The following is a 144179-nucleotide window of genomic DNA, read 5'->3' as shown; positions in this document are numbered from 1 at the left end:
TGCCTCCCCCACACAGGAAGCAGTGCATACCCCATTGGCACAGCAGCACCGACACTGGAAAACTGGATAGGATTGGGCCCTAAAACTGGTTTTGAATGTCCCTCAACAGTCACATTAGACTGTTTAGCAGAGCCCATGATCTGGGACACTTTGAAAAGTTGCTGAGGAAAACATGATTAAAAGGGAGAACCAACATGAGCAAGGCGTGGTTGGGGGAGAGATTGACTGCTTCTCCTTGACACTCCCTTCCGAAGTTGTTTTTCTCCTAACCACAAATGACACACCTTTGAGAACCCCAGCTAGGCAACCAAGAAGCAGATGGGGGCATGAATGTTCAGCTTCTCCCCCCTCTGTCTTGGGCCTTCACTACTAAGTTTTAGATTCCAGTTCCTAATGCTCCAATTTTCTTCAGGAAGCTTTTCATACATTCCTTAAATTTTTCAGTGTTACGGTAATAATTGTTGTGAATTATGTTCGCAAGCTGTGCAAACCCTTCTCTTCACACACACACATACACATTCCTCCACTCACCTCCCCAGCCAAAATTGGAGATGATGAAGAGACTGGGACCTCAGGGTATGAATGCATACATCCCCTACAAGCTGATTCCCAGTAGACACAGTTCTCTCATTTGCACTTCTTACAAGCCCCATTCAGACTATTTTACACCTTTGCACCTTTTTCAAGAAAGGAAGCAGCAATATCGCTGCTCCTTAGTGAGAAGAGGAAGGTGTTACCCTGAAGAAACTGTCAACATAGAAATGAAACCTGGAACAGTCGTACATGCTCATTCTGCCCAGACAGTCAAAATGTGGAGTCATTTCCAGGTCAGCGTCATTGACTCTCCATTCAGACACATATTTTCAAAAGTGGGTTGGTAACCCGTTCAGGCACTTTGAACCTGTTCAAATGCATTTCATGCAGAATCATATGAACCTTGTTCACTTGCAAGCTAAGTCTATACAATGAATGCCATGATGATGATTTAATCCGAGGGGGGAAATGCTTTTTAAAAAACGTTTTTTGAACTTTCACAATAGGTTTTCACAAATGAAATAGATACAAAAAGTCACAGAACAAGAACACAAAACATTAATCATATGCTTGTAATGATTGCAAGTCTACTGATTATTGATGGCCCAATCTTACTGACTCTCTGCGCCGGTGGAACACATGTTCCACTGGCACACAAAAACCATAAGAAGAGCCCCACTGGATCAGGCCATAGGCCCATCTAGTCCAGCTTCCTGTATTTCACAGTGGCCCACCGGATGCCCCAGGGAGCACACAAGGCAACAAGAGACTTGCATCCTGATGCCATTCCTTGCATCTGGCATTCTGAGGTAACCCATTGAGGTAACCTGTACTGACCAGTGCACCAGTGGGAAGACCAGAGCCTTCCCGCATGTGCCAGCAGAGCAAAGAACAGAGAAAGACAGCCTTCATTTGTGTGGTCCCTGTAAATCAAACTGGAAGCCTTGCACTTCAGTGTTTGAAGAAACTGAGCCGGGTAAAGAGGCAGGGGGTCCATTTTTCCTTCGCTTTCAGCAGGTGGAAAGCAAATCGTGAGGGTTGCATTCTCAAGAGGCTGGAGAGAGGTGGTGGTGGTGGTGGCAGACACAGGTGAACTGCACTCTGAACCTGCTGCCTTCTCCCGTCCCCACAATCTGCCATTGATGCAACCCGCATCTCCTTGTCTAACATATGGGCTGCCCCTGCATATATGATGGTTCACAGAAGTGGGGGAAGCTAATATTGGGCCCGTATTGTTGCTGTAAGAGAAGTGTTAGGACAAATAGGATAGGCAGGTTGCCTCAAATGAGCCTGCTTCTTTGTCTTTTTGTTTTTTTTCTCAGGTAGATGAACAGTGAAGGTTAATATTTGGAGGCTTCTGACATTGATGTTTCCCCCCGTTTCATCAACTGTTGGCAGTGTTGTGACATGAATTGGACTCACCTTGCAGCATCACTAGCCCCACCTCAGAAATCTCAGGTTTTGGGACATATCTGACCTGGCAGACATACATATGACTGTCCAATGGATACTGTTGTGTGATACTGAGCATATATTAAATATGTGGTATCACATGTGTGACAAATTTAATGTTTAGATAGCAGCAAGAAGAAGTGTGGGGGGGGGGAAATGATCTTGAATATAGTACAAATACATTTGTTCAGTGTTCCTTCGCTTATAAAAAGAGTTGAATTCTTGACTGTTCAAAGAACTGTTTATCTTTTGACACAGATAAATGCTTTGGAGAAGTCTGTCTCTTGTGGTGCTTCATTTTCATGATACACTGAAAAATTGAGGGCATAATCCCGAGTGCCCCTTGGGCCAATGCAAGTTCCTTGCCTCAGCCCATGATGGCGCAGAAGTGCCCCAAAGCACCTTTGCGCCATATCTGGAAGAGGGAAGCCGGCACACAGACAAGCGCTGGCCTCTGAAGGCTGACGCAAGCCCTGCTTGGCCAGCCTGAAAAGTAAGCCTGCTCTGGTCAAGCTCAGCCGGCACGGGGAAGGTGGGAGAGAGGTGTTTGGGGGCGAGGTAGGGTGGGCAATGGGTGGGCCCGTGGGTGGGCAGGAGATGTGCAGGGAAGGGGCCAGTTCCTGTTTCCAGGCAGCCCAGGGCAGCTCAGATCTGCACCCCTTTAGGTGGCAGAGAACTGAGTAGCCCCATTGGGGCTGTTGCCGCACAACACGGGGTAACAGGAAGCTATTGTCTTGCCACAGGCTGCGCCACTTTCAGCCTCACCCCTGCCTTGGATGTGGAGCAGGCCCACTAGCCTGCCTGCTCCAGGGCAGGTTAGGATTGGGCTGCCCACTGAATGAACACCCATTTGGCTCAACGTTTCATTATTTAGAAACCCTAACAGATTTTCTGGCCCGTGCTAGAACCCTAGTGTATATCGTCCTAGGGAGCTCCTGCCACAATGCTCCAGTGCTGCAGCTCTCTGCAACCTTTGGCTGCCACAGAGCAAGGACCAAATTCATGCTAGCAATTAACCACACGCCAACACTTAGCTTTAACTGCTGCTCCATGCGGATATGGCTCAGTGCTATATAGCAGTCCTTCTTCGGCAATACAGCAAGCCCAATTTCATACCACTCATTAGCCTGAAATGCAAATCTGCACAGATGTGTCTCTGCCTGGTGAGTCATTTGTGGACATCACCATGAGAAAGGGCCCACCTACAGCAGGCTCTTCATGTATAGCCCCTTGTCACAAGGCTTGTCCAGAAGTGAATGCAGCTGCCAATATGCTGCTTGAGGGCTTTTAAACCCCTCTTTTTGCAAGTACCACCATTGCCTCCAGCTATGTACAAGAGTGGGTGGCTTTCCCAACCGTTGGGGCTACTGTCTGCACCCTCCTTCCTCAAAAGGTGCATCTTCTGAAGGGCCAGGCATCTTACCCACTGGAGCAAGCACCACTTCCAGTGTGGTCAGGCCAGGCAGGGCATAGTCATTTTAGCAGTGGAGCCAAGTACTGCCTGCTATACTGTGGCAAACCACTACCGGTGCAAGTTCCATTGGTTGAACAGCACTACTGTTGCAGTACGCAGCCGACACCGCAGCTTTAGAGACTCAAGGTCAGGCAAGTACTCCCAGTAAATAACGGAGACACACGGCAGTTCCACCACCAGATGTCCCTTTATTACTTGAAGATATGTTCAATATTTACAGTTCAAAGGCAGTTTAGCAAGCAAACAGCACAGATAGCTCTCCTTCCCGACACTCAGATCATGATCCTCTGATCATGATCACCGACATAGCTTCCCGCAGACTCTCCACATAACATCTCCCACGCAGCAGCTTGCACAGGCTGCAGTATATACTGGCGCTGGCCAATGAGAGACAGGCTACAGTCTGGTGATCCTATGACTCACCATCTGGTGACACATCGGGTGACAAGGTATTGCATCAGCCACTCCCATGATGCTACACTGTATGCAGGCCAAGACATCAGGGCCTTGCTCTATCCAGCCTGTAAATTCTCTACAGGCCTGGGGCATATAGCATAACAACTACTCTATGGGGAGAAAACAGAAGGAAGTACCTGTAGACTCAGGAGTCAGCAGATGGTAAAGATGCCAGCTGACAGAAGCAGCCATTCCATTTTAAGTGAAAGATTCAAACGAAAGTCTCCGCTGAAACATCAGACATAATGAGAAGTTGCAGCCTGCATGTTATACTTCACTAGGAAGCTTCCAACTTTTCAGTCTCGTTGGCAGAAGAGCAGCTATAGAAATTTTATTCTCATTTTCCCCCTCCAACAGTAAACCAGAAGATACCTTCTAAATGGCAAAGCCTTTACAGTTATCTTTTTATAGGTCCTTCCTATCTGATAGTGCTGGGAATAGCTCTTCATCATGTTATTTTTTTTTTCTTGCTCCATCATAATCCACAGCACAAGATTTTTTGATGATTGTCTCCGATGCTCCGTGAAGCGGCCCTTGACTATGATCTAGCTCTGGGCTTTGTGTTTAACTGCCTGGATCTGCCAATCACAGAAGGGCTGCCGGCATTCTCATGTCAACTCTGATTTATGTAGGGGAATGACAGCAGACAAAAGGGCCACCTATGCAAGCCAATGCACACAACAGCAAAAGCACTTATCTGCCATGGGGACTGCATCTTTCAGGCAGTCAACTCAGACAAACCAACCACAGGATCAAAACTCGTTCTGGACTGGGCCACTTGAGCCACTGTTTGAATGAATACCACAATTTAAAAAAGCCAGTCCTGCACAAGGAAGAGAGAGGGAGGGAGGCCTAGACCAGCATTTCCTCTGGCACACTAGTTTTCAAGGGATGCATTTTATTCCAACATATGATCCTTACCACCATCTCATCTGAAGCAGCACTAGGGCCCGCCTGAAAGTTGACCAGGTTGGGCACTGGGTGGGAGCAAGTAGAGATGTTGCCACAAGTTGGTAACTCAAGGGTGGCTTCTCCTCCTCTCCTCCTCACCATTGACAAAGAGGGAGCAAGAAGGGGGGACTCCTCCCCCCCCCCAGCTTTTTAGGGCAGCAGTAGGAGCAGCTGTCACCAAGGATTCCCTCCAGGGCCAGCTTCAAGCCACTTGGGCTCTATGCCTAAGGAGGCTCTATGCACTAGAGAAATCTACTTTAGTCTTGTATGCAATTTTACAGTAAAATGTGCTTAGATCCATTTGGCCCCTTGACTCGCATGCATTTTTAAGTGCATATTTTGATTGCTTTACATTCTCCATAGAGGTATACATATCCAAATGCATTTTATTTATCTTGCCAAGATTCTTGGCAGTGAACTGGGGCCCTGCAAAAGAGTTTCCAATTGACCCTTGCAGCTCCTAAGTTGGCTCCTGATTCTCTCCCATTCCCCAACGAGGAAGGTGGACTTGCTGACCTTAGCACTGAAGACTCCATTTGCAAATTCCCCATTAGTGAAGAGGGAGGGCTGGTGGTGATAGGAACAGAAGGACCCACCTGAGGGGGAGCTGCTGCTGCTGCCTGTGCCACATACACCCCAAGTCAAAAATGGGGAGCATGAAAGGAGGGGCCACGTCTCCCTGCTACTGTCACCAAGTCTCCCCTAACTGTGATTGGATTACTCTTTCCATGGAGAAGGCCCACAGAATTCACATGCCCTGATTGGTAGAGTCTTGATTAGTAACGTTGTGACCACCAAATCTGTTGCTTGTGTAGACTGGCTTTTGTTCTTCCAGGAACAAACCATCACGCCGCTTCAGCAACGCTTTTAAAATTATGACTTCTCATCTATACGTAGGACTTCCCCGTTTGCAAGTAGACACCCTTACAGCCCAATCCTATCCAAACCACCCCACCAGAAGAATGTGTGTGATGCTGGCGGAAGCATCAGGATCAAAGTGGAAGTGTCTGGATCTGGTGTATGTCACATGACATCTTTGTGCTCACTGACGCTGCTGGTAAGGACAAGGAGGCCACGAGTGCAATTGCTGGCAGCCACGCACGTGGGCTGGCGGCAAGGCCACCACCTGCTTGTGTCAGGTGAGTTGGTGGTGGGGACCGGCAACGGGAGGAGTGAGGAGGGAGGGGGAGGAATGGGAGTGTTAATGGGTGAGGTGGGGGGGGCGAGGAGGGAGGTGGAATAGGATTAGTGGGGAAGGATCTGTGGCAGTCTTGTCCCCTTCCCTCTCCTTTACTGTCCTTGGTTCTGTGCCAGCTATTTTGCAGAGGCTTTCCCCAAGTTAAGGGAGCAAATATTCTGTTAAGAACATAAGAACAGCCCCTCTGGATCAGGCCATAGGCCCATCTAGTCCAGCTTCCTGTATCTCACAGTGGCCTACTAAATGCCCCAGGGAGCACACCAGATAAAAAGATAACGTGCATCCTGGTGCCCTCCCTTGCATCTGGCATTCTGACATACCTTGAGAAGATTCAGCAATTGCCCTCCCCCACCACGAAATGCAGAGTGCACCTCCTGGGCACACTCGATTCTGCAAGGGACAATTTGGATAGGATCGGAATTTAATAAAGAGAGAAACGTCGTATGGACAAAGACATTTTCCCTTTGCTCATAACCAAGAAGTCACGGTACAAAACTAAAAAGGAAAGAATCGTGGATCCAATTCATAGACGGAGTCTGTATGCTGGGTGAATTAGTTCAAGAATTTAGCACTGGGAGTTGAACTTAACCCTCAAGAATCCTGCCCCCCTCCCCCCCCACAAAGTTTCTAGACTTAGTAGAGGGAAGTTGAGGTTAAAATATGAAAGAACCACATAGTTCTGCTAGCGTATAAATGAATGTAAATGGAAGAGTTAAACATAGAATATGTTTACTGTACTTGGTTTAAGAGAATGGAAAAGAAGCGTCAGCTTATTTTCCCCATCTATAACGACAGCTCCATTTATTTCCAGATCCCACCCCAGACCACCATTTGTCCAGCTGTTTTGTTAAAAGTGCCACCCCTTTTGCAATGGGTTTCAGACTCCTATTGGTTAGTTGTTTAGTTGCTTCTTTGATGGGTTTGGTTCCCATCTCGGCAGGAAATGGTTTGTCTCGTCACCCCACCCTTTCCTGCAACTTTCACAGTTGTCTGGCAAGTCCTGAGAACAGCAACCTGGCTACCCTTTGCACCTCTGCATCGGTTTTCAGAACTGAAGAAGGCTTTTCATAATGTGACCCAACTGAAAGGACAATGTGTGAGGCCATCTGCAAAAAGCCTGAGCATTCAGATACAGAAATGAGTGGTGTGGCCTGTGGAAGCAAAGGGTTTCTATTGAAATCTGTACGTGCATATCTGTGACCTTCTCAAGCCACGTACTGGATCCAGCAGGCTGTGCTCTGCAAATGCTGGTGTGATGGTAGTTAGCCTCTGAAACTGCAAGGTCAGCCCCACAATTGTGATGGTTGGGATGTATGTGCAGCAGCCAGGTTGAAAGAAGCACAGTGTGCCTCTTTTGGACTCCTGCTGCTTTTGACCTGGTGGCCACTGCTTGATCCAGAGTGAGCTTGTTGGCTTGTCACGTGATATTGCCCAGAACCCAATGAAGTGCAATACAGAGCTGCATGCCGATGTCCACCCACAAGAGGCCAGGCCTGCTTTCAGCCTGGAAGTGACACAAACAGTCAATCCTATCTGCCTGCAAGTGCGACAGTCTGCTTGGCCAAGCTGTGGGGAGGACAAGGGTGGTGCCTGGGAGGCAGCAGCCTCTGTGCAGTGGTTGGGGAGAACCCCTCCTAAGGCAGCTCATTCACTTGTGCTGCTACAAAAGAGCATGGCTGCTACTAAAAAAAAACAAAGTAATTTTCCCATGAAGTGAAGCTAATGTCAATGGCATCTTCTTCCTCTTGGAAACAGGAACTTCAGATAGACTCCAGTAAAAAGGGCAATAGATCTTTTTACATCAAAAATCTAAAAACAGAATGATTAAACATTGGCAGGCAGTTATCATTCAGTGACATACTATTTGCCAGGGCACTCACTTCTCATAAGCTAGATATTTTTCCACCCCTTCCAAAAATTAAAAAAAAAAGAAAGAATAAACAAGGGGAGAGGGATGGGGACAGAAAAAGGAATCTATCTCTCTATTTGCAATGGCATGACAAACCTCATGAAACCAGGAACCTCTGCTGGACTTCTGGATTTTCAAAAGGGAGATAGATCCTTCTACAACATATAAATAGAATGATTCAATATTGATTTGCAGTTACCATCATTCATACACATGTTCTTTTGTCAGGACATCCACTTCTGGTTAACTGAATATTTCTGCACCACCACCCCCAAAAGAAAAGGATGGAAAGGAAGGAGGACAGGACAAAGAGAGGGCATCTCTTAATGTATTTCAAAAGGCTGACTATCTAGTAAGGCCAAATAAGCAATTTTAATCCACTTTAAAAGCAGGTCGTGCAGGTATTGGATCTCAGTGTTCTCTGCCACTGTTGGACAAGGGTTGCATTTCAAGTCTGGGGCACTTTTATCATCACCAGAGGCTCTGCCAGTGAGCAGTTCTGATACATTCTGATACATTCTGATGCTGCAGTGTAGTAAAGCTACCACTGGTCATGACTTTTTGTGAGGAGCACAAAGAGATCTAGTCAAACCAAGATTGAGATATTGTTAATCATTCCATTGCAGTGCTTCCAACACAAAGATGACAGAATGCCATTGCTGCACTTTGGCCCAGATCCTCAAAAAGACACCCTGTGCTACCTCATGGCAAGGCTCATAGAGATTCTGGCACCTTTTCACTATCACAAGCAAAGTTTTCCCAAGTCCAAAAGAACAATGCAAAGAGATAAAAAATATACTAATTTCCCAAGCACAGGTTTGCAGAAGTTGTGATGGCAGCTTCACCTGGTAGGTTAAAAAATAAAAAATACCTTTTTGCTGTTAAATGCTTGCCAGATCAGAGAGCTTTGTTTGTTTTGGCTTTCTGGGAAACAAAGGGCACCATGGACCAGAAGCCTCTTTGGCACAACTCCATTGAAATAAGTGTGTTAGTGGCACTGGAGAACAGTAAAGGTCCAATCCACCTAGGTCCCATTTATTCCAATAGAGCTTGTGCAGGAGGATTCTCAATGCATGGTGATAAAGAACTGAACTGATGAGCCTTGCATATTAGCGAACCACCTCAAATAGGATTCAATGGCTTGAAACCTCCTCATGTTGAAACCAGTGAAAAAGAGAGCACAACATCAAATTGCAACAATTTTGAGGTAAAAAAAAAAATCAAATGCACTAGGGCTGATCCAGAGCTCTGCATGTGCTCCCATGGACACGTGGACCTTCTGCAGGCTTAGGGGGCTCCATCTATTTCAGCAGTGCCTATATCCTCCTCTTCGGACAAGCTTTGTGTGGCCATGCAACAGTAGGATGGCATATCTGCTAGCCCCATCCCCACCCCAATTTATGTATGTTTTCTCCCCTTCCCCAGTTTTTTCTCCACTTCCCCAGGGAGTCCCCAGAAAATAATTTCATGTGGTGATAGTCACCAGAGGGTAAACATATCAAGGCTGTGATCCTGTCCATACTTACCTGGAAGTAAGTACCATTGAACTCAATGATACTTGCTTCTGAGTAGTCATATATAGCAGGGGTGTCCAAAGTTTTTGGCAGGAGGGCCACATCATCTCTCTGACACCATGTCGGGGGCCGAATTAATTTACATTCCATATTTGAATAAATTTACATAAATGAATATATTAAAGATGAACTTATATAAAGGTCTTGCAATAGCTCAAGGCCTATAAAAGGCCTTGCACAAAGCAAGGCTGGCCTTTCCTTTGATGCTGCTACTTCATCACAGACGTGAAACAGCAAACAGTGGAAGAAGCCCTCATCCCACAGCTCACTTGAGAGGCCAAACAGTTGCCCTCACACTGAGAGCAGTAGCATCGGGCCAGCGTGGGCTCCAACAAATCTCCGGAGGGCCAGAGGCTCATTGGAGACTACGGATTCCCTGAGGGCCGCACAGAGAGGCCTTGAGGGCCGCAAGTGGCCCCAGGGCCAGGGGTTGGGCACCCCTGGTATACAGCATTATGCTGCAAGTGGCCTATTCTGAGTCAACGCACTGTAATGGATTGCTTATGTAGGATTGCTAATGGGTTGCTAGATGGGTCCCTAGTGTAGCTTAGCATTGTTTCCTATACTGACTTGCAGATGCTCTCCAGAGCTCTAGCCCTACCCAGGGATTGAACCTGGGACCATCAGCATGCATTGAAACACTGAGCTACAGCTCCACCCTATCACACAGGGGGACCTGTTTGAAGGTAGTTGATTATCACACAGATTGAGCATTTTCTCCCAAATGTTGCAGGTGGCCCCCTCAAGATCTGCAGAGGTATTGCAAAGACAATACTATGTGGTGACCCCTTCCCCAATCACACACATGTGACTAACCCATCACATGCTGTTACTTGACATAGAAGCAATTAAGGACATCTCCCCTGTGATGCCAATAGCTCGAGTGCTGGCTTTGGAGAGTTGGCTTTGACAAACCAATGTCTTTCAGCACTTTGTTTCCCATATGCAAAGGGAGAAGAGGTGTGATTTATCTCACAGCAAAGGGCAAACAGTCCAGCACCCTGGGCACTAAAAAAGAACTTTTCATATCATAAATAATACTGATCCATTCAGGGTTGGCCCAAAACCTCCTGCCACCTGAGGCATAAGGAGGATTGCCAACTCTGACTGCAGCTATTCCTGAAGATTTATTTTCTATCGTGACAGAAATTCCTGGAGGTCCTGTTAAAATGTTCAAAATTATTTATAGTGGTCACCTGAGACTGATGCGGATTCCCAGAAACTCAGGCCATTCTGAAGGGTTGGCAATCTTAGACACAAGCATATTTAGCCATAATCTGGTTCTGTGGCTTTCTTTCAGGAAGGATACGGGTGTTGAGTAGTTGCGATGCAAGAGATAATGGGCCTGAAGATCTGATAATAGTGATGCATTCACATTTTCAAGACATTCTAGGCTTTCATCGATACAGCTACTGGGAATAAAAGCAAAAAAGAAACCTCTTTACAAAAAGTAACAAATCATCCACGTTGATAAGAGCAGTCATTGCTACTTTTCATTTATTGATGGGGACACACATGCACCGCCCCTCCTATATTGACACCAGAAAAAGATGTAGGCAAATATTTTCTCATGGGATTCTGAAAGCAGATGTATAAACACAACTGTTTTCTTAACCACTACTTTGTTTTGAAAGTTAAGATGTTTTATAAGTAGAAATAATATATGGGACAGACTTCTCCACTCTTCTGAAGAAGGTTTGATCCGTGAAAGTTATTCTAGCAGGAGCCTGTGATCAAGTTGCTTCATCAACACCTTTGCTATAGAGTTACTCAAATGCTTCTGTAGAGACTATGACATAAACAAACAAACAAACAAATAAATAAATAAATAAATAAATAGGTGAAGCATCCTTTCACATTTTTCTAATCATGTTAAACTTTTCTTCCAACCTTTCCTTTCAGATATTTTGCCCAAGCAGGAACACCCACATTCATCTCAAAAAGCATGCCTAGCCACTATGTGCCTTAAATATGGTGGCATTTAAATAACCCTTAAATTTATTGATATAGGTCTTAAGATTTGCTGTACAATCAAAAGATTTCAGTGACTTCAGATGCCTTCAAGGACAGCAAGGGGTTTTCCATAGCAGGCTATGAAACGTCTTGGGTGGCATCTCAATTACTGCTTGCCACTGCAGTCCCTCACATCACACCTCATACCTTTGTCAAGGGTCTTCTGACCTGCAGCAGAAGATTTGGGATGAGGGAATCACGGAGCTAGATGCGGATTCCTGGAGACTCCAGGCCAATCTTAGAAGGTTGGCAGCTCCTCTCCCGTATACTGATGGATTCTTGCCTTCCATTGTCAGCTATGGTACCTGGTTGCCCACGAGGCTTGCAGTTTTAGAATGAGCATGCTGGGCTTTTCTAGCATTAGTAAAACAAAATGAAAAAAGATTAGTACTGCACTGTTTCAAGGGCTCGGAACCATGAATACCTTTGGGAACTCAGAGCCATTTTCATCAGAATTGTGCCAGGGAATGTGGGTGGAAGTTCTAGAAACACCAGTCTCAGCAATCCAGACCAGGATTCTCTGTTCCCAAGGAACACAACTGAAGATCAGCATAAATCACCGAAAAATTGAAGCAGAATGTTCACAGCATGTTCTCCCGAAGAGTTAACATTTTTTAAGTAATGAGCATTTTTAAAAGTCACAACATCAACATAAAATGGTGTCAAGCAGCTGTTGTGATGCTCAATATCAATTTTATGTAGACTCATCTACTAAACAGGAATCACAATGACATCCCTTAGGAAGCATTAAGGAGCCCAAGTGGAGCAATTTTGAAAGACCCAGCAATACCAAACAAGGCCATAATATACATGCCTGTTGGATTCTTAGAAGCTGCATTCCTCCAGCGCCATCTAGTGGTCAAACTCAATAATATCCCTTTCAAGAACAGCAGAACACAACATAACAGGACTAGATTCAGTGAAAAAGGTCAGCATTTTAAAGTCCCATTCATTCAGTACATGAACTAATCATGTGCTCAGCTCGGTCCTGCTGAAAACCATGAGACTAAGAAATACATAATGTTGGTTGCATCATGTCTGTAGAGTTGCGTCTCTTTACCTGAGTTTGCGCTTGAATAGAGGTAAGGGTGAGTGCTGAATCTTGTTTGCCAGGTGCCCTACTGAAGGGCAGTAGTTTTCTCTTGTGAATAGCAGCATTGGCCTTTCCTGAAATTTATGCAAGCTCTACCTCTGAAATTTCAATGTAACTTTCAAGATCATTCCAACAACAGACGTACTGGGCAGTAAAACAACAAATCGACTCCTGAAAGCAGTTTGGACTCCTGGAAAAGGTTTGAAGGTGATGGGAGTCCAGTCCGAAAGTGTCATCTTTTAAATCGATAGGCCAGTTGAAATATGGAACCCAGCTTAGAAGTCCTGCTTTGTGGCCATGCCCCGTGCAGAAGTTGTATCTAAAACCATCTTACTGCATGCACCTGCCCCAAAGTATGTGATGCAGTGGCATCTGTAGGAGGGTGCCAGGGGAGTCCAAACTACAGGTGACACCATCTGGGGGCTAACATCAAAACTCCAGAGCCCAGGTCTACTCACCTGGTAGCCCTGGCTGCCCTATCTGCCTTTTCCTCCACAAGCCCAGGAATGCCACTCTCTGGAGCCCTGGTCTTCCTGAGGTATACCCATCTGGTAGCCCTGAACTTCCAGTTGATCCGGCCTCCTTCTTTTGCTTTCTGGGAGGCTAGGTCCACCTGATGGGAGGGTGGGAGATGGCAGCTAGGCAGATTGGGCATACCCAGAGCTCCAGAGGCAGATGCAGTCCATGAGAGTGACACTATGAGTTACTGCATTGGGTGATGCCAAGCCTAGTCATGCCACTGGTGTGATGTCCACATGCCCAGCACATGCCTCTAAGAGATGTACAAGTGTTCTTGGATGTTGCATTCACTTGGCTAGGCTCCTGTTGTCGATGTTACTGCTTCCTCGTGAGAAGAGATTTCTGGTGCTACTCTTATGGAGTGGTAATATCTTGGCCATGCTGGGAAAAGGGCTGGTGCCTCCGGATACTATGGGTACTGTTGCACATGCCAACCTAGGGTGGTTGGGCACCCCAGTATTCTATTTCCCATGATTCCTAACCATCTTGATGTGACATGCATGCTCAAGAGCAGGGGTCTCCAAACTTTTTGACCAGAGGGCCACATGAAATATCTTGCGCAGTGCTGAGGGCCAGAAAAAAATTTAAATATAAAATTTAAATAAATAAATTAGAGATGGAACTTAGATGAATGAATAACTGAATGAATGGGCTCATTCACTCAGCCTCTCCGGCCCTCAGAACACCCTCCAGATGCAATCAGAGCGGAGCTTTGGCCATGTTCAGTCGAGTGGGCCTGAGGCTTTCATGGGACAAGAGGCTGGCCACGGGCCGGATAGAGGCTCGCTGCAGGCAGCATCTGGCCCCTGGGCTGGGGTTTGGAGACCCCTGCTCAAGTGCTTTCAAGGTCTCTTTAGACCCAGCACCCCTCCAAGAATGGGAGGGTCACATTTCACGTCTTCTATCCCCATGAAAATTAGTTCAGGACACAGTAGACAGTGGGCAAAACTCAATCACGCTGGGAGGGGCTCTGAAGAAACAGAAGGAGAGTGGTGGGGAAAACCTCTCTAATTCAAAATGAGCTCTTTTAAGTGGATATCCTCCAAGTGTATCTGTTTTTAATGGGCTCATTCCAAATCAAACAAAGGGCGCTCCAACCATCCTTAGTATCTACACCCTTCCAGAACTTTCTGTATTGATTATCTTCTGGCCAATTGTTCATAGAAGTACATTTTATAATCGCTTTTATTTTATCAGCATTACTAGCGTAATTATGACTGACACAAGCAGTTAATAGATTATGTGCTACCAGCAATATCAATTTAAAATGTAAACACACCATTTACCATATTTGTACGGTTAACATTTTATGAAAATTGCTTGTTGAAATATGGATAAAAGATTTCCTCTGAATTCATATGCTCTTTGAACAGCAAATTCCTTTAAAATCTTTATGAAGAAGTGAGCGCCTTTTTGCATTACAAGTCTATAACAGGATATATCATCTGTTATTTGAGCTGGAGCAAGAATACAGAACCAAAATGAGACTCCAGTGCTGTTAGAAGGAGCAGAAGGGGGACTAAATGGGGAGGTTGGACCTCTGGGATTTTTGGAGGACAGGAAAAATCATACAATTGGATCATACCATTGCTCCCAGAGGAGAATTAATGGGGAAGCAGATAGCCAAACTAGGAGTAGTTGCATGATGACATCTTACAGTACAAGCCTAGATCTGTCTACTCAGAAGTAAGTCCCATTGTGTTTAGTGGGGCTTACTCCCAGGAAATTGCGCACAGGATTGCAGCTATACAGCCCAATCTTATGGAGAACTTGTGATCCACCACCATGCCTTTTATGACACCATCAGAGGACTTACTGCATGGTGGTAGATCAAAGCCCTCTGATGGTGTCATAAAAGGCATGCAGCTATTGTGCACTGTAGGACCTCTGGCACAAATGGCTCCAGGCCTCATGCCTGCTTCAGTGACTCCTGGATGCTATGCTGGCATAGGTACAGTGATCTAACTTTAAAGTGGTGGCAGGGACCTTTTTGTGGGCTATAGGGGGACAAGCTGATAGTTTTATTATGGCATCAACTTTTCTGAACCAGAGCCCTTTCGCATGGCATGGTTGTCTCTGTAAGCAGGTGGGTGTTGCACAAAGCTGCTTCCTGTTGTCCATTCGGACGCAAGGCTACATATTCATTATAGAACTTGCCTACCCAGATCAGGTTTTATTATGAGACCCCATAACATGACACCTATTCAGACAAAATCTCCTCATGTTCGGAGGTCATTTTAAGCTCAAAGTCGCTTTCTACTTCCTGTCAATTATGCACAATTGTGCATCTCTCTCTCTCTCTCTCTCTCTCTCTCTCTCTCTCTCTCTCTGTGTGTGTGTGTGTGTGTGTGTGTGTGTTTCCTAATTAAGGATCCAGCAACATAAATGCAGTGCAGCTAATCTGGAATTAAAAATGGACTAGCGTGCCATGGTAATATAATAAACCAATGTTTATTGTTTGCATTGCCACAGTAGGAGTATTTTTACAATGACCAGCTCTAACGTCAGGAAATGAGTAGTTTTTACATGAATTAAACCACAAACATCTGTATTTGACTAACTTAACGGTCTCATATCAAGAATGAACAATAAGGAAATTCACAGGCAAGATCAAAACCACAGGCTGCCATTCTTCTTGCAGGGTATTATCCCATCCCAAAGGAAGAACCGTTATAGACCACTCCAGATACAAACATGTGGCTGACTTTTGTGCAAAACCTGCAGAGCTAGAAATCCTGTCTTCCAACCATCCCAATGAAATTTGCCTCCAATTTTTCAAAACAGTCCGTTTCGAAATCCTGTTGTGTCAATTTTGACTTGGCTCTCAGTTCAACTGTTCAGCTTAGAATTCTCAACATAACCAACATAGCTCAAGAACAAACCCTCCTGCCATCTTTTCTCTATGATCTGCATGAATTAAATTATTTTGGAGAATTCACTGTCAGCCTACCTAAAAGAGGTACCTGAAAGGGATGAGTGTGAATAATAGGGAGTTCATTTTATTACAGAAGCCAATCAGATTAATTTTGTCCAGTATCCACCACTTTTCCTCTGAAAATCATCCTCTAGTTTCATCTGGCTTCCACTGTGGACAAAATCGTGGTCCACTAGAAAAGCCAGCCACTGCTTCTATAGGGTGATCAAGGACAGGAGTGCCATACCCCTATCAGTAATTTTTGAGAGGCAGAGGCAGTTGGTCTCTTGGTCAGTACTGCACAAGTTCACAGTTGCTGACCAGCAAGCATGAGGAGGGGGATAAAAACATTTATCAGAATGGAATTATTTCCTTACTCTGAGTAGTGCTATTGCGTTTCTTTTCTCCTACCTCAGTAAAGTCCTCATTTGCTTTTTCTTCTAATAATAATTCAGAGGCATCCAAGGACTGGCTTTCACCATCTCTCCCAATACTTTGTGATAATTTTTGAAACAAACCCCTGGTGAAATAAACTTGCCTGACCTTTCCTTCCTTCCTTCCTTGTGTTCCTTATATTTGTTCTCCATATTGTTAATTTCACCTTCAAACAGTGCCAAAAGTCATGTAGACTTGATCCAAGGTCATGTGTTCTAGACACACACTAATCTAGAAGAAGGGGTAGAGCATACTATTGGGGCCTAGGAATTCTGTGAACTACTACTGGGGCCTAACAGTTCTGGTCTGAAGGTCCAAGTTTCACTTTTCCATGTTCATATTGTACTAATACACATTGGTGCTTATGGAGAAGACCTGGACTGCATTTCCACCACAGTGTTAATTCACTTTCAATGCACTTCTATTTCCCTAATGCAGGGTGACCAGATACAATGGAGGACACAGTGCCTGTACTTTTAACCACTGTATAGAAGAGGAAATTTTCTTTGGCAGGTGCAGCTCAACATGGAAGGGTTTAAAAAGCTGCACCTGCCAAGATTCCATCTTCTATAGGATTGTACAGGGCGCAATACTAACCAACTTTCCATTACTGACATAGCTGTGCCAGTGGGGCATGTGCTGCATCCTGCAGCTGGGGGGTAGTCATGGAGGCCTCCTCAAGGTTGGGCAATGTTTGTTCCCTTACCTCGGAGTTGCATTGCCCTTACGTTAGTGCTAGAAAATTGGTTAGGATTGCAGCCACAGACACTCTGACTTCCTCTGAATCTGGTCACCCTTGTTGGGAAATTTGGGTTATCCCAGAATAGATAGACATGAGAAAGGCAGAATGACAAGAACTGTACTGTGAACAACAATAGATGTTAACTAGAAAAAATGATTTCAAGAACTTTAGCACAGAAGAGAGCACATAAACTGTACAGGACATTGCCTTTCCAGATAGAATTTCAAAAGATGGTCTCAACTATGCTAGCTACAATCTGGGCAGCAGCTGCCCAGGATGAAGCTGTAGAACAGGCAAGCAGGCCCAGGAATAGAGTGGTGCAGCTCAGGCTGTCAGGAACCTTGCTAAAAGGCTGGCTCAAAAGCTGGATCTCGGGCTCTTTCAAGATGGAAAGTATTTCAGCTCTTTAAGACCTTAGTTCAGCTCCCTTTTCAAGATCTGCCACTTGACTGCCCCTCAGGATAGACCTGAGGACCTTTTGTAGGCTCTGCAAAGGCTTTCTTGCTGAACCTCAGAAAGTTAGTTTTCAGTCAGGTCTGATTGACAATTACTGGGTCCTGCATAGACTCTTTCATATCTCTCTGCTCTAATGCATTCTGGGTGGACTGTCATTTGTTAAGGTATCTGTGAGTAGTTAGAGCTGCCCTTAACAAACTACAGTCTCCAAAATGCACTGGGGTAAGAGAAGTGCATTAAAAGTGGATTAAAGCTGTAGTGGAAATGCAATCCTGAATAAATTATTTTTGTCCTATTTCGTTTTTGTCATGGCCTGGGCCCTGGGAATTTTGCCCCCAACTTCCTCTCTCCTCAGGCCTGACTCAAGCACCCACTGAGCCACCTCTCAGGGATCCCCTTCCCCTAGGAAAGCAACCTTGGCTCCCTTGCCATGCTTCCTTCCTTGGTACTATATTGTAATTAATTCTGTATGGTCTGGTATGGGAGGAGGTTCATCATGGGGTTACGCAATAAGTTCTCACACTGGGTGATGCAAAGCCTAGTAATGCCTATCCAACTTTCCAGCACTGGTGCAGCCGCAATTCAGCCCTGAGGTAAGGGAACAAATGTTCCCTTACCTTGAGAAGACCTCTGCGTCTGCCTTCCCACCAAAGGATGCAGTGCCCGCCCCATTGGCACCTCTGCACTAGCCCTGGAAAATGGATAGGATCGGGCCCTTAGTCTCTTCCACCAAACAAACACTTTTGACAGATACTCCAAGACTTGGAAAGGGGATATAAAAGCCAGTGGAGGAGTGAATTCTTAGTCTGAACTAGCTAGCCAGATTATTGCAAAACATTGAATAAATGCTAATTAAGCTAAACAGTCTGTATGGGTCGCAGGAACTTTTAAACAGAACTAAAGGGTAGATATAGAAAAAGAAAAGACTGTTCTCTCCTTCGTCATCTTCTTCTTCTTTCAAGCAGGCGTTGCAGTTTTATTACAGCACATAAGTGGGGTTTTACCTTTTATATCAAGGAAGACGTTTCATTAATATTCACAGCTCTTCATTGGAATCACTGATGTGCACAAAGGCTTCAAGCACCTTTGCCATTTGTGACTTCCGAATCATGTATCTGCTCCATGTTCCTGTCTCTATAAAACCCCTCATGCCCTGACATGCCATCATTTGATTGTATATGCGAAATGAATTGTGTTACAACCTGCTCCAACTATAATGTATATACATACCCCAATAAAATGAATACATAGTTAGAGCTGACAGCCTGTCCTCTGCTTGCTGTTGGACTGCACTCTCTTAAACCTGGTACCCGGTACTACGCAAAGCGAGGCTGCAGTCAAGCACACCAGCACACTAGTGTGCTGCAGTCAAGCACACTATTGGGCACTAATGCCGGCCGACCGAGTGTTCTGACAGTGGCGATTGCCTTACAGCTGTCGCCAAAGAGCCTCTGGCAGCGCGCAAAGCTGGTACATGTCCAGATTTCTCTATAGCAGTTGCCCTGGGGCTTATACTGGGGCAAGGAGACAAATGTCTCATTACCCCAGGGAGACTTCCAGCAGCCTAAAATTCCCTGGATGGTGCAGCAGAAGCCGTGCCAATGCTGCTGCATTGCTGTGTGAAGACTTAAGTAGGAGTGGGTTGTAAGTCTATCAAAGAGAAGACTAGGCTGGAAACGTCTCCCTGGCAGGCTCATGTTGTATGCACAGGAGGGTATGATATGGGGGAACACTCAAGCCACTAGCATCTGCAAATGAAAATGGTACAGCCCAACAACAGAAATACCAGCACTGCTCTGCCCACATATTTTAGCTCTGATTTAGTCCCAAGTACACTATTTTATAGACAAAGTTCTGATTTAGAGCTTCAGGCAATATTGTTGAGTTTTGATTCTTCAGGTCAAAAGTTTCAGCAGGTTAGAAACGTTTCAGCAAAAACAAATTGTTTTCATGAATAGTCACCATTTTTATTCTGATCAGAGCTATTGTTCCCCCTGTCACTATACTCTTTAAGTAGTCTGAATCAATCACATGGGTTATCTCAGCCAATCAGGGATCACCTAGTGGTCATTTGCAAGACATGTCTGATTGGTCTATACCAGTGGTTCCCAACATTTTTTCACTTGTGTACCCCTGGCAGTCCAGTTCCATAAATTGTACAGGATGAGGTCTCTTGTTATCTGGTGTGCTCCCTGGGGCATTTGGTGGGCAGCTGTGAGATACAGGAAGCTGGACTAGATGGGCCTGTGGCCTGATCCAGTGGGGCTGTTCTTATGTTCTTACCTCTCATATTAGCCCTGTGAGGCATTCTAATGCCAGCCCCACAAGTCATTCTAATACAGACCTGCCTTTTTATGCCATTATTAAATTATTTTTTAAGTACCCCTAAAGGTCGTGGCAAGTACACCTGGGGGGTACCCGTACTCCAGGTTGAGAACCACTGATCTATTCCAACACTGAGGGCAAATGGAGGCAACTGAGAGGGAAAGCAATGCTTCCTGGATTATTCACATGGGTGATCCTAGCTGCTAAAGGATCAAATAGTGCTCTTCTCCTGGTAGATGGCATTCAAGTGCTGGCACATCAAGTGAGCTTATTTGCAGCCATGATCAGTTGCTGCTTTGGTCCCATTTTTTGGTCCAAATCCATTTTCTTCCTAGGTAAAGTGACATCCCCATATGCCTTTACTCTGTTAGCATTGTTTGCTTTCTGTGGCATCATCACATAGCCAAACCTGCAAAGCTATGAGACTCCTGTTCCTAAAGGAGAAAGATTTGAAATAAAAGAATAAGGCCAAAGCAGCAGCCCCACCAATGGCAATCCTGGCCCCTGTGCCACCTGAGGCCAGAACCATAGAACGCCGCCTCCCCCACTTGAATGCCCTCACTGGGGGCTGTAGGAGACCACACACAGCCTTCTGAGGCCTCCAGAGGGCCTTGAACAGCCGGATTTTGTTCAAAAACTGGAAATGTGCTTTAAAGACCCTCCAGGGGCCTCAGAAGGCCTACAGGAAGGGCAAATTGGGCAGCATTGGGGGGGGGAGGCAGCACTGCCGCTGCACGTGTGGCACCCCGGGCATTTGCCCCCCTTGATTCCCCTAGGTATACCAGTGAGCCCTAGAGGTGCGCAAGGGATTTGCCAGTGACCCTTCAGTGCTGTCAGAATACTGTCCTTACCTTAACCACAGCACTGCTACCGATTTGTATATATTTTTACACGTCACAGAATGATGAGAAAACCATACTGCAAATCCGCAGGCATTACAGTGAACTTCTGTACGTGTTCAAACAGGGGATGTTTGCTGCTGCTACTGCACTAACCTTCATTCCACGGAATCTGTTTTCCAATTTCTGATAGTGACTTGGGGAGCCAGCAGTGAAATGCTTTGCGCCCAGAAGCCAGGCTTACTTAGAAATGACTGCTGTACTTATGATCCAGGTACAGAGCCAAACCCAATTTAAAAAGCACTCGTGGCATCAATAAAGTTAACTTGTGCCAGAGACAGCCGTTCAAGCCATTACGTGATGCCTGCAGGACAGGCGAGATGTTTAACACAGAAAGGCGTTCCTTGCTGCTGTTGCTGCATTCAGACTCACAGTAAAATCACACACATACACACATACCCCAAATGGTGACTGTTTCACATAAATCTACTTAAGGACGAGGGCCACAGGAAAACAAGATGTGTGTGCTTTATCTGCTGAGCCACGCCGTGTCTAGCAGGATGGAGAAAAGAGAACAAGCGCTTGTGCAATAGCACACTTTGGTTTGAACCCTGACTCCATGGAAAGTAATTGTCAAAACTTGCATTGGACTCTAGAGCAGCTGGCAGGAGAAAGGGATCAATTAAATACGGCTCATGAGTGATTTCCACTAAAGGCAAAAAGATTTCAACAGGCATTTCAAGAGCTATTATAAGCGCCAGTAATAGACACTCTCTGTAATTTTGTTGTTCCTGAATTAAAGGCGGAATCATTTTGAATGTCACTCTGGTGTATTGAGAAGAAATAATAGTCATGATTACAGCATTCTTGACTGCCAGGCAGTTAAACTCTACCTGTAGCCAAGGGTTTTAATATTTGTAATTTGATACAATCCAACAAAGCAATGAAGATGAAAGAGCAAAATCTAATAGGAAAAAATAGAGAAGGCCCTGATTAGCCTGTCTGATCTATGGGGCCTTCCCCCTTTCCCCACCAAGGTGCTGGGTCTTTGAGGCTGGGCCCTAATGAATGGGGGGGGGGCTGGTCTGCCTCCCTGGCATCAGTCCTTGATTAACTACTTCTTCTGGTCTTCTAACCAATCCCAGGGCTCCATAGGGGGCAGACTTTCTGCCCCTGGTCCCTTGTGATCTTTCCTGTGTCCCAGCCTTCCTCCCTCTGGGCTACCTTGCATTCTTCCCTTAAGCTTTCTTTGGCTCTTCTTCACCTGTGCTGCTTCAGTTACCTCTCCACAATTCTCCTCACTCACCTCCTACCCTGCCCTCTCTTGTTCCTGCTCTATTTCCCCTGCATCTTTCTTTGCCTCCTTCCAGCTTTCCCCCTATTTCTCCATCACCTCCCCACAAGCCTCATTGCCAAGGCTTGCTGCCATCTGCCTTGGAGGCACGTTGTGACGGCATCATTGCACGTGCCTGTGGACCAGAGCTGAATGACTAATCTCCAGGTGCTCATCAGCTGCAAGGGGGCAAGTATCAGCCCTCAAGGGGAACCACCCATTGCAGCTGATGAGCAGCCAGAGATCTGTCATTCAAGTCTGGTCCAAAGGTGTGCAAAAATGTCGTCACCTGGTGCCTCCAAGGCAGATGGCAGCAAGCCTTGGCAATGTGAGGCTTGTGGGGTCTGCGGACCATCACAGTCTGTTAAAAAATAATCATCACTGATCAAAGGAACTTCCAGGATCATTAACTAAAGAAAATGACAGATGAGGAAGCAGCAAAATAATGCTACCCGCAACAGTTTTTCTGTACAATGAAATCTACATTTATCTTAATGCTATCGATGCCGTGAGCCAAGAGCTCTCACTAAACTCTGGTCAAAGTAACGCCATTTTAACATCAGTTATGACTCTGTCCTTAAAGATGCTTGTTAGCAAGAAACTGCAAACCATCCCGCACCTAGTGTCTTGTCCTAGAGATAGTGGAGCCTCAAGAGCCAGTCTGCAACAATACCTCAGAGCAAGGGCAACCTATGTCAAAGTGCCTGTGGTCTCTTATCTCTCCAGTATGGTCCAGCTCACTGTGGTAAAGGGTGGAAGGGCAGGCCAGTGAGTGGGTGACTGGGCAGTGAAAGTGGAAAGCTACTGGACTCTTGTCCCCTTAGCTTTGTTAGCTGCGCCTATGAGTTGAAATGAGGATAAAAAGCTAGCTGCGTCTAGCTACACTTGCGCATGATCTGAGGCAACTGGCCTCCTTGCTTTGGCACCAGCAATAAACAAGCAGTTTTCTGCTATACCTTCCCTCAGAGTGTTAAATGGGGACGTAGCACTCCAGGTAACGAACCTCACGCCGCTTTTGTGGGTTCAAGGGCAACGCGATGAACTGAAGGGCCTTCACTGGAACAGGAACCTGTTCTTTGAAGCTGTTTGGTTCAAAGCTGTTCAAAAGTCATTTCCACAATAAAGTACAAGAGCATATACCATGTGCAACCAAGCCTGAGCTCTGTAGGTGCCTACAAGTGCCTACTCCGTCATTTTCAGCATGTGACATCTCTGTATCATCTCAGGGCAAGGCTCCAACATAAACCTACTTGTCTGCAAACAGCATACAAAGAAACCACAATCGGTCTGAAGATATGTTTTGTTGCATACCAAATTTCTCTTGTAAATCTCTTGGGCAGCCTTGCTGGACCAGATCACCATGATGACGCAACACTCTCTAGCTCTCAAATATATAGGCATCGTGACATGATGATTCTCAACAGGAACTAGAAGGGTGCATGAGTCCAACCTATGCTAAGGAAAATCCTCTCCTTTTAATTGATGCACACATCCTCTGTTTTTACCTTTTTCCACTAATCCAGGATATCCGTAAAGTCATTAATCCATAATGTCAAATAATGTCATAATGTCAAATAATGCCCATTCCTGATGAAATGTTCTGAAATGTCATGAGTCCCAAACATGCTTTAAGAAATTCACTCAATATGCTTAAAAAAGAAAAAAAAATGTGCTTAATAAAAGCTACCACTCCCCATAGTTTAGCCCAGGGGTCTCTAAACTTTTCAGCCAAAGGGCTACATCAAATATCTGGCACAGTGTTGAGGGCCGGAAAAGAATTAAATATAAAATTTAAAGAAATACATTAGAGACAGATGAATGAATAAATGAAAGAATGGGCTCAAATGTCCAGGATTTCTCCAAGCACCAACACAGGACCCCCATTCCAGTCCGTCCGTCCCCCCCAACAAGTACAACTTGGATTGTGTTGGTCAACTGAGCCAGAGGCTCTCAGGGGATCAGAGGCTGGCTGTGGGCCAGATAGAGGCTCTCTGTGGGCTGCATCTGGCCCCCGGGCCGGGATTTGGAGACCCCTGGTTTAGCCTGTCAGGGAGGGAAACTTTGGTTGTTCCTCTCAGCAAGCTGCAGACTAACTTTGTTAAGGTGCAGACTTTCCTTGGACTAAGGCTGCAATCCTAACTACACTCTCCCGAGAGTAAACACCATTGAACAAAATAGGGCTTACTTCTGAGTACCTGGTTAGAATTGTGCCCTAAGTCTCAGTGAACACAATGGAGCTTACTTTTGAGTACTCCTTGTGGTGTCAGATGTTCAAGGGATATTCAGTGCCCTGAGATTTACTGTGTGCCACCAGGCCAAAGGTTTATAATGGTGCATTCTGTGCCAGTGTATTGATCCACAACACCTTGTGAGCACGCAAAAGATATGGTCCTCTAAGGAATTGTTTTGGCTGACTAGCTGACCAAGCCAATGATGGCCAAATCTTAGACTGGCAATGTTTCCGATATTTGATCTCTCTGGATATCTCCTTCCAGAAATGACAGGTAGTGGTAATACTGTCACTATTTGTTTACCCATCAGGTTAGTTTTGCAAATTTCACTAACCACATGACCAAAATATGGCATGAGCAATCACTGAGTGACAAGTTTGCCAATTGCTGCCCCCAAGAAAGCTTCTCTGCTGTTGTTCTTTCCTGCCCGCTGTAGCATGATCTTCAACTAGTAGGCCACTCTGGGCCTAAGGGGAGTGGCAGCAGCATTTTGTTTGTTTCGGATTTTCTTTGAAAACCAGAAGAATGGAGTCAGGGAAGTAGGAGAGCAGAGCCTATGTCAGCACACGGCAATCTTGGGTACCTTGCCTTGGGGTAGCAAACTGGAAGTCACAGAAGCAAACCAGAAGTCACTTCTGGTCATTTCTGCAAGGTTTTCTGGGGCCTGAAGAGGCCAGTGGTGTGGGTTACAGGATTGGCGTGGCCTGGAAGCAGCCTCCGGTGGCTCTCAAGAATGCTTTGCAGTGTGACAGTGAGCATTGGTTTGTGACCCGTGGTTTCAGAAATGCTATTCTAACTCACTCTCTTTTCTTTTCCGCATGTCCTCCTCTCTATGCCCTCTTTTTTTTCTATCAATCCAGGGAGTGGGAAGAGCAGTGGCAGGGAGTGGGCAGCTAGATGGAGGCTATTGCCTGAGCCTGCCTGAAGCTGCGGCCTGCTGCATATCTGCTGCCTGAGACTACTGCCTCAGTTTGTGGATGAGCTGGCTCTGGATAAAGCAGCCCAGGTCTTAAACTTCCCTTTGCTGTTCAAAAGGATCAGCAGTGACCACCTTTTATACACAGCAGAAAGGTTCCATATCCTTGTGCAAGAGTTACATTTTCCTTGGATTATAACTAATTTTTCCCCCCTGTTTATTACAGATTCCAGAAAGCGGCCAGTGGAAGCCCGTGTAAATTAGTTATATATACATATAATAAATATCTGTATAAAACAAACTGTGGAAATGAAGCACTTTGCATGGCTGGAATGTAGTCCTCCAAGCCACAGCTGCATGATTTTAAATTCTGTCATATCCGTACTACAAAACAGGGTTACACTGACATCTAGTGGAGAGGATGTTAATTTTCATGAGATTACCCCCAAATCTGCAATTGTTCTAAGGGGGAGGGAGTCCTTTAGTAAAAGGACCCACATTCTTTCCAAGAAATCACTTTGAAAGGGGGATAAGCCTCTGGAAACTTCAGACACAGAATTAAATGTCCTTCCTTAGACCAACCCAGTGGTGTTGACCCAGTTCGGAAGGATGGCCATTTCCTTCATGAACCTGCATGAATTTTCCGGTCATCCTATCTTCTGAGTGAGATGAGTGGTGACAGAGGAAAGGCCCATTACTTCTGTGCTGTCTGAGTGGTACCATGTTCTCCTCAGGGCCAGCCTATCCATGAGGCCAACTGGTGGAGGTGGCCCATCTCTGTCCTCTTACTGGCCTCCGCTGAACCTTTTTCTCCTTCCACTTCCTGGATGGGAAAAGAAAGAGGAAATGTTGAGGGGAGGAGAGTGCCTAACAAGAAAACTGGAGAGTGGGTGGAGCAGAGGCTGGCACAATACTGAGTAAAGGGGGCAGCATTTGGCATGCCGCCTCAAGGGGCTGGAGGTCTTACGCTGGCCCTGGTTCTCTTCATAGGGACTTGCCTAGTCCCCATGTTCTGATATTGGCTCCAGTCTCCTTTATGTTTGCCCAAGTCTTTTAATTTCCGAATTGCATGTGGCACGAGGAAACCTGGATTCAATCCTCACTCAACTGTAAAGCTCACTAGTGAGCACTGTTATCGCTCAGCAAGGATGCTATGTGAGGTTCATACGACATCTCAAGCAGGTGCTCCTTAAAAAAAAAGACAATGTATGAATAACTAGGCAAACAATTGTACTGCTGAAATCTAGTGTTGGTGCCAGTGGGCCCAATCCTATCCAATTTTCCAGTGTCGGTGCAGCTGTACCAATGGGGCATACACTGCATCCTTTGGTGGGGAGGCAGTCATAGATGCTTCCTCAAGGTATGGGAACATTTGTCCCCTTATCTGCATCACGGTTGCACCAGTGCTGGAATGTTGGATAGGATTGGGCCCAATGTCAGCTTGCCTATTCATTTTCTTTGATAATGGTCAGGGTGAAGAACGTTTGCTCATATGTATGTTTGTTAGCCTGTGAGCCCTTTCAGACAGGAAACCATGTTCAAAATTTTATTTTGCTACATAAACTACTTTGTGTAGAAAACCAGTAAATAGTTTAAAATAAAAATAATAAATTAACAACAGTGCACCTCTTTCTTGGTGGAGCTTAAAGTCAACTACACTTTTTGTAGAAAGTGTCTTCATACTTACTGTTTTCTTCTTTTTTTCCCTTCTCCTAGGAGTTAAATCTTTAATTGGTCTGTAGAATGACATTTGCTACTCCTTCCTTCCTTAATACCACTTGACATTTGTGTCTCTTCACTCTTTTTCTCTGGTAAACTGAAATTCAAACTGAAGAAGTAAAAGGTGATCATTCTTTGTGTGCGTTTTACCTGTTATGTCAAATACAATGAAAAACACTTGAAAATGCAAAGTTGTTTTGTTTTTTTAAACTTTGAACAAAACCACCTTCTCATATTCTCATATTCAATCCAGGTGTTTGTGGAAACAGAAGGCTAATTTGGATGCCATATTGCCTGCACCAGTCCTGCATGTTCTTGGGGGTCCCTCTCCTTTGTGTCATGGGGAAATTGGGGCTTTCCTTATCATTGCATGGGGGGGGGGGAGGCAGTACTTACAAGAAAGTGTTGCATGAACCAGCCCAGAGTTTGCAAAGAGACTGGGCTACGATGATAGGTGGATGCCCATGTTGCCTGCGAAAGCTGTAAAAGTAATGATTGATCCAGCCTCTGCAACCAAGATTCCTTCAAAACAGATGTTTGGATGACTGTCCGACATTAATGGAACTTGTCCCATAATGAGAAACCCAGGAAAATTTACTCACAAGTAGTCCCATTGACAGCAGTCAATTCCACTGTGCTCCACTGTGGTTGTGTGAGTGAGCACCTCCCAGATTATTTGCAGACTTCCATAGCCAGACGACATCCCGTGGAAATAAGCAGCTGGTAGCAGGCAGGTGCTATTTTTGTTTCCTGCACTATAAATCAAGCTCTGTATTTAGATTTCTTCTTTCTGTAGGTGCAAGAAGCTAAAGTGCTTGGCTATCATAGAGCGTAGCACAGAGAATGCTGCCCCATACTAAGCTATGCATCAGATAGCATCAAGGGCCACAGCAGCTAATTCATTTATAGAGATAATTCTATAAGGTGTAAAACAAGCCCTCTTCCACCATGAGCAGCTACTTCTGACTGCTGAAACGCTGTAATGGAACTGTTCAATTCAACCACTGTTTATTGACCTAATTTCTCTTTCCCCTTATCGTTGACAGGTTCCTCTGATAAATAATGAATTGTTCATGTCTTATTCATTTACTTTCTTTACGTCCAGTCCACACATTTTAAAACAACAAATTCTCACTGCACCCCAGAGGTTTTCCCCTCCCCACACCGAAGGGGCAGTCTGGAAAACTGAGCCATGATGATTCCAATATCATGCAAAAATGAGCATAACATGAGACTTGTCATGTCTTCAGTTCATCTTTGAACAACAACTTGGCTTTTGTGAATGTAAAGACAACAAAGACTCAACTCATAATAGCCTCTGTTTGTACCAATTACATGTTGGGTAACAGAGCCACAAGGCAATGAAAACAATCAATTATTTTTGAAAAAGAGCTTTTTTCAGATCTTTTTTCTCCGAGCCAGAGGAGGGAAACCCTTCACCCTTGGAAAAATTCACTATTTGGAAAAATCCACCAGCTTGCATGAAGTCTTATACTTCACAAAGGAGTAGTTAAGGATGCGCATATATTGTTATATCAAAGCAGCAACCCCCTCCCCTTTTTAGTAACCTTCTTGGCTCTGGCATAATACTACATCCTAGGGCAGGGGCGTCAAACATAAGGCCTGGGGGCCAAATGCGGCCCGCGGAAGCTTTTTATCCAGCCCTCACAAGCTCTCAGCTGCTGAGCAGTGCTGAGGTGTTACTGCTATAAGGACAGCCCACATGAAAATTGGGCTATCCCATAACTTGAAATATGATCAAGATTTGTGTATTTTCTCTTCTGTCATTTGCAGCTAATGAGTTCCTAAGTGAAAAAAGTACTTATTTTTGGTTATGACCTGATTAATGACTTTATTTCCTGCCTAATGACATTACTTCCAGCCCTCAGCAGGCACCATGAATGCTGTTCGGCCCTTGGTATGAAACGAGTTTGACACCCCTGTCCTAGGGCATATGGTTAAAGAAACACTGCCACTAGGAGGCAGTGGCGCACCGGAGCTCATGCTACTGTCAACATAGATGATAGTGAACACTGCTTGTAAAAGCAAGGATTAAATATTGAAATGAATGAATCACAACCCATTTAGTTATTTGATTTTTCTCTGTAAACCGCTTTGGGAACTTTTAGTTGAAAAGCGGTATATAAATACTGTTAATAATAATAACCCTATTAAAGTCCTGAAACAAATGGCCCCAATGATACCATCAGAGAGTGGCCCACCCAGGCATAGACCCAGGACCCATGACTTCAAAGAGCCCTGGAAGGCATCACCAGGAATGATAGGGAAATGAGGTGCATAGTGACTCTATGGAATTCCCTTCCCCTTGACTTAAGAATGGCTCCCTCTCTTGAGACTTTTTGGAGAGGCCTGAAGACCCTGCTGTTTAAACAAGCCTTCTGAGTTCATGGCCTTTTCAACATCTTTTAATATTTTTACAGGCCTGATTCTTTTATGATTTGCTGCTCTCTGTTCTTTTTACCTGACTATTTTTTATCTGACTGCTGTTTTTATGATATGTGTTAATATGTTTTTATTTGTTTTAAATTATGTTTTTAATCTGTTTTAACCTGTTGTAAGCTGCCTTGAGTCCCTTTGGGGAGAAAGGCGGGGTAAAAATAAAGTTAATAATAATAATAATAATAATAATAATAATAATAATAATAATAATAATAATAATAATAATAATAATATTATTATTATTATTATTATTATAGTGACTCTAGATTTTCTTAACCCTATATGCACATCACATATAGGGTGCAGCAGAGAGGAAATTTGGTTTAAATGTGCATTCGATGACATTGTGCAGCTGTCTCATGAAATTGTACCATCTCAAGTTTCACAAATGTCTATGTGGGCCCAATTCTATCCAAATTTCCAGCACTGATATAGCCATGCCAACAGGGCATTGGCTGCATCCTGCGGTGGGGGGGGGGTGGAGATCACAGAGGCCTTCTCAAGGTAAAGAAATGTTTGCTCCCTTACACTGGGGCTGCATTGCAGCTGCATTGGAACAGGAAAGCTGGACAGGATTGGGCCCTCTGTGTGACAGTGACCACTTAAGAAAGGGCTGCTTCTAAAGCAGATTCTGGAAACTATCCACCCCTGACATGGAAGTGCTGCTTCTACACCTCCTTGCAATGTCACACAAATCACGAGACCCACTAGTGCACATTTGTCATGTGGATGTCTCCAGCAGAAACAGTTCCCAAAGTCTCATGCAGATTTCCTGACAATGTCAATCCCTTGTAAAACTTCTGAGCAGATCTACACCGATATTAACGTTACCCACATGGATCTGGACTTCTCATTATCCAAACACTGAGTGTGTTTCCTAGAGCTAGATACGGACAGATGAAGGTGTTGTCTTGATGACTGACCAAGGTGATGCACTGTCACATACTTCTGTTTCAGTCTGGACTCGCTTAAAAATGCCACTTGAAGGCCCCCCCCTCCCTGCCCCCAAGTGAAATCAGAGATGTGAAAATGTCCTCCCCTAATCCCACAGAAACAGGCACACATTCTCATTTAACAACTAATTGATTTATTTAACAATACAAATTTCTTTCTCCTGCTTCATGTTCGCAGAGAAGTTAAGGAACAAAAGTATTTTTTTTAATGTTTACACAAAAAACCCCAACCTCTTACTTCAGTAAATATAAAATTTACAGACAAAAAACTACATTAAAAAGAACAAAGTTGTGACAAACCGATGACAGGGTAGGGAATGCAGAATCAATAATAAAATGTGTAGCAAAGAAGGGGACGGGGGTAATATTGAGAAGGCATCTCACTTATATACCAAGGTTTCTGAAATCTGAGGTGCAATATGAAACTAAGTACATGAAAAACAAGAATAAGATTTTTTTTAGTTATACTATATACTTTGTGATATAAATATTTGAAAGCTTTGTAGGTCACATATTTAATATGTGAAATATACATTTTGCCCCCTAATGCAAATTCATAGTCATGTTGAACATGCAAAAACTGGATGTGTTACACAGGTGTATAGTAACCAGCAAGGTCTTTGGAGCCTCTCTCCATGCTCTAGTTGCCTAAGAACCATTGTTCCTTAATTCTCACAAGCATAGGGCAACTCTACAAAGTATGGATACACAGTGTCAGCTTCACTCATTTCTGTGAGACCTACCAGGACCCACTGAAATGTATGAAGAGTGCACGGTAGAAGTGCCCGGCCGTTCACACCTATAATGCTTTTCTTAGTACACCATTCATGACACAACCAAATGGTAGCACTCTAGTGGGAAGGCAGTTTTTATGCTGCAGACAATACATGGGGAGTCACAGAACTGAAAGCTGCTCTGTACAAAGAGGCATTTTCTCCATAAAAGGACAAGCAAGTCAGGTAGAAGTCTAGGTGAGAATTCTTCTCCCTGACGTCTAGTTTTCTACATGGAAGGAACTTTTCTTTTTTTTTTTTTAATGGAGGAGTATTCAGTCACATGAACCGTCACCTGTAAGCAGAGGTGGAATCTGCCCAAATACTGGTTTACCACCTCCATTAGAAATTGGCCATAGTGAGAAACTAATTATACAGCAGATTGTTTGCCTTCACCAATTGACTATTAAGCTGTTTGCTGTACAAGACAAACCCCAGATTTTTCACTGACTTCCGTGTCAGGGTCTGAAATGGAACTTGCGCTGTTAACAAACCCATCTCAAATTATCACTTCCCAGGCTACAAAGGTACATCAATATTAAGCAATGTTGCTGTAGACATCATAGTCTGATCTAACAGAACTTAAACCTCTTGAAGCCTGGATATTCTGACAATACTAAGGTACTAAAAATACTGAAATTCAACTATCAATACAAGCACACCACTGTTTGACAGAAGTGCTCCAAACTTTCCCCAAATCTACAGCAACTTTGGTGGGTTAGGAGAAGCTAAGAGTCAGCCAATTAGTCACAACAAATCAATTAAACTTTTTTCCTCAGTTTTGTCAGATACTACAATAATAAGAAACAGGAAAAAAAAATTCCTACAAATTAAGTATCAAGAATTCATAGCCTGTGTCTTGGGTCCAATTCATACATTATCCTACTGGGACAATGGCTTTGAACTGGCAATACATGAATGTTTCGACTGCTTGGAATATTTCTGTGTCATTAGCTCTGTTCACAGGCATCAGTTGATGTATTCAAATCAGCCTGTGGAGAAGAGCAAAATTGTGCCCACTGGACCTACTCCCTCCCATATACAGGGCAAACATGAAAAAGGGTTCCATACAAATTTAATTTTACATGTGTAGAGTCTGTACTAATGGTTGAGAACCCTGATCATGCCAAGCCACCTGATTATGTGTAAAGACTCTATGTTTATATAGTTCTATTTTCTCCCATTCTACCCCATGTGCAAAGGTTAGGAGCAGGGTTGGGGCCACACACAGGATGGGGGCAAGGCCATTATCCCACTCTCCTCCACCACACACTGAGTGAATACTAATGCCAGTCACTTTAATGAAAGAGGAACAGTGATGTGATGTGAGCTACTCACATGAGCTAAACATGCTAGGAGTCCATCACTCTAAGTTTGGGGTGTCACACTGCAAAATCAATGTATGAATCAGACAGACAAATTGTGCAATCCACTAGGACGTTCTCTTGAGCAACCTCCATCAAAATGATTGAGAGCTGTGCAAGAATACCTCTCTTTATCCCATTTGTTGCACTGAGGCTTGCACGGGAGTCCGCCCCATTGGGTTGTGTTATTATCAGTCAATACATTTCACTTATAAAAGTGCATTTTGTCTCAACAGTGTTTTTCATCTTTTTCTTTTTATTACAGTTCCAGATTAACAGTATGCTACTTATTCCATTTTGTGACAAGCTGGTAAAAGCAGGGCATGTGATCATGCTGTTTTGGAAGATAGTTTAGCGGAACCAAAGAGAGGTTGCTCTCTGAAACCTACATCTATAGCACGGAACGGCCTGCGACCAGATACAAATTTGAAAAAAAAAGCCACAGCAACTTCTATACAAACGAAACTGAGCATAAGTCCAAAGTGCTCTTCGTTTTGTCTTGCAAAAGCTAGCTTGTTTCAGGTAAATTAGAGGGGGGGGGAACAACCAATTGTGGAATTTCCACCAATTGTGGAAACAAAGCAAATGGTCTGTTCATTCACATTGGATTTGCTATGAAGCAGCAAGACCCCTCTCCCTAGCAAGTGTACTTTCATTGGTTCTGTCAACACTGAGTGAATGCAGATGGTTATTCACCAGGACCATCTTACTCCAGCGTACGTTTAATCACAAGATCATGTAAACTGTCCTGCTAAGTAGGAAGAAGAATCTCGCCATGTCCTTATTGCCCTGGATTTCTGATCAGGTGCAGAAGTTTCTGATAAGGCTCCTGCTTTGTACTAGGGCAGAAAGGTCAGGTACACACGTTTGAAAGAAAAAAATAAATAAATAAAACAAGAGAATTCACCACCACCACCACCACCCCCCAAAACCAGAAGCATAATGCACTGCCCCATTCCAAGGCAGTGAAGTCATGATATCACATGATGTCACTTCCAGGTTCTCCCCAGAGGAGGGGCGATTGCTGCAGATGTTTCGCGCCCCTACTTCCTTCCGCTAGGGAGGCTCCCCTTGAAGGGACAGTGCAAAGCCACCAGCACTTCAAGGGGAGCCTCCACAGGAGCAGGAATCTGCCAGCATCTCCTCCATAACCAGGGTGGAGCCTGAAGGACCCATCATGCATCCCCTCTTGGGTTAGCATGGGGAGCAAATGCCCCTCAGGCTCTGCCCTAGTTATGCCTCTGCACAAAACAATAGAGGGTGGGTGGCTTGTCAGGTGGTTAGGTGGACACTGTGGTATGCCATGGGCTGGCAAAGACTATCTGCATTCACTCATTGTGCCAAGCTCATCTGAACTGGAACAGCTGAAGATTCTGTATATCTCTGCAGTTCTGTTTCACCTTTCATGTAAGGGCCAGTAGGTGAAACAGGTCACTGGGAATTATAGGCTTAACTTCTCTTTGATAAATAGTGGATGTCAAGGGAAAGAGACTGGATTTGAACCCTGGTGTTGGGAGCAGGGCTTTAAACCTTTGCCCCTATCAGAGTCCTGATCTGCCAATGGCAGCTTTCATCCTCAGTCCAGCAGCAGCCACCTCGGGGGTGGATGGCAACCCAGATAAACAGACCAGGATAAATGCCTTTCCCCCACTCCACAGTTCCGATCCAGCTTGTCCCACTCCCCGTAGCTGCTATTAACCAACGTGAAGTGAAGCATGACACTCCCAGTGACATATTTAACAAAGCATGTAATTTGCCCTAAAACTGAGAGGCAACAACATCCCATTGGTCTGAGGCAAGCTACAAGCGTGGAGAAGATCTGCAGGTGTCATATTCAGGTTCTTCCTTCCTTACTTTAGTTTTCCATAGGATATCCATGTGTATGTATGTATGTTTGTATGTGGTATATATATATATACACACACACACACATACATACAACAGCTTTGCAATTCTAATCTATTACAGTTATGCTCCCATTTGAATTTAAAAATATGAAAACAAAGAAACTCTTCCTTGGGGAACATATTTATTGTGTTTGAGATGATACACAGGATGCTCTCTGAGCTACAAGGTGGTGGTGATGAGGGGGGAGAAAAAAGGAAACCCTTTCATTACAAACTGACAAAGGAAAAAGTTTAAAACAGTTTTCACAACAGCATGTACCACATATCGGAAATAGATCTGGGCATAATACAAATAACGTCATTCCTAATAATCTACAGCTACCTTTAATAACTTCATACAGATAATGAATTAGGCTAAAATGCACTATAATATTTGGTTGACTTCAGGAACAGTATCCTTAGTTACATCACAAAATACATTTTGATATCCCAAAGAAGCAAGACTTGCAAGTAGGCATTTTAAACATAACTAATCTACAGCTACAAAGTTCTACTCTTGATAGCATTTACCTTTCTTTTTATGGGGGGGGGGGATAGGGGGTGATGGTAGGGGGACGGAGGGAGGGTAAGCAGAATCCCAATCTTCAAAAGGATAAAAGCAGAGAGTAGAATCAGTATAACATATACACAGAAGTCCGTATTGTAAAGGCTATAAAGATTGGTTGCGCACTGCAAAGCCGCATCCCCGCACCTTCGCACTGCACAAAGTAGTCATGTCACTTATGTTGCATATCTCTTGGTCCACTGTCTGGCTATCCTGTCATGTTCTGCTCTGTTGGTCAGGTACTGAGTGGCTATGCTTCCCACCAGAGGATCCGCTGCAATAGTTTGACAGAGAACAAGGCGGGACAGAGAAGGAGGAAGGGAGAAGGTATGTTAAGAGCCACTCTTGAAACAGACACATCAGCATCAACATTGCGTCCTTTACCACCACAACTCCATTCCATTCCAGCTCTAGAAAACAGCACCAAGTTCACCCAGCAGACCACATGCTAAAATATTTTCCTGGATTGTGCCACATCCGACTGCAGCCACACACATGGTAGAGTAAAGAACAGTGTTGTGTGGTGCTGAGAGTGTCAGATCAGGACAGAAAGACCAGAGAGTCCCAGCTGCTGTTTAGGCACGGACCTCACTTGGGCAAGTGACCTTGGGCAACTCACTATCTCTCAGCCTAGTCAACCTCATTGGACTTTTGTGCAAGTAAAACTGCAGGAAGGGGTGAATTCTATTCACCATCCTGAGCACCCTAGAGGACGGGCAGGACAAAAATGTAATATATAAACCATACGTACTACACACATGTGTGGGTAACAGAAGCCCCAGGCCTGTTTTTTTTTTCAGAAAAAAAGCAACTTCAGGCGATTTGGAACAGAGAAGTGGCAGAAGGAGAACAAGCTGTTTCCCTTCCCTGCTCAAACTCCCCTCTTTTTCCCAGTTTCCTTCCACTGGATTCCAAGTACATTCCTTTTGGGGTGGGGGTGGGGGTCAATATTCTGCAGACAAATAGCAGAACGGAAGACAATTAAAAAAAAAAACCCTCTATTCCAAATCACCCCTCCTGAAGTTTTTTTCCCCTAGGAAATGCATCATCAGTGACCTGGAGGTATCATGATACAGCAGTCACCCCCACATAAAAAACAAACTCTCTGCATGTATCAGGTAAAAGAAGCCCAGCCTAGTCTTTTCCCTCTCAGCTTTGAGCAGGGATACTCTTCCCACCCACCCACCCCGGGGGGGGGGGAATTCTGCAACTTCTGTGTGACTTGAAATGGTACACTCCAACGTTAATTTGATGTCATCTGCTGTTCATTCTAGACCCACCTCAAGACCACTTGCAGACTCACCTACAGATTTAATGTGCTCTTACGGTACTTTTGCGTGTGCACACTAATTCTGAACCTTGGTGAAACAAGTTTGAAGGAGAAAATGCACAGCGCAAAACAACTACACAAAGGTACTGAGTCAATTTCTGTTGTCTTTATGTTGGAACAGTTATGTTAGTTCAAAGCCTGGCATGCAGTCTGCTCTGACGTTACAGCATTTTCCTCTAGCCAAAACAGTATAGGAGTCAATTGGAGGACTGTGTGTCATTTTGTTCTTGGCAAAAATGACTTTATTCAGTTTCATATTTCAGTAATTATAGCAGCAGCAGTAATGTCACTCATACAGTAGTTTAGGTTTACATTTTAAGATGCTATATGTTTTCGTGCTTTTGCATATCACATCTGTTTGCAACATTCAGCAAACAGTAGAACCCAGTGGCTCTGTTAGGGGCAAATTAATCAAGCCACTGACCTTGGTGTGCATGCCCCCTCCCCAAACAAAAGGCACAGGAAAGGGGGATTCATATCATGGGGCCTCTTGCATGGGAGGGGGAAGAGGCCTTAACCTTACTCCCTGCCATAGTCCCAATCTGGATCATACTCCATCTGCAAGTTATCTACTGGGGGGTGTAGGGAACCAAGCAAGCAATTTGTATGGTTAAAGTCACAGCTAGGTTAGCCTTCAGAAACCAAATACTTTGTCGTAGTCTTTCTTGTCCTTAAATAGATCATTATTGTTCTATACACCACAGATGAGTAAACCTAGAGCTAACTGAAATGTGAGGAGAAAGTACTCAGCTGAGCTCCTTTTGGACAAGCAAACCACCTTCCTTCCAGAGGATGGGATTTCGGCATTTTTCCCTTTAAGACGCATAGCTCAAACCTCAGCAAATCCAAGTTCCACGCAGCTTGCAATACTGTGTTCCTGGAAGTCCTTCAGCATGACATATGACATCACTGCCATGCACCTGAAAGTGCCACCAAGCTGCCATGCAACCAGCAAAGCACACTGGCACAAACTCTTTAGGGGGGGGGCATTGCATAGGGGGGTCAGTCTCATGACATTTTGCCTTCCTGTTCTAAATATGTCTCCGAACAGCCCTGGGCAAAACAAGAGCCTCATTTGCATGTGACAGAGCAGAGAGTGAGAGTAGTAGCCACAAACAACTGGAGAGCTTCCGGGGCCAGCTAACATTTGTGGACCACTGATCTTCACTGTTGTGATGTCAATGTGCTGCACCAGTCACCACAGATGACACTAATTCTACCATTAAGTGTTAAATGTGGAAGAGCAACTGAACTACGGTCAAGGCTGAGGTCACCAGAAGTTTACAGAAAACAGGACAGGGGCATATCCAGACTGTATGGACCATAATCAACGTGTTCAACATGAATTTTTCCAACCCTGGGTTGATCCCCTGCACACCAACTTTATGCACTGTTTATGCAGTCACTACATTTTGAGCAATGTTTTCTCATGGCTGCGTGTTGGAATTTTTCTGCCTCTGCATGCTGAACAATTAGTCACGCTTATTTATTTATCAAAAAGATCACCGCCTTACCAGGATTGCAGTCTGTCAAGAGGGAACAAATAGACAGCAAAACCTTCGAAATAGTCAGTGCAGGGCTCCAGTTGTCTTTCAGAATATCCAGACAGATGACTCCCTGACTGTTGATGTTGCAGTGATAGATCCTAGTACGGAACGTAACCTAAACATAGAAATGCAAAAAGACGTGTATATGTGTGTGTGAGCAGGAGGGAAATCATTACATGCTTTTCATGCATAGCTTGTTACCAGTCTTTTGAAACCCATCTGAATTTTTACACCATCAGATATTTTCCATGGAAGGCCTTTTCATTTTTGTTACTCATTCTGGAAGACTCATCTGAAAAACTGGTCTGACATTCTCCACCACTTTGAAAGCCGCTATCTTATTCATGTCTGCTGTGTATATCTCCAAGCTAAAGACTTTATTGCGGCTTTTACTGGCAAGTCAACAGCATGCACTCCCACTTCTTACAGAAAGCACAGGAATATTTTATACTGTTCTTTTATTTTTATATATAAAAGGCACCCAGATATCTACCTTGTTCATTTTCAGTGCAAATAAGGACTGTTGTCATCATGTCTTTTAAACAAGTTCTTAAAATGGTTTCACGACACTCTTCAGCAGATTTGTAACAATTTGTTAAAAGTGACCATGTAAACAGCATTTCTGTAGAACAGCGGTTCTCAGACTTCCAGGGAGTTTGAGTCCTGCTGTAAGTCCTTGCAGGGGAAGGGGGAGGCAGCGACACAATCGCTAGAATCGTGTCGCTTTGGAGGAGCACAGGGACTTGGCTGAACTCACCACAGCCTGCAGCAGGGGGTGCAGGGAGCCCCGCATCAGCCTCTGCAGGGTTCTCCAACATGCAGAGACAGGCAAAATAACGATCGCGACCCACTTTCGGTTTTGCAATAGCAAACTGGAAGCGGGTCGCGACTGTTATTTTCACAAGTCTCTGCGTGTTGGGAAGCCCTGCAGAGGCTGGCGTGGGGCTCCCTGCATGCCCGGAAGGCTGCTGCAGGCTGTGGTGAGTCCAGCCAAGCCCCTGCGCAACTCCAAAGCGATGCAATCCTGGCGATCACATTGCTGCCTTCCCCCCCTTCCCGCCCCTTAAGGGGGAAGAGGCCAGGGCTCTCTGTCTGGAGCGTCCTGATGCCCCAGTCTGAGAACCACTGCTGTAGAAAATACTGTTTCATAAATATGACATCTTGGGGCATTCGAGTTAGTGGGCAGCCTCAGGGAACATTATGGGTCCAATGCAAACTTGAACCAAAGGCTCCCTTCCCTGATAGGCCTTGGTTGTTGTGAAAACTTAGTGCCTTTTCGTTATTTTTGATCCCTTTGTTTCAGTGCCTTACATTTCTGGCTGCCTTTATAAGCAGACATGACTGTAAGGCATGCATGTATATTAATTATACCAGAGTGATAAATGCCCTTTAATCACTGTTCTCTGTCTCCGAGATCCAGCACTATGCATTCTGGAGGCCAGACGCCCAACTCATTTGCACACATAGAGCCTATAAATCAGCGCAAGAAGCACTGGTTGCCACAGTGCTTTGAATCTCAATGTCCTAACGCTTATCGTGTTTGTTCCTCCCTCCTGCTGCCAGTCAGCTTGCACACCCTGTCAGCTCCATCTCAGACAGCATGTCACATAAGGAGACATACATCTCTCTCTTTCTCTGACAAGAAGCTCTCTCTGATCTAGAAAGAGGGCCTGGGCTGGCAGTTTACTAAACAGAATGTTAATGATTCTGTTCTAACATTACTTCAGGTTGGCTCCATAAGATATTACAAGATCTGAATGCACCTGAGAAAAATTCAGGGAAATAAATTTGCATGACCTACAATTTGGCCTACACTTACAGCCCATGAGGAGCTTCTCTGGATTTTCAGGTTGGGGTAAAATCCTCCCTTACTGCCTGGGGAGCCCTGCAGACACTTGCAAAGGGCTCCCCACACCCCCCGACAGTCTGCTGCAGGGACTGGTGAGTACACCCCAGTCCCTGCAGCCTCCTTAGCGATGAGATCCCCCTGAGCGATGCAATCCTGGGGATTGGGTCGCTGCCTTGCCCCCTGCCCCCGTCCCTTAAGAGGGCAGAGGCCAGGGCCCTCAGGCTGGGGTGTTGTGACGCCCCAGTTTGAATACCATTGCCTTAAGCCATCATGTTGCCTAATGAGAATGTTTGCCCTCTCCACCTCTTACCAGCACAGAACTGCAAGGTTTACTTCCTGGTTTCTCTAAACCACAGAACCATGTTTTAACTGGTTTACAAAGCTATGGTTTATAAAAACTCTGATTTCATATCCTGGCTTGTTAATCAGAATTAAACCACACCTAGTGGCTTTATTCTTGCTGGCAACCTTCAGTCTCGAGAGACTATGGTATCGCGCTCTGAAAGGTGGTTTTGGAACATCGTCTAGTGTGGCTGAAAAGGCCAATTCGGGAGTGACAATCCCTTCCACACTTGGAGCAAGTGCAGTCTGTCCCTGGTCTGTCTCCCTGGCTATGGGCCTTCCTTCTTTGCCTCTTAGCCTCAGACTGTTGGCCAAGTGTCTCTTCAAACTGGGAAAAGCCATGCTGCACAGCCTGCCTCCAAGCGGGCCGCTCAGAGGCCAGGGTTTCCCACTTGTTGAGGTCCACTCCTAAGGCCTTCAGATCCCTCTTGCAGATGTCCTTGTATCGCAGCTGTGGTCTACCTGTAGGGCGCTTTCCTTGCACGAGTTCTCCATAGAGGAGATCTTTTGGGATCCGACCATCATCCATTCTCACGACATGACCGAGCCAACTCAGGCATCTCTGTTTCAGCAGTGCATACATGCTAGGGATTCCAGCACGTTCCAGGACTGTGTTGTTTGGAACTTTGTCCTGCCAGGTGATGCCGAGAATGCGTTGGAGGCAGCGCATGTGGAAAGCGTTCAGTTTCCTCTCCTGTTGTGAGTGAAGAGTCCATGACTCGCTGCAGTACAGAAGTGTACTCAGGACGCAAGCTCTGTAGACCTGGATCTTGGTATGTTCCGTCAGCTTCTTGTTGGACCAGACTCTCTTTGTGAGTCTGGAAAACGTGGTAGCTGCTTTACCGATGCATTTGTTTAGCTTGGTATCGAGAGAAAGAGTGTCGGAGATCGTTGAGCCAAGGTACACAAAATCATGGACAACCTCCAGTTCATGCACAGAGATTGTAATGCAGGGAGGTGAGTCCACATCCTGAACCATGACCTGTGTTTTCTTCAGGCTGATCGTCAGTCCAAAATCTTGGCAGGCCTTGCTAAAACGATCCATGAGCTGCTGGAGATCTTTGGCAGAGTGGGTAGTGACAGCTGCATCATCGGCAAAGAGGAAGTCACGCAGACATTTCAGCTGGACTTTGGACTTTGCTCTCAGTCTGGAAAGGTTGAAGAACTTTCCGTCTGATCTGGTCCGGAGATAGATGCCTTCTGTAGCGGTTCCAAAGGCATGCTTCAGCAGGACAGCAAAGAAAATCCCAAACAAGGTTCGTGCAAGAACACAGCCCTGCTTCACGCCGCTTTGGATGTCAAAGGGGTCTGATGTGGAGCCATCAAAGACAACAGTGCCCTTCATGTCCTTGTGGAAGGATCGGATGATGCTGAGGAGCCTGGGTGGACATTTGATCTTGGGGAGAATCTTGAAGAGGCCGTCCCTGCTGGCCAGGTCAAAGGCCTTCGTGAGATCTATGAAGGCTATAAAGAGTGGCTGTCGCTGTTCCCTGCATTTCTCCTGCAGTTGTCTAAGGGAGAATACCATATCAGTGGTGGACCTGTTGGCTCGGAATTCGCACTGTGATTCTGGATAAACGCTCTCTGCAAGTACCTGGAGCCTCTTTAGTGCAACTTGGGCAAACAACTTTCCTACAACGCTAAGGAGAGAGATGCCACGGTAGTTATTGCAGTCACCCCTGTCGCCTTTGTTCTTGTACAGCGTGATGATGCTTGCATCCCTCATGTCTTGAGGTACTCCAACTTCTCTCCAGCAGAGACAGAGGATTTCATGCAGCTCAGTGACGATGATCTCTTTGCAGCACTTTAGGACTTCAGCAGGGATGCTGTCTTTTCCAGGTGCCTTGCCAAAGGCAAGGGAGTCCAGGGCCACGTGAAGTTCTTCTAGGGTTCCATTTTCCAGAGAAAATGTAGTCACCGAAGAAGCGCTGAACAACATTGAGTGCCTGCCTGTGCTGGAGGAGCTTGACAGTGAACCAACCCTAATGGCTTTATACAAGCTGTAGAACCATGGTTTAAAAAGGAATCACTGTTACAAAGGAGTTGGGGGAGACAAAGTTTGCAGCCTCAGGCTTAAGGTCATGTTCTGGTCCAAACTAACCATACTTTATTCATCATGTGAACTGACCTTGTGGTTGGGATCTAGAGAATTGTACCACTCGCCCTGCTAACTGTGCAAAAGGGAGCTTTGGGATATATTTTAGCAACAACACCTACTGCCAAATGGAAATCTGTTTTTGAAACTTACCAGAACTTTCTAAATTAGTTTGTGGTTTGGCATGGGGATTTGTGATGCAGAGGGGGGAAAAAATGCAAGCCCTTGGCATACCTACAATAATTTTTTGGATCTCAGCCAGAATACAGAATTTGTTTGAGGATTTTTTTTCCCATTTCCTGCCTTGTCTATCACTTGATTCCTGCAGAGTGTGTGTGTGTGTAACAGATTAACCGGTTTAGTAAACCTAAAATTTGGCCTATTTGTTCAATATGGGATCGTCTTCATTAAACATCTGCTACACAGCTGCAATTTTTGAACAAACATTTATGCTGGCATAAATATCTGTAACACATGATCATGAAATTTTAGCTTATGTTTGAGGCAATTTAAGTATATCTGGCATACTTTCTATCTCCCCCCCTCTCTCTCTTTTTAAAGTAACAGGGTCAAACAAACGAATCAGTAGCAGGTACATAGCATTAAAAGTGATAATTCATTCCAACACTGAATTTTCATTTGGTAGAAAACTACCAGTATTAAATGATAGCTCTTTCTGACAGCTCATGCTTTGTATAATTACTATGAAAATGTTATTCTTCAGACATTACTTTTCATTTAATAGATTTTGTGTCATCAATTATTTACCAGCATAATTTTTGCAGAATTATGTCAGTGATGACATGTTGACAACTGTTACCAGAATTACTGGTAGAAACCAAACAGTTCTCACAAATCAAAAAGCATAATCTTTGAGGTTAATCAACAAGACTGAAATTCAGCACGTATTTTAGTACCAATGAAATCTGTGCAGACTAAGTGCCTCACAGCCCAGTTCTATGCTCTCCCTTCCACTGATACAGCTGCACCAGAATAGCTCCAGTTTCAAACACTTCTAGTTTTAACATTACTCATGATAAAATTATTCTGTGAATGCATGACACACCTTAACAGATAATAGGTACATCTGTTTTAATTATGTACCATTACTTAGGAACTGGCCCTCAAACTCTCTAAACGTGTATATGGACACTAGCAAGATTTCCATGAACTGGGTCAAGTCATCCAGCTTCCAACTGGCTGATTCAGAAAAAGAAAATCTTTAACTTAAAATTGCTGTACTAATTTCAGTTGTCGTAGCTGCACTCCAATTTGCCAGACCAAAAGACAGAGGACAGATTGAAGCATAGGATCAATTAGTCCAGATTAATTCCTAACCCTAAAAATGTCCTTGCTTTGACCAGGTAATTGCCTTCCCTGTGTCATCCAATTTTCTAATTCAATAGTTATTTTTCAGTTTCTGCCGTAGCTTACGGCGAGGTTTCTTTTAAAAATTGTATGGCTGTAAACATACAGCAGAACTTTTAATTAGTATATTAATGAATTATTATTAGTAGTATTAGGAATATTTATATATCGCTTTTCAACAAAAAATAATTCACAAAGTGGTTCACATAGTTAAATAAATGGTTCAAGGGCACATGTGAGCAGAAGTAACCTCCACAAATTCAGCAGGTCACTGAACAGGTGGTTCACACGGGCTTCCCATTTCTGCATATTGGCCAAGTATGCTCTGGTGCACTTGGACGCAATCCTAACCACGAGTTAGGCTGGTGCAAGTCACTTGTGTCAGCCTAGGAGGGTCTCTAATATGCCTTAAAGCACGTTTGCACTTTCTTGGGAACAAGCTGCACCAGTGCACAGAGGTGCGCTGGCGCATGGAGGATGTATCCAGCTGCTGTGGTGGCTTGCGGAGGGAGCCTATCGGCTGAGCTTGGCTGACACAAGGCTCTGGGGTGGGTGGGGAGGAGGTGGGAGGGAGACATTCCAGGGTAGGGGGAGGGCGGGCAGATGTGGTGCAGGAGACAGGGCTGGGATCTGGCTATTATGCCAGATCCCAATCCCCGTTCGTGAGCAGTATGGAGCGGCTTCAAGCCATTACACTCTCCTCGGTGTTGTGCCACCTCAGGAGGTGATGGAAGTTCGAGGAGACCCATAGGGGTTGCAGTGGCTTAGCTGGGAGTAAGGGGAAGAGTTTTTAAGGGGAAGGGGAAGGGGAAGAGTTTCCCCTTACCTCTGACTGAGCCACTTTGGCACCCTATCTCGCACTGAATACAACGCAAGCCTCTTGGCTTGCCTGTTCGGATTGCACTGTTAGTTCTATGCTGATAACCAAAAGCTCCTAGGTGAGAGGGTGTTCAAGAGAGCTGTACAGTCCTATGGGGATAACTTCCTGTGCATGCCTAGGAAACAGGTCATACCCATTATTCCAAGAAAATGAGAAGGAAAACCAGGTAAACAGGTTGTTACTGGCACTCCGGCTCAAACTCATGTTCCCTGGAAATTGACAACTTGGTTGCAATCCTATACACACTTTCCTGGGAGTAAGCCCCACTGAATATAATGGAACTTACTTCTGAGTAGACATGCATAAGATTGCCCTGTATTTCTGTACAACACTGAATGGACGCTGATGTGGATTCTTGGGATCCCCACCGTAGCCTGGCACAGTGATGTCTGCTTGGGATTCTGGACTAAGCACATTGCAGAGAATGGTGGTGATGCACTTACTGAATCTCTTGCTGAATATTCCCTCATTTTCAAAGTAAAAGTGCTTGGTCAACCTTTGTTCCACTTCAGGGCAGAGGACACACACAACAAGCCCTTTACAAAGTCCCCCTTTTGTTTCAAGGATTCTAGAAATGTACAGATAATTGCATCCTTACCTTTGGTGGTTTAAATGGATAATCAGATGAAAATGTGATATCCAGAAAAAAGACGCCACCTTCATAAACAGAACCTGGGGGACCAAGGATAGTAGACCTCCATTCATAAATGTTATCACCTTTAGGCCCGGCGCTATTGAAATGAGAGAGAGGGGGAGAGAGAGAAAATGAGCTAGAGGCTTTGTAAGCATTTACAGTCATCACTTCTTCTTCTTTCACTCTGTTGAATGGCAGCTGCTGCTTATATATCTGGCTTTGTGCTTTTGTATGAATTTGCTATGAATGAAGAAACTGCGTATCAGACTGCGTTGCTGTTGGTGCTTCCCAACACAAGGCCATCTTTGTCTTTTGCAATATTTAACTGTGTGGCCTTTTGTCTGTCGCTCTTTCCGATGCACGAGGCACACACACACACACAGAGAACGAAAACTATGCTTTAAAACACAAAGGCTACAATGCAAGGCAGAGTTAGACATACTTAAGACTATTCATCCATCCCACCCTTCCTCCAGGCAGCTCTGGGCAGTGTCGATGGGATCACTGCAAGCTATCTTCACAAGTCTAGGAATCAGGCTAAGCTGAGAGAAGGCAACTTGTCTCTACACCCAGTAAGTCGAGTGGGAATTTGAACCCCAGTTTCTCCAGTACTGGCCCAACATTCCATTCACTACACCACTAAGCAAAACGACAACTGGATTGTGGCCAGCAGAACTGCAGAAACACACGGCAAAGCCTCTTTTGAGTGGCTGAGGGCTGCAAACAAATGTTCTAAAGCCACAAGGGGCAGTCACAAACACGATGCCATTTTTTCCTTTGAACAAACACTGCTCTCATGATTTTGCTGCACAGTCAGTTCCAAGTCACCTCCCAAGGTCCTAGAACCGTACACACAATTTCTGACAATCCTCAAACTCTTCACTCAGTTCCAGGGAGACCTTTCTAAGCAACGTTCTGAAGCTGCCATTTTGCAGAGTGTGACATAGGATCATGACGGTTAATGTTTTAATATACATCTGCAGGCTGTTTTGGATCCCTAGTGCTATTATATAATACACAGTATGACACAGCTGGTCATTTTTATAGATCTGAAAAGTTATTCCAGGGACCTTCAGATGCTTATTTTAAGGGTGGAAAAAAGAAAAAAAAAAACTCTGTATTACAAGAAAGCACAGCAATGACACCACCACTAAGTTAAACTTGTGCCCACTTTAAAAGCCGATTTTGACAAAAGGAGTGATTATTTTATTGATGTGTCTGCAAAGGGGCTGCTGCAAAGGTGGTGAAAAAGCAAAACAAACACCTTCAGGTTAACATGGTAAGAATTTCTGCATCTGTACAGCTTTCAGAGGGCACAATGTCTTTTCCCCAACTTTCTTTATTATACTTCGATCCAGAAAAGATACCCCCCTCCCCCCCAAAAAACCAGTTTATAAAGCCTTTAAAAGAATATTTACTACAGATATATGTAAACATTGACACTCTTAAGATGCTCCCTACTTACAAACACATTATTTTTGAAAAAAAATAAGCGAGTTTTAGAACTATGGAATTAGACTTTCCTAGTTTAGGAAGGAATTAAGACTATATAGCTAAGGCACCTGGCATAGCTAAGGTATAGCTAAGGCACCTGGCACCTGGGGCACAACAATTGTTAACACCCATTGTAACACCTCCCCAAACGACCTCTTAGAAGCAGGAAAACCAGAAGTGCCTTTCGGAGGCTTCTAGAACACCCCCTCAATGCATGGTACCCAGGGTTATGTACTCCCTAGCCCCCTCTTACCTATGCCACTGAATTAAGGTAAGCTCCAGTGAACAGTGCCACACTGGAAATGATAGGGAGACCAAACAAATATGGAAGAAAGTCAAACAACTGGCAATAGCCTGTTCCTAGAGGGTGAGAAAAGAAGGGCCATTTCTCCTCTCAAAGCTATAGTTTTCTGGATCTCCCTACTTCTTAGTAGAAGCAGGCCAGCTTGGAAGAATTGCGCTCTCTCCTCCTGTGCCTACCTTCCCCCTCTGCTCTACTATTATTTCATTCCACTTGTGAGATTGCAGGGGTAATTCAAACCATCCACAGTGGTTGTTGGTTGGTTGGTTTTTAATCTGTGTTCCATTGACAACAGAGAGGAAAGAAATAAATGGCAAGAGAATTAAGGCCGAGGTCACAAGGCTTAACTAATTCACAAGGACCTGGAATGTCACTGCATTAAATTATTCTACCCACATTTGCCAAAGGATCAAAACAGCACTAAATAAATAACTAAATCAGCTGGAGATACGGTGAAAATGTTTAAAACCTATGAGTAGACCAACAGGTGTTCTAATTAATTCTTGACATCCACTAAGTATATATCTTTTAATTAGCTTTAAGCTAAGAAGTCAAATTTCTCTGGAACAATTCAATTTTTGGCACAGGTTTCCTTAATGGCTATTTTATAGTTCAATGCAGGAGTTCATGCTCCTATATCATCTGTCAGCTACCTTTCCTTCCAACACCCCTAATAGCTGGATGCAATTCAATCAGTTTAATGAAACAGCTGAATTGACTTAGCAACATATTTCAACCAAATTAATCAGTCACAATTAAGGTTACAGCCCCAGCCATGTGCCAAACTACCTGGTAATCACTCAAAGAGTCAGAACAAGGGCATCTATCAATTAAATAGTCAAGCATCTTAAAGCAATAACTCCTAAGTCACTATTTACAATCATCCACTACATTACCATTAGTGCCACTTAAAATTGAAAAGGTGGAGAGAGGGATTCATCTGCAAAATTTCAAACATTCTAGAGGAGACACAATGGTAAGTACCATAGATACTCAAGTGTAAGTCAGTCTCACAGATAAGTTGGGGGCAGGTTTTGAGCCAAAAATCATGGAATTTTCTATGACCCCTGGATAAATCAGAGGTTTAATCTTGGGAAGGGGGATCTGTGTCTGACTATAATTTTGTCTGATTTTACTAGAGGCCAGATCCTGAAAAATAACCAACCAGTAATTGTGACCTAAGAACTATACAGTCTCTAATTTATTAAAAATAAAAAGATCATAAGATACGTTCTCTATGACTAGCCTCAATCCTGACCCAGAACCTGCCTGCAAGTGAGAGATCTGCCTACTCTTTTTGCAAGGGTTTGTCTCGCATTTCAGCATTTGCTCACTGGCAGTGCAATATTGAGCATGCTTCCACAGAAATCTTTCATTGAATTCAGTAGGGCTTACTCCCAGGAAAGTTTGCACAGGGCTGTGTAACTCAGAACACTTGATTGGTTTGATACACGCCAACTGGTAAATATTTATATATGTATTGATTCACGGGTCACTGCTATTTGTCTGCAGATCTAGAGTGCCTATATTAATTACTTTCTGCAGTTGATTGTATATTTTACTGAGACGTTTCCCTCTTTTGTCCCCACTGTTATACCTGAGACTCTTCAAGCATTCCTTTATATAGTTCATCATATTTAAACACAAAGCTATTAAGAAGTGCTTATACCAGATCTCAGCATTCTATCCTTGAGAGCAGTCTTATAAGATTTTACATACTCTGTGTGTGAGTGTAAGATACAGCAACTTATTCTACAACGACGGGTGCCCAAACCCTGGCCCTGGGGCCACTTGCAACCCTTGAGGACTCCCAGTCTGGCCCGCAGAGAGCCCCCAGTCTCCATTGAGCCTATGGCCCTCTGGAGACTTGCTGGAGCCTGCACTGGCCCAACACAACTGCTTTCAGCATGATGGCCAACTGTTCGACCTCTCATATGAGCTGTAAAACGAGGTCTCCCTCCTCAGCTTGCTGTTTCACATCTGTGATACAGCAGTGGCAGCAAAGGAAAGGCAGCCTTGCTTTCTGCAAGGCCATTTACAGGCCTTCAACTATCGCAAGACCTTCATTCATTCATGAGTTTCATCTCTAATATATTCATTTATGTAAATTTATTCAAATTTGAAATGCAAATTAATTCTTTTTTCCTGGCCCCTGACACAGTGTCAGAGAGATGATGTGGCCCTCCTGCCAAAAAGTTTGGACACCCCTGTACAACCATGTTAAAAATAATGCATAAGTATATGGTATGGGGAGACAACAGGGCTTCTCCTACACTCAGGTCACACCCTGGAGTGGATCCAAGAGGTGCACTGGTGGAAAAGCTCTCCTGGAAAAACTACCTGCAACTTTCCCCCCAGTTAAATGTACTGAATTTATGTAATTCCAATCCTTTAAAATGCTACTGATGAAGCTTCCTTCTTTAATCCACCATTGTGTATTCAGTGACAGTGGCTGACCTATAATCTGTACATGCTGAAAGAACCGTTTCTTGTTTCAGATGATTCTTTTGCAAAGGATGCTCCTGGTGTATCGAAAACAAAACAAAAATTAGAAGTACTGAATTCTGGAGCATGCTTTCCAAACTGGTATGTGCTCTGCTAGAGAAAGAAGGAAAACTCCTTCTCAGAATCCATCTGCACTTGTAGGTCCTTAAGAGCTTAAACTTTGCACTTTTGAAAACACTGTTCAAACACCACACCTGCTCCCAGAATTTCTTACAGACAGATGTAACAATCACCGTCCTTGATAACCAAAGTCCCTTGGAAGTTCAGGAGCAGCAGCCAATTCCTTTGTCTATATCAGTCACTCTGAATTTCAGGGATGTGCAGTGCAGGTGTGGTTTACACCTGAGGAGGTTCTCCTTATACCAGATTTCTCAGGTGTCAGTAGAGCCTCCTTGGGTGTAAGCAGGCAGAGCAGCTGTGCTGCTTTTCCATGGACTGTACAATGGGGTGATTCTGCCTCATCTGCCGCACCCACAACGCATATCCCTGCTGAATTTATAGTCTTATTTATTTATACGGGTATTTATTTATTTATACAGGTCTTAATTGCACATTTTGAAATTACATGATTTACAGAACTGTAAGCCAAAAGTTGGATTTGTTTTTGAAATTGCACAGTTAAGCTTCTCACACTTCTGCATGTTCAGCCAGGAAAAGACACACATTTCAGATGAAAGAGATTGTGCCTTTCTGCTAGCTCACTTGTGCCCCCCTCTCTCCTCCCCCCTTCCTCCATTCGGCCCCCTCCTCCCAGCTACTTATCTGGGGCTGCTGCTGAGCCACAGAAAAGAGAGCCCAGGCTCCCCTTGGTGCAATCCCTGCCTTGCTTGGCTCTTCAGACTGGAGAAGTCCAACTCCACAGGCAGCCAGGATCCCGCCATCCACAGCCATTCCCCACCTTGACCTGCACTTCCTATTTCTCCATCAGATCTGACAGTCGGAGAGAGAAGAAGTTTTGCAGCTCAAAACTTTTGGAAAGAACGCTCTTGATTCCCAAGCAGGCCCAGGAGGCTCCTTCCCCCACTATATAGTTCTATTTTTTTCCAAGTGAGTTTAATGCAAGCTCCCTTGCCTCCCCCTAAATTCACACCCACTGCAGATTAATGCCCATGCATCGACGTTGGCAGACTCACTGTTCCACTCCCAGTAGCCTCCATTCCTAATTGCCACTCTTCAGTGCGAGTGTTCGCTAAATTGTCCCTTAATCCTGACCAATTCTGCCATTCTCTATGGAAAAGCTGGTTTTTATTAATGCATTTTTGATACTTGTGCATTTTTCCAGGAACATAACCCCTATGTAAAAGGAGAGCTGCATGTACAATCAAAAGTACCCTGTCTCTGAACGGAGCTGTGCTATTAAGGATAATAGTTACTGATAGACCTTTCTATATATCACAAACTCATATGATACAAAGACTGTCATGAAGTGACGACTGTGGGATGTTTCCAACATTGTAGGAAACTTCTTTTTTCCTCTCTCTTCCCCTCTCCCCTTTTTCTTTTTCTTCTTTTCTCTCTGTAAATTCAGAGAGTTGTGGGGAGCTTGGAAGTCTTCTCACAACTTCAAGACATTTCAGTTTGTCTTAACAAAAAGTATCACTTCACTGTTGCCTTTGGATTTACAGACTGAGTCTTGTTATTCCTGAGAGTTCCCAGAACTCACATGGATGGCAAAAATTGCATTAAAGCAAATCCATTAAAAAAACAATGTCCCTTTGCTCAGCAATTTAAAAACAGCCTTGCTTTGTAATGCATCAAGCAGACAATCAGTATCTCTCCAACCGCTTAGAAAGGATTCACTCAGAGGCAGCAATCCCTCCCTTCACCATGAGCTGCAGCACTGGGGAAAGAATGGAGGTGATAATCAACTGCCATTTAGCATTCTTTCATATTGTACCAGAAAACCCCCTACCCCCAAAAAAACCCAAGTGGAGAACCACAGTACATTAGTCCAAAGCTGGAGGCAGGCCCTGTGACTCAAACCTGAAAAGGGGCCTCTGACCATCAGCTTAGGATAGCATGTTATACAAAGATAAGCAATAGTGACCCCAAGGAAGTCCAAGGGATGAACAAAATAATGCCACTATCTACAGAGTTTGCAGAACAAGCTTTGCATAACCTCCCCTATAGAACAAGTTGCTCTAACTTTGCACATAAAGAATTGAAACATTTTGACCATAGAATGTACTTTAGAAAACACCAAGTTCATTATGTAAGCATGATGCAAGTTCCTATAGATAATTTACTAAGTTCCCCTCTCCCCTCCCCTGTTGAAACTGTGCTATAAAGATGTAGCCAATTCTGGTCTTAGTTGTCCATCATGCCTTTGTGATGGACCCATTTGCAAATGTAGTAAAAACTTTTTCTGAAGCCCTTTGAATTCTCCTGTCCTGTTTGTTTGCCTCTCCACTATCCAACATATACTGCGCCCATTCAGGAACAACATGCTCAGGAGGAAGGAATTGCTGTAAAGCTGTTCGAAGTAAAGCTGTTCTAAGTGCCTGAAGAGAGAATGATTGATAGCTTGTCAGCCAGCTATCCTCTCTTGCATTAACAAGGCTCTCTCATTAAACCACTTTTTCCCTTTAATTTAAAGTGCCCTTCTCATCACATTGAGATAAAACCGCATGTGCAAAATCTGTGGATAATTAGGTTATACCTGTGTTGTAATAGTACAGGGTAACTATCAACATTTTTGCCTTCTCTCATATTGAACCCCATGAGAAAGGACTTTAAAACAGCATACTGAATAAGAGGTGTTGTCTGGAGGTGTGTTGGTTCCTAATTATAAGGTAAGTGAGAATTAAAAAACAGAAATACAGCAAGGCATTTTTTCCTCAGCGACCTAAGCCATTGAAGACTGGACTAATCTGTATTTGTCCAAGGACAGAGAAAGTAGTGAGGGGAGGGAGTTATAAACAAAAGGACTGGCAGATATTATGATGTGTGCGGTTCATTAATGTTATCTGTCTACAGGGAGGGCATCAAACTCACAAGGCTTATCTTGGGGATTCACCAGGAGACTGGGGCATAGGGCAAGAGAATAAACCAACCTGTGTCAGATAGTTTTCACTTGAAATACAGCTTATAAGCATTTAATAAGGTATTTCATCTTTAATAATGAGACTTAAAATCCAAGTATATTTTATTATCACATAATAGCGGATTAGGATAACAAAAGGGAAAGAGGAAAGAAGCATAATGTGACCTGACATGAAGTTCAAGACTTTAATAGCAATGAGCGCTGGTCTAGACCCACAGAATTCAGGCCGATGTGATAGACCAATCCTGAAGGCTCTTCTGGGTGCAACGGTGCCAAAACAGCTACAGTTAAATCCATTGGCCCTGCCAAAGTCACCAGAGCTTTTCTCGGGGAAGGAGACTTTCATCCCCTCCTTCTGGGAAAAGTCCCAAGCTCTGCAATGTTGGGCCTTCCAGCCCAAGATGGAGTTCAGGATCCAGTGGAATTTGTACCTCCTTCTGCCCCACTTCCTCCCCCACCCTACCCTTCTTGTCTTCACTGCTGCCCGGAGCTCTTAGTTAGCTCTGGGTGGCATCTAACCAGTGCCAGGCTCAGCGCCAACTGGTTTGACCGTACAGGGTGTTACGGACATGCTTTATGGCATGTTTGGAACACCCAACACTGGCCCAGCTTAGGACTGGACCCTGAATTCCCAAGATATGAACTGAGGCAAGCCAAAGTCTGTCTCATGGTGCTGCCTCATAGACCAAGACTGAAAATCCGTACATAGATTGTTACACACAATGAACACACCACCCTTCTCTTTCATGGTGAGCTGGTGCAAACAAATGCTGGTTCCCTCTGAGTTACGAGATTGGGGGAGTAACATGGGATTGTGTGCTCCCTCTTGCAACCCCTTAAGTGAGGGTTAGAGTAAGCCAGTATCACCTGTGTATTGTGCTGGCAAGCTCCTGCCAATGATGCCTCCTCAGAGCACATAAATGCAGTGAAAAAGGCAGTTGTGAAATCATCACACATAAAAATCAAGTTATTTTCGTTCATTTTCTATGATCTCCATAGACACAAAGTGATTCATATACTCTGAATGTCCCCAAACCCTAATCCGGTACCAGAAACTTTGACAATGGCTTCAAAATCAAGCCATGGGCAAATGAAGTAGGAAACTTGTAATACATAGCAGGGGTTAAGATAGATGACTTTTGTAAAAAATCTCAAGGCAGGAGACAAGAGCACTTGATGCAGTTGCCCTGCTGAGCAGGTCTGGGTATGGTCAATGTCTGGATGGGAGACAACCAGGCTAACAAAGCTGCCTTGAATTCTGTGACATCAGAAAAGTTGGATATAAATATAACATAATAAATAAAATGGGTCTCCCCCAAACAGGATTCCTAAGGTGATCAATAAGCAAGTGGTTAATGCCAAGCAGTTCATGGATATACGATATGAGCTCGATAGCAGTTCATGGATATCGTAAATTTAAAACCATTCAAAAACTTCTTTGCCTCAAAAGCAAAATGAAGCAGAAAAGGGAATACTTGTAGGTAAGTAACTAGCTGGGAAGTGGAGAGATGGTGCAAAATGTCAGGTGCAGTATGTCAACAATCATACAATTTTCTCTGTAAACCGCTTTGTGGACTTTTGTTTGAACAGCGGCATATAAATACTGTTAATAATGATAATAATCAGCTCAACTCCACTTCGACCACTGGGCAGGGAAGAACCAGCCTGCGCATCCATGAGACTGAATGACATGGCCGCCTCAGGCTGGTGGTCAGAGGTGTTCATTTGTCTCCACTGCTCCACTCCTTAGCCCATCACTCTCCTCTCTTCTGCTCCATTGCCCCCTTCCTGCTCCAATTGAGGAAGCAGCAAGAACTGAGGCTAGAACTGAGATTCTCAAACTGGGGTATCTCGATGCCCCTGCCTGAGAGCCTCAGTCTCTGTCCCTTTAAGAGGCAGGGGAAGGCAGAAGGCAGCAACACAATCCCCAGGATTGTGTTGCTTACGAAGGGGGGTGTTTTTACTTACAGAGAGCTGCTGCAAGCTCAAAGAATTGCTGGGAGCCCCAGGCAGCCCTCCCTGAGCCTTAGAATACTGAGAAAAAGCAATCGCAAACCACTTCTGGTTTGACAATTGCAAGTCCTTGAGCTTGCAGCAGCCCTCTATAAGTAAAAACATTCCCGCTTCTCCTCCGTTAGCTACGTGATCCTGGGGATTGCATTGCTGCCTTCGCCCCTCCCCCCCCCCGGGCAAAGATTTATCCCTGGGCTAGAGCATCCCTAGGTAAGGGGGAGAAGCAGCATTTGGTACATTGTCTCAGGCATCAGAAAGTCTAGGGCTGGCCCTGCAGCAAAGGCAACCAAAAAACTACTGGCTGCTGCCCTCTCAAATCCATCCTAACACTGAGGGGCATCCTTCTGTGAATAGCAGTGATGTGATGACACTACACAGTGGAAGCTCTCCATAGCTTCCAGGGTGGAACATAAACCTTTGCTTCTCTTTGAAATACTAAGAGAATGGGAATATGATGGTCTCTACTCCCTGAAAGCAGGTAACAAGAGGACTGCTAATTACTAGGATAATGTTTCTGGCTGGGAAAGAGATGCAATTCACACACCCCCACACAGCAACAGCAGAGGGTGTGAGGAACCCATGAGCTCTCAGATGAGGAATCTCTGGTGGCAGCCTCAAGGGATGAAAGCCACAGGCTGATGTTATCTCTGGACCTTAGCCCAGCCAGTGATCAAAACAGAGTGTTGTGCTCTTAAGGAGGAATGCTGTTGCTGTCAGTCGTTTAAGTCAGCAAAACTAATGAGGAAGATACTCCATCCAGGGGGGCACAACCCACTCTAGTAGCCAACTGAAGTCAAAGTTGCTTTTACACTGGGGTATATGGCAACATGGCTGAAAACTTAAAACGCAGTGGGTTCAAACTGCTGAAAGAAATGCACCCAAACCATCGTTTTAACAGAACATACCATCACATATTCTCCACATCACTTGGTCTTACCAGACAGTGGCGCTGCCAACACAAGCATTGCCTGGGGCAGTGTTACCCTCCTGCACTGCACAACATCCCCCCAGACTCACCCGAAGTGACATGTGGCACCTGGAAGTGGTTTGGCAGTGACATGATGATGTCATCATGCGCACCACCGAATTGCACCTGGGGCGGCCATTTGTGGTCATTCAGAGTCTAGGGGACGTGGGGAGGACCTATCTGCTGCCAAATGTGGCATGGGCCTCCACTTGGTGGAGGATCAGGTGGTGCAACTGTCAATCCTCCAGGGAACGTCACCTGGGGTAGAACGCCTCTCTGCTTGCTATACTACTGCTCCCAGAGAACCTTTGTCTTGGAGAGCATACTATGGAGAGGTAGTTTTCAAAAAGTATTCCTTTAGGAATTCAGGCTCCCGTGATGCTCCTCTGGGATTCTGTGACAAAAGGATTGGTAATTGTGAAGTAAGTGCCCAAAAGAGAGCTTGTCCACCATTTGCAATCTTATCGGGCAGCTGTTGTAGAGTACCATGCATATTCTTGAATGCTCTCAGTTGACTGGGCAGACACGCTAGTACATGGCCCAGAATCCTCCTTGATGTGTAGGGACTGTCCTTTGGAAAAGTATTTTGTTAAAAACACTTCATTTGAAATCCACTGCTACAGAGTATTATGTTGTTTTTCCGGGTGCGTGCGTGCGTGCGTGCGTGCGTGCGTGTGTGTGTGTGTGTGTGTGAGAGAGAGAGAGAGAGAGAGAGAACACTGCAACATGATGATAGCTTAATGGCATCAGCAGTCAGTACTTTATAAGCCCAATCGTTACTTGGCTGCTGGGTAATGGATACAATTTGTAGACATCCAGGTTTGTTTGGATGCTGGATATAATAATTGCTTTTCTAAAACCTGGATTCTAAAGTATATGTTTAACAAGCTAGATTTCAAACACCAGTATTACAAATTCTCGACGTATGGCTGTTTCTTTAAAAATAACACTTCCCAGTTCTTTCTACAGCTGGTGCTGTCTATTTAAGTTACAATGCAAACATCAGCTGAATGTGAACAGTTATTTAGTATTTCTGAATCATTCATAAAAGAGGCTGGCATATGAAGTGTTGTTCGCCACATGGCAGTGGTTGTACATGCCATTAAGCTCAAAAGTCTAGAAATTGCTGCTGGGGCAGGGAACACCCCCATTTCTTCACCTTTTTAATCTGTTGCTCATGTAGTTTTCTCATAACAAAGTGCCACAATGCAGACACTCCCCAATTCACATGAGAAAAACAGTGAAGATCTTCTATAACTTTTAGAAAATAAAGTGACTCACCTTGCCATTTTCTCCATTCTCAAAGTGAAACCATTATATATTTGACAGCACTGTAATCATGCGGTACCATTAATGATACCTAAAGAACTACCCAAAGAAATGTGTTTTCATGAAACACATCCACTGTTATGAATTGAGCCTGATTTTAACATGAAAGAAAACGGCCTGAGTGTGCATGTTCATCCCACAAGCACACAAAGAAGGAACAACTGACAAAAATCAACCAATTTTTATTTACTTGTTTGGGTTTTATATCCTGCCTCCCACTTCCCCAAGGTGGTTCACAGAACATCTATGAAAATAGAACAACAAAAAATTCAATAAGCCCAAACTACAATAACTAGAGGGAAGCAGCTAAAAATCACAGAACAGAAATGGAGAAAGGGAGAATAAGATCAATCCAATCCTGAAACAAAAATAACTCGATTAGATCACAAAACGCCACTCTCAACGGGGCTAGCTGGGCCTTCTAGGGCAAGAAGCACTCGTCACGACCTGGATGCTGCAAATGAAAAGGCCCTATGCTATGTCCCTGCCAGCCAGACCAATGTTTCATTAGGGCAGCAACTACAGGTGGAGAAGGGAGAGGAAGAGGACAGAAGAATGGAAAGGAGGCTCTCAGCACAGTTCATTCATACCAACTGTACCACTTTCACCATCACCATTATTCCCAACATAGATGCAGTGTTGTGGTCACCACTCCTAAGGTATTAAATCAGAAACATGAGTATCATAAATGAAAGCCCACAGCAGCCACTGAGTGCAGAATGTACAATGGCGCATCACACACCCAAACTGCACATTACAACAACAATTTTCAACCTTTTTCATCTCACAACACACTGACAAGGCGCTAAAATTTTCAGGGCACACCATCGGTTTTTTTACCACTAACAAGGCACATCACGCTGCTGGCATGAGCTAAATCCCCAAATTTCACTACTAATAAATGACCCTCCCAAACACCCGCAGCACACTTGTGGACCATCCACGGCACACCAGCGTGCCACGACATAGTGGCTGAAAATCGCTGCATTACACTAACCAAGTGAAAGAGTCGCTTAAAGACTGGCTTTTATTGCACTGTAGGTAGTGACACTTTTAGGGCTGAATATCCACTTCAGGAGTATGCTTTTTCATAGGAAAACCATGTGGAGATAAGGGATAAGTACCTTATATTATATCTACAAATATCCACACTGCAGTCCCATTTCCAAATTTGAATTCACTCCACATTAATTTTAGGAGAATGAAAAGTTATGGTCCAATCCTAATGAGGGTACGTTGGAATGCCTGTTCCACCAGCATGCACTGATGCAAAAGCATTGTAAAGCGCTCTGGGAGAGCACAAGGCCTTCCTGCTGGCACTGGCGGTTGTTGGGACCCCACCACAGTGGATAAGTCTAGCACAGGGACAGGGGAGGGTGAGGAGGGTTTCAACAGGTTGCAGGAAGGGTGAAATAGGGTGGTGAAAAGGTGGGCAGATCGGGCCTGGGATGGAGGTGGGATCAGAGGTGCTGGTGTGCACCATATCCAAACCCCCTTCCCAGGCCAGCTCCACCTGCACAGAACAAAGCAGACTTGCACCAACAATATTGCTGGAATAGATCCCATTGCAGCTGCTGGAACTAACCTCAAGACAAGGAGGCAAATGCCCCCTTACCCTGAGGAGACCTCCAGCAGCCAAAAATCCACTGTGGGATGTAGCATAGGCCATATCGGCACCACTGCACTGCCAGACACAGATTTGGGTAGAGTTGGGCTGCTAGGTTCTCAAATCTTATGATAGTCCATGAACCACATGGCTTTAAGACCACATGCTTTTCGTGTACTGTGTGTTGCACAGCTGCTCCTGCATTTAAACATATTACAAGGCATCAATGTACTTTAAAAATGCATTGTGACTACATTAGACAGACTTGGTCAATCACAGTTATAAAGAAAAGAGTATTTTTGTTCAGAGAGAGAGAAAATGTCTATAGCAAATGAATATTTTGCCTCATGACAGCAAAGTAGATTTTATTTAAAATTACAGCCAACTCTTTTCTCAGATATTTCCTAACTGCTTCTTTCATTGTAAAATTGGGACTCTTTTATCATTTTTTGCTGTCCAGTAAACCATGCTCAGTCCAAGAAGGACATACACACACACTTCTACTAAAATATTTACAGTTCAGATGTTCTAATAATACATAAGTCTGTTGGAATTGTGATTCACGTTGACAAAAAACAACAGCAAAAGAATGGAGAATTTTTCTTCCTAGAAATTCTTTTTCCTGATCAATTTCATTGGCTAGCTAAGGTAGGCCATCCTAGGTGTTCATCATGTATGAATAAAAATAAATAGTATATGGATCTCCCAGTCAACTGAGGGCTCTGCCCCTGCAGAACCAAACACCTGTAGAGAGAGCCATGCACACAAGAGGGGGTTATGTGCAGTTTATTTATTATTATGTTTATATCCTACCTTCCTTCAATGGTGAAGCTTCCAGGCATCCAGGCACTGACCAAACCCAGTTCTGTTTAGCTTCAGCAAGGCTCTGCAATTATGTGTCCGCAGACTACTATTGTAATGTAGGACTACTATATTACAAGGACCTGGGTCCCTGCATCCTGCACTCACAACACTGCAGTGGGAAGGTGGAGACCCAGCTCTGCCAAGGATGAGGCAGAGGTGAAGTGAAGCAGGACTGGAGCAGCCTGGAGTACAAGACCACAAAAGAAGTATCACTTAAACCAGCAAGCTAAAGCGGAGCCCAGAAAAAGCTTTTTATGAAAATCAGGGAGCACAAATATCTGACCCACTAGTCCCTTGTAGTTCCCTCTTTTGGCCAGAGGTGGGCGGTGGTGTACAGGGTTAAGGACTCAGATTTAGGACATAAGGTTCTGACATCATGGCAGACAGAGTGCTCAACAAATGGGAAGTGCTGTCAAAATTATGCTAAAGTATGCCTTGATTTTACCTGCTGGTTTTAGCAATGTTTGTATTATATGTTACTGCAGTATGTTGTCTAACTTTGTTAGTTGCCTGGGGGCTGATATGTGTCACTAGCAGGATATAAATCCTAGCCCTAATCCTATCCCAATCCTAATCCTAATACGGAGGTGATGGAGGATTGAATCCCACATCTTCCCTGAAAGGAAAGTGAGTGAGAGCTTGGGTTCAGGTTTTCTCTTCTTCCTAAAGAAAATGATTAGGACAGTTAGTGCTGACAGCACCTGGTACCTAGACTAAGTGTGCCATGATCTCAATGTACAGCACTGCCTGAGCAGTCTGCAATTGCACGTGCTTCACACTGTACTGGGGTTTGCAACGTAAAAATGTGGATTTGGGAATCACAAGTGTAGGAAACCAATCATGCTATGTTACAGGCATGATTGGCATGTGTCATATTTTTGTACTATCCTTCCTCCATAGAACTTCATGTTTGCACATGGTTCCTTCCTTTTGTTCTCACTACAACCCTACGAGGTAGGTGAAACTGAGAGAGAGTGGCTGGCCCCCAAGATCACCCAGGATACTTTGTGGCTGAACAAGGATTTGAACCTTGCTCTATCCCGGTCCAAGTTCAACTCCCAAACCACTACACCAGTGCTTCCCAAATTTTTAACACTGGGACCCACTTTTAAAAACATCACTCTACCAATCAACCCACAATATAGATATAGAAAACAGAAAATAGATATTGATATAGAAAAAGATAAATAAATTATTAATAATAATAGGGGTTCTGTGCTCCCAAGGCTGCTAGAGACCTTACACATAGTACGTGCGTATAGGGTGTTAATAGAATGGGGGTGTCAAACTCATTTCATACTGAGGGAAGAAGTTAGCATTCATGGTACCTGCTAAGGGCCAGAAGTGACATAAGAACATAAGAACAGCCCCACTGGATCAGGCCATAGGCCCATCTAGTCCAGCTTCCTGTATCTCACAGCGGCCCACCAAATGCCCCAGGGGGCACACCAGATAACAAGAGACCTCATCTTGGTACCCTCCCTTGCATCTGGCATTCTGACATAACCCATTTCTAAAATCAGGAGGTTGCGCATACACATCATGGCTTGTACCCCATAATAGATTTTTCCTCCAGAAACTTGTCCAATTCCCTTTTAAAGGCGTCCAGACTAGACGCCATCACCACATCCTGTGGCAAGGAGTTCCACAGACCGACCACACGCTGAGTAAAGAAATATTTTCTTTTGTCTGTTCTAACTCTCCCAACACTCAGTTTTAGTGGCTGTCCCCTGGTTCTGGTGTTATGTGAGAGTGTAAAGAGCATCTCTCTATCCACTCTGTCCATCCCCTGCATAATTTTGTATGTCTCAATCATGTCCCCCCTCAGGCGTCTCTTTTCTAGGCTGAAGAGGCCCAAACGCCGTAGCCTTTCTCATAAGGAAGGTGCCCCAGCCCCGTAATCATCTTAGTCGCTCTCTTTTGCACCTTTTCCATTTCCACTATGTCTTTTTTGAGATGCAGCGACCAGAACTGGACACAATACTCCAGGAGTGGCCTTACCATAGATTTGTACAACGGCATTATAATATTAGCCATTTTGTTCTCAATACCCTTCCTAATGATCCCAAGCATAGAATTGGCCTTCTTCACTGCCACCGTACATTGGGTCGACACTTTCGACCTGTCCACCACCACCCCAAGATCTCTCTCCTGATCTGTCGCAGACAGTTCAGAACCCATCAGCCTATATCTAAAGTTTTGATTTTTTGCCCCAATGTGCATGACTTTACACTTACTGACATTGAAGCGCATCTGCCATTTTGCTGCCCATTCTGCCAGTCTGGAGAGATCCTTCTGGAGCTCCTCACAATCACTTCTGGTCTTCACCACTCGGAAAATTTCGGTGTTGTCTGCAAACTTAGCCACCTCACTGCTCACCCCTGTCTCCAGGTCATTTATGAAGAGGTTGAAAAGCACCGGTCCCAGGACAGATCCTTGGGGCACACCGCTTTTCACCTCTCTCCATTGTGAAAATTGCCCACTGACACCCACTCTCTGCTTCCTGGCCTCCAACCAGTTCTCAATCCATGAGAGGACCTGTCCTCTAATTCCCTGACTGTGGAGTTTTTTCAGTAGCCTTTGGTGAGGGACCGTGTCAAACGCCTTCTGAAAGTCCAGATATATAATGTCCACGGGTTCTCCCACATCCACATGCCTGTTGACCTTTTCAAAAAATTCTATAAGGTTCGTGAGGCAAGACTTACCCTTACAGAAGCCATGCTGACCCTCATGAAATATTAAGTGATATCATTAAATAGATGATGATCAGAAGTAAGCACTTTGTTCTCACATAGAATCTCATTGGCTGCAAATGACTGAAGAGAAAATATGCAAATCATGTTCATATTTTCAAGATACGTGAGAGCCCAATTATCACACTGCGAGTGCCCAATTATAACAGGGGCCGAATAAATTGATTCTGGGGGCCATTCAGCCTGCCAGCCTTATGTTAAACACCCCTGTGCTAGACTCTCCCTAGAAATTGAGTTCAAGGACAGTTCCCCCACAACCATTCAAGGGTACCAAGAAGGCTGTAGTGGAGGGCAATATGTGCAGTTCCAGGCCAGGCAAATGGCTGAAACTGGGTTTACACATGGTCTGTGTCATGCCAATTACTAGAGAAAAATAAAAAAATGTGACATTTTAATTTGGGGATATGAGGATTACCTCCTACCAGAGGCTAGCACTCCAGCTAACGATTTTCTTCAGCAAATTTGCTTGCAAAGTGCTTGCAAAAAGGGTGCTTGCAAAGCGTTCTTTTTTAATGTTTCAAAAACTTGTCGCAACCCACCAAAAATTGGCTCACAAAACACTGGTGGGTCCCAATCCACGGTTTGGGAAACATTGCCATCACGGCTCTCAATTAACACTATTGAATAAGGTACTGACAATTTTACACCACATGGGATACTCCACAAGAATGCCTTGTAAACTGAAATCTCAAAGACAAAATTGCTTCACATGAGCACAGTCCCATTTATTATCACAACCCCCCCCCCACCCCTGCCAATAACTCTTTTGAATCAATTGATTCAAGTGAAGGTCAGTGAATTTTGGTTGCAAGGCTTGCTTGCCCTGGTTCGAAGTGAAACCATTGACCCAAGCACCAAAGAGTCTCACTGTCACTCCATCCAGAAGCACCTATATCATTATAATGACATAAAGGTCACAGTGAGGTCCTGTTACTGTTGCTATTTTACATTTCATTTGTCTGCCATATCAAAATGCTGGCCGCAGCTGCTGCTGTGGTTTCAAAGCATCATGCTTAGTATCACTTGTTTGTGTGTGTGTGTTCTGCCAAATGTCCAAAGCGATATTATGAATTCATCATTTGAAAACCCCCTTTGATTCAGAAGTTGTATCCTATGCAGAAAGGAAGGCTGTTGTTTGAGAAACCCAAAGAAGAGGATTTGGGTTCAAATTCCCCCTCCCCACCCCCCTTGCTTCCAAACAATCTTCCCTACCTCTCCTACAAGCAAGAGCAAAGGGCATGTTTCTGAACATTATGCAGAAGGTCGCAGAGATGTGCAGGCTGTCAAAAACCCTACTCAGTCTGGCACATAGCCTATGTTACATTCTTCTCACTTTATGGAAAGTCCTTTACCAATTGTAAGTTCTCTTTAACCACACGCATGCTGAAAATATGCCACCACAAAATAAAATAAAAAAAATTAACGCTGACATAACCAGCACTCTGAAAAAGACACAGATGACTTGCTAGAAAGTCAGATGCTGTAATTCACAGTACAATCACAGCTACAGAGATTTCAAGATATCAAATGTATTTTTCTCTTTTCCCAACAAGGGGAAAATTTAAAATCTTGTGTCAGCATAATATACAGCAAGCTCACGTGTTCTTTCAAGAGTCCTTTTAAATTCTGCTCTCCGACTTCAAGTTATCTCCACGTTAAATGTGTGAGCATGAGCTTTAAAAGGTCTATCCAAATAATACGGAGGAAATAAAAAATGATAATTGTATTTTGATGAGTTTCCCAAGATTAATTTAACAAAGAGCTCTCTAAGTAATAAAAGTTCAACAGGGCACAAACAGCAAAGTGGCCCTCCATAGCTGGCTCCTTCCAACCGTGGGAAAAAGGCACAGGCGCTTTAAAGTAACATCAAAATAATCAACCATAACCCCACAAAGACAACATAGATTCAAATCCTGCTTAATGCAACACCTGCACCAATGAAAGTTGGATCACAGCAGGTACCATCCAGCCAGAAATTCAGCACTTTTTCAACCAGTCCCACTGATTTCAACGAGAAAGACTGAAGCACAGGCGTAACACTGTACAGCTAAAATAATTAAGGTAAGAGCTTCACTCTTGACTGTTCTTCACAGTATCGGCCACTTAAATATATTCAAGCATGTAAAGAAATCTCTGAAGGATCCTTTTCTGCCCTCTTTTGAGACTATGTGGCCAAGTACTTAAGTAAACTAAAAGTGTGATATTTATTCCACCAAGGACCTTGGGGTAGAGTGGTGGTTTCCTACTCCACATTCTATCATCACACAACACTGCTGTGAGGTAGGTTAGGCTGAGAATGGTGATTGTTCCAAGGTCAGCCAGTGAGCTTTATGGCTGAGTGGGCATTCTTTATGGCTGAACCTGGGTATCCTCAGTCATAGTTTCACAATCTAACCCCCCCCCCCAGGTCTCTTGATGTAGAGTCCATCATGTGTTTGACCTTTTACACTTTCTCCAGTTGCTTCATCTTAACAATCATTTTGTGTTCCTTGTTCCTTAGTTTGCAAACAGGCTTCATAGCATACATTCGGTTCTCCTTATCTCCTACTTGAGTCAGTGACTCGAGCATTTATCGATCACTAACTTGTAGTCTAACCTCATGGCCCAAAACAGCAGGTGAGGACTGTCCTGTTTGTCAGCTCCTCAGCAGCAACTGGCTGTGTGAATGAGAATTTGGCTCGCACAGAACTTTGGTTTGATCTTGCAGGGTTCCTTCTTATGTTCTCACATTCTCTGAAGTTGTTGTGCAACCTTCTTGAATTATGCACTTTGAAGAGTATAGTGTGTCTATATACTATTGTATCATTTTCTTCATTGGTCTTGGTTTCAAGAGATGGCAATGTCGAATGCCAATGTTTAAATCATTTCAAAGAAGTTTCACTCACAATCTGGGCAAAATTGAAAGTGTGACACTCCAGTTTTGGAGTCTAGGCTCAGCCATCGACTATGCTATTTGGCAGGACAAATTAATGTGGTGAAGAACTGCTGAGTGAAGGAGGCATTCACCACACTTACAGCTGGTTCAGATACGCATGGTGGTTATCATTTGGCAGCTGCTACAATGAACGGTGTGTGTAAGGGGGATAAAATTTTATTTAAATACCATTCCCCCCCAAGTAATTTCACATTTTCCAACCCAAATAACCAGTGTGATAATACACTGCAAAGTGCACATTTAAATACACACTCTTCTGCCAATGCCAGTATGTTGAACTGATTTCTGTATCTTATAAAATCGGATCTGCCAAGAAACAGGAAGGATCTAAAACCATGCATTCCATCAGGAAAGCTGGCAAAAGAGGATTCCAGTCACATCCTTAGCTGAAGCAGTCCGGCCAACACTCATCTATTGATGCCTCTGATTTATCCACCTCCAAGAATCACCCACGTACAGGGTATGTGTAAATATTTTCCAGAGTTAGAAAGGAACACCTACTGTAGCTTTTGTTCTCCTAGCAGTGAGATTCCTGCTTCTGATCCTGGATTCTGAAGCCATAAACATTGCCATACGGTCTCAAGCTCATCACTACCATAAGTGGCCAAAAACATGATGATGAATTGAAGTTGTCCCTGTAAATGCATTCCGCGGTGAACTGTATCGACGGAAGCCCTTGACGTTTCCACAGCGCTGGGCATTGAATGGCTTCCTTTATAATGGCAGGAAAACAAACAAAACCTGCTTTCTCCAAAACAGAGGCAAGAGAAAGAGGTGGCATGCAGTGATACTTTGAAGCTGCGACAAATGCTGCCTCAGAAACACAGGAAAGCCGCTCTCATAATCAAACATACACCACCAAACCAGCATAGAATTTTAAATGTGTTGGCTTGGGCAAGTCACAGTGGCTGCCACTGGGACAATTAGAATCAGTTATTACCTGGGTCATTCTGGATGCGTGAAAGCAAGCAGGGGTAAGAGTCTGTCATGGGTTAACATGTTCCAGTCCAGATTTTGCAGCACCCCATTTGCTTAGGTGAGCATGAAGCTATTGTTAAAACATGAAACAAAGCACCAAGCAAGGTATTTTCTACAGGAGATTGTTTCTTGCACGTCCAAAGACCAAAGCAAGCATTGCCTTGCCAACAAGGATGATCTGTTTTACAAAGAGAGGGGTAATGCAGTTTTAAGCATAATGCTGAAATGATCAGAGAAGGGAAGAAGGTTAAAGGCAAATTTATTAGACCAATGGAATATATGCATTTTGTACTGTAACAGACGTTATCCTAATAAGAATGTAAGATAGGGAGTACTTGCCGTGATGTGAATGGATTTGTCTATGGAAATTATTTAGGCCACAATCCTATTGAGGTCTTGCATTGCCTGAACTAGTGTTCCAGTAATGCAAGGGACTTTCTGGTGGCGCAGAAGCTGACCCACTGTTGCACAATTTCAGGCCCCTGCTGCAAATGAGCACCAGCTCAGTGGCCTCTGTTGGTGCCAGTACATTGGCAGTGGAGGAATGTCATGGTTTGGTAGGGGTAAGGGGAGTTGTGGGGAGGATTGGAGAAGGGCAGGGGTGGGGAGGGAGGGGGCGGATCTTGGCAGCACTAGAGTGCGCCAGATCTTATCCCCTCTTTCTTAAGCTGCCGCACCGCTTTTCTATCCTAGGATGTATATCAGCTAAATGGCTGGTGTAGGTTTGAGGAGACTCATTGGTGATCTGGCAGCCTACCCGAGGGGGAGGGTAAGCAAAAGATACTTCCTGCAGGCTGCTCTTCCCCATGATAGCATACAGCTCTGCCTGTGCTAGTGTAGCTGCTATACAGAACAGCCCTTGATTCCCAAATCCCCCTCGCAGATACTGAACCCGTGGATGTTTAAATCCACGTATCAGGCACCTTGTTGCCCTCCAAATGTGACTGGAGATATGCTCCATTCATGTACGGAGGGTCTTTGGAGGACTGAAAAGCATGACTTATGGTGTCAGCTGAAAACCGGAAGTCATGCTTTTCAGCCCTCCAAAGGCCCTCTGGATTCAACTGGAGCACAGATCCAGGGTTCAGAGGGCTACAGGTGGACCACCTTGAGGGTTCAGAACTTATGAATATTCAAATCTGTGGTTACCAAACACACGGATACCAAGGGCTGCCTGTATTGAAAAGCGATATATAAATATTCTTAATAATAATAATGCAGCAAGGTTTAGGATTAGGCACTTAGAATTATCCATAAGGTGTGTTTTGTGAGCTGTTTTTGTGATTTTGCTGTTTTAATTATACTGTATTTAACAGAGCATTAGTGTATTTTTGTACCGGTTGTTTTTCAACTGATTTCATAAGTTACCTCGAGTCTCCCAAATGGAAAAAGACAAGGTAGACATCCTCTAAAGTGACTAAAATATCAATGACAATTTAAATGGGTCAGTGTGAATATGTAAATGCACACACATAACTCTGACACTCTCTGTCCGAGGCTTTCTGGAGACCTTGTTATCAATATATACCCTTTTTATTTCTTTCACTCCTATCTATAAAGTATATAATTTTAAAAAATCAATTAAAGAAAACACACAGTACTATTCAGAAAATGTCCCTATTAGGAGGTGTGCGAAAGGGACTACACACACCATTATGCAAACATTGGTTGGGAGATTTAAGTGCAGTATTGTCTCAACCAGCCCATACAGCATTTGCTCAGCAAGCAGGGAAATGTCACTAGGTAAATATAAAAGTCACCACAGGACTGTCTGGGCCAATGAAACAGAACAATAGGCAAGACAAAGCATGATTACTTAAGTGACTGCTGCAAACAATCTTTGTTAAGTCATCCTGACTCCAAAATTGGGTTTTGCAATTTTAAAATGGGTTCATCATGATCAAGCAGGTACAGAAATACAAGTAACCAGCACACACATTTAGGTTCATTTATGCCAGTGAAGTTCTCTGGCACTACCAAACTTTCCCTGGTTGGTAAACAATGCTGGCAAAGTTAGGATGCCTCTGCTGTCTTTTTTTTTTTTTTTCCTTTTTAATAGAACATGTAGGACATGAACACAACAGGATTCCCCTTTTTTGCAAATGAATTCCCCCGTCTGTCTATAAGAACAGTGAAAAGGGAAACACTGTGGGAGACTACAGTCCATTTAACTTCCCCATTTCGAGGTACCTAAGTTTATCTTCTTGTCAGCTGGTAAGCAGGGGGGAAAAAGAAGGCTAAAATAAAAACCAACAACTTTAAGGCAAAAAAAAAAAACATAAGATCTGGGAAAGCCTCATGCAGAAAGAAGGCACTGTTTCTGGAATTAAATGACCATCTCTCAAATTTCATTTTCTCTTGATAACACTAAGGACTAGCAGCAAATTTGGACTGGAAGCTTCAGAATACCCACACTGGAGCCTTTAACAGTAGGCAACTCATACAAAAAAAATGTATAAACTAATGCATCATGCACTAATCATACACAATAAAATAAACATAAGAGCCCCCCTGGATCAGGCCAAAGGCTCATCTAGTCCAGCTTCCTGTATCTCACAGTGGCCCACCAAATGCCCCAGGGAGCACACAAGACAACAGACACAAGCTGCGTCCGGGTGCCCTCCCCTGCATATGGCAATCAGAGGCAGCCTGCCTCTAAAACCAAGAGCTTTGCACATCATCATGCACAAATGCACTGTAAAGTATATCTATCTAGGATGCAGGAATTAACTGCATTAATACTGCTGACTTTTTATATATATAAATCATCTTCTGTACTGCACTTCTGTACTGCAGCGAGTCATGGACTCTTCGCTCACAACAGGAGAGGAAATTGAGCGCTTTCCACATGCGCTGCCTCCGACGCATCCTCGGCATCACCTGGCAGGACAAAGTTCCAAACAACACAGTCCTGGAACGTGCTGGAATCCCTAGCATGTATTCACTGCTGAAACAGAGACGCCTGCGTTGGCTTGGTCATGTCGTGAGAATGGATGATGGCCGGATCCCAAAGGATCTCCTCTATGGAGAACTCGTGCAAGGAAAGCGCCCTACAGGTAGACCACAGCTGCGATACAAGGACATCTGCAAGAGGGATCTGAAGGCCTTAGGGATGGACCTCAACAAGTGGGAAACCCTGGCCTCTGAGCGGCCCGCTTGGAGACAGGCTGTGCAGCATGGCCTTTCCCAGTTTGAAGAGACACTTTGCCAACAGTCTGAGGCTAAGAGGCAAAGAAGGAAGGCCCATAGCCAGGGAGACAGACCAGGGACAGACTGCACTTGCTCCCGGTGTGGAAGGGATTGTCACTCCCGGATTGGCCTTTTCAGCCACACTAGACGCTGTGCCAGAACCACCTTTCAGAGCGCGATACCATAGTCTTTCGAGACTGAAGGTTGCCAATACAAAAAATCATCTTCATACGGCATACTACTGTAGCTATTTAGAAAACTTTTTGAAGGTTTAAGAAAGCAGTAATTACAGTTTTCCAGCATTACATTAAATACATTGTTCCCTTATCATTCTGAACGATGTACTATTTCACAGAAGAATCTGATCCCTTGCACCAGGGTAAGCCCCAGCAGCCACAATGGATCAATTCAGACCTGCACCAGCTGTATTAGTAGAACAAATCTGAGTTGATTTGTGCAGGCAGATCAGGCCTGGGAAGGTAGTTAGGATAAGCAGCTGGGCAAGATCGGCTCACCCCCACCCGTCTCCTCTCTGTTCCACCCCTCCTTTGCCCCTGTGCTGGACTTACCTGGTCTGGCAGGCATCCCAACAGCAGTGGCAGACCTGAGGTGGGGTGGGGGAGCAAATGCCTTGGGTGTTGCGCTTGCCTTGCACTTACCGCACCCCTGTGATGCGCGCCATTCCGTGAGCAGGCGAGGTTCCATGCAGTGCTTGGCAGCAGGTGGGAAGCCTTCTGAGGCTTCCCCAGCTGTTTTAAACAATACTTCTGGTTTCACTGAGAAAACGGAAATATTGTTTAAAACAGTGGGAGAAGTCTTCTTGACCGCTGCTGAGCATCGCACAATGCTCTGTTACACCTTGGTGAGTATCCTGGGGGGGGGCATGCTGGAATAGGGGCAGTATGTCACAGACCTGCCCTGGGTCATAATGAGGGCAGGTCTGCTACTGCCCGACAGCTGCCGGAGCACACAGAAAACTACAGTCTCTCCCCCCCCCCGGCTCTCTGCACTGTTGCAAAGTATTTGTGGCACTTCTGTGACAGGGCAAACTGGCAAAGCACATGTTCCACCAATGCAGACCCTTCGTAGGATTGGGTGAGTGAACTTTCAGTGGGCAAGAACATAATCTTGTTGTAGGGCAGTTACGGACCTCCCATTACATTCTATGGGGCAAATGCCCTGGGGCGAGACTGTAGAACCTGTGGAAGCCTCTTTGAGGCTCCTGATGTGGTTGGAAACTGTGCTTCTGGTTTCCCAGAAGCACAGTTTATAGCGTTGGGGAACCTCATAGAAGCTTCCCCAACGCAGCCCTGGGTCGCAAGAGGCTCTGTGAGTTTCAGATGGGGGGGGCAGTTTTGCATGTGGAGGGTGGTGACAGCCTGTGGGGGAACCATTGCTGACCTTTACCCCGGGGCACAGGGCTGGGGAGGTCTGCCACTGTTGCAGGGTGGGGAGATGCAGAAGGGAAATTTTGGATAATTAATGGTGTCACATACACATTCGAAATTAAACTCATGTATGGCAAAGCTTGAGTACATCCTACTTATTTTCATATCACTACTCAGGAGACTAAAAAACAAAATAAAAAGATAGAAAGCAGGGTAAACCACTACAAAACAATTGGTTGTATAAAAAGAATTCAAAATAAAGTGACCAGATCAGAAATCGAACAACAGCAGAAAAGTAGTCTGTTGTCTGCACAGATAGTCTGTGCAGATAAAATCACACAAAGTAGTCTGCGCAGATAAAAACACAAAACAACGTATCTGTAGCCCACCTCTATCTGGCTTAGTCTTCAGGACAACTTTTGGACACTGTACCGAATGCACACATAGCAGAAAATCTTGTTTGCTAGCATCTTTATCAGTTGCTCAGAAGACCACAGCCTTGTCCCTAGAGGTGCTATTCACATTCCCAGTTTGGCTTTAATCAATCAAAATGGGTGTATGCAAAATATCCCCTTTTAAAGCAGAAATGCTGCAGTGCAAGAACACCCCAAACCACTGCAGATGTTTTAATTATTCAAAATCCTGTGTGGTTCAAAACAAAGGAACCATACAAAATTCCTTAATCCCACAGCTTTCATGTGGACTAAGAGGGCCTTACATGCACTCTAAATTGTCTTTCTTGTGCCCACGATTAAGAAACTAGATACCTGGCTGAGTTCAGACATCATGTTTCTGATCAACCGGCTCAACTCTGAAGGATCGGAAATGAACCACAGGCTGGCATGCCTGAGTCTCTTCACGAAATCATTCTTGTTTTGATCAAAACTTTGTTTGCCATTACAATGGAATTGGCAAACTAGGTTTTGAGTGAGTCTTCCAAACCAGGACTGCAAACTCTGGTTGTAAGGGAGAAGAGGATTCATTTGTGCTGCATAATTTGAATGACTGGAAACGTGACATCTGAATGCAGCAATTATGAGGCCATTATTTATTATTTTTATTATGAGATACCAGCACCACCGGTATACACTGGAGTAGCACAAGCAAAGGAGACATTCTTGTTCCAAAGAACTTACATCTAAATTTCAACAATGCAGTACACAACATAAGACAAGGATAAAGAGAGACAATGCAGGTGAATAGGACTATTATGGCCCAATCCCATTAAAGGTCCAGTGATGGCACAAACTAGGTACTGCTACCAGGCCATTCAGGGCTGCTGCCACAAAGCCCACTGCTGTGGAGCCCAGGCTGCACCGACTCTGGTAAGTTGGCAACAGGGTGTTGTCCTGGGCAGGGACTGGAAAGTTTGGGGGAATTTCAGGGTAGGGAAGAGAAGGGCAGGGACAAGAAGGGGGATGTATCCCAGCAGCAGCAACTTGTGCCAAGATACTATTCTTTCATTCCCAGTCTATTGCATCCTTTTCCTCTCCTCAGGCTTCCACCAGCTATATAGCTGATGTGGGTCTGAAGAGACCCATAGGTCATCAAGAGGCCGACCAGGGGTAAGTAAAAAAATACCCCTGGTTGGCCTTCTGGTTGCCCATCACCACCACCATAGCATACGGCATGCATTTGTTGGCTAAATTTTTCTAAGATGTTTCATCTGTGATAGCTAATTCACATGTGCAAGTTGTCAGTTGATATCAGTCATCTAGCAATGAACATATGCATGAACCAGCCCTGTGTCCGAGTCAGGAGCGTACAACTATGTAAATCACTCTGCGAACTACTCTTGTTGAAAAGCAGTATAGAATATTCTTCATAATTAATAGTAATATCACCCAACAGAGAGGCTGAGTTTACACTTATTTATACAACAAAACATCATTCTGGACAAGGTCCTTTAAAATACCAACATTTTCAGCCTATTGAAGTGACAGCCAAGAGACCTTTCACTGCAATACATCCAGCCAGAACATTACCATATACCCTACTGCCTCTTATCACCATTTCAATTATATCTGAGCGAATTAAATTCCTCACCTGAAATACACCTGAGTAAAAGGTGTCTATACAGTCCAGCTGTTACAGGCAAACACACATCTACGTAGAAACGTCAATCCTGGCAATGGTACAGATGCCTTCTCCCTCAGTATTGACTGATACAGCAGATATCCAAGCAAGGTAAGAGGCATCATCACAGACAGAGATATACACAATGCAAATACAGGTTGAGACTAATTATCCCATGGGTTCCTTTCCAAGCACTCATGTGGATGGCAAAAAAAACGCACTATAGCAAATCAATTCAAAAAAACAAAGTTTCTTTCTTTCCTGTGATTTAAAAACAGCCTTGCTGACCTTTGCAATATAAGATAAGAGTCATTAAGAAGACAATCCATCAATCAGTCGTCCTTCAAGAGCTTACAAAGGCACTTCACTCAGCCCCTCCCTTCACCAATGCAAAGTGATCCACTTTCTTTCACATGCTCAGGGGGAAGGGAGGGGTCGCCTGGAGAGAGAAGGATTGATTGATTGTCAGCCAGCTGCCCTCTCTCTCTCTCTCTCTCATTAAAGAGGCTATTGTTAAAGGACTGTTCAGTTTTTTAAACTGATTTTAAAGGGATGCATTTTTCCCTTCTCCAGGGATCAGCACATTCCTTCTCATTTGCAGGGGCCATTCGTGTTGAGTCAAATCAGTGTATAAAAAATCAATGTATAAATAGACTGGACCTGTAATACTGCTTTGACCTAGAATCCTATGTGATCTATAGCACTGGTTCTCAAACTCTGAGAGTTTGAAAATGGAAGTGGGTCGTGATAGTTTATTTTACATTCTACAAGCCCCAGGGAGCCCTGCAGGGGGTTTGCCACACAGCCCAGAGTTAAAAACAGCCTCCCTTTCCCCGCAGCGGCATGATCCTGGGGATTACGTCGCTGCTTTTCCCCTGCCTCACCTCTTAAAGGGAAAGGAGCGTTCTCAGGTTGGTGGGTCGCAACCCACAAGTCTCAGAACCACTGATCTACAGACACCAATTTACAGCATAATCCCAACCTGTGCCGGTACAGGCAACCTGCAATGGCCTGCGCTGTATCCAACGCAGGTTAGGAGCAGGCTGGAGGTCACCTCAGGGTCAGGAGATATTTTTCCCCTTATAACACCCCAGTCTGCCCTATGGGGCTACTCAGAACTGTGCCAGCTATTTAGAAGGAGCTCGCATAGAGCTCCGAGGCCCAGGAGGGGGAGTTAGGATACAGAGGGCGCTGCCTTCTCTGATCCCACCCCCTCCCATGCCCGACTCTCCCCCGTTTTGCCTTCCCCCACCAAGAAACATCCCTTCCTCACCCATGGAACGCCCTCATGCCATGCTCTCCCAACCCCTTGCACTGCCCGGTGCAATTTTACGTTCTCCAGCTGGCGCATGGACAAGATTGGGCACCAGCAGGCTAGTGCATGTCACTGCGACAATGTGGCCAGCACCTCAATTGACACACACATGCCTTACGGCACGTGTGTGACACTAGGGAGCCGGTGCAGGGGGCCTGCACTAGTAAAGCGCTACATTAGGAATGGGCTGCTTATATAATTTGATTTGTGACCTTAGAAACATTTTACTAACACTTAGTATATCAACAAAAAAATATGCACGTCATTTCACGTGACAGTTTCTATGCATTCTATCAAGGCCAATCAAGTTCTATTGAGGTGCCAAAGTGACATTAACACACAAACAAGTTTTCATATCACACCATGTTATCAAACCTTCAAGTATAACAGCAATTTCAGTATGGCTGTAAAAGGACCAAGTTTATTTTTTTTCCCCCAAAGTGAAGAGTAATCATAGTAATAAATTTCTCTTATTATATTATTCAATTAATAATCCCAAGTGACCATGTTGCAAGCACGACACAAATAACCTTAAGCATTTTTTTATTTTTTAAAATAAAAAAACTTTTATTTTTACAACAAAATAATACTTGGTGACTGCCAATGACACACATTTTTCCTTATTAATATTTTAATTAGCAGTTGGTTCCTAGAGATTTTGTTCATTTCATGACTGAATATACCACTCGCTTTTTACCATAAGAAAATATTCTAGTGTTTCTGGAAATACAGACTTTCATGCCACATGGAAAACTGTTTTGGAAACTGACAGGACTTTGAGAAACAGTTTGAATTATAGTCTATTCTTCAAAGAAAAGAAAAAAGTCAAAATTGTACAACGAATACCAAAAGTGTACTTTGACGTTTTAGGCATACAATATAAATTGTATACAGTTACCTGTACAACTTGACTCATTTTTAACTACTGTATATTATTTGCTACCATAAGAAACACTGAGTCTGCACTCAACAAAAACTAAAGTATTTTATACGCTGCCTACTTTAAATTTTTATTTTATGCCTATATCACAGACATGATTACTAGAGTTTCACTTATTAAGGGTGCAATCCTATCCTTTGCTGGAACTGGCAAGCCAGAAGGCTTGCGCTGTATCCAGCGCAGGATAGTGGCCATAAGCGACTCTGACCCTTACCCCTGGGTAAGGGCTGCTGGCCCCAATGGGTCATTTCAGACTTGCGTCACCTCTGCAGGTGGCACAAGTCTGAGGAGAGCGGAGTGGCTTGAAGCTGCCGGAGCCCAGCCCCATCTCCCGCTCCTTGCCTGCCTCCCGTGGGCTACCCATCACCCGCCGTCCCCCCACCCAGGAACACCTCCCTCCTTCCCGCTTAACTTTTCTGTTTGCATCTGCCCAGTGGGGCTGACGCAAGCAACTGAGGGGAAGACAGCGTGGAGGCTTAGCTCCGTAGGCTGGGACTTCTGGGAGCACCGGCCCTGCACCTCCTCAAGGAGGTGCAAACGTGCTTTGCCTTTACGGCACATTTACGACCCTCCCAGGTCCTAGTTAGGATTGCGCCCTAACTTTGCTAAACATATATGGTACTGCCATTATTTAAATTTCTATTTCATTATGCAAATTCTACATTCAGAAATAATAAGAAATTCAGGGGGGAAAATAACATCATGGTCTGCAGGTTCCAGAAAGCAGAGATCAAAACCAATGATTATGGGCAGCCCAATCCTATCAGGCTGCCTTGCTAGCAGAGCACATGTTCCACTGGTGCTAGCTGCTGAATAGCAGCCAAAAAGCACTGGATGCCAGCACAGGCTGCCAGCATGTCGGCAGAAAGACCAGAGCCTTCCTGTGCACACCAGCAGACCTCAGAAAGCCCACTAGAACAGGTAAGTCCAGCATAGGAGGTTGAACGGGAGAGGGGCGGAACAGACTAGAGTATGGCAGAAACACAAAGGAGATGGGGCAGGGGGGTGGGGCAGGGGATGGGCAAATTGGTCAAGTTTGGTGGCAGCGATGCTTGCCAAATCCAAACTCCCTTACTGGGCCTAATCTGCCGGTCTGGATCAACTCTGGACTTGTGACAGTTATAGAGCTGGCACAGATAAGCTGACGCATAGCAGCTGCTGAGACTTACCCTGGAGCAAGGGAACAAATGTCACTCCGAGGAGACCTCCAGCAGCCTAAACTCTCCCCTCCGCAGGCACAGCGGAGGTTGCATTGCCACCGCATGACCGTGCAGGGAGTTTGGTAGGACTGGGCTATGGAACTTATGCACTTAGTGCAATGCTTATGTATTCAGAATTCTGAATTGATGAACTGTTGAACCAGGGGTCTGCAGAACATCTGCACATTAAGCATACTTTCATATTATTTACTTATTTCGCTACATTGGCTTCTACTAAGGGTCAAGGAGCAATGAAGGACACCAAGGTCAAAAGCACAAAACCTGACACTGGAAAATCTCTACCACATCATAACTACTGGAAATTTTATTCATCCCCTCCCTCCAGTCCTGGTTTCTGCCACTTCACCAAGCACTGTCCACAGGCCAATAAACACCACACAGTGTGGTTACAAAGAAATCATCAATAAGATTATAACTTTCTAGTATTCTTTCTTGTTTTACTGTACAATCTTAATTTGCCAAAACGCAAGGGAAACCCAAAGGATGAAGACTTTGCTTGCTGCCAAAGCAAGGAACCTTCTGCCTTCCAGAATGATTGGACTCTGTTACCAGACAGGTCTTTGGTAAGGATGAATTATCTGGCCATAAAATTCTAACAGGGCCCCACAGTCAATGGCGTCTTGCCAGTTTCTCAAGGGCAGAAGATTTTCCCAACAATGGGTTAGCCTGTTCAGAAGGATGGAGGACGAAAATCTGGTGGACATTATATGGGGTCATTTCCTGGCATCGTCCAGAGGGAAAAAATTAGCGACTGGCAAGAGCTGGCTGCAGGGAATATGATCGCCACTACAAGCGCAGCTGCAGTTGGAGCTGCTGCTATCCATTAAGATGCTGTGAAAAAGAGTTTAAGGAAAGAAAGAAAAATCTCACTGTCCCCAGCGTTAAACAAACAAACGACATCTTTTGAAATGGAGAATTAAAGGTTTGGGCAATTACCGCTTGTACGTATACATGGGATTTGAATTTCTTGTTTTGTTTCCTTTCTGCTAGCTTCTTGTGCTAGCTCTGAAACCGTTCTTCTGCAAGCAACATAGCCTTTCTGACTGCAGAAGGGTACTCCAGATTCAACTCTAAGAATTAAAGGCAGACATGGAGGAGACAAGTCCATGTTGTTCTCACCAGTGGCGTAGCTAATTATCATGTAGCCTGGTGCCAAGCTCAGAATGTTGCCCCAGAAGTGATGTCACAGCTGGAAGTGATGTCATGCCGGGCTTTTTTTAAAGTGAAAATTGGGAGGAACCCACCTCCTCCCCCCAGCAGCTTGTCGCCTAATTGCTCTGCTACCTCCCCCAAGTCAGTGGCATAGCTAATCTATCTGGGGTCAAAGAAGATTTGTCACCCTCCCCCCCCGGGGACAAAATCAAATTAATTAAGTAAATAGTGTGCCCCTGATAGGTTCAAGACACTGTGCTGGGGTGAACAGAGATACTTATTCTCCCCTTGCTAAATATAAGAGGGGTACCACTTGAAAAAGTGCCTTTTACCCAGTTAGTAGGGGTAACTGTATTATGATACATGGAAATGAGAGCTGACTCATATTAACATTTTATTGGTTTCATGCTGTACCATGATAACATGTCATTGCAACATGTCAATAACACGATAATATGTCACTGGCTCCGAGAACAATCAGGTAGGTTTTGAGTCAAAGAAATTCACTTTTTGTTCCATAAAGCAATTGTGTTTTCATTTTCTGCTTAATTGGCCATAACTTTTGATAGAATACAGATATTCCAATGCAGTTTATTTCATCGCATTCTGCATTAAATTACCTTTCCAATGATATATAACATGACGGTATTATTCATAATACCAAGATTTTCACAATTTTGGTCACTAGTGTCAAGCTCAGCTTGTTGCCACCCCTAAAAGTTGATGGCTGGTGCAACCGCTACCCCCTGCACCCCCTTAGCTACGCCACTGGTTCTCACCATTCGGCATGGCTCCGAAGGTGGGGGGGGGGCTGTTTAAATCCTAGCCCTTATTTGGAAAAAAAAAAATTAGAAAAAAATTAAAAACAGACCTTACACTCTTTCTTTCTTAAAGAAACTTGAAAAAACGACAAAAATCCAGATGTTAACACTTGCGATAGGAACACATTTAGTTTTCTTTAGGGTTTGAGCGACCTGCTGGCGAATCCAGATTTATGTATAAATTTATTAATCTTTTAATATACTCTTTGGGTATTGCTTAAGATAACAAGCGGAGCTGAATTGTAGGAAGGAATGCCAACAATGCTTTTAAATCACTTTAAATGCCTAACAGAATATAAGGACACTAAAGACCAAATCCTAACCCACTTTCCAGCACTGACACAGCTTTGCCAATGGGGCAGGTGATGCATCCTGCAGTTGGATGGCAGTAAAGGAGGCCTCCTCAGGGTAAGGGAATGTTTGTTCCCTTACCTTGGAATTGCATTGCCCTTACCTCTGTGCTGCAAAGTTGTTTAGGATTGCGCCCTAAGGCTGCAATCCTAACCACACTTGCCTGAGAGTAAACCCCATTGAACAAAATAGGACTTACTTCTGAGTAGACCTGGTTAGGATTGTGCCCTAAATAAACCTCTGCTGAATGTGACTACAGAGGGTTTTTCAAAGAGAACTGGACATCTTCATGGACGAAGTCTAGCCTAGAAGAGCTATCCACACTGTTACACTAAGAAGGAAAAATCAGTTCTCCTGAGATAAGCTGTTATCTTGTTTGTTTAAAAGTATTTTGAATGCTGCTTTACCATGCCTCAAATCAATGTACAACATGATAAATGTTTATGTTTACACATATAATGTAAATGTATGTTTACACAAATAATTTTGACACATTACACACAACAAAGCCATAGACTGCTGGGGGCATACTTCTGGACTTTTCTCTTCAGATTGGAACTAGCACATCTGAAAGAAACATTTAGCAGAGCCCTGACCTTGATGTGCTAGTTTCCTAATGCAAGGAGATTTTAATATGATGTGAGCATGCACAAGTATTTGCCCTCACCCATTCACAGGTACTGTGGTTGCCAATGGGGTGGGTGTACAGTTGCAATTTTTACCATTTCAGTGTGGTTCATAGAATACTTTTTTGCAGAAAAAAACCAAATCACATATATCCATGAATTATTCATCCGCAGCTCTGGCTCAACGCGGGTCCCCTGGACCCTCATGAAGCCAGACTTGGCCCCACCTGAGCCCTCCAGCCCCCACCTGCAGTGGGGTTTCGGAAGCCAGGGGTTTCCCCAGGCCTCAGAATGCCTTATTTGGCAATAAAACGTCACTTCTGGTTTCCCTTGGAAAACGGGAAATAGCATATTTTTTGCCAAAAAGGGTATTTTGAAATCCACAGAGGCAGCAGGCGAACATGCATTGCCCCTGCAGGATTCAAAAAGCCCACCAGAGGTGACTGAAGCTCAAGCTCTGGTTGCCTCCAAAGGGCTCGGGTGGGGCTGATCACGGATTTAATTATCCGCAAATTCGGCATCCACGGGAGGGGGGCAGAGACTGGATCCCCCTTGGAAGCCGAGGCCCCACCTGTATGTCGTCTACTACCAGAAGTAGTAATATAGTGTAAAAGCAACTGATTTGCAACGCATCACCCCTTCTCATCCATTAAGTAAAAAACTGCACATTAAAATTTTCCAGAGGACTTGCATCCCCCTTTCAAGAGCTCATGTACCGTGTTAACTGCTCACATGAGAATACTGCATGTGTGACCCATATGTCACACACAGAGAGCCAGGGTGGTGTAGTGGTTTGAGAGGTGGACTTAGACATGGAAGAACCAGGTTCAAATTCTCAGCCATGAAGCTTCCTGGGTTACCTTGGGCCAGTCACTTTCTCTCAGCCTCACCTACCTCACAGGGTTGTTGTGAGGACAAATGAAGGGAGCAGCTGTGTACACACCCCTGAGCTCTTCGGAGGAAGGGCAGCATAAAAATGTGAAAAATAAATATTTCTATAGGTACGCTTTTGCTTGCTGGAACCAACTCCCAGGTTCTCTTCAGATGTTACAAACTTTTGCACAGGTATGTGTGGATGCTCTCCAGAATCATGCCACTCCAGTCCCCATCCCCTGCTAATGGTGTGTCCCAAAGCCATATCAATGTTTGCTACAAACAAAAGCTGAACAGGTGGGGAAGGGCCTTTGGGAGCAAGTCATCAGCAGGGAAGAGCTTGTGTGAAGTGATCTCGAGGACCCTCTACGCATTTTTATGCACACCTTTTTGGAATGTCTGAGGAGAGTTTTGATTTTCCCCACAATTTGACAAAAGGTGCGGGCTAATCACATATTATGCTGCACTCTTGTACACAAAAACGCACATTCTTCTGTGAACTAGTGAATACGTATTCATCTTAAGAGTCACCACAGGGGTCAGATTCCTTTAAAATATAGAGCACAGATTGCATCTACAAAGGTTGAATGTAACGTGAATAAATGCATGTACATACAGAGCAACAATCATATGTACACTATGCACACATTCAGAATTTAACCTGTAAACAAGGTTGTAGAATGACTCTAGCAGAACGCTTGTAGACAACAATCACAATCAATTCTCCTTACTATCAATGCCTCAGACAGTGTTTCTTTTTTTAATTCCTAAACCTACAGTGATCTACGGAGAAACTCAGAGGAAAGTCATCAGGGACTATCTAGCCATATGGGGTTTGGGGGGATGTTTTTTTTTTTTACAAACTTGTAATCCTGAGCAGCTTTAGATTCTGCCTTGTTAAGTCTTTATGTTATATGAGTTCAGGAAAATGCCACATTGAGAAGCAAGCTGTGTAAATATTCCAATCTGTATTTACTTTCGGTAATGGTGCCCTTGCCTTCTGCGGAGCAACAGACACTTGCCAGATTTCTAATATGCATGCGAGGACAGTCTGACACTGAAGAGCGCCTCATGCCATATGTCAGCAGAGAGGTAGATTCAGCATGTGGTTTTCCAGTGACATCATTTGTTTAATTGTGGCAAATGTTCCGTCACCCTTTTAATTGGGTTATAATATCCTGGACCACTGGCAGTGTTTTTTCGTTTTCATTGGTTCCAAATGGAAATTGTGGTGTTCACGTGGGAAATCTTCCACAGACATGTATCTTAGCAGTGGCTACCAAACCAAGCAAAGGAAAAATGATTAACAGCCCAATCCTAACCATAGTCCCGCGCTGCAATCCAGAGGGTCCAGTACATCCTCCACTGCATTCAGCATGAGTCTCCTCGGGGGAAGGCGACATTCATCCTCTTAGCTAGGGTAAAGTCCCAACAGGCCAATCCTATTCTCCAGATATACTAATCCCTATGTACGCCAGTGCAACCACAGCCCTGGCATATGAGGCTGCAATCCTATGTACGCTTTCCTGACAGTAAGCCCCATTGGATATATTGGGAGTTACTTCTGAGTAGACAAGCATAGGATTGTGCTCTAAATTGGCCCACTGATGGACATGCCACAAATGCCGGCACAAAGCCAGAAAAATGCGACATCAATGTAGCTCAGACATCAGTACAAGTCCACCAGTGGAGAGGTTAAAACAGTGAGGAGCTTGGGGCATGACATGGGAGGGATGTAGCAGGGAGTCGAGTACGCCATAACCTTGCCCCCTTCAGATGATGGACATGCCCCCAATGACAGAAAACTGTTATGTCAATGACAAAACTGGCATTAAGTAGGAGGAATCTCGTAAGAAACAACGGGAAAAGGGATAACAGCAGAAAATTACACCTCCTATTTCTCCTCTGCCTTGCTCTCTTTCTGACAACACAGCATAGGATACAGGCTACATTTGGCAGCCCATCACCCCTTGCCAGGTGGCATCCAAGCTCAGCCTTAGTGTGAGTGTGATCTCAGTTGCTCCCTGTTTTAAAACTAGACTAGTCTGCAGCAATCTCTGCACCAAACATCCAACCACTTTAAAATGAACTCTGGCCGGCGTTATTAACGTAGCTTCCAACGACTGAAAGCGAAGAAAACATTTTTTTTAAGGTTACTCATATTAAGCATCAGACATTTGATCAGTCAAAAACTACTTGCTCAAATTGTAGTCAAACATTTAAAGTATTAATCTATTGGAATTAATTTATTAGAATTACACAGGGCCCTCCTTATCCGTGGGTTCAGTATCCATGTGAATACCTGCAGGTGCTGAGCTCACAGCTGGAGAGCCTCTGAAGACCTCTGAATGTGACTGGAATAGAAAATACCTCCCAGAATGCTTGTGTGATGTTTCCTCCCTTCAAATCTTTCCTACAACCTACCATTGTTGCAAAACCTTTGGCCCAGTGCCTTAGTTCTCTACTCCTACTGTAACTAAGCTGAAGTTTGGGTCACTGAAATACAGGGCAACCCTCATTATCTGTGGGAATTCCATTCACAGAATCCCCAGGATACTGAAAATCTGTGGATGTTTAAAACCGTGGATTTGCGCACCCAGAGCTTAAAAAAATGACTGAAGGTGTGCTCTGGAGGCCTTTTATGACCCGGAGAAGGCCCTCCGGACCCAACTGGAGCATAGCTCTGGTCTGGTTCGAAGAGATATAGGTGGCCCACCTCACAGATTCAGAATCCACAGATATTCAAATCTGCTGGTACCGAATCCACTGATATTGAGGGCTGCTTGTAACCACATATTCTTCTCCTAATTCCATTATTATCTTATTTTTTATGTAGTCACAACTCTCCCTTGTAAGAAGAAAATTTCACTGAAGGAGTTTTAATCATGGATCTCCAGCATAATGTTGGCTGGAATAAGAGTTAGTTGTAACCTCAACACAATGAAATTAAATTCTTAACAACTGCAGTCCATCATTATTTATATGCAAATATAAAGACATGTGAGAGACAAAAAACATAAAAGCAATGGTAATCAAGAAAGTGAATAGTTCTTCCTGGCTTTCATCCCGGAACCCCAGGAATAACCCAAACAGTTCCCAAACTGTTCCAAAACAAAATAAAAACATGGACAACAACTATAAAAGACAAAGTTGGTTTTCAAATGTGGTCCTGATTATAGCACAGGGCCGGGGGAAGCCTGTTCTTAAATGAAGTATGTGACTTGGGAGGGTTCCCAGCTCGTAAAAGGTCCTTCCTTTCTCTCTCTGGCCCTTGCTGTCAAATGATTTCATGGCTCAATTAAAACGAAAGATAAATAGGCCGCTGCCTACAGAAGAGCTTCCTTGGTGCCAATGAATATTTGCAAATACTTGACCAACCTTGCAAACAGATCTGAAGTTTACTAGCCCACAAACACAGACAAAATTATTCAACTAGGGGAGTGATCCAAACTGCGCCTTGGGCTGGCACAAGTCCCCTATGCTGGCCTGGAGGGGGGTCGCAAATGCTCTGGAGCAAGGGTGTACAAAGTTTTCAGCCGGAGGGCCACATCATCTCTCTGACACTGCACCAGGGAGCTGGGGGGAAAAAGAATTTACATTTAAAATTTGAATAAATTTACATGAGTTTACATAAATTAATATACTAGAGGTGGAACTTATATGAATGAATGAAGGTCTTACAATAGCTCAAGGCCTATAAAAAGCCTTGCACAAAGCAAGGCTGGCCTTTTCTTTGCTGCCGCTACTGCATCACAGATGTGAAACAGCAAGCAGTGGAGGGAGCCCTCATCCCACAGCTAACGTGAGAGGTCAAGCAGTCGCCCTCATGCTGAGAGCAGATACGTCGGGCCACTGTGGGCCCAGCAAGTTTCCGGAGGGCCAGAGGCTCATTGGAGACTGGGGTGTCCCTGAGGGCCGCATTGGGAGTCCTCAAGGGCTGCAAGTGGCCCCAGAGCCGGGGTTTGGACACCCCTGCTCTGGAGGAACTCAGACCTGAGCCAGCGATTCATGTTGATCCATGAAGATGGAACAAGCCTGGGAAGTGGTTAGGATTTGGTGGGCACGAGCATCTATCCTCCTCTCCACCCCATAACCTCCTCGTTGCACCCACCCCTTCCTTCCACCCCCACCCTCCCTGTTCCACCCCCTTTGTGGACCTACCTGCTCTGGTGGGTCCTCATGGATCCACTGGCACAGCTGCTTTGCAACAGCCAGCACCAACAGAACACACGTTCCACCAGCAGGGCAGCCCAATCCCATTGGGTTGCCCTGCCCATCCTAGATTTGGATTTGTGCAGGTGACCGAAAGTGACAACCTGTTTTCTTTTTTTAATCTTCCTCTCCATGTTGAAAGAAGTGTGGAGTGAAGGCGATAATAAAATGTGAAACGCAGAGTAGCATTATGGACGTATGTACCAGATTTTGTCTCAAAATCTCAATGGTCAGGGGATTACTGCATTAAATACACACAGAATCATGGTCAAGTCAAACTACCTTGTTCAGGTGATTAGTATAGATGATGATAAAATGCTAATGATATTTTGATCACCATCACTCCACTTCTGAAAATGTAACGTTCAAAAAGCAGAATATTTTTAATATTCAAAAAGCAGAAATTTCAGAAGGGACATTCTTTAAAAACCACTGGTACAGAAACATGAAATATTTATTCTATATTTGTTTCCCTGAGCCCCCAAAAGGTACCCTATCAATACTGGGAAAAGCATTTTAAATTGCCAAATTGTAAAGTTTGATCATTCCCAGTATATCACTTCAAATGTGAGTAAATGTTTGCCTTGAAAAGCACTGTGAACAAACAAACAACATCAGAAGTGCCACCGGAGAACAATTTTGGATGGCAATGAAACATTTTAGAAATATTCACTATTGCGTGTAAAATGAGAAGTTATAGATGAATTTGCACAGAGTAACAATCACTTAACTAGTCATTCAGTTGTGAAAGCACCCCAGTTGTGCCAAGAAACATCTGCTCCCCTGTAATAAAACTGACCAGAGCCAAAGAGTTTGGAATGCTTGTTGCTGCCCAGATAACAACAGGTTCACAGCCAATCAGGGCACACAGTGAGCTTGCCTAGAATTATGACATGATCATTACAGGCCATGTAAGATATATTTTTTAAAGGTTTTTTTAAGGCATACAGAGGTAATATGGGCATCTCAGTAACAAAGCATGTAATGGTGACAAGGTATAGAGTGAGAGGTGTTATGTCCTTCCTACTGTCTTATTTTCAGAGAGAGAAGATAGGACATTACCTTACACTGAGACCTTACATTATCATACAACTTAGACCACTGGACCACCCAACTCAGTATTATCCATCAAAAATAGAGCGTATCTTAGAGGGTATATCAATAGAGGGTACTGATAGGAGGCATCAAAAATAGAGGGTATCCACCCCTTCTCACTGCCTCCCACACACCCCCTTCCGGCTTACCTGCTCTTACAGGCGGCTGGTGCCCCAGTTACACACACTACTGAGTGTACTGCTGGAAAATGCTCTCTCTTACTTCTTTAGCAGTGGCCAGGAGCAGAACATGCATTCTATTAAATGTTGCAGCCCACAGAATTGGGCTCAGTTAGGTCCTGCTCTCAGGCCATGAGGGTTCCAGACCATCTGAGACATTCAACAGGCTGCTGGCTTCTGCTCCAATATCTCTTCCCCACCAAAAGTAGTTGTTCTAAGCAAACAGGCCTCTGGGTTTCGTTTTCACAAACTGGACAAATAGAACTTGGGGCCAATACAGTTTCTTAAATGGGACTAAGTGAAAAAGTGGAAGAAGAACAGCCAACCTGCAGTTTGAACAGCGGTATATATTTTATTGCCATTGAGGAAAAGCATGCCAACTGGATTTAAATTACAAGGCAATAAAAAAGTGAAAGATAGGAATTTTGCTCCTCTTGCTCCTTCTTGCAGAACTCTATTGCCCTGAGTCAGCAACGCAATAAAGAAGAGCAAACCAAAACAACATGCAGGGAAATAATTCACCTACCTACCTAATCCAGAACTTAACTGGGATTTAACTAAAAGTCATAATAATCATCACTCATACAATTTTTTCTTTACCACAAACCTGGTGCCAACACATTTGAGAAATTGCCTATGGAAGACTGCCCTCATTTCAACAGAGCTACAAAAAAGGGGGGTCCCTGCTACCACCCCACTGCCCACTGAATAGTGAGAACTGTGCAGGAAGATGTGGTCCAGGCTCCAGATAAGGAGCAGAATCTAGGCTAGCCTTCCTTTCCCATACTTATATTTGTAGTTTGTGTGACAATGAAAGCATGAAAGAGAAAAAGAAATCTCTCCTTCAAATTGCACAAGGTCTAGTCCCTTGTGGGTTATTCTTAATTTACAAACCAAGAAAAGGAAAAATTAAGATGATCAGCCACAAATATTGGCTTGTCTTATTACCCAGCTTCTATCTGCATTCACTATCAACTCCCTCCCCCAACCCCTGACCCCTCAGGCAAGCCTGAGAGAACTCCAGAACCAGAGAACGTCCATTAAAATTGAGTGTTCGGAAAGTTAGAATAAACAAATGAAAATACTTCTTTACCCAGCAGGCAGAGCTCCTGGGTAAAGAAGTTCTGTGGAACTCCTTGCCACCGGATGTGGTGATGACATCTGGTTTAGATACCTTTAAAAAAAGGTATCTTTTTACATATTAATTGACATATCTATACATTTATACATATTTAAACATAAATATTGACATATTTCTGGAAGAAAAGTCCATTGAAGGTTACAAGTCATGATGGGTATGTGCAACCTTCTGGTTTTAGAAGTAGGCTACCTCAGAATGCCAGATGCAAGGGAGTTGCAACAGGATCCAGCTCTCTTGTCTTGTTCTCCTGTGTGCTCCATGAGGCAACTGGTGGGCCACTGTGCAATGCAGGAGGCTGGACTAAATGGGTCTTAGGCCTGATCCAGTGGGGCTCTTCCTATACTCATATAGGAAGATACCCATTTTTTATTTCTTCCAAAACCCAGAGCAAGGGAGCAGGCCAGCTCTCTCTTCAAGTTCTCTCAGCATAGCAAGTAAGTTGGAAGAGGTACACTCTCTTAATTGTGCTCTTCACAATTAACTGGGGAAAACAAGAGATGGCTGGAGAAGCTTCAGTCCCTTAACATGAAAGGAAATTTGTGGACACCTGCACAGCCACTCTAAAATCCAGGATGGAACTGTGTTTTATGTTTTCTTCATTTTATAAACAAACATATACTTATTCACATACAAAGTGCCTGCCTATCTATTTTCAGCATGCAGGGTGAACTTGCTCTGGAGCAGGGGTGTCCAAAGTTTTTGGCAAGAGGGCCACATCAGCTCTCTGACACTGTGTCGGGGGCCAGGGAAAAAAAAGAATTAATTTACATTTAAAAATTGAATAAATTTACATGAGTTTACATAAATGAATATATTAAAGATGAACTTATATGAATGAATGAAGGTCTTGCAATAGCTCAATGCCTATAAAAGGCCTTGTACAAAGCAAGGCTGGCCTTTCCTTTGCTGCCGCTGCTGTGTCACAGATGTGAAAAAGCAAGCAGTGAAGGGAGCTCTCATCCCACAGCTCACACGAGAGGTCAAACAGTCACCCTCACGCTGAGAGAAGTTGCATTGGGCCAGTGCAGGCTTCAACAAATCTCCAGAGGGCCAGAGGCTCATTGGAGACTGGGGACTTCCTGAGGGCCTCATTGAGAGGCCTCGAGGGCTGCAAGTGGCCCCCGGGCCGGGGTTTGGGCACCCCTGCTCTGGAGCAATGACCTAGCTTGCCGCTACGTCATTCACACTGTCAGATCAGAAAGTAAAAAATGAGCTCCTTATGCCCGTACACCAAGTACAAGAGAAGAATGACGACACAGCAACAAAATATATATACATGGGGGGGGGCACTAAATCTGAAAATCTGTCTTTCGTTACAGCGTCTCTTGGAGCAAGTGAGATAGCACTGCCATTTTGACCTACCCATACACTACATGACAGGTTCATGCACGCAAAAGATATGGTACATTGCTGAAAAGAGGATAGCATTTCAGAACATAGCAGGGAGAACCGCATATGTGAATGCTCTCTCAGATGTAAACACACGCAAACTCTTCCTACAGGGAAAATCACACAACAGCAACAGTAGCCATGAGTTCTCCAGGTTTGCACCAAAGAGAAGTTCTGATGTGTGGAAAGGTCTTCAGACATTAGTTACCTGAATCAGAACAGGCACAGGGCCAAACTCTAGACATTGCTTGAAGCACCCCCTTGCTTCTAAATGTGAAACAGCAGCCAGGTCAGCACGTTGTGGATCAGAACAGTAGTGGTAGGAGGGGAGCCTTAATACTTTCCCTCGCTGCAGTCCTGAGCTGAATTTCATAACTCCCACCAATGTGAACGTGACACCCTTGGCAACTAGCTGCCGCTAGACTGGAACCATGGCAGGGTAAAGAGACAGCCCTCACATCAGAGTACAACAGGCCTCCATGTGGCTTCTACTCGTATTTAGCATGGAGAAGAACAAGCACCTGCTTTGCAAGTAATATGCAGTTTGATCCAGAATTCCTCCAGAAGAGCACTATGTACTTATCCTGCATGTCTGAACTGCCCTGCCACATGAAGTCTTCCTTAATACTTCAGCAAGTCCAATCCAAGCGGAAGAAGCAACCAGAAAGGTTTACCTGAGTTTGAAATCAGCAAAGAATGCTAGCATTTGATGAACATAAAATGGGGGAGGACAGGAGTCTTCCAAGAAAGCAGAATGCCACAGCCGAATGAACAGCAGTTTGGCCGAGACAAAACAAAGGTAACAGCGATTTAGATAAAAATGAATGTTCCGTTCAAATATGGCTTACGAGTCGTATTTTACAGTTCCACGATTTTTTCAGAACATCTCAGACCGCGTAGACATAAAAATATCATTGAGTTAATTTGCTGTTCTTTCAAGCAAAAAAGCGGTTATTGTATGAGTTTGCAGTAAACAGATTACACAGCCCCAGATGCCATTACTATGCCACAGATGCCAGTCACACCGTCACTCAGCTCGCACGTTATGCCAACAATGATCTCACACCCCTTTTCGGTACCAGTGAAACTCCCTGGCAGGGCTTTAAATCAGTCATCAAGGAGGGGGGAAAGGGGGTATGTTTAAGTCAATAGTCTAAATCATTTTCTTATTTTGTCATTCGTAAATTTCTACAAAAGCATTGTAATTAGCCACTATGATAGTTAAATAATTTTCGGTAGCAGATAGAGAGCCTTATCCTGCCCAGGTGCATAATCCACAATCTTTGGTCATGCAGCCCACATCCTGTTGCACTACAAGAATTACATCCATTTAGAGACAAGGGAACCAATTGTGACATTTCTGTTTGGTGGGTCTGCGTACTTGCTAGGATACCAGTATACAATCCTCCACTTCAGTAGGTCTTGACCTCTTTGGAACTGCCTCTAATTCATCCATGCCCTCAAGATATTTGCCTTTGGCTTCTCCAGTTCCACAGCAGCAAAAGTTACCTTCAGCTTCTAACACAGCATTAGGTTTTTCCCTTCCAGTAAGTGCATAATCAGCTCTATCATTCTTACAGTGCAGAGTGGCCAAACTTGCTTAATGTTAAGAGCCACATAAGATAAACCTCAGATGTCTGAGAGCTGCAATAGTTATTTAAATTCTTGAATATATTTACTCACCATGAACATTAAACTTGCTTTTTACTCCAGTGGATTCTCAGTTTATACCTATTATTATACACATAAATAATTATAAAGCTTCAAAATATTTTATTTATCTTTTATATTAATTGTGATGCAAAAAGGAGCTCTGGCCAACACATTTCCACGAGCCGCACATTATATGTCAAAGAGCCACAAGTGGCTTGTGACCCATGGTTTGGCTACCTGTTATAGTACAGTTCCCTGCTTGCTCCTAGGTGAACATCAGCCTGTCATCCTGCTCCCAGAGGGAACAGAATCTGGACAAAAAAAGCACAAGAAGCTAAGAGGCGCCTGCTTCACCTCCACCTCAGATTCTCCAGCGATTCCAAGAGGCACTTCATCTACCCCAAATGCCTTCCACTATTTCTTAAGAAGCTGTTCCAAGTTCTTTTGTGTGTTTTCTATAACTGGGTTCTGGACTGTGACCGAAATACCCAGATTTTCCAGAAGCCAGGACTAATACTTACAGAGCAACACAGGGTTGTTCCAACAGATAGAAAGGGTCCAGGCTCTTTGGCTGATAGAGACACATATACAGGAAGGCTAGTGCGTGTGTGGTTAAACCCAGGAGGAAAAACAGAACAGGATCCCACTGTTATAAGCCCTGAGCACTCTATTCTTGAGCATTCAAACCTTCCACCCCCAACAGACAATACTTTTCAGATTTGGCACACAGGAACTAGTGGATTACTGAACAAACATGGCTTTACTGCATTTAGGGAGTCTTTTGCAATGCCCAGTCCTCTATACATCCATTCAGAAATGCAGGGCTTACCTCTCCTCCTCTTTCTTGCTGCTTTATGGGTGATTGTTTCTGTTGTCTAACTGTCTCTGAATTAGGAGCCACTAAGATCTGGGTGACTGAAGTCATAGATCACACTGGAGCTAATTCAGAGTTGCAGCCCAGACCCACGTGTTTGCAATTTCCATGAAATTAGGCAGAATCAGAGGGCAATGGATTTTGTTATAGCTAAAAATAATACACATTTGAACTGGGTTCTCACACACACAAGCTAAACTCTCATATCGAACAGACTTCAGACTGCAACACAAGAACGTATGGAATAATCAAGAACTTCAGGTGTACAATACAACCATTCTTCACACTTGCTTCAATTTCTCACAAAACCCTAACCTTCCAGTTTTGCCCAAATTCTGTCAGCTTACTATTTTCCTTGCTGCCTTTGGTACATCTTAAGGAAGAGAGCAGGATCCACAGAGGGGACCACAGGAATGAGCTAGCCAGGGCCAGCCCAAGACTTCCTGGTACTGGAGGCAGCATACCAAATGCTCTCCCTCCCTCCCTAGTCAATGATGTGCCAGTCTCTGCTCCTGGTAGATCACAGAATCACAGAGTTGGAAGTGACCCACAAGGTGAACTGGAATCTCCTCTTTTGCAGTTTGCACCCACTGGATCTAGTTCTACTCTCAGAGGCACTTGAGAAGAAATGTGTCCCTTCTTTCATACGACAGCCCTTCAGGTATTTGAAGAGAGCTATCATATCCCTTCCCAGACTCTCTTCTCCAAGCTAAACATACCAAGTTCCCTCAACCTTTCCTAGCAGCTTTGCAGCTGCATCACACTGCTGACTCATGTTCGTTTTGCAATCCACTGCAACTCCAAGATCCCTCTTACATGTTGTGCTGCCAAGCCAAGTATCTTCCATTCTGTACCTGCATCTTTGCTTATTTTTCCCTAAGTGCAGAACCTTGCATTTGTCCCGACTGAACTTTATCATATTCATTTCAGCCCAGTATTCCATTCTGACATGGTCTTCCCAAAGGTTTCTACCATCTGCTACTGTGTTTGCTACTCCTCTTAAGCTTGGTGTCATCTGCAAATTTCTCCTTGTAGCCCTTCAGATGTTCTGGCAATGTTCTGGCTCAGCATTCTGGTCCCCTCCCCATTTCCTCTTCCTTTCTGCCCCTGTCTTCCTTTTCCAATCAAGAAACTGGAAGGAGAAAGAGGAACAGTGGAGGCAAGTCAGTGGACAGAGCAGGAACCCCTCCACCAATCTGCTACCTGAGAACAACAGTGTGTCTCATGGATGAGTCAGCCCTGGAGCTAGTTATTCTTTTGAAAAGCTAAAACGTGTACCAAGAACACATTATGAATACAGGATCTACCTACATAAAGTGACACCCAGAACTTGAATTATCATTGGATAAACCAGAGTCTTGGTTGGTGATTGGCAACCTTCAGTCTCGAAAGACTATGGTATAAGCCTACAGCACCCAGTATTCCCAGGCGGTCTCCCATCCAAGTACTAACCAGGCCTGACTCTGCTTAGCTTCCGAGATCAGACGAGATCGGGCATGCGCAGGGTAACAGAGACTGAAAAGATGAGGGGTAGAAAAGGAGTAGTATAGTTGGGCTGATGATGCTGGAGAAACAGGTCCCGACTCTGCAGGCCAGCTGGTGGACAGATCAGGGAAAGAAAAGGAAAGAAAAATTGTACTTGCTTCACTTGCAGCTGCATAGTTTCCTATGGGCCTACTCAAATCTATGCCAGTTCTGAGAGCTGCTGTAGATCTGTTACACAGAAGGGGGCATGTCAGGCCCAGGACGGGGATATAGGAATCAGCGGCAGGCAATGCCACTGAGGTCTGCCCTGCCAAACTAACTCCAATCTGCCCCTACGGCCAGCAAAACCATGACAGTGACCAGTCTGCAAGGCACTGTTGGTGGCGTGAAACCTTCCGGGCCTTGCACCAGTGGCCATGTTCTGCAGACAAGCAGAGAGGATGCTGCAAGAGCGTACTACATGGATAAGATTGAGCCATAAGTAACAGGATGCAGTTAAAACCAGCCAAGCATAAATATCTGACTCATTCAAACTTCAAAGCCTTCAAGACACCAATCGATCTAATAACATAAGACCTCTACAGTATGTTGTGCTGTCTCAAAGACTCCACAGTTGATGTTGGGAATATTCCCAACCCAACTGACTGAAAATAATCCCAAGGACTCCACTGGCACTGGAGGTAATAGGCTGAGAATGTTTAAGCTGGGCAGTTGGAGCAAGACAGGAAGCACTGTAATGACAAAGCTCTCACTTTAGATTCTGGGATTCATCCTTATTTTACACTGCAGCCTAGAGACACTGATATTCTCCCCCGAAAACAAAGAAGTACAGCTCTGTATGAACTGTGGACACATTCCCAGCGGGGTAGGGGAAGACCAACTGCTGCTCCCCAGTGCATGTCCTTGAGCAGTTGGGGGAAATGCATCTCCCCTCACACTTTACATGTCTACAGTGTGTAAAAGTTGCTGCACCTGGACTACCTTATGATGAGGAAGTTACAGCAGGAAGTACTTAGGGGAAGAATCCAAAGCCTCGGTCGTAAATTGAATATTCAGATCAAAACAGTCTGGTCCCACCCCTAATGCTCGAGAACACAACAGCTAGGCAGGCAGGCAGGCTTGCAAAAATAGGGCAAATGAGTTAACAAGTTCTCATAACACATGACCAAATTCCACCCTCCAAAATGCAAACTTAAAAGGAATTATCTTGTCTACATGGATCCATTAAAACTCAAAAACAGCTACCTTTGAAAACTGTGGTAACTTCTTCCCCTTTGCCTGTAAGCCTTCAAAAAAAATTATATCAAAAGTCTGGATCTTTTCTTTCCAGTTCAGTTATGCTGAACACAACTAGCCTCGCTCCTTGAACATTTGAAATCAAGGCAGCAGAGGGGAAAAGAGAGAGGAAGGAGCTGTGTTTATGCTGCTTGTAATCTAAGCTGGACTGATGGCATGGGGTTGCCTTCACATCTCTGAGGAGAGAGGCCAGCTGTCTCACTTCTTCAAAACCCTGCCAATAATGACCGGGCCATGCAATTCCATGGAAAGATAGAGAGAGACTTGCCCTTCTGCTAGGAAAGAGTTATGAAGAGTCACTTTTCAAAGTGCAAACCACGCAGCCTTCTTTCGTCTGGTGTGTGTCCCCCCCCCCTTCCATGCAATTTAATCAATGCAACTCTCTTCAGTTCAAACTTTTTTTTTCAAGTAGAAAATGCTTATTTCATTGTGAATAGGAAAGTTCAGTCCCGGCTACCACCATGGAAGTAAACTACAACTCAGACCCAGGGTTCCCATGGGATAGTTCACATGGCAAAGGAGTCCCAACATGCAAAACTACATCACAGAACATGGGCAGACATGCTGCTGTTGTAGCCTTGACAACCTACAGACAAAATATCCCCTCAGCTGCAGAACATGACCATGTGCAAACACAGGAAACTGTGTACAAGGCGAAACACTAGCCTCTGAATGCCAGTTTCCAAGAAGCAACTGTAGGAGAGGCAAAGGGCAGGCCTTCAAGTCACTATCTGGACTTCCCAGACGCAGCTGGGAACTGTAGCAAATAGGATACTGGTCTGGGTGCATCTTTGGTTTGGCCCAGTAGGATTCTTCATATGTTCTTAAGTAGTAACTTGACACGGTTAGCATATAACCATTTGGCAAACTGCCTAGTAGCTGTTTCATTTTGCCAAGCAGCAAGGAGAATTCTATCACTCCTGACTTTCCTAGATTTCTGATCAGGAGTGAAAGAATGATGACAGCCCTCTCGCCATGTAACAATACAGATGACCATCAGGTACTTACACAAATGCAATCTCTATATTACCACTTGGCAAACGATTACCAATTATTTACATAGTATCACATACTAAAAAGGGCAAAGTAGGCTTTTAAAAAATGTGTTCCTAGGCATCTGTGGAGAGAATTTTGACAAAGCAAGAAACTCGTGGAAATACTCTCCCCCAATCACTTCACAGTGTAACTATGACTGATAATTCTTAACATAACATCACTGTTATGACCAGTGCTAACAACAACAACAAAAAATTGTGGAAAAATCCAGCTGTTCCTGGATTAAAGATGCAAAGAAGAAGAACCCAAAGGAGAGAATTTTTTTAAAAAAGTTTTGTTTTAGTTGTATTTATAAAGAATATTTAGCTACCTCCAGGTAACTTCAAAGAAGCAATTTTTCTTTCCCTCTGCAAAAAAACAAACAAACAACAAAAAAAAGACAAAAGAGAAACCACCAACATCACTCAAAAAAACCCCTTTTTGCACAAGCTGAGATGAGTAGCCGGTACATGTTCTCAGAAGTCATTGTTTTCAGTGGGACTTACTCCCAGGTAAATGTGCATAGGACTGCAGTCAGGCAAACAGTAGGAAGCTTCAGGGGTAAAAGTGAAAGTGCCAACTCAGTAACTTATGCAGGGTAACTGAAGGCTCAGTGAATACTAAACTGATCAAATACAATGGATTTGTTTTACTTTTTAAGGGCCAGGATAACCATAAAGATAAGCAGCAAAGCAGCAATCCTTAAACAACTGTGGGGTCAACATAGCCAGGCAATTTAGGCATTCTGGAAACAGTAATATTGAAATGCAGGGTATTCATTTGTTAAAATAAGAAAATACCCTAGCAAACAAGGCACAATGCAATTTGAAAGCCTGGCACACATAAAAGTGGATTAGCTTGCATGCAACAAAGATATGTGTTGTGCAGTATATATAATGGATGCTGGCACTGGCAATGGCACCCTCTGGCCTTGTCCAGTGCAGGCACAACAGTGGTTCTTTGCAAACCATGGTCTGCAAATGAGGAGTCAACCTCAGGAACACGCACTTCCTCCCTCTTCCTGTTTGGTATGAATATTCACTTCCCTTGACCTTGTCAACTTTGAGGACAGGGAACCATTTATTTAGCGACAGAAACCACACTGGAAATGACTTTTTGTGGAAAAGCAGTATATAAACATTATTAATAAAATAATAGTTTGCCATTGCATTAACCAGAATTTATATTGAGTTTGCACTACCTGGTTAAGAGGAGGCCTGACCGTCATAAACCATGATTAGCATAAGCACAGATTTAACAGCAGATCATGGTTAAAGCTGACAAGGGCTGTAAAGCGGAATGTTGTGCCAGAGAAAGGAGGAAGGGGAACAGAGTAATATTCATAAGGCTGGAATTTGCTGATTTACAAGCCATACTTTGCAGGGAGCCAGGATTCTGTCTGCACCAGACCACAGTGGAAAATATATGCTTGTCACTGTACAAAGTGTGGGAACTTAACAATATAGACCCATTGATTGCAACAGAACATTTTGCATTCAAGCATGATATTGGAGGGAGGCGGTGATTTTATGGTGATCATGAAGGGGATCACTCTGAACCTTTTTGCTTTCCTTGTTGCTGATCATGAGTTTACAGACAGAATGCTAACAACCTCACCCACTTTTTCCTCCTCCTTCCCTTGGGTGCACTAGGCATCTGAGTTACTACCTTTCTGTACTTTTAACCCTTCAACACTTAGGAAGACCAAAAAGAGGCTGCTCTCTACACTTTAGTTTTACAGTTCCATTAATTAAAAGGTGACCTGCAAACAAAAGAAAGACAAAACCATGGAACTTCAGTAGTGAGTGCTAAGTGCCCTCAAGTCATATGAGTATGGAAAAAATCCAGTCTATTGTGAAGGTGAAAAGTTAGTCAGGTTCCCCCTAGAAAGATAAACTTCTTCACAGTTTTGCAGAGGGAATCAATACAGTCTGCAGAAAAGTCTAGCAGCATTACATTACTGCAAACCATGTCCCCTGATTCCCATATACTGTAAGAAAGGAATTTAATCCCTATTAAGAATATGGGAGAGAAAGACAGCTGTAAAAAAGGCAGGAGCAGAGGGTAGCTGAGATTGGAAAGATGAAGAAATGGAACAGCTCCCAGAACACAGCACAGTAAGTAGTTCAGAAATCAGAGTGGGAGACAGAACTTTAATGTCACTGGGGGCCTTTGCTCTAAGTTGTCTGTGTCACGTTCTCTGTCTGCAACACATCTTCTTTGTACAGTGCAATGTCAGGATGAAATTTGGCATGCATGCATGGAATATAATTCTGCATTTCCAGTTCAAAAACCAACTCAACCCCAATTTTCAAGTGGGGGGGGGCAACAGAATGTTATTTCTCCCTTGCAAACTAGGGTATCTGAATGCAAGCTATCCTGCACATTATGGACATAATTCTCCATTTTATGTTCATATCATAGCTTGACACACCAATGCCTCAATTTTTCAGAGGGGTCAGGAATGCGGCAAAATGTACAGGTGCAACCTATTTATCCAGGGATTTTTTATCTGCGGATTTAATGCGAATTGGGTGGGGGAAACTGAAAGTAGCACACACCTTTGCCTCCTTTGCCCTGCACTGGCATCTCAATCCAGGCAGCCCAAAACACTGCGAAAAGGCTCCACCTGGCACAGGCAGGCACGGAATAGCCCTGGAGCCCTGGAAGAGGTTCCCCTTGCGAAGGAACAGTAAGACTCCTGGAGCCCCTGAGCCAGCAAAGAGGCTGAAGAGGAGAAGGGGGGGCGGAAAGCCTCTGTAGCCAGAACACGTGCAGCAAGGCGCCCTCACTCTCTCTCTCTCTCTCACACACACATAGGGGCAGGTGCAGTAGTAACAAGAGGGGATTGCTTTAAAAAACCCTAGGAGTGTTTCCCAATTCCCCCCCCCCCTTCAGACTGAAATGGTACAGGTTCTCTGTGCTCCAACCTAGGAAACAAAACAGCCCAGCAAGGAAGTCTTCCCAGCAACCCACAGCATGAGATTTAGGCTACAATCTGATTCACACTTTCCTGGGAGTAAGCCCCATTGACTACAATGGGACTTACTTCTGAGTAGAAATGCATAGGACTGGGCTCTTAAAAGCTCAGCATCCCACCTGTGAAAGAAGCGGGACAGCTGGCAATGGGGAGGGCTGAGTACGGAGGCGAAGGAGGGGAGGGGAGGGGATTGGATTGATAACAGCTGCCTTAGTTTCCTTCCATCCCCAAGTGTCAGACTGCAGCATATTTGCGTAACTCTATGGAATTTAGCACAATGCATTTTTCTTAATCGTGCAGGTCATAGAACGGAACTCACGCGCATACATAGGCTCCACCTGTATTGTAAAGAAATACAGGTCAGATTTGGCCATCTGTGGATTTTCTATCCACGGATTTGATTCAACGCAGATCCTCCGGCCTGAAATTGAGGTCTGACCTATACCCAGACCTGTCCTGACCTGTAGCTGTGCTCCAGTACCATCCAGAGGGTGTTCTGAGGTCTCCGGACATTCTGTCACTTCTGGTTTTCCTCCAAAAAACCAGAAGTGACATCTTAAGGTTTTCCAGAATTCTTAGAAGACCTTCTAAGGGCTGGAGAGACCATGTACATGTGATTTGATTTGCAAAATGCTAGCAAACTGCTCACAGCAAGACAATAAGTTCTCCTCCCCACCATGGGGAGCCAGATGAAATAGAACAACTGAACAGTCTGGAATGCATCAGTTGTATGACTTCACAGATGCAAAGGTAGCACATAAAGGCCCAAATTCTTACAAAATTTCCAGCACTGGCATAGTTGTGCCAATGGGGCATATGCTGCATCCTGCAGTTGGGTGGCAGTCACAGAGGTCTCCTCAAGGTAAGGGAATGTTTGTTTCCTTACCTCAAAGCTGCATTGCCCTTACCTTGGTGCTGGAAAGTTGTTTAGGAATGCACCCAAAAACACCTTCTTCACTGCCATCGCTGTCACAAAGTGGGCCCCATATGGGCTCTGACCTGTGTGTGAAAACTCATCATGAGTTTTCTTACACCGTCCACTCAAGACATCTACTGCAACACACAGAGTAATGGATAAAAATAGTATCTTTAACGTCTGGCTCTGAGTCTCAGTCTAATACTTTTTTTCCCTTCATTTTGGCTATTGCAGTTTCACTATTGATTGAAAGCTCTTACTTTACTATAAAGCTTTTTTTGTTTTGTTCTGTTTTAAATAATAAAGTTGTTACCCATTTTGATTCCTAAAACGTTGCTGTTGAAGGGGAAAAAAATAAATGCAATTTGCGCTGACAGGTTAAAAGCATTAAACGGTAGAATACGGATTTGTTCGGTTTCCTGAAACGGTGCTCCAGGAACCCTCTGAATAAACTGCTACAGAAGTCTGCACATATACCTAATATACAGTGTCTGTTTTCAAGCGTCCATAAAGCCTCCTCTTCAGTCAGGATTGTGGTAAGTGGCAACAACGGCAAAAAGCAAAAAATGAAAAGTCAACAACTGAGGAAATAAACCAGGGATATTATCTGGAAAACTATGGCTGAAATCATACACCAACTTCCCTGCATCTGAGCACCAGTGATCAAAGTGAGGCTTACTTCTGCGTAAATATGCATCAGATCAGACTACAAATTAGCATAAATACCCACTATAGAAGAAACTGAAAGCAAAGGGCCATAAACTCAAACCACCTCAAGAATTGGTTAATTACCCAAAAGCAGAATCAAATGGATGGCAAAGAAAATGGAATTCAGAACAGTGTAGCTTTTATTTTTTTAAAAAGGCAAAACAAACAGAAATCAGCCAAATGACCAGCTTTGAATGATCCCAACTGCAATTTGGGAAGATGAGGGCAGTTTTCAGTAAACGTTCAAGGAGGTAGAGGTGAAGGTGGAGCTGGGCAGGCAGGCCTTCAGTGGTCGGAATTCATGCTTTGCTACCCACACAGTTCCTGGTTTTTCCCCTGTGAATTATTCGGTGCTCAGAACTTCTTTTCCCTGCTCATTAATCCCTGGGACCTATACTCTGCCCTTCCTTCCCTGTCCCCTGCTTTCTACCAGATTCTGAACCAGATCCTTGAAAGCAGAACAACCATGCAAAGAACAGACACGCTACTCTGCGTGTAATTTAAATGCGCTGGCCCAATTACAAAATTTAGGAAATCCTTGTTGCAGAATACAGATTTCCTGTGTAGACAAAATTAATGATGCTCAGAGGAGTTTGTTAAGTAAGCAGCACAAATATGCTAAGGTTTCCATTAGAGTTGCAATGAATGTTTCCTTGTTTCAATTTTATCTTGAAAAATAAGCATTTTTGCTGAGGTTGAAACGCTTCCCTCGTCCACCCTCCCAAATCTTGAAAATGCCTCTTTTTAAATTGTTGTTCGAGACTGTTCAAAGCCATTACTGCTCTTCTCCATGGCTGCTTCAGCGACATTTGAACTCCATCCATTTGACTCAGTCCAAGAGTGATTTCAGTCAGTCAGAAATAATATATGAAATGTAGTGACATCGCACCCCTACATAGCAAAGCAGTTTTGGCTAGGTGATGGCAGAACTGATGACAAAATCAGTTTAGAACGTGGACAATGATTCATGTAACACTTGGCCCTCACTGTAAATGAGTGGACACTTTTGTCCACTTTCAACATTATCCCTTGCTCCATCTCCCCACAAAAATCAAAACAGCCCAAGAGCCCAGTTTTCTTCCACTGCCAGAAGTCTTCATGAAAAGCACCCCTCTCCATTTTGACTCAGTTCTAAAACTGGCACTGTGCTCTGCTAAGGATTGCGGCCACAGTGTGGGAGGTTGTTCATGTGCAGAAGACCCTTTAAATCTGAATCAGAGCTTAGACAACACAAATATAAATACCTTTATTAAGAGGCTCCACTCACACAACCCTGGCACACATGAGTAGGGCCTGATGGGGCAACCACTTGCCATTTCTGAGTACAGTAGAGGAGGGAACACAAGTGTACAAGGGAGCATAATTCCTGTGCTCTTGCTGCTGGGAATGAAAAATGTGTAGACTGAACACACCAGTTCTGCATGGGAAACTGGGGGGAAAATGTTTTAAAATACCAACTTTTCATCATTTAATACAATCACCCTTGTAATCAGGTGACCTACAATTTGCTATGTGGAACTGCCTCATTGTGTCAAAACTGTAAACCATTTATTGCCTTGGGAAAATACAAGGTGGCCATTTTAAGTTACCAACCATTTCCCATTCGTACAAGGAACAAGGGGGTGGGGGAAGAGCAAAATGATGACCATAACCCCCACTCAGTGATATCTACCCACTCAGTGGAACTCATGAAAGGGACCAACATACATATACAGTGGTACCTCCCATAACGAATGCCCCGCGCAGCGAAAAACCCGCAGAACGAAAGCGGTGTGCGAAGTTTGGTAACTCGCATAACGAATTTTTATGACTTATGCTTTGCATAACAAATTTTTTTTTTATTGTCCTGATTTGTCTTAAGGGGGGGATCTTCATGTCCCTTTATGATCCCGTCCACCCTAGTAAGGGGCGGATCTTCATGTCCCTTTATGATCCTGTTCACCCTAGTAAGAGGCGGATCTTCATGTCACTTTATGATCCTGTCCACCGTAGTAAGGGGAGGATCTTCATGTCAGCTTTCTCCCAGGAAAGTGTGCACAGGATTACAGCCTTCAAACTCCCCACTCAGCATCCCCCCATCGCTCATTCACCCTCTCACTGCCCCATTTCCTTCACGTTTCCCCCCATGATCACGGCAAAAGCAAGCAATTGAGTGCAGCTGCTGTGTCCTCCCCAGCTTAGAGCACAATCCTGTGCGTGTCTCCTCAGAAGTAAGTCCCATTGTGCTTACTCCCAGGAAAGTGTACACAGGATTACAGCCTTCAAGCTCCCCACTCAGCATCCCCCCCGTTTTTGAAATCCTCTGTACAGTATTGTATGCCTTTAAAGAGCACTTAATAAACACTTTGTAAACCAAATTTGACTTTGTTCTAACTTTTCTTGCCCATAGGAACGCATTAATTAAATTTCAATGCATTCCTATGGGAAAACGCGCTTCGCAAAACGAAAAACTCACATAACGAAAGGACTCGCGGAACGGATTAATTTCGTTATGCGAGGCACCACTGTACTTGCAAGCACATAAGGTTTCTCCCAATCAGAGCTACCAAATATGTGCTAGAGTCCTGTGCAATTATGCTTGTGTGCATGTAGGTGTCTACAGGTCTGCAGTCTTCAGGAATCTGCATCCATCTCCAAGTGACTATGAAAGCAATCTGGAGCTTTCAACAAGGCCGTCCTGGCTAAACGACATGACATCATATTGGAGGAAAAAATCTCCAGGAATAGCTTCAATCAGAGTTGGCAGCCCTACACATTCCACTGGATGTGTGGACACTGGAGAGGGTGGTCATCACACAAACCAACATCAGAAGACAAGGATAGTGAGCACAGCCCCACAGCCCCATGTAAGGTGAACAAGAACAGCTCTTACAAATATAGCCCAGTAGGAATCTGGGTCATTTTACTGTGCCTTGAGCCCTCTGATAAGGCTACAGGAGAATCCCTGCTATTGTTAAATGACTGATATCTGCTGCTGTACTACTATGTTCACATTAAAATGAGCAGTAAGAACAAATCATCAGGTGGGTAAATGCCCTCATGAGACTGAACCCACTTCCCTCTCGATTGCTGGGAGGAGTTAGTGTGCATCCTTCACAATTAAGACCACATGAGTGACACTCAAACACAGATGAAACCACATCAATGTTGACATATAGTACACTCTGAGAAAAAAATGACATTGACATAGGATGCAGGGAGAAGGGGAAGTCTCAAAGGAGTGGTCAGCCTCCAGGCCCCTCAGACTCTTAAAAAGCCCCTGTTCATAGCAGTACATAAGCACACATGCGCTTGCTTGGGAACAAAAAGCAATGTAACAAGTCCCTCCTGATATGTTTTCAAAGGACAAGGGTCTAAGTACTGTATTTATATGTGCTCTGTGAAGGAATGTTAGTGAAAATGCCTATGGCAGATTTGTAAGGCTTTATATAAACTCTGTCGTACAAGGAGTTGATGTAGGAGACAGGAAAGGGGAGAAGATGAGACGTTTTAGATTAAAATCATTGCCTGTTCAGGAAGGTGGATGACTGGTGATACTGGATGGTTTTAATTAAGTCAGTCTCTCTCTCTCTCTCTCTGCTTCCTCCTTACGAGAAAATGGGGTTTGGAGGCTGCATCCCAGATTGATGGATCTAAGAAACCAAAGCCAAAATTATAAGTGGGGAAAACTTCCCTTCCTTTGTGGGCCAATTTACCTCTAAGTATGCATGCATATATATGAACCAGAGTTTAGCAGGAGGATGTACAGGGAACAGCACAGCACTGAGAAAGACTCACTCGATCATCTGCTACCACTCAAGAATGGAAGGATTCCCAGGGGCGACTGAAAGCAAATCAAATGTGATGGGGCATCATGGTCATCATCTTGTTAAAGTCAGTACAAGTTTACTGACACAAAGGTGCATCCTACAGCAAAAGGGAAAAGCATCTAGGGATCTAGTGGGGGGGGGGTATTCAAGGGCTAGAGAAGAAGGTGTAAAGGACAAAAGCCAGCAGAAGGAACTCTGTCAGACAGTGTATTGCAGTCATGTAGATTTCCCTAAGAACTAACCTGCCAACAACAAACCCTGCTGACAACCACCAAAGAAACTATAAAGCTGTTAAATCCCTCCCTGGAATGCCCATTCCAAGCAGATCACTATAAAAGGATTTGGACTGACGCCCAAGTCCTACATGGGATGTAGCAGAGATGGAATATATTGGTGGACTAACAGGCTGTGGGAGGAGGCAATAACTTCCCCAATTCCACATGTTCAGTCAACAGATATAATCCATCCCTTAGATCAGCCATTTTCAACCACTCTGCCATGGCACACTAGTGTGCCATGAATAGTCTGCAGTTGTGCCGTGAGAATTTGGGGGAGGGTCATTTGTTAGTAGGACCAATGGGGATGTGAGATCCCCTCCACCAGCATGGTGTGCCTTGTCAATTGTCAAAAAACCGATGGTGTGCATTGAGAATTTTAGTACCTTGTCAGCGTGCCATGAGACGAAAAAGGTTGAAAATCACTGCCTTAGATCCTCTTCTCAGCGGCAGATGACTTCCTAATACATGTGCCTTGCCACCCAAACCCTGCTGCCACAGCTGTCACCTGCACAGGCTCTGTTATCATTCACATTTGCGACATGGGCAAATCTACTGAGCAACCGCTGACTGTAAGCAATCCTGCATTTAAAGAAATGAGCCTGTACTGGAGCTGACTCTATTACAGAAGGACCACCAGCTGCCTACAGCAGCAGGTTCAGGCAACCTCCGCTTTTTGATGGCCCGCTCTTCCAATGCATTTCAGTTATAACTGGTAGTCACCCACATGTGAAAGGATAATCGTATTTAAAGGTTCGCTTTTGTTCATTGTACTGTACTTTAGTACATGTAGGGTGTCGGACTTTTGCAAGCATTCACGAGTTATATTTACATTTTTCAGCAGTCATGTTACATTTGCATGCTAAAATACATGGGGTTCCGCTTACTGACATTTTCCAACAATGCTCTGGTCCTGAACCCATTGAATAAGGGGGGGGGGGCACCTGTAATCCAGCTCATCCTTAAATGCCAGAGAATAATGAAGTGAGAGGAGAAGGACACCACAGTTCAAGGCATGTCTATTCAGAAGTAAATACCATTTATTTCATTAGGAGTTGCTCTAAGGTAGGATTGTAGCCAGAGAGTATGTTTTCAAACATGTGGAATTCAACACAATACTGTACTGTTTGTGCCTATAACATGATTTAGCATTTGCTGAGCGTGCAAAACATCTGTTATTTTGATGTATAGCTTAAGACAACTCTGCACAAAGTATTATCCCCGTACTGCAGCCAGAGCAGCTTGCCTAAAGCCACCTAGCGAGTTCCTGGCAGAGGAGAGAACGTGAGGAGTCCTGGCTCACTATTCAGTCACTTAGGCACTATGCTACATGAGCTCTTATAAAGCAGTGTTTATAGAGTCTACAGATAAGAGGACAAACTCAGAAAAGAATTAAAACTGCACCAGGAATTAATTCACTTCTAAGCACTCCACTGGGCTTTAGCATATTAGTCCTCCTAAATGCCGGTGTCACAAAGCTCCAGTCTTGCACACCCAACATTCAGCTGGCTTTATTTCTGAATGTTTCTGAAAAGGGTTTGATTATCCCATTGTTATACGGGTTTCCTCCTACTGGTGAAGTATTCTTGAGCTTCCAGCAGCAGACACTGGCATTTCAGAGGCATGACGGGAAATTGCCATCACTGCCTAACCATATGGCTTGCATCGCATAAAGCAGCTACTCTAGGTTCATTAGTGTTCCTCTAACTGGACAACCATACCATCCATTTCTCTCAAGCTCGAGGCAACTTTATAATCCCCACTGATGCAACAATGTGTAAAATTCACACCAATTTCGAAGTTTATGTGACCCACTTCAAAGGATTTAGATGCAAGTTCAGGGGACAGCGATGACAACTAAAATGCTTTTCTGCTCCACAGTGTGAAACAAGGCTCAAAAACAAGCCAATGTGGATAAGACTATAAAAATCTGTTAATTAATCTAGCTTGCAGTTTTCAGAAATATAAAACTACTCAAAAGAGCCAGATGTTGGAAATTTCAGCCAGAGAGGAGGCCAGACAATTTGGAGAGTGCACTCAGCACTTCACATAACATTTACAATGTGCTTAAAAAGACTCGAGGTTAGTCAGGCGGAAACACAGGCATGAGAAAGTAACCTTTTCGAGTCAAAAATAGTCACACTGTACAACAATTGAGATTTATGTCAACGCTTCCACAATAAAAGTGTAACTAGTTACTCGTCTGCGATGCTTCATAAACAGTGATCCGAGGATGGCTAGCAGGGCTGCTTTTCATCTTCAGAAGCAGGATAGACTTTTGCACTCTCACACACACATTTCCCGCTCCCTACCCCCCCAAAAAAAACCACTCTTTTTTTCATAACCCACATCCTCTTCTTGCTAATACAGTGGCAAAAAAAAAAGTAGTAAAACGCATAGGCTGGGATTTGAATGGGGTATTTGTTTCATTAGGCTTGTTCATCTTCAACTCTTTCTCCAAATTCATTTCATACAGAAACACATTCAAAACATAATAGTGACTGCTAAAAAGAAAAATGAAAATTTAGTACTCCTCACTGAGAATGATTTTATTTTATGTTTTTCTTACAGAAAACATACTCTTCTCCTCGCTCCCCAAGAGATAAAAAGGCAGAATTCTGTTGCTAAAGTGGTGATGTAGTGCTTAGAGCAGGTGTGTCAAACCCATTTCATACAGTGGGCCAAAGAGCATTATAAATGCCTGTTGAGGGCTAGAAGTGATGTCATTAAGCAGGTCATGACCAGAATTTCTCACTTTTTTTCTCACTGAGGGACTCATTAGCTGTAAATGACAGAAGAGAAAATACACAAATCTTGATTGTATTTTCAAGATATAAGAGCACCCAATTATCAGGTGGGCCACTCTTACAGCAGTGACACCTCAGCACAGCTCACCAGTGAGAGCAGTTGATGGTGGTGCTGGGAGAGCAGGCGGGTTAAATAAAGAGCTTCTGGGGCCTGCATCAAGCCCACAGGCTTTGTTTGACATGTCTAGCTTAGAGTGTCAGAACAAAGAAGATTTAGGTTCAAGTCCTCATTCAGTGATGAAGTTATCTTAGGCCTATCATGCACTCTCAGCCTACCCTACCTTGCAGGATTGTTTTGAGGGTAAAATTGGGGGAAAGAGGAAACATACACACTGTCCTGGGCTTCCTGGAGGAACCGTGGGATAGAAATGTAATTTAAAAAGCATTTTCACTAGAAAATTTGTTAGCAAGTGACATACCTGCAACCTGAACTTACACATGTTCACTCAGAAGGGATTCTCATTAAGTGAAATGGGACCTCCTGCCAAGTAAGGTAGAACCCACTCCAGGTGAACTGCAAAGCAAAAATAACACCCCAAACACCTCAACAAATATCATGTCTTTAAATAACCCATAAGCTCCGGGGGGGGGGGGGGGGGAATGACTGCTACATGCAAAAACAGCTTTATTCAAACACCTGAAGTAGAATGGAAACATTTACCCTAGGACTGAAGATAATTAAGTTTATCTCTGAGAAATACCTGGTCTTTTACACACATGCATGCTCAGCAGCCAGCTGACTTTGCACCGGCATAGCAAAAATGCTGCCATGAGTAGTATTAGCCTGGTGGTTGTCCAACACAAGGTTGATGAGCTGCCCAAAGGAACATATTTTCTAACATCCCTCCATGCACAGCATGTTGGAGCTATGCACTGAAACGGAAAGCCAAGCTGCAATCCTATATGCGTTTTCTTGGGAGTAAATTCCATTGAATACAATAAGTACTTACTATTGAGCAGACATGCATAGGATAGGATTGTCCTGTTAGTTGGAGTTGTGCTGTATTATATGAAGAGAATGCTTGGGATAAATATACTCACGGGCCAGTCCTACTGAGCTGCTGCACTAGCAGAATACATGTTCCACCAGCACTGTCTACTGCAAAGTAGCCATAAAAAACCAGCAGGAAGGTCAGAGCCTTCCTGTGCATGCTGGCACATCTATGGAGACCTGCCAAAGGAGGTAAGTCGGCACAGGGGGTTGGAGGGATGCGGACGGGAAGAACGGGAGTGGTGAAGGTGAAACAGGGCAGTAGTAAAGCAGGAAAGAAGGCAAATTGGTTCTAGGAGGGTGTGGGATTGACAGCAGCACAAATCAATTCCCAACCCTCTTCCTGGTCTTGAATCGCCTTCCCAGGGCAGCGCGGAGTATCACTGCATCACCACTCATTGAGTTGGATAGGACTGGACCATCAATCATAGTCACCCTTGCAGGTCTGGAACACACTCATGAAGTTTTCCACATGCATATCCCTCACTGGGATGGAAGCTGCAGGCAAAAGCAGATGGGCAACTGGACACTCATCTGCAATGCAATGCACAAAACAGAAGTTATAATATGTGCCGCACATTCTTGATGGGTCCACCCATTCCTATCTTCATTGCAATATGCACACTCCATCTTCTGTTTGGGACCACTAAATTGTTTTTAAAAAATTCTTGTGCACTTCTACAGTAAATTTAGAATTCATCAAACACACTGAAACCACATTTATTAAATGTTTGGGATGCAGAGGATGGAAGAGGAAAGTTAATATCCCTCAAATACTTGGAATGTTCAATCAAATGGAATCACAATTAACGTAGCGTAACTGTTGACTGAAGGCTACCTATGAGACACCGTGAATATGTAAGAAGACAGACATAAGTAAGGATGTCTCTCCATACCGGCATTAGCTACGTGCCATAAAGCAGAGTGAGAGAGACTGTGTGGCTCACAAGTGAGAAATGCATTCATCAAGCGAGAAATTACAGGCAGAGAGCACAGCTTTAATCATCCCAGCCTTTGGCAGGGGAAAAGGTATCAGCAACATTGTTTAGTGCTGACATTAATTTTCCAAGATGAACGCAAGAGGCCCAGAGCCCCACTGGCCAAAAAAAAAAAATCCACCTTCAATGACGATGTGCTACAACTGCAGCCGAACCATCCAATAAGAGAGCACAAATTCTGAGGAACAGGCTTCGTTTACATTTGAAACATTTTCAAAATATTGTTTTAGCTGGGTGTAATAGACCACTGTAAGATCTGACACATGGCAAACACAGGACTTCAATTAAGCAGCTGGCAAGCAGCCAGGCACAGATAAAGGCCCATGCTGTCACTCTGGAGACAATATATATGGCTATTTTGGCAACCAAAATTGAATGTGATAATTGAGCCATGACGTATTAAAAAGACACACGCTTTCAGAAGAAAAGCATTCTGGAGTTCTCAAACTAAATGGCACTTTTCACCAATGCGTTACACAAACTGAACAAAGGTGCTGAAATAATGATGCAAGTCAGTCAGTTATATTTCGGTCATGCAAAACGCAAATGCAGGCGTGAACAAAGAGTGGCCTACGAACAGGGCAGCCTTCCAGAAAATCCTGGGAACCCCCAGCTTTCTTTTTAAAGACATGACAGATTCTAGCCCATGTCATTATGAAGATAAACGGCTGTGCAAAAATATATGCTAAAAAAAGGGAGTTTCAAAAAAACGCAGCATTCTCTAAACTTCATGCCACAGACTTTGAAATCATAATTTTTGATACCGGGGAGGGGTGAGTTTATTGGGAGGGTAAAAACAACTATTGTGGTTTGTTGTTCACAACATTCACGCAAGTTACATACACATTTGTTTACTTTGTGAAATATCACAGGAGGCACACAATGCAACTCAGTGTTCACTGGTCAACATCATTCGTTTGTCCCCCAGGTACGCTGGGAACCAATTTTCAATTGCACTGACACACAGCATAAGAACCTAAGGAAAGCCCTGCTGGATCAGGTCAAAGGTCCATCAGGTCCAATTTCCTGAGCCAGTTGTCTCTGGGTAGCCCACAAGCAGAAAATTAAGGCATTCCCCTGTCCCACCATAGCTCCTCTGCAATTGGTATTCAGAGGCACATTGCCCTGATCATGGCGGTATCATGAAGCCATCGTGACCAGACACCAGTGATAGACCTGTCTTCCAAGAATTTGTCTAACTCCCGATCAGCACAGAGTAATTAATGCTGAATCCTCAACTTGCAGCTACTAGACCAGGTAACTTTCTGTTCCCTCAGAGATCGGTCCTAAGAACTAAGATGCATTCTATACTTAGGAAATGTAGGAAATAAAGCTCCTGACTTGTTTGCTCTTAATGAAAAGAAATCTTGGGAGCTTGAGAAGAGATTGCTGGTGGATTCTCCCTTACTGGAGATCTTCAAGCAGAGGCTCAACAGGAACTACTAGAGATGTTTCTTGGACAATTCCTTGCTTGTGGGTCTGTCGCCCAGACCCGGTGACGTGGGCCTCCTTAGGAGTAGGGGCCTCTTCAGCAGAAGGGGAGCAAGTATGGCCTGGACCTGGCCCCCAGGCAGGGGGTCTTCCAAGGAGAAGGGCCTGAGATTTCATGAGATCTCAGGCCAGTTACATGGCTAGAAAGGGTGGGGTTGGATGGGCTGGCTGGCAGCTTCATAAGGAGCCTGACAGCCATAGGAAGAGGTTGCTCCTCCTTGGGCTCGTGCTTGGGAAGGGCGGTGCAGGGAAGCCAAAGCAACCCCTGGCCCGTCTCACCAACCTGAAGAGGTCGTAGAAGCCCCAAGGAGGGGTACCCAGCCCCTAGCTCCAGAGGGGGAAGATCCCTGCCCCCATGGACATGCAGGAGCTCGGTCAGGTTGGCCCCCCTTGGAGGGGAGCCCCCCAGCCATACCAAGGGGCTGCCCCACACTCCAAGCCAACCACTGAGGCCTCCCAGTGGTGCAACAGCACTCATTCAACTCCAGAGGAAGGCATCACACCTCAGCCATGGCAGTTTGCCAAAGACTACCACCAGGGCACCCCGATCAGTGGTCCCAACCCCACCAGCTGGCCAGAGCAACCAGTCTGGGGGAAAGACAGATACTTTGTTGCCCCAAGGGCCAGCAATGACCTCACCTACCGGGGGTTCCAGCACCCTGATATTTACCTGGGTCACCACAGCGCCACCATTCACGCTAAGGACTGTGATCAGGGACAAGATCCCCCTCATGAATGTAAAATTTTTTGAACAAATTAAACCACATCTCTCAGCCTCTCTTCCAGATGCAACATCTTCTTTCTAGGTGCAATAAGTTTGAGAGGGCCCTTGACACATGGAAGCCCTGCCCTCCGAGGAGGAGGGGCGGGCCCCAGCCATTGATATCAGAAGGTCCCTTCCAACTCCATGATTCTATCTATGATTCTATGAGACTTCAAGAGTGGTAAGAACCTTTCATCCTCTGGCCATCAACCCCACAACTGCATTACCCCCTACATAACCACATGCACACACAGTTCCAGGTACACATTTCTGTGACCTGCACGGGGAAGATTTTGCATGGAAGAACAGATCGCAGCACTTCCACTCAAAACAGCCACGTCCTGAAACTGCTTTTCATTTAGAAAACAAAAAAGTGGAGCTTCGTGATATACGTTCACATGTAACATGTAGTTGGCCCCTTAGTTTTCACAAAATAAGACCTTGGGATCTTCATTATTTGGCTTAACTGTTCATAAGAGAACCATGAAGATACACATATTCTAGTTAAAGAACGGATGTTGGCACATAGTTTATTCATGTACACAATAAACATATCACCTAAATCAGCTTTGAGAAAATTTGCGCTTGGGAAGCACACATTCCCTCCGCTGTTATTTGGTATGCTGTTCCAAGACTGCACTGTCTCCCTGCATGGTTTTATTAAATAATTCAAGGATACAATAATGAGCAAACGTGCTAGATAAACACAAGGTTTTAAGTTAACACCAAATAGTTATGTAAAGACTCCCTGTTACTGGGATTAGTCAAATTTGCCTGCTGAGACGGACGAGGTTCCTTCTGGAATAAGAAGCGTGAAAGAGGCTGATGCACACATCCCAATAGCCAATTTAATGTAAAATAGGCTATAAAATGCGGTACATTCGCTATATTAAAGACAAAGTGAGTGGAAAAAAGATACAGAGGCAGCATTACTGGCAAGCCTCAATGCGACGCTATCAACTGCTTTAAACAGATTTTCCTGCTCCAAGCAGGGGGCTGGACCAGGTGGCCCCCTTCCAACTTGCTTTCTATGAACTTGAAAGAGTGGAAAGATCCTTAGTGCGGATAAGAGAAAGAGCTCAAAACAATAAGCCAAGGAGGCAACTCATGCAATGAGGCAGTTTTATTGGCGGTGTGACCAGTCACTTGAATGCCATGACAAGACACAGACAAGCTGCATGCTTTACATGAGGCTCACCACCTCTTAGAAGTGTCTGGCTTGTCCAGGTTGTGTAGGAGCTTTCCAACAATGCTTACAAAACATCAGCCTAACACAGCTTCACAACATCAGTTGTCATAAACTGCCATAAAATCTTTTCCAGTATTCCAACAATGAGATTTTGATCCTGCACAAATATTGACTAAACTTTTCAATCATGTCAGTCACCCAGTGGCACTAGAGCTACCCCTAGAGCACCAGGGGGAAGCCTCAAAACACTGTCTTAACCAGGCCAAAAAGAATACAACAAAGTGGAAGGGGAGTTCTGACAACAGGGCTTTCCAGCCCCCTCCTCCCCACTACAGCCCTCTGCACTCCCTGGGATGTAGGAAGATTTAGCAGGATCCAAGTAAACGTTCTTTGTAACAAACAGCTAGGTGAAAATCATGATTATCATGGGAGATTATGTGGACTGGAGCACTCTATGGAGAACCTCTAGCTTACCTTACAGCAGGTATACCTTATAGCAGTGGTTCTCGAATGGGGGCATCACGACACCCCAGCCTGAGAGCCCTGGCTTCTGCCCCCTTAAGGGGCAGGGGAAGGGGGAAGGATTGCATCACTACAGGAGTAGGGGGGCTTTTTTCTAAGAAAAAAATCTTTATCTCCTGCCAGGGTCCAGGGGGTGTGGGGAGCCCCATGGAGTGCTCTGCTGGGTTCCCCGCAGTTTGTAAAAAGTGAAAATAGCTATCACGACCACTTCCGGGTTGTGATCACAAAACTGGAAGTGGGTTACAATAGCTATTTTCACTTTTTAGAAGATGCTGGGAGCCCTGGGTAATAATAATAATAATAATAATAAACAACTTTATTTATACCCCACCCTTCTCCCCAAAGGGACCCAGGTAAGATGTCTTAAGCCCCCTGTCCCCAGTGGCATAATCCTGGGGATTGCGTTGCTGCCTTTTTCCCTGCCCCTGCAAAGTCTTATCTTGGGAGGTTTATTTCCAAGAAGTTTAAGAACCCCTGCCTTACAGCATGTGGGAACAAATCTGTGTCAACTCCTTCACGATAGGGAGAAGACATTTAGTAAGAAAAATGTGTGAACTGGCCCTGAGTCAGGCAACATTGCAACCACTGGCGATGGCAGAGTGACACAAACAGACTCATTATAAGGTGCAAGCAGGCCAGCCTGTCCCTGCGCAGACCAAACGACAGGAGGTGGGCAACAGTGGCCAATTCCCTGAGCAAGACAACTGATCCACAGTGACCATTCACAGCTGCTGTCCTTGCCTCTCCTTGCCTTTCCAGCCAGCAGCTGCAATTCAGCCATTTGCACACACTTCTAATTTTTGGGAGAGATTTTTTTGTTTGTTTTTAAAGCAAATGTATGCTTAAGCCACCGGGTTGGAAAAGAAAAAAAAAACTGTTTGGTAAAGAAGTCATTTGTAAGAAGCTTTCAAAAGAATCCACAAGCATGACAGCATCACTGAGGAAACGGTGGACAGCAACCAAGAGGGACAGATGTTTGTGATGCTACCTCCAATGAATGTCAGGCTGAATTTGCCAAGTTCAAACGGCTTCCATCCAGAAGCACAGAGGAAGGACACACACAGGATCCATGGCAAAGTTATTTGCATTCTTGGTATCCAAGTTCATGTGAGGCTGTTACATCAATACAAACAGAGACATCTACCACCGTCAGCAAAGCCCAAAACAGCTGAGTCCAAACACTGCATCCGATTAAGGAAAGCCTGGAAATATTTTTGGTATTATTCCTTCATCTCCCCAAGGAAATGGTGAGCTCTGAACTGGCATTTAAGCAACAGCTGGGGAGAGGGGGAAAAATAAACCTTCAAATCTGGATTGTGGAAACCAAAGCAATTGCGGCCGGGGCCCACAGAATTAATGGAAAAAAGCCCAAGCGCTATTAGGAATATGTGAAAATGAAAACAAGAACTTAATAGGAACCAGAAAAACATACGACTTGCTGTAAAAGATTATAATATTTTGAATTCCTCTCCGATGGGGAATCGAGCTGTGAAGGGTATATTCACAGTAGGGCGGGAATTCATTTTTGCAGCTAAGAAACGCTCCAAGAGAGCACAATGGGGGAAACGGGCGCTTCCACAGACAATAAATAAAAGCATGATGTAAGGAGCAACACATATCGCAGGTGAAAGCAGGCACAGCGAGGCTAGAAAATGCTCTCAGTGTTGCAGGCCAGCTTGACTAGACTTTGATGCGACACTTGCAGCCTCCACTGCTAGGACTCTGCCAGTCAGGACTTTAGCCATTGCAAAATGGAAAGGAGGTACGAGGAACTTGAAGCAGCCCACCTCACAAAACAAATGCAGCGCTAATCTTAATCATCCTAACAGTTGCAGAGTGCAACTTCTCCCAGCATGATCACTGGGCTCCAGATCGCCCGCTGATTTACAAACTCTGATGAAGGAAGATTTAATTGGGAAATGAATCAACCAAGGTTTCAATCAAAAATTAACACCTCCCCCCTCCCTTAATCAATGGGGTTGAGAACAAACAAAGAGGCAGGACACTTGAAAAGCAGGCCCTTTAGCAGGCCAGGTAAGCAAGCCAGCTTCTTACTACCTGGACAAAATCAGTAAATTAAATGGAAAAGTTCATTAAATATGGCTTTCCCCTACATGTCTAAATCTTAAATAAATAAAAAAATGCCTTCAGGGTGACCGTACAACAGCAGTCAGCAAGGTTTAGAACCCAGCAAACCAAACACAGCCTCCCAACCTTGCAAAGAAATTCATGAGGAGTTCAACAAACCTCCAAAAAGTTAAGGGTATTAGTTAGGCTGGATCGGTGTTGCTCTATGCGAGTGATTCCCAACCTGGGGTACATGTACCCCCAGGGGTACTTGCCAGGACCTTTAGGGGTACTTGAAAACGAACAGAATAATGGTGGGAAAAGGAAGGGGTGGTATTAGAATCCCTTGCGGGGATAATATGAGGGGTACAATTTATAGAAATGGGCTGGCAAGGGGTACGTAAGAGAAAAAATGTTGGGAACCACTGCTCTATGTCAATAAAGATTACACACACACACACACACACACACACACACACACACACACACACACACACACGCTGGCCACTTTTCCTTTTCCCCTCACAACAACCCTATGAGGTACAGACTGTAATGGATGTTCCCCAAGGGCTAGCAACACCCCCCTGACCTTGTCTGATCTGGGAAGCTAAGCAGGGTCAGGCCTGGTTAGTACTTGGATGGGAGACTGCCTGGGGAATACTGGGTGCTGTAGGCTTATACCATAGTTTTTCAAGACTGAAGGTTGCCAACCAGCACCACCCCACCCCCCTAACTACTATACCACTGACTTTCACACGAAGCTAACATACACAAGACCCAGTACTGAGCATTATCAATGGGCCCATTTGCCTCCCGCTTGTCTAATATTCAGCCTGCCTAGGAATGCATTTGTCAGCCACTGCCATAGAAAATGGTTATGTAAGACTCCAGCTATTACAGCAAATTCAACATCTATTTTGGATTAAATATAACTTAACAGCCAAAGGAAGAAGGCTGTGCGTCAGCCTAATTCTGCATTACAATTCTGCCTGAAGGTGATACAAGTAAACTGAAATCCTTTAATGCTTTAATATCAAACATTTTTCAACCTTCTGCTAACTGCAACAGCAGGAAGTATAAACAATGTAGGGCACAATCCTAACCAGGTCTACTCAGAAGTAAGTCCTATTTTGTTCAATGGGGCTTACTCTCAGGACAGTGTGGTTAGGATTGCAGCCTTAAGGTCACAAACTTTCTCTCCCGCTCTTCTCCTCCCCCCACCTTTATTTTGGTGAGGTACAGACTACATTATATAAATACTTTACATAAAATACTACTCTTTTTCTACTACTCTTTTTGCATGGTGTGATGCAGCAATCAGCACATCTGACATAAAAGTCTATCCTGACAGACCCCTTTGTGCTGCAGCTTCTTCAAACACTTCTTATAATAATGCTAGTCCTCTTTGTTCATGTTTTCTATTAGTCACAACAAAGTGAGTAGTCCCTACACCAGGGGTGACCAATCCACAGCATGCCACGTGCCACTTTTTATGTAGAGAATCTTGAACGTGCCACGGCACTTTTAACGAATACCACAATAGCTAAGCAGAGCCTCCAAGTTCAAAGGCGGAATATCTCCAAGGGCCAAAAGGTACAGAGCAAGAAACATGAAAGTGCTGTTGCCTATGTGTGGCTCATCAGGCATCTTGGCTCTACCTCCACCACCTTCTACAGCCGACCCTTCTCTTCAGTACTCCACCAATCTGGTCTTCTTGGGTAAGTGAGAGACCCACCAATTAGTGGAATGCAGATCACTAGCATCCATCCTAATGGCTTTCTCTCCTGCCCATCATTTCTTTCCTGCCTTTCTCCCTGTTTTCCAAATCAATCAAGCCCCTTGTGCAACCACTACAGCATTAGAAACTTGGGGGCTTGCTGTGTAAAGACAAGCAAAGAAATCAAGCAAACAACGAACTGCTAGGGTGCTTTATATTTGAATTCTTTTTTCAAAAATATATGGTGACTTTGCATGTGCCACTTAGAAAGTGTCTGTGCACCACTAGTGGCATATGTGCCGTGGCACATGCTGCTCTACACTTACTAGCAGCCTAACATAATATCCACTAAATGCAACATGGACAAATGCATCATCTGGAAACCCGCTGTTGGTGAGTAGTAGTAGTACTCAGTAATCAGAACTTTTCTTGGCATAATAGGTGGTGAGTAAATATTGTACCCAGGTAAAACAGAGAGGAGTAGCCTCTTTGTTTCCAGGCCACCAAAATACTGCAACATGTGAACAAGTAAGCCAGGGGACATATACACAAGACACCAGTACTCTAATACAAACACATTCTTGAAACACAAATTCAAGCCCCAAGATTTTCAAAGGATGACTCCTCAGGGAACATTTTCCCTAACTTGTCTGCCAAGTAACTACTATGTGCACATCTGCCATAGAATCCATAAGTGTTACAGACAACTATGTGGAATGTTCTAGGCCAGGGGCGTCCAAACTTTTTGGAAGGAGGGCCACATTGTCTCTCTGACACTGTGTCGGGGGCCGGGGGGGGGGAGAATTAATTTACATTTCAAATTTGAATAAATTTACATAAATGAATATATTAGAGATGGAACATATGAATGAATGGAGGTCTTGCAATAGCTCAAAGCCTATAAAAGGCCTTGCACAAAACAAGATCAGACTTTCCTTTGCTGCCACTGCTGCATCACAGATGTGAAACAGCAAGCAGTGGAGAAAGCCCTCGTCCCACAGCTCAGGCGAAAGGTTGAACAGTCGCCCTCATGCTGAGAGCAGTTTCACCAGGCCAGCACAGGCTCCAGCAAGTCTCCAAAGGGCCAGAGGCTCATTGGAGTTTGGGGCTCCCTGAGTGTCGGATTGGGAGTCCTCGAGGGCTGCAAGTCTGGGCCCCCCTGTTCTAGGCCATGGACACAGTTCATTGAATCAGAGTGTCAGAGCTGGAAGGGACCCTGGAGGGCATCAATCCTCTGGTCAGTGCAGGCAACTACAGCACCCCGACAGTGCTTGAAAAATTCCAGTGAGGCAGAGCTTGCAACAGCATGTGCCCAGACGGTTCCAGAGCTGAATAGCTCTTACAGTTCAGAAATTCTTCCTTATGTCCAGCCTAAATCTACTTCCCTATAGTTTTAGCCCACTGGTTCTAGTCCTGCCCAGGAACCACAAAAAGAAAGCCTTTCTTTTGTGTGCAGCCCTTCAGACACCTGAAGACTGCTATCATATCTCCCTTTGGTCTCCCCTTACCAAATTCTATTAACTGTTCCTCATAGGACTTGGCTTCCAGAATGCCACCATCTTAGGGCACTATCCTAAGCAGGTCTACTCAGAAGTCCTATTGTGTTCAATGGGACTTATTCCCAGGAAAGTGAGGTTAGGATTGCAGCCTTACCTGACTTCTTCTGAATCTGCCTCAGTTTATCTTTCTTAAAATGTGGTACACAGAAGCAGATTCAGGCTGCAATCCTAACCACACTTTCCTGAGAGTAACCACACTTTCCTGACTCATGCCAGCTGAGTCAGGCCAGCACAGGAGTCTGGGGAGGGCAGGCAGAGGGTGGGAAGGAGGCAATTGGGGGGAGGGCAGGCAGCTGGTGAGGGGGGGTGGGACTAGGATCCAGCACTTATGCCAGATTCTATCCCTGGCCCCAGGCAGCCGGGAGCAGCTCCAGGCTGCTTGGATCTGTGCCACCTCTTGAGCCGCAACTGGCCTCAACACTGCTCTGGATGCGGCCTGCCTGCTCTGGGACAGGTTAGGATTGAGCTAGTAAAACACCTAGATCAGGGGTGCCCAATAAGTCGATCCCGATCTACCAGTCGATCGCCAGGCAAAACGCATTCTTGGGAGTGAGCCCCACCCTGGGAGTGAGCCCTGCCCTAGGAGTGAAGCATCCCTGGGAGTGAGTAGTCTGCTGGGGCTGACTCATGAGTAGTCCTGGAGAGGAGCCGCTGGCAGGCTTCTCTCCCATCCACGCATCCCTGGGAGTGAGCCCCGTTGACTCTCCTGGGGATGACTTACCTTTCCCCTGTTTTTGCACTGGTATGTATGGAGATCTGCCCCCCCCCCACTTCCATCTGTTGGTTCTGTGTGCAAGGGGTTTTGCACTGGTCTTGCTGTGATGTCTATATAGAGATCTTCCCTCCCTCACACCTTTCCCTTGTTTTTGCACTGGTCTGTATAGAGTTCTGCTCCCCCCCCCACTTGTATTGGAATCGAGGAAGATCTGGTGGGGAGGTAGATGTGGTGTCAGCAGTGGCCCCTTTAAGGGTAAGGCCTGGGCATCCAGCAGAGTGTGCTGCACAGCTGCAGCCACTTGAAGGCAATAGGGCCCTCAGGGATATAAGAGCACCTGAGGCAGGAAGGGCTCCACTTATTTATGTGAGTCAGCCTTTTCCTACCTGAAGACCTTTAAGTCCAAGTTCATCAGTTCCACCATGACTGATGAACATTTGGAAGTGTGCTTGAAGCTGGCTGTCAGCAGCTACTGTCCGGGCTATGCATCCTTGGCTGATTCACTTCAGTGCAAGTCATCAAAGTAAACTCCAGTAATTACAAAAAATGTTTATAGTTAATTATGTTGTGTTGTGCAATATTGGCTCATGCGGTTATGCAAGGTACACCAACATACATTGCACACATAAATGTTATATGTTATGATGGTGTGAACATTGTAAATAAATTCTGGTAGATCTCCGGGCCTTGCTGGGTTTCAAAGTAGCTCTCGAGCCAAAAAAGTGTGAGCACCCCTGACCTAGATCTTTTTGTGCCTCTGACATTTCATCCCTGTGTACAACAGGGATGTACATATTTGTCTCTGCTGAACTTCACCTTGTTGGTATGGGCCAGTCATCAAGCCTGTCGAGATCGTTTTAAATTCTGATTCAGTCTTCCAGGATGCAATTACCCCCAGGTTGTGTCATCTGCAGATTTGATAAGCACATCCTCTACCCCCTCATCCAAGTCATTTATAAAATGTTGAACTGCACAGGGCCCAAGACAAGTTTCCTGTGGCAGCTCACTTGATACCTCTCTTCATGGTAGGTTCTGAGCCATTTAACAGAACTCGTTGAGAACTGTTGTTTAGCTAGCTTTGAAACCACCTAACAGGAGTTAGGCCAATCAAGTTGGGACTCCTCCTTGTCTACCTGGGACAAGAGAGGACTCCAAACAGAGAGCGAACTATAGAACACTCCCATTCACCTGCATAAGCCTGGACAACCTCTGGTGGGAACAGCTATGCTGAGAAGTTGGACCACCATCATTCCCCTGCCCCTTTAATGCCTTGTTTCTATACTCTGCTTTTTAGCCACAGTGGGCTTCCAGAACAGCTTGCAGTTAAAAACTACACAAATGGATAATATAATCAGGGGTATGTTTGTTTGTTTTTGGGGGGGGGGGGAGAGGGGATCTTTTCTGGCCCATGTTAGTTGATGATACAGTCCAGGTTTCAATTTCATCCCTCCAAGAGGAAGGGGTGGAAGGTGCTTCAAATGAACTGATGCTAAAAGCAAAGATACAAACCCAACCTCATAGATTCCCTGAAGAACTGTTGCCCAGGCCCAGCCCTGACAACTCAGGTATCCTTTGAAGCAAGGGGCTTCTCAAGAGTAGGGGAGCAACATGAGTACTGCATGAATCCAGCCCCCTGGCTGGGAGTTTCCCTGGGAGAAAGCCCTGAGATCTCAGGTCCATCACATGGCCAGAAAGGATGGGGCCCATGGCAAGAAAGGATGGGGCTGGGTTCATAAGGAACCCAGCAGCCAGAGGAAGATGTTGCTCTTCCTTGGGCTTGGGTACTTGGAGGATGGCTAGGGGAAGCTGTAGCAACCCCTCTACTCTTAATCGGCTTGTCAGTTACCTTGGAGGGATGGAATCTGTCCCTCCGTGTAGAGCTGGGCCCCAGGAGGGACATGCGGGAGAGAGGGGCAAAGACACCCAGAGAAGGCAGTTGCAGTACCCTGGCTGTGTGGTGACCCTGGGGGACTGCTTTGCCCTACATTTAAGGGGGTGCAAGGGAAGACCCACCTACTTGAACCCAGTCAGCCTGAGAGGCCACAACCCCATTTTCCAGGAGGCCTCAAGGTATCTGTGAGCCTCTTCACAGGGCTCCAGCAACCCCGACCGGGCAGAGGAACTTACCTGTGGCAAAACTCTTGTTGACTGTTGGACTTGTGGACTTTGAGCTGGGCCCCTTGTGGTGCAACAAGGGGTATGATTAATTTGAAGGCACCCGAATAAACCGCCTTTCTCAAGCAAGTAAACAGTCACTGTGGTCCATCCCTAAGAGGGGTAAGTCATCTGCACCCTGTCCCCCCTCACCAATAGCCCTTGCCGGGGGGGGGGGGGAGGCAGGGTCCCGCCATGGATATCACAGGAACCCAGAGAAGCTTTCCTGGGATCCCACATAGCCTAGCTGGAACCCAAGAAAGAGAATGAAGATGCTCCCATTCTACATGTTAAATATGGCCCAGACTAAATATGCAGCTATACCATGAGAAAACACATCTGTTAATTTTAACCCACATGGGATTCGCCATCACAAGGTCACTGCAATTCCTTGCCGCACTGTTTGGCTATTTTCTGTTGAACAGGACCAAGTCTCAATGTGTTCAATTTAGCTGCTGCCATCCAGGGACTAAGACTGTACTATCATTCAGTCAGATGGAATGCATTGTTATTTTTGGGCAACTGACAGCACAATCCTATGCATGTCTATGCAGAAGTAAGTACTACAGTGTTTAAGTTAGGCTTACTCCCAGGAAAGTGTGCACAGAACTACAGCCTGAAATTTGCAAGTAAGGGAGGAGGGCCAGAAACAGCAAAACCTGTTGCTACTGTGCAGCTACAGGGATGCACATTTTTAAAAGTCAGCAGAAAAAGAAGAAAAAAAACTACACTCGTGGTTGGATAATAAGTAGAATGTGTAAAACTTACTCTCAGGCAAAGAATTTTCCCTGTAGTCATCTTCCATTGTTTTACTCTTAAAACATTCCATGTAAAGTTCAATGCCCAAGGAAAACTGCCTTTTTTTACCGAGTTTGCGTAACCTTTGATGCAGATGATACACTCTCTTCAAGTAAGCGGCTATGCCACCTTCCTCAAACGCTCCGTTTGCCAGGCAGCGTGCAAGAATGTACACATACCAAACACTCTCTTTCAATCACTCTGATTCAGCACCAGGGGGATTCAGCGTTGGCTGCCCTTTCTCCTTTACCTGGGGATTTGATTTCAGCAACAAAGAACACATCGTCACTTTCCCTTTTAGAGCAAAATAAAGCTGGAAATCAGTCAAGCAAGGCCTCAGCGCAGGGAGCTCCCCGCCAAATAAATCAAAGAGGGTTTTGTGTGCTCATGAGATTGCCCCTTCAGTGTACATATCCTCCTCTTGCACTGTGTACTGCAGCTTTATGAATGTTTGTCTCCAATGAGATGGAGGGGGAGAAAGCCAGCTGATCATCATTCACTTAATCAAAAGCTTCAGAAGGCGCACACTCCAAGGGTGAACCAACAGCAGAGAAATACATTCTTCCGTTTCTTTCTTGCTGTTATCAGGATTCAGAGTTATAGCAATTTATTTCCACCCTCCCACCTCAACAATTTTTAAATCCAAATTCAGCAAACAAAAGATAAATCTCCCTTCCATCACTTACTCTGAGTTATAGACAGGAAAAGATTAGGCCACCAGGCAACAACCAAAAAAAGAGAGAGATGAATTCAAAAGTCTGCATGGAAGAATAGTTTTATTTAGTCATCCAGTCAGCCTGCAAATTCGTCTGCTTAGCAAAGAGAACACTGAATGAGAAATACCCTTTCAATCCAGTTGATTCTCCAGGAAGTAGTTACCTGTTCCTTTCAGTCGGGGAGCACAATCCTAACTTGCCCTGGAACAGGCGGGCCAGCTGGCCTGCGTTGTGTCCAGTGCAAGTTTGGGGCTACTGCAGGCCAGCCCGGAGCAAGGGGAAATACTTCCCCTTACTCTGGGTAACACTGCAGCAGTTCCAATGGGCTACTCAGATCTGTGCCACCTAAATTGGTGGTGCAAATTTGAGCTGCCCAGTGCTGGCCCAGGCTGCCCAGGAACAGGGCTAGGATTTGGCATAAGCCCTGCCTCCCGCTCCCTGCCTGCCCATGGAACTCCACAAACTGGGTGTGAAGGAGCTCCACAAACTGGGTGTGACCACAGAGAAGGCTTCACCCTGAATCCCTGCCAATCTCACCTCTGGTTGTCAGGTTCCATAAGCAAGAGGACAGCTGGTTGATTGGTTGAATCATTCATTCTCATCCCATCTTTTTGTCACAGATGGCTAACAATTTCAGTATAGTCAGCCCACATCTTATGCAAGGGTAAGAACATAAGAAGAGTCCCGGTAGATCAGGCCAAAGGCCCATCTAGCTTTCTGTATCTCACAGTCGCCCACCAGATGTCTCAGGGAGCACATAAGACAACAAGAGACCTGCTTCCTGGTGTCCTCCCTTGCACCTGGTGATTATGTTCCAGATTCAGCATACAAAGCTAAAATTACATATACTGTACTCAAAATTGCTTTGAAAATCCCTTACATCTGGAAAATGCATACTGTGCCTTTAAAAATTATAAGCACAGTTAGGAACTAAGACTGAATAGTAGTGTCACATCCCAATCCTATCCACACTTTGCTGGGAGTAAGCCCCATTGACTCTAATGGGATTTACTTCTGAGTAGACATGCATAGGATTGGGCTGTCATTCTCTGATCTTGGGCTCCGTCTAGGGCATGCATTTAGTAAGTAAAATGGTGGGAGGAATAAACTGTATTATTTAAACTGCTGGTTTTTGGTTTGCTGACCATGTGAAGTTGAGTTTGAGCAGGTCTACTGTGCACAAGATGTGAGCCAACTGTTCCTAAAAGATAGGAAGAAATGTAGCCAACTACAGACAGCGCAAAAAATAACACAGCCACAACACAGGAATACCAAGACAAGAGTCCAGTGCATAACTGATCCATGCCCACCTGCCCTGTGGAAAAGCCACATTTTCACTGCTGATCAAACTACAAGCAACACAGAAGATAATCAGGAAGGCCTCTCTCGGAAGGGCATTCCATGACTTGGGTATAGCAACCAAGAAAGCCATGTCTCATGTTCCCATTTCCCATACTTCTGTAGGCAGAAAATAGGGCTTCCATTGCCGATCTAATTGCATGGGCAGGTTCATGTGAAAGAAAGTGGCCTTTTAGATATGCTGGCCCAGACCATTTAAAGTTTCAAAGGTTAAGACCAGCACTTTGAACTGGGCTCAGAAACAAATCATCAGACGATCACTTTAGACCTAAGCAATATCTCCCCTTTCCTGTGCTGTATGGCAAACTGCTGTTGAAAATGAAGAGAGGGTTCAAAATTCCACAGGACTTAAGCCCCTGGTGTCACCCTAAGCAATTCTTTGAATCTTCTGGATCACAGCTCTGTGAACATATATATTTGTGTATTCCACTTTAATTCATTACTCTCCCACTTATCCTTTTCAGAGAGCGCTGCTATGAGCCAAACAAAAGGATGTCAAACTCAAAATGCTAAACACACACGCACATGCACAATTTCATGAAAACAATTGCAGTTTCGGCATATTTTTTACATCAGAGAAAGGCTGGTGCTTGCTCCAAATATATTTACGTATCAAAATCCAATAAGGGCTAAAACACTTATTTTTTTTACACTGAGATATCTTGTGCTCTAATGATCCCTAAGTGTAGCAAGCAAGAAGCAACCTCCTGAACTCCAAGCCTACTAAATTAATAACACTCTTAAGATTCTATTAGACAACTAATTGCCTCAAAATTCTACTGTGCTTCGCATCTTGCACTATAGCTACTTGCATTAAGTACTAGTTACCCTGAAGGACCAAAGAGGTGGAGAAAGGGAAGCATAATGACTGAAACAGAAATAATAGATTTGTTGCAATGGCTGCTGTACTAAATGGCATCATGTGTCTTTTTTTTCTTTTAAGCATACTGCTCCAAAATTAAATCATTGGGTTTGGCCCCAATACACCAATGAATCACTTACTAATAATAGCTATGGGTAAATAAAGGTTGTCATTAGTTAAAAACATCTTTAAATGGACACAACTCATTGATTTACCTTCCAAAAAGATTAACGATGAAGAAAGTCACAGTCGGAGCAGACAGTCCTACCACCGGGATCAGTGAGTTAAATGCTTTGTCAAACTCTCTTTACAAGAATTGTTCAGCTACTAATGTGGACCAAGTGTCCTTCAAGTCCATCACTCTGTCTCCAGTACTGGCCAGCCAGATGACCAAAGAAAGCTCAACAGCCCAGCCTGACCCAATCCACCCCGGGCAGTTGAGGACCTGGCTCCTGTGCCACCCCATGGCACAGGACCTCAACATGTCACCTCCCCCCACAACACACTGTCCCCCCGGGATACTTACCCAGCTTCGTATGGAGCCTCGTGCAACATTCCTGGACTCTGTGAAAACCTTCTGGGGCTTCTGAACTGCCATTAAACAGGACTTCCTATTTAAGGGCACTCCGGAGGCTTCATAAGGCTTTTGGAGCACCCGTGGACACAGGGCGAAGCTTTGCCTGCCCCTGGAACAACTCTGGAGGGCGGGTGGAGGTGGCAAGCACGGTGGCGCAGTGGTGCTGCCCCCACAGGGCCCACAGGTGTGGCACCTGAGACTTCTGCCCCCCCAATTCCCCCCAGGACCATCACTGACCCCGGGGCAGCTGCACAATTCGCCTTCTGTCTTCTTCCCTCACCACACAAAAAGCATTCTGCAAACCTTGCTTTTTCTCCACATTGTTGCCAAGGGTTCACTAGCCCAAAAGAAGCACATATTTAAATTCTGACAAACACACATGCATTCCCTTGTGGATTAACCACCTGATCCTTTTTTCAGAGAGTTGTGTTTTCTTTGGGACAAAGTGCTGTGCAAGAAAGCAAGCCAAACACCACTTTTGCAATAGCCAATACAGATAAATGCAAAGCCCTTGGACAAGGCAAAGTATAAACGGCACCGTTTAGAGACAGCTCCTATAATCAGAAATCAGTATAAACGAGAATAAGCTACTAGGACAGCTGACAGCATTATCTGACAGTATGTCAAAAATAAATAAAGGGTAGTATTAATAACACACTCTCTTTCTCTCCTCCCCCACTCACTCACACACACACATACACACACACAGAGCTACTTATGGTCATTATTAAATTTGTGAAGAGTTATCTTGCACAGACCAAGATACTCTGGACCCAGCAATTCTTAGAATCTTGAGAAGACCAATAATGGAATAATGAATATTCTACAATTCTCTATTGAGCGTACAATTTAACATCCAAATACATTCTGTTTCCCCTTTTTAATTTAGAAAAAAAAAAAATACCCGACCCAGCCGCAATTCAGCATTATTGCTCCTACTGATTTAGGGCCCAATCCAGAATTTCCTCAGCTCTGAGGTCCAGCAATAGCAATGGGTGTAGCAAATGTGCCATAAGGCATGTATGCAGCATCAGGAAAGGAGAGGCCACCAGTACTGGACCAGTGCTAGTTGGCGCTGAGCATCAGCACCATGTGGACAGCCAGTTGGCGCTCCAGGAGCGCCAGCCAGCAGTAAGTAGTTTTGGGGGGATGCGGGGAGTGGGCAGAACGGGGTGGGGGAGAAAACAAGGGCGGGGGGGACGGAAGTCTGCTCCGACAGATCATGAACATTTTTGGCCATGGACTTTTGTCCCCTTCCCCAGGGAAAGCCCCAAGCCCCGCAATGAGGCTTCTCAAGTCTGTACAGGCAAAATAGCAGGCACAGTCTTGAGAAGCCTCACTGCGGGGCTTGGGGCTTTCTCTGGGGGAAGGGGATACAAGTCTCCTACCCCCAAGGAGAACTCCAGTGGTCTCAGCAGTGCTGCTGGATGCAGCGATAGCGGTTTCGACACTGCTGCATCCGCCGAAGCCACCACCTTCAGGATTGGCCTGCCCATACCCACGCTCTGGGGATTTAGCACTGCTTATTTTTGGCTGTGTCACCTTCAAGGTTCGAGCTCCTCTGGTTGTAAATGCTGTCGTGAAAGCAGCATTTCATGAGGAGCACCTGGTGAGGAGCACCTGGTGAAACAGTTTCCTGGATTCTTTCCTCCCCTTTCCCATGACTACCAGGAGTAGAATTATGCACATACACACAAATATGCCAATATTGATTAGCATAATTTAAACAAGTCCCAGGATTCAGATTTTCTGGGTGACACTGCCGCGGCTCTTTCAGAACAGAATACAGAATGGCTATTCCGAACCAAGGTTACTATCTGCAAACATTTTGAGACAGCTGTATAATACCCGAGGTAAACCACAGGCATTGTAAACCATCGTCATCATCGCTTAGAAGACCAAATGCCACAGCTGCTCTTATCTGTAGTTGCTACAAGAGTGCTATCAGAAATGGCGCTTCCACACTGAAAGGTCTTCTCAGTTCTGTGTCCTATCTACATGCCCGCTCTCACACACAAGATGAGAGGGAATCAAATTCAGAAACAAAGAGGAAAGAGCTTAGAGGTGCAGAGAGGGTGAACTATCAGTTCAACTCATGTTAAATCAGGGGGCTTCTCAGGGGCTGATTTAGCCCTTTCAAAAGATAACCAAACCTATCTGCCACATAAACTCAGAAACAGATCCATTCTCCAGAGGAACATTCGTTAGACTCTAAATCAGTGATTTTTTCAAAAATTTTCATGCCACACTGAGAAGGCTCTAAACTCTTCAGGGCATAGCATCATTTTTTGACAACTGACAAGGCCCTGCTGGTGGGGAGGCTGACATCTCCAAAGGCCCTCCCCTTCCCCAAATTCCTGCAGCACACCTGTGGACCATCCACGACACACTAGTTGAAAAATGCTACTCTAAATGCATTGGGCTGAAAAGCCATTCTCAGGCACAAGGATCTCCTCTTTTCATTATACAGACACACTCACCCTACAGAAAACTTAAAGAAACAACATTCTAATCCTATGCACGACTACTCAGAAACCCCAATAAGTTCAACGGGACTGACTTCCACGTCAACGTGTATAGAACTGCAGCCTTAATACACACACAAATTTGGGAACGGGAGTTTTTAAGATGGTACAACAGAACATGTCAACTAGACTTTAGCTTAAATGTCACTGAGTTTTCCAAACAACCACATTATTTTGAACTGTTTCTCCCTACTAGTGAAACGGGAAAAAAATGTGAAAATCCATTTCAAAAGGAAGGAAATTCCACAGTGCCAAACATGGTTCAAGGAATCTGCTTACATCTACAGCCAAGTGTGAATTTTTCCTAGGACAAGGCACCATCAGTTTTCTTCAAATTCAAAGTTCATCCCCTTGCAGGCCTCTTGTACTTACAGGAAGTGAACCCTGAAAGCAAAGAGCAAGTGAGCTGCTTTTACACCATGGCACAGAAGAGTATAAATGATAAGGACCTGGCTAATCTCCACCTAATTTGCAAAGTTCCAAACATAACAGATATGAAAAATAGGACTATAAAAGAGGAGCCAAGGAGAGAGGTACAGAAACAGGCCTAATTCAGGAGCCAGAAAAGTGATTACAGTGGAGCAGTCACCCATTCTCTCCATTTTTTTTCCAGCACATGTTTACTATCCTTCCCCCTGTCATTTGTTAACCATCTCCCCCCCCCAGCACTGCTTCCAAAAGGAGGTTCTGAGGTGTACAAAGGAATGTTTACTTCCTTCTATTAAGATAATGCACCTTCCATATCAGCTAGAATGGTTGGAGGGCCATGAAGGTTTAGCCGAGAGCTGATACAAAAGACATCACATGCAAACCAAACCCAAGGACAGCTCCTGGATGAGAATTTGCCACCCTTCTATTTCATGACAAGCCAGATAACTGTCTCACTTGAGTAGTTTTTGGATAAGCAAATGGCAAAGATTTCATGTACTCAGGCTTAATGGGTTATCAATTGAATATTATGACCAGCTGTCTCAGAAAACATGTAGTCCCTCAATGTGAGGCAAAATGTTGATCTTTGGGTGGGCAGAGGGACGATCACAAAATATCCATCCAAGGAAAACAGCTAACTAGGAGAAGCAACCACAACTTACAGCAGCCAAAGTTTACTCGAGTCCAGGTTCTGTGGACAATTATTTCTAAAACCCACACCTACTGCCTTATCCAAATGCTGAGTATCAGTTAAGTGAAGCACAACCATAGTACCTCCGAGAAAACCCTTATGAACAAATCTGCCAGCCTCAAGCCAATACTTGTATGTCATCCAATCAAATGAGGACCATCTGCTGGAGTCACAGCATACCTCAACATTTTCTAAACCCCACTTTTGAGAGACTTCTGGGATTTTTTTCCCCTAGGAAATCCAACAAGTACAGTATTTTGTACCTTGGAACTCTACTTGCGAGACAAAATTGCAAGAGCAGAAGAGTATTTTGCACGCAGAAAGCTACAGGTTCAATCCCTAGCATCTCTAGGTAGGACAGCATTCAGACCATTACTAGAAGATCCATTTTTCATCAGAGTGAACAATACAGTGACCTCAATGGAACAATGATCAGACTCAGTATAAGAAAACGCCTTAGGTTTCTGTGTGTGTGTTTTATAAAAAGAGTCAGTTGTGTTTCCATGTTCATGCCTTGAAGCACATTGCCAACACTGCATTTTGAGATGAGGTCTCCTTGGGAGAAACGGTGCAAATGAAACTTTGGAACGCTTAGGCTTGTGCTATCAGAAACGCACATGAAGTCTGTTGAAGCACAGCATATCAACAAGAAATGTCAAGTTAAACCAAGGGCGAGAATACTTCAGGAACTTCAAAACGTCCAAATAAAGCTGCTTGCTTGGACTTTTACTATTATGACATATATCAAGTCCACTGCACGGGTAATAGCACTGTAAAATCAAAAGTATACAAATAAATTCATTTTAAAATAATAATTGTCAATAAGTTTTCCTTCCAAATGTCAACTCAGGCCTTTGCTTCTTCCTGCATCAGCCCACCCAACATATCTTGCTGGGCCTGCAGAACAAGGAAATCCCATAATTATCGGGTGGGCAGCCCATGATTACATGATCACATCACACAGGCTTGACCAAGGGGAGTCTCCTCAGAAATAGCGACGAAAAGAACTGGATGAAGGAAGCTGCAGATCTTGTGGGCATTTAGGTCTCAAGCTCTTTAGCTACACAGAACCCAAAGACACAGGACACCCATTCAGGGATTAGCCAGAGGAGTGGCCTGCAGAAGTGGGAAGTAGCTCCTGAACTTGGCTGCTGGCAGCATAGGTGGGATGTCCCTGCCATGCACATGACTTTAGAAGCCAGGAATCAATCAATCCTCTCCTTCTTTTGAACATTCAAATTAGCACTGAATCACAAAGCACTGCTTTCCTTCAATTATGTCAGCCTCAGTTTTACACAGCACAACACATTGGCCTCAAAACAGTTACTTAGGAGAACCCATCAACATCAATGTCTATTTAAAAATCACAGCCTTCCAAGCTCTGCAAACCCATATCCTTCATTTACGTAAATGGACATTATGTTAGAGTTGGGCTGCTACTAGCATGAATTGGATGTTTCTCTCAACAAACTACATTCCTTTTCTGGGGGGGGGGGGTGGCATTATGAAGTTTACAGAGCAATTCTATGCATGTCTACTCAGAAGTAAATGTCACTGGATTCAATGGAACTTACTTCCAGGTATGGAACTGCAGCCTTAGAGCCCAATCCTATGCATGTCTACTCAGAAGTCCCACTATACTCAGTGGGGCTTACTCCCAGGTAAGTGTATATAGGATTGCACTCTTAGAATTCTACATTTAACTTGACAAACTGACTCAAGAAGCCTACAGTATCGTAAATGCAAATTAGAGCTGCTCAGGAAAATTATTTTTCTGAATAGATCTAAAAATCTCCACCCCAATGTAATTGTTATATTACATCTTCATCACTGTAACAAGCATCTCCTTGGGTACAGAGTTGGATAAGTATAAATAATACTCATTCTGCACGTTTGGAGGTTGCTTTGAAACCAGCTGAACACCCAGGAAAATTCCATCAGCTCTTCTCATACAAACTATATTTCACTAAAAATGCAGTGTCACATATCACAAGCACAATAATTCACCAGCTCAATCCGAGCAACAAAGACAACCAAGTGCCAATATTTTTTTCACTGACTTTGGTCCTAGACAGCTGATATTGATTTTAGGGAACCTTGCACAGAAGCTGTACTCAGGGCTAGGAAAAGGTAAAGGAAATAGAACATGTTTTTAAAAAACTTAGATCAGATCAGATAAAACGAAAGAAAGAACTCAGACAAATTGTGATAAATTAAAATTATTCAAACTCTGCCCATTCTGAACTAATCTTGGCCTCTCCAGAGCATGGTCTATACTGGAGTCTCCAAAATCTTTGGCCAGAGGGCCGCATAAAATATCTGGTGCAGTGCTGAGGGTCGGAAAAATTTTTAAATATAAAATTTAAATAAATAAATTAGAGATGGAACTTAGATGAATGAATAAATGAATGAGTGGGTTCATTCACTCAGCCTCTCTGGCTCTCAGAACATCCTCCAGATGCAATCAGAACACAGCTCTGGTCATGTTCAGTCAGGTGGGCCAGAGGCTTTCAGGGGGCAAGAGGCTAGCCACGGGCCGGACAGAGGCTCGCTCTGGGCTGCATCTGGCACCGAGGCAGGGTTTGAAGACCCCTGTTCTATACAACTGATTCAAGCTCTATACAAGTGATTCAAGCTATTTGCTTACAACTTAGTACTGAAGTTTCTTATCAGTATAGAGCAGAGGTGCCCAAACCCTGGTCCTGGGGCCACTTTTGGGCCTTGAGGACTCCCAATCAGGCCCCTGGGGAGCCCCCAGTCTCCAATGAGCCTCTGGCCCTCCGGAGACTTGCTGGAGCCCATGCTGGCCTGATGCAACTGCTCTCAGCATGACAGCCAACTGTTTGACCTGTTGCATGAGCTGTGGGATGAGGGCTCCCTCCACTGCTTGCTGTTTCACAACTGTGATGCAGCAGTGGCGGAAAAGGAAAGGCTAGTCTTACTTTGTGCAAGGTCTTTTGTATTCCTTGAGCTATTGCAAGACCTTTCATTCATTTAAGTTCCATCTCTAATAATTTCATTTATGTAAATTTATTAAAATTTGAAATGTAAATTAATTCTTTTTTTCCCGGCCATCGACACATTGTCAGATGGATGATGTGGCCCTTCTGCCAAAAAGTTTGGACACCCCTGGTGTAGAGCAATGGTTCTCAAACTTTGTAGCCCAAGTCCCACTATTTAGAACAACAATCTGTCGGGACCCACCAGAAGTGATGTCATTAACCTGGAAGTGATGTCATGGCCAGAAGTGACATCATCAAGCAGGAAAAATTTTTTAACAATCCTAGGCTGTAATCCTATCCACACCAACCCAGGAATAAGCCCCATTGACTATCATTGTTTAAAGCATATAAATTATAGCCTGTTAAAAGTACAAATCTCCCCAAATGCAGTCACATAGCATGCTGACATCAAGTTTAATATACTAAAAATAAAATATTGAAATGAATGGGGACCCACCTGAAATTGACTCACAACCCACCTAGTGGGTCCTGACACAGTTTGAGAAACAGTGGTGTAGAGTAGGGGTCTCCAATCTTTTGACCAGAGCGCCGCATCAAATATCTGACGTGGTGTGGAGGGCCGGAAAAAAAATTTAAATATAAAATTTAAATAAATAAATTAGCGATGGAACTTAGATGAGTGAATAAATGAATGAATGGGCTCATTCATTCAACCTCTCTGGCCCTCAGAATACCCTCCAGACACTATCAGAGCACAGTTTTGGTCATGTTCAGTTGAGTGGGCCAGAGGCTTTCAGGGGACAAGAGGTTGGACATGGGCCAGAAAGAGGCTTGCTGCGGGCCACATCTGGCCCCCGAGTCGGGGTTTGGAGACCCCTGGTGTAGAGGAAGACAGATGTAGCACTGATAATAAGGAAAAGATCTCCACATTCTTGTATACCTCTAATTACCAAGTAATGGACACAAACAACAGTTGATAACTGGCAGACTGATGTTGGAGATAGAATGTTGCTGGGACCAGTCCAGCTTCTGTCTGATTCAGCAAGGCCATTGTGTTTGAAAACTACTATGTAACATACCTGTGATTTGTTTTCTGCACACTCTACTCAGAGCTGCAAACAAAAAGAAACTATAGAACTAGTTTTAAGGACAACAACTCTGAAAGGTTTCTGCTTCCCAGTGTCAAACCTCAACTCTGTTCACAAACGGCGATGCACACCAACCTATAGTCAGAAATGTGGGCAGGGATCTGGATAAGACTCTGCCTTTCAGTCTAGGTCTAAACAGCTATGGGATCCCCTCATCACTAGCACCTCCTCTTCCCATGCCATCAGGTGTAACTGTTCTACAACAACTGCAGTCACAATATTGAATCAAAGTATTCTGGCAAATGCCAAAGGAAGCACATTAGGTACATAGCAGCACTGCCCATTCAAACTCCACACACTTGAACCCAGTCACTCTTTACATACCTCTATTACCCACTAAATAAAACTTTGGCAGCTAAATGAATCAGCAGTCAAACAGTGCAGCAAGTAATTGCTCATTGCACTTCTGCTACAAAAAGCTAGGAACATCCACAGTGGTAGATCCTATGGAAAAAACAAAACATTATTATGTTTAATTATGGCAAAAAGATCCCACCAATTCCAAGATTGTGGTCTGCGCATGCTGATTTCATAGTAACCATTACTGAGGGATACTAATACATTCTTCCTTACAGGAGTTTTAGCAGCAACTGTTACCCTGCAGATGCCTAATCTCCGAAGCTAAGCAGGATCAGGCCTGGTTAGTATTTGGATGGGAGACCACCTGGGAATACCGGGTGCTGTAGGTTTATACCATAGTCTTTCAAGACTGAAGGTTGCCAACCAACCTTACAGGTCTCAGAAGTAGTGGACTAAGGGCCCTATCCTATCCAATTTACCAGTGCTGGTGCAGTTGTGCCAGTGGGGTTTGCGCTGCATCCTGTGGTGGAGGGGCAGTCACTGGAGCCTTCTTAAGGTATGGGAACATGTGTTCCCTTACCACGGGCTGCACTGTGGCTACACCGGAGCTGGAAAGTTGGATAGGATTGGGCCCTAATTAGACTATAGACTTTAGCTATACAAAAGTGGGACGGAGAGGCAGAGAGAAGGTAGAAATGCTGCCTCTGAAAATGCATCCAAAGGATGCATGATAGCTCTGTTTAGCTTAGAACTGAAGAGCGAACTCCCCACATTCAGATAAGAACCACATTTTTTAAACAGAGAACCCACACCTATATCAGAAAGAACCATGACCTCTTCTCCCAACACCTTGTGGTTTATGGTGGCACACAAGTTTCACAACCTTTCACTTCTGTTAAATGTCACATATTGTCCTCCATGATGGAATTCCTTTTCAGTGAAGCAAGGGCCCAACCTGTTCTAGGGATGCCGCTCAACAGGTCTACTTAAGAGGGCCATTTTTCAGCTCTGCCATCAAGTGCGCAGTCAACAAGCAACTATACCCAATCACAGTTCCATAAAGGACGTACCTGTCTGACATTGTGTACATCTGGCTCATTCACACTTTACATTTTGAACTGCACAACAACTAACGTATGCTTTGAAAAATGTGCTGTGTGAAGCGGCACCTTTATCTCCAAGTGTGACATACCAACAGAATAAACCTGGCAAAATATCAGGAATCCATAAATTGAGAGTGTTAAGTGGGCCACAGAAAAGCTTGAAAGAGAAAATGGAACTTAAAACCTACAGAAATTTTGCTGTGTGTGTTTGTGTATATGGTAATACAATATAACTCCAGCTCTGACAAACAAATAAATGACAACATCAATGAGTGCAAGCAAAAATGTCAGCAGATCACTGAATATTCACATTCATCAGTTAAAGGGTGTTAAATGTAATTGTATTACGAAGCAAGCAGCGATGTTTGAAATGCTCATAGTCGCTGAGGAAAGCTAACGTTTGCCGCATGGCAAATTATCCCCAATTACATTTTACCAGAGTGGCTCCCTAATTGTACATAGAAACAAAATAATGCAAAGCAAACCTAAAATAATGCAATCATTTCTTTTACATGTTAGTATTGTTTTGGCACCGGAACAAGTCAAGCTTTCTTTTACCATTTGTGGATTACTTTTTGCTTGGACAAGAAAAAAATTACACTTGGCTGATAATAACTGTTGTGTCGTCAATCCCTCTCACTCTGAAATGCTGCAGCTTTAAACAATGAAAATGCAGGTTTTCCATTCAAACCGGAACATGTTTTTCCAAGGCAGAGCCAAAAAGTTCTATGTGGAGTCAGCACTGGACCGGTCATTAAATGAATGGGGTAAATACCCCGGGTGCGGAGCCTCGCACGCTTCCTGGACCACACGGAAGCCTGCCTGGAGCTCCTGACACAGTTGGGAACTGTGCTTCTGGTTTGCCAGAAACACAGTTTAAAGTGTCTGGGAAGCTTAAGGAGGCTTCCCCAACACGTCCTGGAGTTGTGCGAGGCTCTATGCGCTCCAGGTAAGTGGGTGGGGTGGATCTGCGCATGGGGGATGGCAGCATCCCATAAGGGGGCACCATTACAGATCTTTGCCCCTGGATGCAGGGCTGGGGAGACCCGCTAATGTGTTGAGTCTTAGTTTTGAATACCTCAATCTATTTTTTACAACAGAGAACCACCAATATTGTTCAGGTAGAAGTTGACCAACTTCAAGAAAAGTCATGGACAATTCCAAACCAAAATGTTTGGCCTGCAACAGCAATAGACACCCGTGTGGTTTCCTGTTTGTTGGGCAATTATGCCAATGCAACCTACCAGAAAAAGGTATTACAACTTTCTCTTGCTGCTTTAAACTCAAGGCATTTTCACAAGCAATGCCTAAGAAAGCCATTTAAGTCTGGAATGTATCACTTGTGAATACCACTAATGCGAGGCAGGAAGTAGAAGAAGCCACTTTCAAATCAAATGCAAATGCTAGTCAAATATAGCTTTTTATTCAATTCACAGAGAAGAGCAGGCAAAAACGGGCAAGTGTTACTTGAGGATATAACTTCAACCTTATACAGTGATGTGACACAGTTGCTCAGGATGACAGAAAGAAACTCATCTGGGGGAGAAGACATTTACATGAGGGAACTGGTGTAGGAGCAAAGGGTTAACCTCCCCTTCCCTTCCCCAGCGCTGTGGTCCAGAACCAAACTATCCATTTCATGGCTGCTTTTTGGCAAAGAAAAAGGCATTCAGGATTCCAAACCAACACTCCTGAACCACACACTGTTAGTATGATCTGGGAGCCTGGATGTTCCAAGTTCAATTCACACCTCAGTCACCAACTCACCAGATGGCCTTGGGCAAGCCACTACTCCCTTGGTCTCAACCTCCTGTCTGCAATATGGGGATAATGACAATATGTACTATGCAACAACATCTGCCTTTACTGCAGGGATTGTGAGGCTGTTACGGAAGCTGATGCCATAAAGCATGTGAAGCGCTTTGAACACTTGAAATGCACAAAATAAATACAAAGACTGTTCTCGTTACTGGCCTCCACATGTGCAAACTGGGGTTTTTGCCAAAATACACACCACACAGGGCTTCCCAGTCACTACTCACATACACTTTGCAAGCACTCACTCTGTCAATGACGCCGAGCATAAGTATTTGCGAACTTGGGAGCTGGTTTCCCCAAGGACAAAATGCAGTTTATGAAGCGGTGCTCAAAAGGCTTCTAAAAGTACTTTTGTAAGCCAAACTGCCTTCTAGTATACTGCAAAAAATGTCATTCCCTAATAAAAAGACTCCTACTATATGACCTTCTAACTGGGGATCGACATCTCTTTCACTTATCTTACACAGAGTACAAGATTTATTTTGCCAAACTGCTGCTGTGATAGAAGAGTCTAATTGCCTCTTAAAAGTGGAAGACTAGCGAACATATTTATTTTGGGAACTGGAAATATCTGCTCCCATAAGCCAAGGAGGAAAATTCAAATATTAAGGTAGTTTTACACCCTTTCAAGCCTTCAAAAAGGCCACTAGACTGATAGTTCATTGTGAAAATTTTTATCTCTACAGATCTCTTAAAGACCAACTGAGTCCCACAAATATGGTTGCGGGGTCACCACTGGCAACCATGAAATGGTGACCACCTGTCCAATCCCTGAAGGAAAAAGGGGGGGGGAGAACGCCCATTCATTCTCCACAGATCATCAAGAACTAAGAGAGGGGAAGGTCCTCTCACCAGAAACAGCTCCAGGATTCAGAGGGCCCTCAAGGAAAACACTGTTAAATCAGAAGAGTCAGAACATGCAAACCAAGAATACTTCCACAGTTTCTCCAACATTTTAAGGTTTAAGAAAAGCAGCCTTATTACAGGGCTAGGACATGGAGAATTAACTTCAATGGGACTTAGTTGAGACTTATTTTCTTTATATATGATCCTCCAGGATGTTCTTTTGTACAAAAATGAGATACAGTATCACTTCCCTCCTTAATATAATATTTCCCTTCCTTTCCTTTTAAAAAGCGATGTTCATATATTTTCAAGCAGTTTTACTGCATCACAAAATTCCTCGTATGCTCCCCTAAGAAAGTGTCAGATGGCCATTAAATGTATTCCTTACTGCCCAACCTGAAGCATGTCTACTCAGAAGTCCCAAAGAGGTCAATGAAAATTATTCCTAAGGAAATGTTACAGGATTTTAGCCTAGCGTTGTAATTTGCTTTCTAAGGAGCCTGTTCCAGTCAAAGCTATGAAAGGGGAACGACCCTCCTTGGAAAAACGTCACATTCATATATAGTGTTTATACAAAATTTCTGCTAAGTGCTCAAAATAACTAATTAGGCCTCTTAGGGCCCAATCCTGAGCTCGCACTCCGGCTTTCCACCGGAACACACTGTTGCAAACGTGCCGTAAGGCATGTCTGCGAGGCTTACCTCTGGCCGGCGCTGGGCTAGCGCCGGGCGGGCGCCCCTACTCCGCTGCTCAGCAGTCTCACAGACCGCCAAGCCATGGCACAATAAATGGGGCCAGGGAGGGGGGTGGGGAGGAGGCATTCCAGGAGGGGGGAGTCATGGGGAGGACAGAGAGGGAGCAGGCGGGAGGCGTGACGGGGAGGCGGGCGGCGGAGAGAGGGCGGGTGGAAGGCGTGCCGGGGGAGAGAGCAGGGAAGCAGGAGGCCAGTCTGGTGGATCCTGACCATTCGTGTAGGGCTTGGCGCCCTACAGAAAGCCTTTACTTTACCACCGACTTTTTGGTCGGCGGTAAAGTGATTAGCCCCATTGCGGGGCTGCTTCCCTTACCTGGGGGAAGGGAACGAAAGTCCCCTTCTCCCGAGGCGCCGCCCACACCAGGCTGAGGCACGCAGGACACGGTGGGAGCCGTTCTTGGCGCCACTGCAGCCGCGTGCCCCGGGCAGCTCAGGATTGGACTGCCCAACTGCAACAATGAAGTTGCCCTTGTGTCCTGAAATTGAATGGGAAGGTGAGGCAGCAGTGGCAAATTCTGCCTCATTTCCTCTGTGCACATCTCTCTGCCCCCCACTTGCTACAGCACATAATTATATATACTGTACGCCACACAAATTCAGTCATGAATTTAAAGGGACAGGAGCAAACTTCAGGTTGCAGGCTAACAACTCTGATTTCAGTAATCCCTGTAAAAACAAGGTTGCAAGCATATTATTACTTCCAGACATAACACTGGCTTGCATAAAACTACCCACTGGGGCTATGACTCAGGTGAGATTAGAACCAAGGACCGCACAGTTCACAGCCTGCTCTCTTCACCACTGGCAAGTGTTTCTGATTTTTCCCCCTTGAAAATGCTTCTAAAGCATCGCACCATGTGGTTCCCATCGAAGGGTGCCACAACCATGAATCTGGACCAACTACACAACAGCATCAAAAGAACACAACCACAAAGCACGAGATAATGTGCACCAGTTGTAGAAGACTAACATACAATTTCAACTTTCACCACAGAAGTCAATTATTTTATCATCCATTCCTAGCTTCTAGATTGCTTTTCATAACAGGTATTTTTTTAAAAAGTGATAACAATTGCATTTGTACTGAAGTGATTTCAGGAAAAAGACACAAGGACAAAAAGCCACCCTTGCTTAGACAGTTATTTCCCCGGAATCCAATTAAATATACAACTTTCTCAGAACAGCACAATATCCCCACACACGAGCAATGCTTTCAGTGTAAATGGCCACTGAAAATAGCAATACCTCAGCAATAGAAAAACCATACAAAAAATTCATTAAACACAATAGTCAATAGCAGTATTACACGCAGCCCAGAGTAGCTTTCTTTACCAAATTCCAGCACTGAATATTTTACAACCCATCATCAGAGTTCCCCCCCCCTTAATAAACCTGCACCGCAGCTGACAATTTTTTCAACAAGTTGAAAAAGAATGAGCTGGTATAGCTGTTCATTTAGCGTTTGCACAGTACTCATGTTAAACGAGTGAATCACTCATTTGCCCAAACTCATAATTTTCCTCCCCTGAAAACTACCATCTCTCTCAGAGCTGCAAAGTTGTTTTTCCAATATCACCTTATTGCAGCACACCCGGGAGACGAACTACGTTTAATACTTTCAACTTTCCTTTTTAAGAGCATGGCAGCATCACAGCATGGGGAAAAAAATTATTTTGATTCCAAAACGCAGTGCACCATTTTATAAGCCTCAAAACTAATAAGTTTCAAAGCATAATAACTATTCAGCTTATACAGGAAAACACTTGTCAACAAAGGCTACTGTTCCCACTAAATGTGACACGCACCCCATCTATCTGACAACCAAAGCTTCATGGTACATTCTACCAAGCATCTGCCTACACTTGTTCCATTTGCCTTACACAATTCCTGCTTTATCTTATATCCACTTACAAACTACAGCGCAGCCACATCTGTCATGCTGAACACTCCTCCATTCACATTAACTTTTTTTTCCCCTACACCACCCCCCACATTTCATGTTTAGTTGGCTGGCAGTTTTTTTTTCCCCCTACCTGCAGTTAGGAGGTGGATCCAGGGTGATTTCGGCTAGCTCCTTCTGAATTCTGTTGGCAAAATGAGAACAGACACAAAGCATTTGAGATAGTCTACACAGAATAAATCAGGGAATTACACTGCCCTCTACCACCATGCAGTTAAATGCAAGATTGGTTTTGCCTTCAGTAATGCTAACATGGCTGCTTCCTCTTTGTTCTCAGAGGCATAACCCAAATCCCATAACAGAAAAAAAACCAACTTTGCAGCTTTTTTTTCTGAGCTGTGACAGTAAATAGGCAGCACATTTACATCTCAGCCCGGTAGGAATCCCCAAAGAGTTCTCAGAAAAGTGAGTCTGAGGGATTTCCAGCCACTTTCTACATGAGAATTTTTCTTTTTAATCTTATATGCAAATGAGGCCAAGAAGGGAGAGAAAGGAGGAAATACAAGCATATTTGTGAATGACTTTATACCAACATTACCCTGAACTGCAGCCAAGGCAGCTACATAGTAAACAACAACACGTTTTTGGCAATGTTTTTTACCTGCTGCTGATAGTGCATTTCAACATTTGAATCAAGCTGGTAAATACACAGTCAGGTAGTCAGAGTTAAACCCTGGGCTTATTTTTCCTTCTGCTCTCCCTCTGTCCCAACCACATGAAATATTTTTATTTGCCTGAGTTACTACAGAATAAAACAAATACTGATCTATCAGTGATTGTTCCAGCCCAGATGGTGTCTCTGGACAATAGTTATAAAGATGTTAGTATCTAAAGAGAAAATGTTTCATCAGTCTTATCACAGTTTAATATAAGTTATTTTTTTTAAAAGGAAAAGAACCTTCGCCATTTTGCTCCATAAACAAAATATTCTTTCTTTTTCTTTTTTTAAACACACCTCAGGCAATTTATAGTTTGCCAGCAGAAGCTCTGTGACAATAACAAGTGGTCTGGATGTAATTTAGACACTCTGGATTTGCACCCTATGAGAATTTACTTGAGATGTCAAGCCAAAGAACACATAGGGATAAGATTTTACAAGATCAAACATGATAGAAGAAAACACTCACTGGATCTGATATATATCAGCTGCAAAATATGCTGTATGAAAGCTCCGTACAAAGCTAAGAAAAGTTACTTTAAATGCATGATAAGTTATCTCTCCATCAAAAAAAAAAATCACTCCCTATCACTTTTCTAACTAAAATCATCTATGTACCTTTTTTCAAATCTCTGTTCAAATTCTGTTTAAAAGCAGCAGATGGTAAAAGTTAACATGCTCAAGTAAATTTCGTAGCACTAAAGCTGCAATTCAGAATTTCAGAGCTGCAAATGAATGTGTGGATTATGGTAGCAGCACTTTTCCCCTACAGAGGATCCCACTAAAATCAATGGCAAAACTCTTGCTAACTTTAATGAAGGTAGACTTCACCCAGAAATACCTTGCTAGATTTGCTACTGGATAATGTAACATGGATTCCAAGCTAAGAGTGAACTCCAGGGAAAAGACTGCTTAGGTATCTCCAAAGAGGCACAGACCAAGGCATTATAAAAGTTTGACCAATTCACAAGAAAATTAACAGTGCATGCAAACCCTGAAAGTTAAACTGCCAGAAAATATATGTGCAGATACTGACAGTGATCACTCAGAGGTAACCTATGAAAGGTACCTAAAATTTCTGAAACACCAAAGATTCAAGGATCTTTACTCATTAATTTCTTAGTCTGAAAGTCCTGATCTCTCTGATGCAAGAAACACTCAAGTTAACATCTTTGCTTGCATTTCAACAAAGCAACCCTCATTACAGGTAGTGTAATATATACATTACATAAACTGACAAGTTCTACAAAAGGAGCAAACACAAAAAGATCATCTGTTTTAGTGAAGCATTCTTTTTAAGTCAACTAAAAAAATACAAAGTCGAAGAACGCAATATAGCCTATTTCCTCCCAGCCCACCCCACCCCCCAAAATGTGATAAAAGACATAGGATCAGGTGTGAATATACACAGATGAATGAAACACTTCCAAGGACATCACCTGCATGAAAAGCAAGCCAATTTACATGTCCAAATTACAGGCCAAGTGGATCAAGGCACAGTACAGCACATGGCAAAGCAGTCATGTGACACTTTTCCCAGTTCAGTTAAACCCACATGACTCATGCCCACTTTCGAAAGTGTGTAATAAGAATAGGTTCAATCCAAGTGCTTAAGTGTGTACTGCTGAACTCTGCCAGGATCCACTGAACCCATATCCCGAACATGGCAGTTTTGTTGTGTGAACCAGCCTGGAAACACCTTAAAAGGAACAAGGAGGAGACATTATTATGAAATATAACCAGAAGTTTATGACATCTTCTCATTTTCCCAAAGGGAAAAGTATGTCAAAGTTTGCTGCTTAAAACGTGTCTTGTCAATCAACAGATTTCCTCCCCCTCAAAAAAATTATCTGTTTTTTTTGGTTGTTATTACCTTTTAGCACTAGTGGATAGCTTAGCAGTAGTTTTGCTGGAGAGTTTGGTATTTTTCTTCTGCTGAGTAGCAGAAGGTTTTCTTTCTTCTTGTTCCTCAGGTTCAGGTGCTGGTGGGTCCCTCTGATCTGCATCTGAACTACCACTGCTGGTACTTGGACTTTCGTCATCTGACCTTTGTCTGTCACTGGACATCTTGGAAAACTTTGGGGGGGGGGGGAGGAAAAACATAAACAGAGAAGGGTCAAAGGAAGTCAATTAACTCAGCAAAATGCTATTCTCTCTCTTCCCTATAACCCCAAACAGAATTCAGCACCCTTCAAACTGTCCAGGATTCTCTGAAAAGAAGAAAGGGCAGAGATAGCAGCAAGAACATCCCAGTTTGGGGTTGCAGCACAACTGTTTCAGTGTTTACAGGTTTGTTTGTTCCAAAAAAAAAAAAAAAAAAGAAGAAGAGGAGAGGTCTCAATATTGTTAAGAGTATGTAATTTTTTTTCCTTTACAAATCCCAATCCCACCCCGCTCCTTCCCAATTCTTCAGACAGTATGTCAATTGTCTACTTCGTTCGAAGGCACGAGACAGATTTAGCAGAGTACTCAGGCAAGGAGCATTAATAACTTATGACACGTTGTAAATAGCAGAGCTTGCCAAAAAATTGTTGTTGGCTTTTTTTTTTTAAAGTCACTAATACCCTGTAAATATTTACTCAGGAGCAGAAAGGGTCAAAGCAAGTCACATTTCCCTCCTTTCTCTTCTGCTTGAGCTGCTGGGGGGGGGGGATTCTTAATGCTTATTTTCTACCCCACTACCTGTCATCTCTTTGCATTCAGAGGGCTACAGAGGAGTTCAGACTTCAGTGCTTTCCCCCCCCCCATCCAGAAAGCAAGGAGCTCCAGTTCTAGTTCTATTTACACGACCAGCAGCAAGTATTGCATTTGGTCACCACAGAGCAGGATGAAATGGGAGGAAGGGTGAGAGAGGGGGAGAGACAGGCGGGTGAGGGTGGGAGAGATAGAGTATGAGGGGGTAAGAGAGGGGGTGAGGGTGAGAGAGTGGGGGTGAGAGAGTATGAGGGAGTAAGGGTGAGAGAGCAGGGGTGAGGGGGTTAGGATGAGAGAGGGGGTTAGGGTGAAGGGTGAGGGGAAGTGAGGGTGAGAGAGACAGAGGGTTAGGGTGAAGGGTGAGAGAGAGGGGGTGAGGGAGAGAGGAAGAAGAAGAAGCATAATTCAAACTGCACCTTCTGCAACGCTTTCAACGCCACCGAGTCTTGATCAGTTTCTACAAAACAGACCGACATATTTTTTTTTCCTGCCCCTCTCCAAAAAAAATAAAAATAAAAATAGAGCCAGGAAAGGCTGAAATGGAGGGTTTTAAAGATCGGTCTTATATAAATAAATCTAAGTGATCCTGGTGGGAAATTGCAGCAGAGCACAAAAAATTGCTGCTTGGCCCTCTGTGTGTGTGTTGCTCACTCCCTCACTCTCACACACACACAGAATCGTAGCAGTCGTCGTCGTCGTCCCTCGCTCTCTCCCCCCCCCGCTTGGCTTTGTGGGGAGAGCAGAGCTCCCTCCCTCCCTCCCTCCCTCCCTCCCTGCCAGCCAGGGAGGGTATATGGAGGGGCTGCTGTGATGGTAGCAGCTCTCCTTCCACCCCGATCAGCGCGGTGGTGGTGTGTGCACCAAGTGAGGCGTGAACTCAGGCAGTCCCGGCTCTGCTGGCCACACCGCCAGGCTGGAAAGCAGAACAAAGCTCCCTCCACCACTCTCGCGCCCCCCCGCTTCCCCCTTCCCTTCCCTTCCCTCCCCTCCTCCCCCATCTCCTCCTCCCCCCACCAAGCCCGCTCGCCCAGACTCTCCTGCTGCAGCTAGGCAGCCACCGAACCCGTTTGTCTCCTTTTACCTTCGCAGGCGTCCTCCTGTCCCGCTGTTAGATGGCAGAGGGGAGGGAGGGAGGGGAGGGGAGAGCGCGTCCTTGGAGGGGAGGCGAGCGGCCGGGGGGGAATAAGGCAGCGGAGGAGGCTCTGTGGCCGGGCAGTGTGGAACATTGAGAGTCGGAGCGGGGGGGCGGTGGGGTGGGGGGAGAGTGAGTGAGTGAGAGGGAGAGAGAAAGGGGGAGGTGCAGTGCGCCTCGCCGGCCGAAGGGTGGCGCTGCGGATGCCTTCCTCCTCCTCGCTCTCTTTCTCAGCGGTGGGGCAAAGGGGGGACGCAGAGCGGGGCTCGCCTGCCCCCCACCCGCGGATGGAACGAGGGAAGAATCGAACGTTCCGCCGCCCCCGCCCCCTCGTGTCGCTGCGTTCGGCTTCAGAACGTTGCAGTCAGCAAAGTTCCAAACGGATGGGGTGGGGGGGCGGAGTGGAAAAGGGGGACGGCGCTCGCTCCCTCCCCGACTCGCCTGGCGAGCGCGCCCCCCTGCGGGCTGGGGCGCGCGCACGCGCTCTCCTTCTACCTTGGCAAGGGCGCGTGCTTTCCCCGGTGCTGGCCAAGGACAAAGAGTTGGCGAGCCTGGGTGAGACCTCAAGTTTGCACCCCTGGCTGCGGTCGCCCCCGCCCCCGCCCCGATCCCCGTTCAGGCATCTCCACGGGCGGCTTCTCAAAAGTGGGGAGGGGGAGAGAAGGATACATACAGACCGTGTGGGGTGGGGGTGGCTGAGCGGCAGGCAGCCCAATCCTCTCCACACTTTCCTGGGAGTAAGCCCCATTGACTCTAGTGGGACTTACTTCTGAGTAGACTTGCATAGGACTGGGCTCGGAGTCGTGAATCTGCTGGTGTGAGCTGACAGTTGTGCTGGAACAGGGATCAGTCCCTCTTGCGCACCCCACTGCTCTTTGGGACACTGTGGCTTCCCACCCTGGAGTGGAGACAGTTAATGTAGTTGACTGGCCATAGAAAGAGACCAGTTGATGATGGG

The 144179-nt window shown here is 44.5% G+C and overlaps 1 protein-coding gene and 1 pseudogene across 2 annotated transcripts; both read right to left on the bottom strand.

Annotated features, from left to right (window-relative positions):
• Positions 1-34645: 34645 nt before the first annotated feature.
• UBE2E3 (ubiquitin conjugating enzyme E2 E3) lies at positions 34646-143646 on the bottom strand. Of its 2 annotated transcripts, none has more exons than XM_066609406.1 (6): positions 143171-143646; positions 141269-141471; positions 138811-138861; positions 45094-45226; positions 37929-38076; positions 34646-35358 (listed from the first exon to the last, which is right to left on the bottom strand). In XM_066609406.1, exons 2-6 carry the CDS (start codon positions 141460-141462, stop codon positions 35261-35263), a joined length of 624 nt encoding a protein of 207 aa, XP_066465503.1. In that variant the 5' UTR covers positions 141463-141471; positions 143171-143646; the 3' UTR covers positions 34646-35260. The 2 variants fall into 2 exon arrangements, with proteins under 2 accessions (XP_066465503.1, XP_066490530.1); XM_066634433.1 differs by lacking the exon at positions 143171-143646 and adding an exon at positions 142506-142757.
• Positions 91815-91934, bottom strand: LOC136637609 (5S ribosomal RNA; annotated as a pseudogene).
• Positions 143647-144179: the final 533 nt, after the last annotated feature.

The sequence above is a fragment of the Tiliqua scincoides genome, chromosome 1 (genome assembly GCF_035046505.1).
Source record: "Tiliqua scincoides isolate rTilSci1 chromosome 1, rTilSci1.hap2, whole genome shotgun sequence".
Lineage (NCBI taxonomy): Eukaryota > Metazoa > Chordata > Lepidosauria > Squamata > Scincidae > Tiliqua > Tiliqua scincoides.
Note: the sequence above shows the minus strand (reverse complement) of the source record. Positions and strands in the feature narration are given on the sequence as shown.

Bases quoted from the DNA above. Each gene is read 5' to 3' on its own strand.
- UBE2E3 (XM_066634433.1), bottom strand. From the start codon at position 142,565: ATGTCGGTCTGTTTTGTAGAAACTGATCAAGACTCGGTGGCGTTGAAA. The intron at 38,077-45,093 runs GTAAGGATGCAA...TTCTATGTTTAG, and splicing joins ATCCATTTAAACCACCAAAG to GTTACGTTCCGTACTAGGAT. The intron at 35,359-37,928 runs GTAAGGCGGTGA...AAACTATTGCAG, and splicing joins CTTGACAGACTGCAATCCTG to CGGATCCTCTGGTGGGAAGC.